This window comes from Ursus americanus, chromosome 4 (assembly GCF_024610735.1).
Source record: "Ursus americanus isolate L20-20 chromosome 4, mUrsAme1.1.p, whole genome shotgun sequence".
Taxonomy (NCBI): Eukaryota; Metazoa; Chordata; class Mammalia; order Carnivora; family Ursidae; genus Ursus; species Ursus americanus.
This window is the reverse complement of record NC_142130.1, coordinates 35,025,247-35,147,142: the sequence shown is the minus strand read 5'-3', so window position 1 is coordinate 35,147,142 and position 121,896 is coordinate 35,025,247. Positions and strand designations below refer to the sequence as shown.

Genomic DNA, 121,896 nt, shown 5'->3' with positions numbered 1-121,896 from the left:
AGGGTTTAGAGCAACATGCGTGTATGTACATATCCTCACAAGTAGAAAGATACCCTCTATGAAAGTCAAATTCTATGTGGACATTTCCTCCACCCTGAGAAGACCATCTATTATCCCGGGGCTCTGACTGACTAGCCCACGCCAAGAGGGGCCCACACACATACGCACGAAGACACAATTACATTTGGAGACAGGATATCATCTTTAATAATGCCACAGCCCAACATCCTTTTTGTTGCTGTAGCATGTTGAGTGTGTGTGTGTGTGTGTGTGTGTGTGTGTGTGTGTGTGTTCCTGAACAGATGAAGGGCCAGCAGAGACTCCCAAGCAGGTCTCAGCCAACAGCTCTACCGAGCAGCAACTGGAAGATGGTCTCCATGGTGGCACGGAGGTTGGACTCCTGCCTCCCTTTCTCTTGGGCCACCTTTCCTGCATTCTGAGGGCAAAGCTGAGGCCCGTGCCAGCCCAGATTAAAGGGCTTCTTAGCAAAGATTGATCTTCAGTCCCCAGCCCTCACTGCCTCTGACCAGAGGGATGTCCCTGGGCAAAGTACAGACTGCTAGACAAAGGTGAACAACCTGGGCCAGCCTTGGTCCCCAGATCACACTGGGGCAGCACCACAGCGGCCCAGCCCTGGGCGGAAAATCCAGAGCTTCTGGGGCCAGCCAGAGAGGACAGCCTCAGCCCGTGAGGGCCACATGAGCATCGTTTCCAGCCCAAGCCTAAGAGCCTGCTGTCCTGCCTTCTCCACTCTCCAGTTCCTCGCATGCCCAGGAGGTCCACAGCCCAGACACAGCAGGGGAGATCAGCGTGGTAGTGGGTCGCAGGGAGGCCATGAGAGACCTGGGCTGAGCCAGAACTGCAGCCACGTGCCAGCCCGAAGCCAGCCCTCTCCCCCATGGTCACCGCCAGCCAGAGCTCTTTGAAGTCGGATGGGACCCTCACAGGCAAGGCAGCAAGTTCTTGGCCTAGTGCAGAAGGAGAAAACCAAACTGGCTCCACCGTCCCATTTCCACCTGCTCTGTGCCTTAAGGAGGCAAGGAGCCCAAGTCCCCAGGACAGTGTTATCAGCTGTTGGGGAAGCACCGTTGTCCGGGTGAGGCCTCAGGCCGGAAGCTGTGTTTGTTCAGTGGGCTGGGATAGTAGGTGGTTGTGTACACGTTGGTCTGCTGCAATGGGTAGAAATTGGCTCTGTCATCGGGGATCAGGTTATTCTTGTTCAGGGTCTGTGGAAGAAGGAAGGAACCAGAGAGCAAGGGTAAGGGAGAGAAAGGGGACAGGCCAGGGCAAGCAGATCGGGAACCAGTCAGTGAAAAAACACTGTGGCTGCTGACACAGTTCACAAACCAGTGCGCCCTCCCCCACGCCCAGCCCCGCCCAGGTCAGGGCCGGAACCACAGCACCCTTCACCCTGCACTCAGCTTCTCTATGAAGCCTCCCACCTTGAACTCCATGGGTGTGTACTTCTCATTCTTGGGGGTGCCCCCACCCTTGTAGTGCAGGTGGTTGGGGGTGGCAGGATGGACGAGTGTGGATTCCTGGGACTGGCGTTGGCAGTGCTGGCAGGACAGGTACACTGCCAAGGTCAGCAGGCCAGAGCCCAGGAAGCAGGAGACACCTGTGGCTACCAGGTGGATGAGACTGAACCCTGGGAGAGGCAGAAGCAAGTGGTAAGGAAAGGGCCACCATGAAGAGGAGAGACTCCACTCCTGACTGCCTCCCAGCAGGAGGCTCTGAGACATAAAGGAAAGGGCTTTGAACAAAAACAGGAAGGCTGGGCAGCCTGCCACCAGGGGCCTCTTTCACAGGACACCTGTGGTTTAGGTCAGAGGAGGCAACCAGAGGGTGTGGAGTTGGGTGACTCTTCTTGAATACACACTTGATGACTGCCTCCTAGTCGGGGGACAGAGACGGAACCTCCCGGACTCCCCTACACATGGTCTAGAGCAGCCGGGACCTCCACAAGGGTTATCTCTCTGGAGCAGGAAGTGGAGAGACTCCAGATTTCAGAGTAGGGCTGGTCTCCTCTTTGGGGAGGAGAGGTAGAAAGACAGTGTCATGAGGTGGGGCAGGTTCCTTTTACCTCCACAGCTGGTGGCCTCCTCCATGCTGGAGGCAGGCAGGATCACTGCAGGAAGACAAGCAGAGAGGGGGTTGGGGCAGGGAGGAAAGAAGGGTCCCTCTGGGGCTAGGTATATCTCTAGGAGGACCCCTGGGTCAGCACTGAGCCGGGGGCATGGTCTGGGGGCCTTCATTCCACTCTGTCCCCACTCAGACCCGGTATGCGCACCTCCCAGCCTGGTGTTCCATGCTAGACCCACTAAGATTCTTCCGAAGGGGAAGGAAGCTGGGAAGGGTTGGTGTGAATGTGCTGGCTTAAGGACCTACCAGGAATCTCGCTGTAGGGGCAGGGGCGGCTCTGGCTGCTGTTTCCAGCACAGGTGCTGGGCCCTGGGACCAGCTCTTCACAGTGCCGGCTGCGGCTTTGGGCTCCGTCCTCAGTGCATGCGCTCCACTCAGACCATGGTGACCAGCCTTCTGTGGGTTGTGGGCTGGGATGAAGTTAACCGCCCTGGGAACCCCTGAGGGAGATCAGAAGGATCCAAGGGGCCCCCCGGCCCTGGCCCAATGTTCTCGATACCTGGGCAAGCCTGTGTAGCACACAGTGCCTCCTCTGTGTGCAGACCAAGACAGATGTCCTCGCCTGGGGAGGGTGCGGGGCTGGTGCAGGAACGTGTGCGTTGATAGTGGCCTCCACCACAGGAGGCTGAGCACGGGGACCACGAGGTCCAGCAGGACCAGGCACCCCGTACTGCAAGGGGAGAGGTGTGTGAAGAGGACTGCAGGTGCAGGCAGGGCCCAAGAGAGACTTCTACCCTATCCCAGGCTAGGCCACTCTGCCCTGGACCACCCTGACCCCATCATCTGCAGCCCCCCCCCTCCCCAGCCCACTGTTAGGGACTGGCCCTTCCTCCTCAGGAGTGCAGCGGGAAATGCAGGCTGGAGAGGAGACCAAAAACCAGCTCCACCTCAAATCAAACCTCCTATCTGGCTAACCCATTAGGGGAGAGAAGAAAGTGACACGGAAGAGGAAATGCCCTGCTCCGTGGGAGAAGGTGCTGTGTCCATAGTCAGGACACGAACTTGCTCTAGAGCTCATTGTACAGAGCTGGCAAAAAGAAGAGGTCATCTGGGCACAAGGTGTGGCCTAGGGGGTCTCCTAGATGGGGGTTCCCTAAGCGCAGGGTCACCTGGACAAGCCTGGGGGTTACAGTCCTGGTACTCGGCGGCGTCGCCTATGCATGGTAGGCCTCCGTTGCGGGGCTCCGGGTTCGTGCACGTTCTCTTGCGGACGCGGAAGCCCAGCTCACAGTCCCGGGAGCAGGACGACCACGGGCCCCATGCGGCCCAGCCCCCGCTCACCGAGTGCGGGGAGGTGCCCCCGCTGCGCAGCAGATCCTCCACCAGGGCTGGGTGGGGCACGGGTGGGGAGACTGGCCTCAGTGACAGCACACCCTGCGGCCCCACTCCCGCCCCACAGGCCTCCCGGCTTCTTCCAAACCACGTGACCCACCGCCCTGAGCTCCGTCCCACTCCTGGTCTCCCCCCAGGCCCGCGCCAGCGCTCTGGGCCTCGGAGGGAGTGGGGCCCGGCGCCTATACCGTCGGTGTCGCAGGCTCCCGAGCCGTCCGCGGGGCAGGTCCTGGTCTCCATCCTCCTCCGGCCAAACTGCAGACCGTGGGGGTCGGGCAGGGGCGCGCGGCACGTGAAGCGGAAGCGCTGCTCCTGCCGCGCCCCACCCTGAGTTACGTTCACCGGCAGCCACGGCGTCCACGGCGTGTTGCGCCGCACTTCCGGGCAGCCCTCCGGGTTGCATGTCTTGAACTCCTTCGGGATGGGAGCGGGTGCTGTCTGGTGGGCCTGCAGTCCCAGGCCTGCCCTGCGCCCCCCGCCCCGCCTGCCCTCCCCTGGGTGCACGTCCTCCTGCCCGCGCCCCCTCATCCGGGTCTCACCACGCCGCAGCCAGGGCAGGAGTTGCCGTTCTCACAGGACCGCCGCCGCGATTGCACGCCGCCCCCGCAGTTGCTGCTGCACTTGCTCCAGGAGCCCCAGGACGCCCAGAAGATGGGCACCGGGCAAGCCGTGTTTTCGTTACAGAACCTGAGGGGAAGGGTGGGGGGGGGGCAGTCATCGCACTAGGGAGCAGGCACCCCCTTCCCTGATAAGAGGTCACTGGGAGTGCAAGCCTGGAAAGGACGAGAGTCCACTGGCTCACTCGGAGACTCCAGGCCACTCTCTAGCAAGCCTGGAAAGTCTGGGACCTCAGGGCTAGCCTGTCTCAGAACCCTCTGGCCACACGCCTGCTCACCGCTCCTCCCGGCTCTTGCCCACGCAGATGCGGCCCCCGTGGCGGGGAGCAGGGTTGCTGCAACTTCGCTGGCGGACCTGGAATCCGATCCCACAGGACGTGCTGCACAGGGCCCACGAGGACCACGGGGTCCACGCCCCATTCCTGGTGGGGTCAGAGGGGACAGGGACAGGTGACCCTCCGAGTCTTAGCTCCTCAGATCTATCTGTATCTGGGAGGTGGATTTTATATTGTTGTCAGACAGCGACAGGGGAAATGGCAGTTCCTAACCAGGCTGGCTCAGGCGAACTTGCTTATTCGTTTCTTTGTTCATTCATTCCTCAAACGTGTTGAGAGCCTTTTTCCATATATTAGGACGGGCTCAGGGCTAATGGCCTAGAGATAGGACCCCGGGCAGGGAGATACTCATGGAGCAAAAGGACACATTCTCTAGAAAAGGCTCCAGTTGCCTTTGCAATATGCAACTTTTGTTTCAACCTTCTTGGTGGTCCAACCCTTGCACTCAATCCCATGCTCTCTCCCCTGTTCTACAACAGCCACACTTGGCTCCAACCTCAGACTGTTGTCTACTCCGACTCCAATTTTCAAGTTTTGGTTCTACCACTTACTAGCCATAGGAGCCTGGGCAAGTTACTGAAAATTTCTGTGCCTCATAACACTCTTATCTTTAAAGTAAGGATAATGATACAATCATTACACTACAATCATGTGTAGTGTAAATCCATACACATGTATAGAATTGAGTGATTTTAAGAGAGTCCAGACGATGGCAATCCAGGATTGGTCCCAGTCTGCCCACTTTACCGTCATCTCATGCTGTCCCTCATGTTTGGAAGAACAAGGCTTATTGAGGCTATGGCCTGTGACTCCTGTGCCTGTCCGGCCTCCCTCTTTGTATCAAGAGCCCCCACAAGACAGAGACTTCTCTCCCACTGGAGTGGAAACTCCCCCAGGGCTTATATTTTAGCCATCTCTCCAGTTCCCTGCACAGCTCTGATGTGGTTTCTGTCCCTTTGCGGGAACACCTGCCTGGGGATGCCCCATTTCCTCTATTCCACCCGCCCCCCCCCCCCCCCAGTCCAAGGCAGCCACCATCCAAGTCTTGTGTCCTCACATACCTGGAACAGTTGGCGATGTGGATGGCTGGTCCCAGGCAGTCTCGGCCCCCACAGCGGGGTCTGGGGGAGTCACAGGCTCGGGCCCGACAAAGGCAAGAGCCTGAATTGTCCCCATCTAAGTGCTCACATGGTTGCCATGGTGACCACTGGCCAAAGCCCCCATCCCGAGTCACATTTCGCACCTGCAGACACACATCAAACAGGTCACATGAAGCAGGGATAGGGCAGGCACCAGGTCCCAGGGGACATGGGGATACTGATGGAGAGTCACAGCCTGAACTGGGGGGAGAGGTCCCAGGTGGGGAGCATGAAAGGGTTCTCACAGGACACGCTGTTATGTTCTGGGTCCAGAGGCTCATGTTGGAGCTGTCCTCAAGCGTGCTGCAACGTTGCTGCTTCCCGTCCCAGCCGCAGTATGGGTCCCGTGCCCCTAGGCACGCCCTGCCAGACAGAGGTCCTGAAACTCAAGCTTGCTGGCCTCCCAGCCTCACTTGTATCCCATGAACACACCTAGCCACCCCTCTGGGTGCCCTTATCCGTCCAGTTGCCCTCCACGGTAATAACTAAGCTCATTGAACACTTACCGTGTGCTCGAAATCATTTTAAACACTTTAAAAGCATGAATTAATTTAATACAACAACCCAATGCAGAAGGTACTGTCATTATCCCCATGTTATATGGGTGAAACCCAGAGAACTGAACAAGGACTTAAACCCTTTCCTTCCAGAGCCTACACACTTAACCTTGCCTTCCCCAAGCCTGGGTGCCCCATGCTCCCCATCTAGGGCCACAGGAGAAGATGTGGAGAACAGAAATCCAAAGAAGTAGTGCCTCTCTCAGACACTATGATAATAGGGCCATAAAACCTTAGTGATGGAAACCTTCTCAGAGACGGTCTGGCCTGGTGGTTCTCGACCCTGGCTGCACATTCGAATTACTAAAGAAGCTTTTAAAAAGTACTGATACCTGCCTCCACCCACACAGAAATCTCAGGGGGCAGGGAGGTTTTAAAATCTCCTAGGTGATTCTAATGGGAACCAAGTTGGGGATTACTGGGATCCGCAATACAACCTCTCCGTGGTATAAAGGAAGAAATAGTCACGGAGAGGGAAGAGGAGTTTCCCGTAGATCACACGGATTCACATGGCAGAGCTGGGGCTAAAGCCTAGACTTCATTTTTTTTTTAAAGAGTCTAGATTCTTGACCATGATCCTTCCACCACACTCCTGCCTCCCAGCTGGAGGCTGTGTCGGACTTCACCCACTGAGTGAAGAGGGGACACCTAGGCATCGTCCAGGGTCTCCTGGGGCATCCACAGGCCTGTGCTGCTCAGTGGTAGGAACCAGAGTCTAGTGCGTTAGCGTCATGAGAATGAGTTCAGGCTGCCAAGAAAGGGGTCCCACGTCCCCTTTCCCGGGCCCTCAGGGCTGGTCTATCTGCAATGACTCAGAAAAGGTAATGTTCACACACTAATGAATGCCCCAAATACCTCTCATATTCTAGGGCTCCACTCTTCCCTTTCTCCTTCAGACTTATTCATTGTATTCTTTACGGTTTTTAACAACAACAACAACAACAACAACAACAAATTAAATCTGGGGGCGCCTGGCTGGCTCAGTCGCAAGACTGTGTGATGCTTTATGTCAGGGTCATGCGTTCGAGCCCCACGCTGGGTGTGGAGATTACTAAAAATAAATAAATAAATAAAACTTTTAAAACAATTGGATCTCTACTAGTAAGACTTCAAGGCAGAGAAAGAGTATGGAATTATGGAATCAGGATTTGCTCTTCATTGCTAAGTAAATAGAGTATCAGGTTCTGGAGCCTGAAAGAAGTTCCCTCTGCCCTGGGGGAACCCACTGCCAACCCCAGGGGATACCCTGGGTCCCTTCTGCCTCCTTTTCCCAACTTCCACCCCTTTACCAGGTCTGGCTGCTCCACAGCAGTGAGCCTGTGAGAGAGGGTCTAGAGAGAGCACTGGGAGTCAGGGCAGAAATTGGAGGCCAGGAAGCAGAAAAGGCTTCAGGTGAAGGAGGGTGGGGGAGTCCACACCATGATGTGAACTGCAGAGGGATTTTCAAGAGGCCAAAGGGGCCAAGGATGCCAGGGGTTAAAGGAATACACGAAAGAGTCAAGGGTTTGCTTCTTTTGGTGTTTCTAGGATAGAATCTTTCTTTCCTCTCAAAGCTTCAGGGAGAGTCTCCTGTCAGGTGAGTTCTTTATTTTCAGTGAGTTCAATGGACCATGTCAGGTTCCAAAGACAAATGAGGTTATAGGAAAGAGCTCACAAAGAGGAAGGTGGGGCTTCCCCTTGTTGCCAGACGAGGCTGAAGAAGATAATGCTGCCCTTGCTCAGGCAGCCTGTGACCTCATTTAAGGGAGATGGTGTCTGGGGCTTCAGTGGGCAAGGGCCTTGCCGGACCCCAGCAAGCACCCTCTGCTGTGCCCGGGGAATCCAGAATGCTCATCTGTTACTCAAGAATCTGTTTCCATTTTATTCACTCAAGTACAATTGTAAATTGTACAATATAAGTTTGTTCATATTTTCATTTGGGATAAACGGTTTGATTTGGGGGTGTTTCACCAGCAGAATGCACCCAACTAGACACCATGGGACTGGATACAATACATATGCAAAGCAGTCCCAGCAACATGCGGTTTCGAGATTCTGCTCTCTGGGTGACATTTGGACCAAATTTGCTGCTAGCAAATCCAGCCAATCAGAACTCAATGAAAGCCCACTCCCACGGCTTATTTCCCTCAGCTCTCAGAAGGCACCATCAAACTCATGAAGCAGCTGATTTGGCACTTCAGAAGCAACATGAATTAAATGAAAGCGAGCCATGACTGGGGATTAATAATAATAATAAATAAAATTCTATTCATCAAAAACAAATGTCTGCCAGTAGAGAAGATGGAAAAGAGCAGAAAATTTGAATCAGTTTGTACAAAATAAAAGCAGAAGATTCTGGAGGAATGCAATTTGCCTCATACTACTTCTTTCATCTAGGGTCTAACCAGTTCTAGAAAAATTGTTCCCAGTTTTGACTGCAAATTGGAATCTCCTAGTGATCTGCTAAAAAGCTTCAGCAAACGCAATAAAAAACCCACCTATATCTGGGCCTTATGGACCAAAGTAGGCCCAGCCACTGGAATCTTTAAACACTCCCCAGGTGATTCTAAAGAATAGCATGGTTGTCCCCATTGCTGTCCCAGGGCCACATTGGTCAGGGTTCCCAAGCCAAGAGATGAAGTACCTTGTCTTTCCAATCTGTGACAGAATAAGAAAGGAGGGAAGAAAAACCCAGACTAGATGCTGGCCCCAGCACCCCCACTCAGGCTCCCTCACCCTCTCAGCCTGCTCTCAGTTCTCCCAGACGAGAGAGACCAGATTCTCCACAGACACGCCTGCCCTGCCCTCCCCTGGGCCTGGCCGCCTGATGGGGCTTACAGGACTCCCCCGGAGCCAATGCTTGAGCTCTCGTCCCATCCAAACTCACTGCTTTTGGCCAAAGACCCCTCCAAAGCTTACAGAGCTGGGAATGTTCTCAACAAAATTAAAGCTCCAAGGAGAGAATTAAAGCGTGTCTGACTGTAAGAATGGGTAGCAGTTGAGATTTCCTTTCATAAAAGCAGTGTTAGACCAATAATATATCACCATGTCTTTTTTACTGCAGCGTCTTAAGCAGCCATTACGAAAGGGAACAGGTTCATTCCATGGCCTGGGGGGCAGGACAGAGACAGATGGTGGAAGTTGAAAGCGGGCAGATTCCAGCACCCGATAGCAATAGTCTCACAATGGGAGCTGTCCAAGGTGGAGCTTGGGAGCAAGTGGCCATCATTTAAGATGGCAGCGGAGGAAGACCCAGATTCCTTGTAAGGGAGGGAGGCTGAAAAGAGACTCTCTGAGCCACCTTCCTGAGTGATGTAGACACCCCCACACCCCCTCCAGTGCAGCGTGAAAGGCATGCTGAAAGGAGGAAGGGGGCGGTTCATGCATAAAACACATGCTTTGTAGAGCCAGCCAGCAGCTCATTCCCTCTGCCCCACCTCTTGTGAGCCCTGGTCTCTCTCTGGCCAGGCCAGGGTCCTGTTTATGCCCCATGGGGCTGAGATTTGCCTGAGCAAAAGGAGGGGGCTGGAGACCAGCCCTGGATTCTGGGCAGTGGAGGGGGCCTGAAAAGGCCTCTGCCAATCCACCCTCATCCTCCTGCCAGCTTTGGAAGAAATGAGGGAAAAAAGCATGAAATGTTTATCCTAGGACACAGCAAAACCCTGTGACAAGCTGCCCCCCAACAGCACAAATTCAGACAGAGTGTGATAGTTGGCTTCCAGACTCTGGGGTGCACAGACTGGTGGCTACGTGGCCTCACTCTGGTCATTTTATTAACTTTGCAATCATGAGACCTCACATTTTCAGATCCTCCTAGAGCCTTATAGCAGCGTCTCACTGTACATGTCAAGTCCTCTTATCCCAAATTCAGGAATCCAAATAGGGTGGAAGTATCAGACTCCAAACTGACCTCTTCCTACCTTGGCCACGGGATGCAAGTTCCCTGTCCCTTCCCTGCAGCGTCACGCGAGTGGGGAAATGTCCCGGCATCTTCCTTCCTCTGCTTTCACTGCAGACCCGCATTACTTCATGTCTGGCTGGGAGCCACACTAGCTCACGCTGGCCAACCATCTGCCCTCGACAGTGCTGCCCACTGCTGTCTGACTGATCGCTGTCAAACACCTATTCACACTGCCCGTCACTCCACTCCCTGCTCGAAGACCACTTCAGCACCCACAGCCGCAGGTTCGGATCCAATCCTCCCTTGGCATTCCCAGCTGGCCTCGGTCCCATTCCCCACTCCTCTCCTGCACCAACCTCTTCTCAGGCCAAATGACCAATGAGCTAAAGGATCAGTCATGTGTGGAAGGCCCACTTTGTGCCCTGGGCTGGGTGTGGCCCCTGGGCCTAAGTCTAAAAAGTACTGGGACAGTGGGTTTGCCTTCAAGGATTTACAAGCTCCTAAACAACAAGACACATGTGAAAAGTTTAATAACAACACAAGACATGGGGGAAACGCCATCCGCAGATAGCCTGCGATTCATGCCAAGCCATGGGCCGGTACCCAATGTCACAGGTGCAGAGACTGCAGAGAGCCCAGGAGGCTGCGTGGCCCCGACATGCATTTGTGGAGATAGGAAGGGAACAAGGATGCTAGCTACCATGTATGAGCACTTCATGAATGTAATTCCCAATCCTTACAACAACTCTGCCAGAATGAACTCTCGTTTGCTCCATCACAATTTCCTCCGATTTTCCCCTGAGGAGAAAGCGCGGGAGGCAAAGTAGCTTGCTCTGGACGGTGTAGCTAGTAGATGATGAGCTGAGGGCGGAGCCCAGACCCGCCCAATTCTGCCACCAGAGCCCCGCCTACGATGCCCCAGGTCTCCTCCCACACATCTACTACAGGCCCGGGTTTCTCTCTCCAGCCGGGTTTCTCTCTCCAGCCGGACATCACAGTGCTGAGGGAAATGAGAGTGTCCTCTTGCCCCCCTTCTCTCACAGCCACAGCCCTGTAAAGTGCTCCAAGCACGGCAGGGCTGAGTAAATGGTGTTTCGTTGCTGGAGCTACATGTGGGGGACGAGGGGAGCGTCTGCCCACTGCTCTCGCCTTCTTCCTCCCTGGCTGCCACACCATGACCGTCCAGCCTCCTCCCTGGCCCCCCGGCCCTCTGCCCAGCTTCCGGCACATCCCGCAGGGGCTGGAGAACCACCCTTGGCAGCAGGGGTACCATTTGTCTCGCAGATCTCGAGGACAGATGGGCACAGCCAGGAGGCTTCTGTGTTGCAAAGGCCACAGGGCCCACGTGGCGGTGGCTATGCCAGCTAAGGCAGCTTTTGATTACCTCAAAAATGAGGGGGCACAGCTCGGGGGAGCTTCACATGGTGATACATTTCCATTTGGCTTTGGACTAGGCTTTTGTGTTCCCCCTGAAATGCCAGTGCCATTACTGCCAGATTTGTGAATCCCCTTGAAGCTAAGGTCTCAGAAGCAGATACAGCGACAGCTCCACATGGTTCCTCAACTCCACCCCACCCAAGCCAGGCTTCTCTGCCTCTTCTAAATCAGGAAGGAAGAAAGCGAGAATCTGGTACTGACTCAGAGCAGCGTCTCCTATCTCCCCGCACATCTGGCTGGTAAGTAAGTCCTGGGGTTTCAAAGATAAAGACCTTTCTCTGAATTAAAGGGACTGAGCATAAATCAGGTAAGCTAGAGACGGCTGACAGGCACTAGCTTTGGGGTTGACAAAACGGAGAGCAGCAGCCACCATCATCAGCTAGAGCACACGCTTCCCCCAGGCAATGGTAAGTGGTTGACGCAGACGATCCCAATTAACCTTTACAAAACCCTGCAGGTATTTTATGAGAAGGAAACCAAGGTTCAGCGAGGTTAAGTGACTTGTCCAAACGCAAACCACTGGAGGCTGTGCCAGGACGCCACCCCAGGTGGCTTCAGAGCTCTGCATCTTGAGAGCCCCCTCCGGGGTGCGCTTGGAGGGCATAGGCCTGGAGGGGGCCAGTCCCCCATCCCACCCCGCCCCTTCCCCCCCCCCACCCCGCGCTCCAGCGGCCCCGCTTACCCCTGGCTGCCGTAGGCGGCACACCTCTCCAGCGGGACCCGCAGCACGCGGTCGCTCAGCCCCACGAAGAGCGCGCGGGCGCTGTGCAGGATACGCAAGCTGCGCAGGGGCTCGCGGCGCCCGGGGGGCAGGACGTGCAGCTCCTCCAGGTAGCAGCCGCGGAGGCTGCGGCTCGCCGTGGACAGTGCCTTCAGGATGGTGCCCGACTCTGGAGGGGCGCGAAGAAAGGGGCCTTGAAGGCCCAGCCCCGCCCCCGCCCCTCCACCTCCTCCTCACCTGGGGCTGGCTGGGCGGCGAGGGCTCACCGGTGCCGATGTAGAGCACGTGGTAGAGCGTGTCCTTGGCCTGCACCAGGTCCACCACGAGGTGCGAGAAGCGCACGCTGTCCTGGGTGACACAGGGCTCGGGTGTCACCGGCTGCACGGCCTCGCTCATCAGGAACAGGCGCTGCGCGTCCTGCAGGCTGCGCTCCGTCAGGTTCTCGTTGGGGCCCACCTCGGGCAGGGTGCCACACTACCGCGGGGGGGAGGGGGGTCACGCGTGCCCAGCCACCGGGCTGCCCAGTCCCCTATCCCTCTCCGGCCTCATCAAAGCCCCGGCGGCCACGGGCAGGCTGTGATCACCCAATCCCGGCCCCTACCCCCAACATCCCCGCTGGGATCCCTGCAACCCCTTCCGGGGAGAGATGCCTCTTCCTTGAGAACTAGGGGAAAACGAGGCTGGGAAGATGGGGAGGAGGGACCTGCGAGGGACGGTGAAGGGGGGTGGGGGAGATGGAAAAGGGGCTGGGTTACCTAAAAATAAATCATTTGAGTGCAGATAACAGGTGTCCTGTGATTCTGTACAGCTGCTGTAGGTACTCCTCCCCCATGGTGGGGCACCACCTGCCTTCCCTCTCCTGTGCTCCTACCAGCTCAAAGTTCTTACGCCTTCTAAACCGAAGCTGGAGGGCAACTACCATTGACTGAGCACTTATACATTCCAGGCACTGTGTCAGGGGCATATTTAACCCTTGCACTCATCTTCGAGGTCAAGAGTATTATCCCTAGTACCAGATAAGGGTAAAGAGACTCTGCGAGGTTGGGTGACTGACTTGACCCAGGTCCAGGTCACACAGAGGGAGGACTAGATCTGGGTCAGGATGACTCCACTGCAAAGCCTGAGGTCTTCCCATGCTCCATACCTCCCCGTGGGCAGGAACTTGGATGGATTTGAAAGTTAACCATCAGTAACTTCCTTTGCCTCATGGCTCTTTCCTCTTCTCCATCACAGCACTAGGGGTGCTCACATCACCCATGGCTGGGCCCTGACCATTCCTGGCACTCAGACGCTCCAGGAATTAGTACCCAGGCTGGGTAGACTGCAAGCAAACTCCAGTTAAAATCCCCCCATTCTGACCAGATAGCTTGTGAGTGCTCTCCTAGTTCCCTACATTGAGTCTCCCTGGAGGTGTGAAGTCACATTTAGAGATGGCTCGGAGCATGCTCCCTTCTCACTCCACCGTCTTAGGGAACCATCGCAGACCCCACGGATGGGTGCAGACCAGCAGGGACAGGTTTGCTGTTTGTGCGAAGCAGCTGGGAATCAGCTGGGGGCTGGTCATCTGGGGAAAGCTGGTCTGTGAGGAGAGGGAAAGGGGAGGAGAGGTTGTACCTGGAAGTTGGGGATGGGGTTAGCGATGGGGAGCCAGGCAGCCCTGGGGTTCTCCTGGTAGCGAAATGGGCCATTAAAAGCCTGGGAGATGGCACTGAGGTTGAAAGCGCAGACAGCAGAAGCGGCGATGCTGTTTCTGAAAGGCAAGAGGCGGTGGGGTGCTGCCCTCCCTGCGGGCCAAGGTCCCTTAGATCCCACAGCCGGCTGTCTGGACACGACACGGCACAGCTCCAAGGGCTGCTGAGGACCTAGCCCAAGCCCGGTGTTTTCCACACCACGCAGCGCCACAGAAGGGGGAGATGCCCTCACACTCTGGGAGCTCTGGGAAAGGCCCACTGATGAGACGCCCAGGGGGGTCACTCTGTGCTACTTCCTCCTCCCTTTCCGTTCTCCAGTGGGAGGGTCACATAAAGTCAGTGTTTTTCAAACATTCAGTCCAGAGCCCACTGTAAGAAACATACTTCATATCACAGCTGCGAATAACACACACACGAGCACACACATCTGTAAAGAATTTTCATGAACAATACCCTTACTAAATGCATTGTACTCCACTATTTTTAATTCCATTCTATTTTGCTTTCTTCATTTTATTTTACTTTTCAAGTTGGTTATCAAACCACTGATTCATGGCTGCAGCTCGCAACACCCTGAGCCAGATGACCTCCTAAGACCCGTTCAGTCCCGGGATCAGGTGTTTCTATGAATCTGATGTGAACAGGTCACAGAGCCCACACCACGCTGCCAAATGTTTCCAGTTCTGTTCTCTGCATTTAGTCCCTCTCCCAAATGTGTCCATCACCCTCCCCGCCCTTTCTGTCTGGCCTCAGCCCCCGTCATCTCCGGCTGGACACTGCGCTGATCTCATAGCTGGCCTTCTGTGAAGTCACATTTGCGCTGATCAGAGGCTGAAGTCACTGCAGCCTCTCCAGTCTTCTTGAATCCATTCTCCACACAGCAGCCACAGTGAACATTTCAAAATACACATCCAAGCTAGTCTCTGGCCAGCTTCAAGCCCTTCATTTCTCCTTGCTCTTAGAATAAAGATCAAAACCCTTAAGCAGGCTGTAAGGACATAATTCTTCCCATCCCAGCCCCTCAGCCTCCTCTCTTGTTTCTTCTCTTCCTCACCCTCCAGGCTCCTGCCACACTGGTCTCCACTAAGTTCTACAAGCATTTATGTCTTTCCACTCCAGAGCTCTGTGGGTGTTGCTCTCTTGGGCTGGAATGCTCCTCTCCCCTAGTTAACTTCCATTCATCCTGTAGATGTCACTTCCTACAGGAAGCCTTCCCTGATCACCACCCCTCCACACAGTAGAGGCTTCCCTGCACACTGCCCTTTCCCTTTGCAGCATTTATCACAGTTAAAATTTGGTGTTTAATAACCACCATTTCTAGAAGGTAAGCTCCTTAAGGGCAGAGCCAGGTCTGCTTTTGCTCACTGGCACCCCTGTTTCCCTCCTTCCCCCACCGTGACAAGCACCTGGCAAGGAGAAGCCACACAATACAGAAACTATTTACAATCCATACCAATGTCATCATCTGCCCCTGATGCCTCTCCAGCAGCTCCTGTCCCTTGCTCATGGCTGCCCACGTTCTGGTGCTGACCGCTGGGCTGGTCATTAAGTCCTGGCTGTCAGCTCACGGCCTGCATGGGCTGTGATGCATGGGTGTCCCCCAGCCCTGGATGGTCTTTCTGTTTCCCAGTTGTACTCTCATCCCTGTCCATCCTCAGACTGTGCTTCCTAGAGCTAGCCTGGCCTCCTCCAGTCCCTGCAACTTGGGGCCAGGGTAAGCACATAGCACTCTAGGCTCAGATGTTTCTGAGGTCCTCACAAAGAACCCCATGCAGCATCCTGTACAACTCATGTGTTCCTTGGTCTCTGCTGCCCGTTCATCATTCTGTACGTGAAAATCACCTGACGGGATCAGCCTTTACACGGAAGGAGGTGGGGGGAGGAGGGCTTCGCGATCTCCATGAGGGCTACCCTTCCTTACACCCAGGAAACAAAAGGGGCTCCGTTTCCCAGCTGTGTTTCCCAGTGCCATCAGTATGCCAGAAGACTCTGCTGGTTAGGGTCAGCAGGACCATGGAGTCCTGAGGTTGGAAGGGACCGGCAAGAATCCCCTCTGAGCTTGTCTATAAAGGGCTGCTCCCGGACCCTCCTGGGGCTGCCATCCTCTCATCCAAGGCAGGCTATTTTCCTTTCACCCCCAGCAATTTCTTCCCGCAGGGAGCCATAATCGGGCTCCATTTACTTGCTTCAGATCTGGCCTCGGCCTGCCCTTCCGCAATCCAGACTAAGTGCTTCCCCGTCCAGAGGCAGCAAGCCGCAGAAGCAAGGACTGTGTGATCTGGGACAAGTTTACCTTGAAGGCCGGCTGGAGTGCTGTTACACTCCCCATTTTACAGAAGGAGAAACGGGGGCCCAGAGAGGGACTCGCCCAGCCCCGCCAGTCCGCGAGGCAGGAAGGGATGGCAGAGGGCCAGGGACTCACACGTTGGTGGTGAAGACCCCGTAGATGAGGTCCTGCTCAGGCAGGTGGAAGGCACTCTGCAGCTCATTGTAGTAGAAGGGCACCTCGCCCGGGCGGGAGCAGTTGAGCCGGGCCTTCATGAACGTGGTCCACGTGTCCTCCAGCAGGAAGCGGCCCCCCACGTCGTTCTTGCATACCCGGGCCACCCGAGAGTACACCGTGCGCCCGCAGTCGTGCTCCACCGCGTTCTCCCGCAGGAAGAAGTACGCAAACAGCCCGATATCGTAGGCTGCCACAAAGTTTGGCTCTGGGGGGCAGAAGAGGAACAAGGGGGTGGGTCGGGCCAGCAGGGAGGAAGGGGACAGAGTTGACTTCTGTTTTCCCAGATGGGCATCCTGACACCCCTGGACGGTTTGGTGACCTGGGGGCTCCAACTAGCCTTGTTCCCACCTCCACTACGAAGTTATAATAATAGTTAATACGGGCTACTGAGCAGTCACTGCAAACCAGACATTATTATAAGTACTTTATATGATCCTCTTAACAACCTATGAGGTAAGTACTATGATTATCCTCTTATGACGGAGGAGAACATCATGGCACAGAGAGTCTGGTACTTGCTCAAGGCCACGCAGCCCGTCAGTGGAGAAGCAGGAATTCAACTCCAAGGGGAAAGAGACCACCCTCTCCCAATCTCGTCTGTCCTATAACCCTTTCTCCTAATGAGTTCTAACTCCTCCTCTGCCCTCATAGCCTCCCCTCTATCTGTCCTGGGCACATCTGTGATCTCATCTGGAGTCCATCTCCAATGTACAATGGTCCTTGGGCCAACATCTGCCCCATTCCGGGCCTCTTGAGGAAGCAAGCGTAATCCCTTTCAGAGGAGGGGCAGGAAGGAGGATTGAGGGTCAGGGGAGGCTGGCTGGTAGAAGAACCCCCACCCCCAGGGCTGTGCCCCCTTACCATTGAGCCACTTGGAGTTATACTGGGCAGTGCGAAGTGGTGGCCCGCTGCCCAGGCTGCGGTAGATGGCGGGGTCCCGCCCTGAGAAGTCAATGACGGTGGCCGCATAGAGCTCCCCCTGAGAGGAGATGACAGCTGTGGAGTTGTGGCGCGGGTCGTAGGGGCAGCGGGCCACACCATTGATCTTCTCTATGGTCCGGCTGAGGTTCCCCACCTGGGGACGACGGGGAGATAGGGGTGCTTTTCCCTGAGACCCAGGGGCTGCCTGATCTCTCCCTCCCCCCACCCCCCGAACACCAGAATTTGCTTCCTCCTGGGTCCCTGGTCTCTCTGACCTTCTCCCTGTCTACAACCTCCTCCTCACTTCCCCCCGTCCCCCACAGTCCCTCTGAAGGAGCCGCTATCATGGAGGGAGGAGGTTGTGCCAGGAGCTCCATCTGCTTCTGTTCCCTGCTCCCCCCTTCCCCCAAGTCAGGACCCTCCAAGGTGAGATTGACTGATAAAATACAGCAGACCCAGTTCAATTTGAATTTTGATGAATGATGAATAATCGTTTAGCATAAGTATGTCCCAAAGCTTGCAGGGAATATACTTATGCTAAAATAAAATTTGCTGTTTATCTGAAATTAAATTTAGGCATTTTTTGTTTGTTTGTTTTGGGTTTTTTTGTTTTTACTAAATTTGGCAACCCCACTCCAAGGCTGTGTGGGCCTCGGTGAGACAACCTCTCTGTGCCCTCTTCAGTCTGCCTTACCCTGAGGGGGCCCCACCTGTCTGCTGGAGCACACCGGGGCAAAGGCATTGGTCCCGCACATGAACACTTTCCGGCCAGTGACAATCAGGACTCGCACGTAGTTCTGACACTCCTCCTAAAGCAATGGTGACAGAGAAGTAAGAGGAACAAAGGCACCACACGTGGGGCAGGGTGTCTTTCCTTCACACCACCGCACCACAAACATTTGAGAACACTCCTCTGCCCCCGAAGCGCCCTGCTCTGACGTTCAGGTTGCTTCTGTAGACATTCCCTCCCCTCACATCCCGGCCCCCCCGGTCAGCCTGCTGCGTCATTGCCCACTCAGATGCTCAGTGCTGCACCCTTCCCTGCACCCAGAGCCCCCACCCCCCGCTCCAGGCTGGGCCTCTCCCACAGGTGGCCCGTGCCCGCATGGTGCCCCTCCATCCCCACAACCACAAGCCTCCTCCCAGCTCTAAGCCAGGCCCCTGGACCACCGGAGCCACATACCTCAGTCTTCCCTTTGCTTTGGCAGGAGCGGCGCGTGTCCTCGTTGGAGGCCCACTCGGTGGCCTGTGGGAGGAGCACACAGACATCACACGGCTTTGCCACTCACCACGGTGGCAGGAAGCAGTCAGGGTTGGGAGTGGACGGGAAGCTGGGAAAGGGTCAATGACAGCCAGCAGGGTAAGTGTCCCCCTCACTACATCCACGTGGACTCAGCGGGCTGCCAGATCGCCTTACGCAGAGACCTTAAAGAGGATGTCCCCTCGATCCAACACCCTCCCCACCTGCTTGGGTCAGGGAGGCCTGAAGTAACAATGTCTTCATGCTGAACTACCCCATGCAGCTCTGTCCTAGGACCTCCCCCCTCTTTCCTTCCCCAGGTCAGCCAGGGAGATGCAAGTGGCCAAGGATGACCTTCAGGACCACCCCAGACCCAGAGTGGGAGGAAAGGCTAGATTTGCAAACCTCAGAGACAGAACTATTTAATTTTCCCACTATTATCCTGCAAAGTGTTTTTTTTCCCCTCAACAGGTGAAGAGACTCAGATTCTGTGTGACTTGCTGCTGCCATGTCGTAGAGCAGGGATTGGAACCCACATTCTTGATTCAAAGGCTCTGTGTGTTTTTCTCTTTATCCCACTGTCTCAGAACCTTGGGCCTCCCATTTCGTAATTGCTACCCCTCCCTGACTCCGCTGTCTGCTTCCCCTGTAGCATGATTCATGCTCCATTGCGGGGTGCACCGTGGGGTGCTTGGGGATGCAGCTTTCACTCAGGGACTCCTGTTCCTAGCTGTCCATGGCATTAGGAGAGGGCAGTTCCCCACCTAGGAACCCCCCTTCCTCTTCACCTATTCCGTCTCTACTCTCTCACACCCCTCCCAGCCTCTGAAGAGAAGCTGGAGGGAGGAGAGCTGCCCTCCCTGTCCAGGCAACGTCAATAGCCCTGGTGTGTGGCTCGTTATAGATTCCTGGGTCACATGTGCAAACATGAACTGCCTACCTGTCCTGGGAGAGGGAGCCTTGAGCAAGCAGGTCTTCTACCCAAACAGGAAAAACAACAACAACAACAACAAAAACCAACCCGCTTTTAATTTCTCACAAAGCTCCTTCTAGCCATGAAGTGCCTGCCTGCAGAGCTCCAGGGCTGGGCTGTGGGAGGGGAGGCGTGCTGGGCGAGGGAGCAGCAGGCGGCTGTCCACCCACAACTCCAAGATGGCTGCTTTGTGGGGCAGAGGGAGGGCTGACTCCTGCAGAGCCTGGATTCAGGAGCCCGGGGGGAGGGGGGGAGTGGTTCAGGCCTCCATTCGCCCTATGAGCTCCATGCCAGGCCTGGAGCGCAGGCGGCCTTTGCTCTTAGACCTTGGAGGGCGAAGGACCCCTGGCATCTGGCCTCAGAGCCATGGGGTTTATCAGGACAGGAACAATGGAGCCATTATCACCCTCAGGACCCCATCAGCTTCCTGGCCGAGCCTGATGTGAGAGGAAAGAGGGACATAAACAAGCAACTTTGGGGCCCCCGGGGCCAACAAGAGCAATGGCCCACAGACTCTGCAGAGGTGCGGGCCTGAAGCTCCAGACAGTGGGTGGCTGCAGGGGAGTGGGGGCTGGTGGGCAAAGGGGTCTTGCTCATAAGGGGGTGGGAATTCCATTGGGTGGGTAGGTGGGACCGTTGTGCACGATCGAAAGCAGTTCAAGTACACTGCGCTGAACACCGGACAGGCACTGTGCCACGGACTTGACACACCTCTCTCTTGGATCCTCACTGCCAGTGAGACGCGTGGACTTTTGCTCATTTTACAGGTGAGGAAAATGAAGCTCCGAGAAGCTGAACAATTTACCCAAGGTCACAAAGCTAGTAAGCAACAAACCTAAGATGCAAACCCAGACAGTTAACACCAGGCTGAGCTCTTTCTGTTACATCCTGCAGCTTCTCACAGTGAATAGATTTCTCAAGCCCAAAGTTAGAACATATGGCCTGAAAAGGATATGTATATTTATAATGATAACAGCACAGAACAGGCTTGAGTCATTTAAAAAATTTTTATTTTATTTTAAAAATTATTTATATCCAAGTAATGATGTACAGAGTTGAAAAAGTCAAATGATATCAAAAAATTATAAAAAAAAAAACCCAAAACCGGCAACCCACTCCTCCTCCACCCCAATTCCATTTCCTAAGGACTACTTTCAATGCTTTTAGCTGTTTCTCTGTGTGTGTATGTTTTAATAGAGTTTATTTTAATTTAATTTAATTTTTAAATCCGGTTTCTCAAAAATATGTATCAATCTCAGACTTTCTCTTCTGACTTCCTGTTATGGAGGTAAAGATTTTTCCCAGTCACCCGTTCTCCCCTACCCCAAAGCACACATACATTTCCCTTCTCCCCATCCTCCCATTGTAATTATGTAATATTAACTATCTAAAATGTTAATATAGTTCTTTATTTTTAAGTTAAAATCAACACTGGTATTTACATTATTATGAATATATAAAAATTGTTCACTACTACCAACCAGTACCCTGGATTTCACTGAATATAAACCACCGTTGATTGTAATACGAAACACCAAGAAAGAAAATACACTGCCAATCAAATCTTTATTACTTAAATTTTTAATGTAAACTTATTGAAAGTGCTCTGATTTAGACATACAATTTTTATCATCTATCAATCTTGTGTGTATGGAAACGAAAAATGGAAACGAGCTGAATCAAGTATTCTTAAACCTTCTTTGAATTCAGAGTCGGCCTCGTCTGAGTCACTTTCCAGGTGTCAGTGCTCAGCTGTTTTGTTTGGATCATGTGTTTGAATCACCCAGGGCTTCAGTGATGCAGCAATTCTTCAAGAGTATTCCACTCAGGTCCTCAGAATTTTCTTCCAAGCTATGGATCCCACTCTGCAAGTTTGGATGCTGATACTTTCTTGGTCTTACCAGAAGGTGTCCACAGAAGGTATTCCGAAAAATCAGGACTCCAGTTCCCTCCTCATATGATCCTAAAACGGTCTGTGGCCTGAAATGTCAATGGGTTGCTTTATCAGAATAAGGACCAAGTTCACGCCTGCAGAGGCGAGGACAACTCAATCAGGACGGCGGTCTGGCTGACGGTGACTGTAAGACGCCATCAACAGGAAGAAGTGGCCTGATTTCAGACTCATTAAAATGTGAAAATGTGCATCTGAGAATCCATGAAATCACGCCTATTCTGATGAGGTTTCCTTCTTGACCAACTTTTGGTTTTCCTGGACTGAATAATTGCCTTGATTTTCTTCATTTGTTTGTTTTGCAACGTACTTACCATTAATTTTTCCCCAAATGTCCAACAGGTGTTACAAATCCCTCTCAACATCATTTGCTAACTGTAAGCACAAATGGTTCTGATCACCCATTCGTTCCTGTCCCCTCCCTCCTGCCTCAGCCTCCAGCTTTCTGCCCCACTGTGGACTGGCTGCTCCTGGGGCCTCCTATTTGGCTGTTATCCTGGGATTTACCTTCTCTCCTTTCCTTTTTGTTAAATCCCATGTTTCCCATTCTTTTGATTTACTTGCTTATTTTGGTGAAACACATCTCCAATATCTTCCTAAGAAAAGGAACATAGTAGATCAATTTTTTAAAAGTTTTTATTTATTCATTTATTTAAGTAATCTCTACACCCAACGTGGGGCTCAAACTCACGACCCCGAGATCAAGAGTTACGTGCTCTTCTGACAGAGCCAGCCAGGTGCCTCATGATAGATCAATTTTTTTAAATTTCTTGCATGTCTGATTCATTCTATCTTCATACATACTTGATCGATAGCTTTGAGACAGAGTTCTAGGTTGGAAATAATCTCCACTCAGAATTTTAAAGGCATTATTCTTCCAATGTCTCCTAGATTCCAGTGTTGCTATGAGAAGTCTGATGTAATTCTTTACTTTCTTTCTTTCTTTCTTTCTTTCTTTCTTTCTTTCTTTCTTTCTTTCTTTCTTTCTTTTTTCTTTTTCTCTTCTTTCTTTCTTTCTTTCTTTCTTTCTTTCTTTCTTTTCTTTTCTTTTCTTTTCTTTTCTTTTCTTTTTTTTTTTTTTGAGAAGATGGGGATGGAGAGGGAGAGAATCTTAAGCAGACTCCACACTCAGCACACAGTCAGACACAGGGCTGGATCTCACGACCCTGAGATCATGACCTGAGCCAAACTCAAGAGTTAGATGCTTAACTGACTGAACTATCCAGGCGCCCCCAAGTTTGATGTAATTCTTATTCCCCAACTTTTCTAATGACCGTTTCCTTTTTCTTTAGACTCTAGAAGCTTTTTGGATCTTCTCTTTCATAACAGTATCCTGAATTTCACACTGCTGTGCCTTAGTGCATGTCCCTTTTGGGAACTCATTCAGCCTTTTTGATGTGAAGACTTGTCCTCTGAGTTGGCAGATATTCTTATGTAATTTCATGTTTAATTTCTTCCTCACCTTTTCCTCTGTTCCTTTTTTGTAGCTCATTAATCCAATCAACTTTGGCCCTTGTGCGCTGATCCTCTAATTTTCTGTTATTTCTCCCCTGTTCTTAATTTCTTATTTTTTTGTTGTTGTTGTTGTTCTTCTAATTTCTGGGAGATTTTTCTTCAACCTCATCTTTTAATCTTTCGATTCATTTTTATTTCTCCAATCACATTTTTAATTTCCATATTTTTAATTTATTATTTTACAAAATACATTTTTATATCTCAGAAGATTCAACTTGTTCTTCTAACTACTTTTAAAAAACGTTTTCTTATATTTCTCTTACTGTCCCTGTTTTCTTACAGCTTTCTGCTTTTATTTGCTTGTTTGTTTTGATTTTTCTCTTTCACTTTAGAGGCTTTCCTGATAGGTCTGGTGATTTTTGGCTATTTCTTTATATTTAAAAATAAATCAACTAGCCATTTCCCACTGAAAGGAACCGGCCTCTTAAGGTAATGGCTGATTCCAGGTTTGGGGTTGGGAAATGTACAAGAAGGTGAGTCTGGAACATCTCCTCACCCAAACAGCAAGGATGCAACCAAAGGCAACCAGGTTATCATGTCAAAAGACCCAGGAACCAACTTGAAGAGGCCCCCTACTGGCAAAGATAACTGCAATGGACTGAAACACACCAACAATGTTTAAAGCCATTTTGAGTTTGTAATAATAAGAAGAAAAGAATAAAATTAACTGATCATCATTTACAGACTGATCATTGACAGACACTAGCAAAACAGCTCATTCTTTGAAAAGTGGTAAATAAAGAAAGTATCAAACATTTATCCTGCTTTTTTTTTTTTTAAGATTTTATTTATTTACTTGACAGAGAGAGACAGCCAGCGAGAGAGGGAACACAAGCAGGGGGAGTGGGAGAGGAAGAAGCAGGCTCCCAGCGAGGCAGGGAGCCCAATGAGGGGCTCGATCCCAGGACCCTGGGATCATGACCTGAGCTGAAGGCAGACACTTAACAACTGAGCCACCCAGGCGCCCCTTATCCTGTCTTTCCTATATGACCATATGGTTGGGTAACCAAATTGGAGATGAGAAGTTTTTCTTTGTAGAAGTCCAGCTCATACATTGGAACATCTACAGAATTAATGGATCTGGGAAACAATCATCAATAGCTGCTAACATTGAAAAAAACAGAATAGTATGTGCGTCCTAAAAAAAGTACATAATAACACCTATGAAGTAAGTAATCTTGCTTCAATCTAAACTGAATAAACTCTTTAGATCTAGCAATCAATTTACAGATGATACAGAGAATAGAGGAACATGTTAAGATGTACCACTTGGATTGCAATCAGCAAAATCCAGACTGTGGAAAACTCTATAGGACAAATGATCAGGTTTCTTCAAAAAATAAATTACACAAAGAAAGAAAGAAGAGAAATACTGTTATAGCCCCATACCCCATTAGTGTCCTTTAGCTTTCTTGAAGTCTTAAATTTGGAGACTCACCAGTTAGCTCTTTAGAGAAAGGGTCTTAGTCTCCCTTTGTTGGGGGAGGGGTAAAATGGATGAAAGGATTGCTGTGTGGGATGGGATAGGAGCCCTGGATTCCAACCTCTCAATTTAGACAATTTCAACTATTTCCCCCTCTTATCTTTATACCTCATCCTCACATTCTACGGTACTTACATCCCAATTTCTGAGCCCTTCTGGATGGTTCAGCTTACTTCTCTGCCATATTTTCCTCCATAAACTGTTCTGCTCTGCTAAATCTGTTATGACTGCCCATCCACTTTCCATCTCCCTAAAGTGTTTAATCTCTTCTCCACTGACGTCTCTCTGTCACTGTGGATCCAAACCTTTAAAAATTCCTCACTGTCATTTTAGTGGGTTTTTGTGAAGAAGCGGAGATAGACATGTATGATCAATCCATCTGCCATCAGAAAGCTTTAAACTAGCACCGCCCCAGAAATTCCAGGATGGCAAAGTCTAGTGACTGCATAACTTCCTGCTATGGGAGAGAACAGGCAAGTCGGCTAGGAACTGGGGAATCTCCTTGCAGACTCAGCGCCTCCCCTGGATGCCAGTGACAATGGCTCAACATTAAAACATCTTCTGAGCATTAAATCCACCAGTCAGCAGAGGTTAGATTTCAAATAACTTGAGAGCTGCCAGATTAGCTTGGCGAATGTAGAGATAACTAGAAGAGAGCTCAGAATCAGCTTCTCTGCTTGCCAAGGCCCAACAAAGCCCCACATGCATCCGGACACATATGTGCAGAACGGTCTGCGTTTCTGCACTTCCCAGACATCTGGCAGCCCAAGACCACAAATCCATTGCAATTAAGCCTCCAGTCACATCATCCCCTGGAACCCCTCTGGCAAAGGTCAGGAAATTGCCAAATCCAAGTTAGCTCATCACACAGCAGCCCCCTGACGCTGTTGACCACTGGTCACCTTTTCTTTCCCCAAACCAGTTTAAGTTACACTGATAAATAACCATCACAGATGAGCTGATTTGACTTCCCTTCTCTGTCCACAAGCAGGAGTACACACAGGCACACTGCCCTCTGTGCTGCTTCACGCATCTCCCCTCCCCTTAGTGCTAGGAGAATGCGGAAAGGCTCAGCATTTCTATTCTCCTGAAGGAATAGTGTTTACATAAATTGTTTAATAGGGGTTAGGTACTTAGAAGTCCTTTTAATGGATGCTGGTTTGCATAAACTGTTTGTATTCAGATTTTTCTTTAATTATTTAAACTATCAATAAAGCACTGAGCTTTAAGTTTGGTTAAATCCTACCTTGGGGCCAGTGGGAAGATCTGGGAGAGTCAGAGCCATGTGTACCCCCAGGGCAATATGGAGAGTAGAGGAAGCTGGGCTGTGGGGCCTGGGCCCTACCTTCTCCTGTGGGCAGTGGTCAGCTCCATTTTAGCACTTGGTTGCCGTGAGCCACTTGTGATAGCAGATGCTGTGGGACCAAAAGCTTCTAAGCAGGGACCGAAAGCCCCAGAGAGGGCAATGGAAGGGCCCTTGCTGAGGTCAGGCTTCTGCGGTCAGAAGTCAGGGCTTTTTCACCAGGCCGGATGACAGACCAGGGGACTGGAGGCCAGGGTTCACAACTCCAGCCTCTCTAGGGAATGCCAGGCAGCCCACTCCAACTTCTCTCCCTGTCTCTCCACTTTGTGGCCAGATGGCACCCACCACGGTGGGGATGTGGGCATGAAAAGTATTTATTCCTCTCCTCAGTTCTGTCGTGGAGAATCCACTCTGGACTCCTGAGATCAGGCCCCAAAGAGACACCCTGGGAAGGTGGTAAAACCAACGCCTGGTGCACTTGCGGCTGGTATGCGGTGCCCTTCAGAGAAGCCACTGAAGCTGACCCTTGCCCCCCGTGGGAGCCCCCAGTGGGAGCTAGGGGGCTGGTATAAGAGAGCTTCCTAAGGCTGAGGCCAGATCAACACGGACAGGGATGAACCCAATGCCAGGCCTCATCAGCAAGCCAGAGAGTCCTAACATCTGATCGGGTGAGGGACCTGGGACTTGCGGGCCAGCTGTCAAGGACACCTGGGGAGGCCAAACCAGCTGGGCAGCACCTACAGAAAAGATACGGATATTCTAGGATAGCAGTTTCGAAATTTGGCTGCACACTAGAGTCACCTGGGATTTAAAAATCCCAGTGCCCGGCTGTACGTTGACCAATCAAGTCAGAATCTCTGAGGGTGGGATGCGGGCATCAGTGGTTTTAAATCTCTCCTGGTGATTCTAGTGGGCAACCCAGGGTGAACCACAGCCACGAGCCAGGCTAGCTCCATTCCCAACCTGATTTATGCTACCCTGCTCTGGAAGCCAGAAACCTCCATGGCACCACTGGGGGCCAAGCTTTTTGCTAAGCCCTCCAGAGCTGCTAACTTCCCCAACTCCAGGGCTCACCTTCATGCAGAAGACTGTGTGGGGTGCGTGTGATGTTTTATGTCTCCTAAAGATCTTCCTTCCTCTTCTCTCCATCCCCGCTCTACTGCCTTGGTTCAATTTTCCCCACTACTCACTTGGTCTATGGCAGTTGCCTCCTAACCCTCTCCTCCACTAATCCATTCTCTGCACCAGGCCAGGTGATCTAAACACCAAAACTGGTCATGCCGCTTCTCTACTTAAAACCCTTTGGTGAGCCCCACTGCCTTTGAAATAAAATACAGACTGCTCTGCTCAGCAGTGAAGAGCCTCAGCAGTGTGGCCCCTCTCTTTCCCCGGGCCTCACCTCCTACCCCTTTCTTATTCACACAACATGATCCTGCACACTGGGCCCCTCAGCGCTCCATGCTATCTCACACCTCTGTGTAGCCCCCCGCCCCCCGCCTTTAGCTGCCTGGCAAACCCCATCCTTCAAACTCTAGCCCAAGGGCAGCTCTCCGAGAAGGCTTTGCTGGCCACGCTGAGCCTGATGGGTTCCTAGCGCCTCTGGGCCATCGCTGAACCCAGCGTTCACCCCGCCCTGCATGCTTCCCACCGCATTGCTTTTATTTCTGTGCATTCATTTCTCCTCTCTTTGATCGCTTTACTGCTCCTGGAAGACCTTCATTTGCAGACCTTGGGAACCTCACAAAAAGCCAACTGCCTGAGCTCAGGGCAGGGCCCCTGGACCCACTTCCTCCCACCCACTGTGAACCACCTCTGCACCGACTTCCCTCAGGCCCTGACCTTCTGGGCTTGGCATCTTGGCTTCATTTTCTGTGGATGTCAAATGGTAAGTAAGTACTGGATGCGCTGCTTGTGACCAAGCTGACAGGCCACCGGCTGCTGCTGTAGCCCAGGCCCCAGAACCATGCCACAGAAATCCCATCCAGGACGCGGAATTATTTGTGATCTCATCTGCTTATTCCTGAGGCCAGCGACTGAACCTGATTCATCTTTGGATCTCAAATGCCTAGCACCATGCCTGGGACCAGACCCAGCTTTCAGTAGGTACTCAATAAATGTTTATTGGGTGGGTGGTTGGATAAATGGACGGGAGGTTGGCTGCCTAAGGTAAGGACTGAAGGATAGATGGACCTATAAATGGATGAATGGCATTTTCCTTTCAATTTGTCCTAGTTCCTTTTCCCTTCTGATGGTTAGACCTTTTCTGCTCCCATATACTCCCCTCTGGCAACCAGCTGCAACGACCCCTGTGGGTATACACCCAGGTGCAGCTAGAAGAAATCAGACCAGAATGTCATAACAGCTCACTAAGGAGGTGTCCCCGTCCCCAAACGCCCTTTGCAGTGAAATCCCATACCAAACAGACCAGCACCTGACCACCTCCTATAACCGTTCTGTACTAAGGTCAGATGCAGCACTCATCATCTTGTCTTGGCTACACTGTGAGCTCTAGAGGTCAGAGACTGCTTTTCTTAGTCCTCCTCGTGCCCCCGCCCCAGTTCTGATGAAATTAACACTCAAGCCTCCCAGACACAAGAACTGAGTCTTTCCCCTCATTGAGGAAGAGATGGACTTTTCTCTAGAATGTTCTGCCTTTGCAGAGGTGGTTTGGCATCTGTTTCTCAATCTGGGATAAACGTTCTGGATCAAGGAGTCCCATTAAAATGCCTCCCAGAGCAGTTAGGGAATTATGCTTGGGGAGTCCTTCTTGGCAGCAGATAATAAATCAATCACAGCTCAGTGAGAATGCTGAGTTAGAATGGGATCACTGAAGCCAAGCTAAGAAAGGAACCAGGGATACGCTTTCTCTAGAGGCCAAAACTCAGACCTCCCTGTAGGACTTAGAAGAACCAACCATTCCAGTTTGCCCAGGACTGTCCCAGATTTAGCACCATAATTCCTGCACCCTGGGACCCCTCACTCCCAGGCAAACAGGGCCAGCTGGTCACCTGCGCCCAGGTGCTCCTTCTCTCCTACGTCAGCGGCTCGTTTGCACAATGCAGGAGCCCTGCATGTGCCTCTATGTGTGTCCACACCCCTGCTTCCCAATAGTTACCTTGAAGCCAGCCTGAGTCCACGCCCACGGGGCTCCAGGTTTTGCCCCTAAGGGCTGAATTCTGAATCTTGCTCCCTCTGCTAAACAGCCCAGCCCCGCAGCCCAGCCCTGGCTCCCAAATCCAAGGGAAGGGAAGGGAAGTGGAGGGGAGGGGAGGGGAGGGGAGGGGAGGGGAGGAGGGAGGGGAGGCAGGAGGGGAGGGGAGGGGGTGCAAATGTACCTGAAGGAGGGAAACATTGGCAAGGCTGAGTCGGAAGAGGTAGTTCCTGTGAAAACAGAGACAAAAATCGTAAGTCAAGCTGGCTCTGCCGGCAGGTCCCCAGGAAGCAGCTTCGCGGCTCTTGCTTCATGGGGCGTGGGGTGCAGACTGCGGAGTGCCTATGGTGGGCCAACCCCTGGGGAGAGCTTCATCTCCACTGGCTCTTTTAAACCTTCCAGCAACCCCAGGAGGAGAGAGAGAAAGCTTCACTTACAGATGAGGAAACGGTGGGCTCAATGTCCGAGTCACAGAGACGGTAAGTGAGGGAGTTGGGATTCAAAGGCAGACTTGCCTGCTCCCGAAGCCCACACTGTCTCTGCTCCCGGGCTGTGCTGGCAGGCCCAGCCCCACCACCACTTTCCCAGCCAGGCAGCCCACTTCTGTTCAACTCGCAGCCTCATGGAGCTCCTGCAGGAGGCTAAACAAGCCATCCCCTTCCTTCCACCCTGACCCAGCCCGCTCCTCAGTTAGGCCAGCCATCTGTCCTGACACCGCGCCTCAGGCCCTCCAGGTCCCGTCTGCCTCCTCATCTGCGGCAGTCCCTTCTGCAGTCACTCTGGCTCTGACCTCCCCACGGCCACCTCCCTGGACCACCGCGTCTCCTCTTGCCCAAACCACCCCCCCCCCCGTCCCTGCACCTCCCAGCCCACAGCTGCCAGCCTCTATCTGCCGCAAACGCTTTCATCACATCGGCCTGCTGCTCAGAAACCTTAAATAAGGAAGCAGATCCGCACAAAAACCTGCACGTGGAAGTTGACAGCAGCTTTCTTCCCAACCGCCCAAACTCAGAAGCGACCAAGAGGCCTTCCAGCAGGTGAACGGGTAAATAAACTGTGGTGGATCCAGATAACAGACTAGGACTCAGAGCAACAGAGAAGTGCGCTCTCAAGCCATGAAAAGACATGGAGGAACCTCAGATGCATAATACTAAGCAAAGAGGCCTGTCTCAAAAGGCTACACACTGTACCATTCCAACTATATGATATTCTGGAAAAGGCAGAGCTATGGAGACAGTAAAAGATCAGTGCTTGTGGGTGGGAGGACAAACAGGTGGAGCAGAGAGGATTTTTAGGGCAGTGAAACTACTCTGTATGACGCCGTAATGGCGGACACGTGTCATTATACCTTTGTGCAAACCCACAGAATGTAGACCACCAAGAGACCGTAGTGTTGACTACGGACTTCGGGTGATAATGATGCCTCAGCATGCTTCTTCAGCTCCAACAAACGCACCCCTCTGGTGGGGGAGGCCACGCATGCGTGGGAGCGGGAGGTATGTGGGAAACGTCTGTACCTTCCTGCCAAGTTTGCTGTGAACCTAGAACTGCTCCACAGATAACAGCGTTAACGTACCAGTGGTGGTACCACTACCACTACAGTTAACACCCGTCGGGCACTCACAGCGGCGGGCGGTGAGGACCGCTTTGCCTGGACTCTGGAGCTGTAGGGCCACTATGACTAGGCACGGACTTGGAGGGTGACAGGGTCACTGGTCAGCGTGCCACGCAAAAGTGAGTGCAGGCTCACGGAGTAGACCCCGCAGCCGAGGCAGGGAGAATTCCAGCTCAGCTCCCTGCTGGGGACCTTCTGGGAGTCTCAGTGTCTGCGTCTGTAAAATGGAGAAACGGGATGCCTGTCTTTCTCATTTCACAGGGCTGTGGAGACAGGGGAATGGTGTGATGCATGTTAAGAGGCTTTATTAATGTCAAGCAGATGTAAAGGCTTGGTTTTCCCTAAGAATTTTCTTTCTTTCCTTCTAACATCTACTTTTGGCTAGTCCTCTTTTTGGTTCCTGAGGTGTTTAGGGATAATTGCTTCAGAACTTTCTGGCCTACCTCCGCTGTCCTGAGAAGAGCACTGAGGAGAAAGGTTGTGGAGTGGGCCAGCAGGAGAAGGGGGCCCTGCTGAATGAATCCAGGGGCCTGAGGGAGACACTTCAGTCTGGAGGCTTCTCATCCCCAGCTCTAGGCTCCAGGCCCAGGCTCCACTTAGCTTCTTCGTTGTGCTGGGGCTGGGCAGGCCTCACCGGTGACCTTGGCTCCAGGCCTCTGCTGGACCTCCCCAGCCCTTGCCCTGCAGAGCTTCCCTGCCTCCCCCTCCTGGCCTGAGGACAGATGGGCTCAGGCTTTGCCCCAGCTGTCTGCTCAGGTAACACAGGCATCTGCTCACAGCTTTAAAAAATTAGGGGAAACATTGCATCACTTTATTAATTTTTATCCCATCAAAAATCATTCATCACAGCATTGCAGGCTGCTCTTCTGGGAGATGAGAACAGAGAGAAATCTCTGCAGCCTGACCCGCCCCTAAATCCCTTATGGAACAAGGCATGGTATACATGAATGAAAAATATCCCCAGCCCGAATTCCAGAGACCCAGGGGGGTCAGAAAGAACAGGGGAAACGTCTGGCAGAAGAAAAGAAGGAAGGAAATTGACCTAGAGAAAGGGGGAGAAGAAACAGAGGACCCACTTCATCTGCTGTGAGGGGGCAAGGGGCCAAGTCCAGGCCTGACTTTCCCTGTGTCCGAGGGCAGCCAGGCTCAGGATGTGGCTCCCCCAGTGGAGAAGCCCCAGAGCAGATGTGAACACAGGCTGGTGGCCTCGGTTTGCTAGTCCACACAATGGGGATAATCCCAGCGCACCCTGCCTCGGGCGAATGTGAAGATGAGGCCTCATTTACTGCATATGTGGTACTCCGCTGTCATCTTGGGATGTGATCTTGGGAAGCTCCCCTCCCCCTCTCCTGTCCCTTGCCTCTTCATGTTTAAATCAAGGGCAGCTGGATTAGACTATGATTTTCAAACCTGAGAGCCATCACACTCACCTGGACGGCTTGCTAAAGCGCACTGCTGGCCCCACCCCTGGAGCTTCTGATTCTGCAGGCTGGGCGTGGAGCCCAAGAACCTGCATTTCTTTTTTTCTTTTTTTTTTTTTTTTAAAGATTTTATTTATTTATTCGACAGAGATAGAGACAGCCAGCAAGAGAGGGAACACAAGCAGGGGGAGTGGGAGAGGAAGAAGCAGGCTCATAGCAGAAGAGCCTGATGTGGGGCTCGATCCCATAACGCCAGGATCACGCCCTGAGCCGAAGGCAGACGCTTAACCGCTGTGCCACCCAGGCGCCCCAAGAACCTGCATTTCTAACAAGTTCCCCGGGGCTGCTGGTCCTGCTGGTCCAGGGACCACTCTTTGAGACCCACTAGAGTAAACATCTCTAAACTCCCTTCCCTACTAGAGTTGATGGTCCCTGATTTTGTGAGGGCTATCTCCTTCTGTTCCACTCCATAACATCTCCACAAGTCCCCCCTAGAGCCAGAACGGTGGGGTTCAACAAGATCAGGCTAGAGAGAGGGAAGTGAAGGGCTTCATAGGACAAGCTGGCGGCCTGAGTCCAGCATCCCAGGTGCAGGCGTCCAGCCAGCCAGCAGGGGGCTCCTGGGCACCTTCTCTGCATGGAGCTCAGGGAGAGGACATTGACTGGGCAGTCCTGGCAGCAGGGTAGAGACAGGCGGTAGAAGGTGGCCAGCAGGTGTTCTGCTCTCAGTAACGACCAGCCGCGAAGGAATATGGCTTGCTGAGGTCTGGAGGTCTAGAGGTCGCCCCCTCCCCACCCTTGTTCCAGCTAATGCTTCCTTTTGTGGGAGACAAGACATTCAGGTACAGAAAGGGCCTGGCAGAGAGGAACCAGGGCCCAAGATGAGGGTCTGCCCATAGTGCGCTCATCCCCAATAATATTCCCTCCACCCAATTCTAAGCGCACTGACACTCGTGGCACCAACCCTCCCATACCCATTACCTGGCTCCCACGATGAGCTGGTTCCTGGAGGGATCCAGTGCAAGCTGGGAGAAATCACGGGCTCCAGGGTAGGTGAAGTTGAAGACCCACGGCTTTAGATCTGGTGGAGGGAAAGGCAACAATTCCGGTTACTGCTGCACCAGCATCCAACCCCAGAAAGGAAGGGCTACAGTCAGGATGAAGTCAGGGAGCAACGAGGTGGGGGCACCCCGAGACCCGGGCTCCACCTGCCCCCTCTGTGAGCAGCCAGCTGGGGGACAGGGAGTGGGGTGTTGTCACTGTTCCTGCTACGTTCCCTAGGTCAGAGAAAGGCTCCACCTGACCCCTAGCCGTCCAAAGGGAAAACCAGAATCATCCTTGACTCCCCCAGCCCCTCGCCAGCACTTAAAAACACTCACAAATCTCTACTGTTCCACCTCCAAGAAATCCATCCCCCTTGGCCTCTGCACCCCACCCGTTCCAAGCTACTATCATCTCTTGCCTGGACTGGTGCCAAGAGCATCCTATCTAGCCTGGCTTCCACTCCTGCCCCTCCAGTCCATTTCCTACAAAGCAACCAGAGTGATCTAAGAGGCAAATCTGGTCATGTCACTCTCCAGCTTAGAACACTTTAATAGCTCCCAGTTGCCCCAAGGAAAAGTTGCAACTCCTGTGAAGGCCTTTGAGTTCTGGACTCGCTGTCTTCCCAGTTCGACTGCCTGGCACATTAACTATTTAGTGATCCCCTGAGAGAATGATGCTTCACCTTTTAAATGCCCCCTCAAACTACCACCCCAGCCACACTAAACTGGAACACTGTGCAGATCTCTCCCACCAAAGCCTGCAAAGCTTTGCCCTTCTGTGCTCCCTCAATGGAACAGTCCTGTTCACCCCCATCACCACCTCACCTCCTCTGAGAAGTCTTCCCTGACTCCCCCAAGCCAGGGTAAAGTCTCTACTGCCATCAAAGCCCCCATCTTGTTGGGGGTCTAGCCCCGTTGTTTTCTTTGGGGGGTAGGGAAGATCTTGTTTCTTAGATCTGTAGGCTCTGCCCTGCATCTGGAAGGAGTTGAGTGAATGCATGAGTAATCCTCAACTCCCTTCTGTATATGAAGAATCAAGTTTTCAGACAAGGCTCCACGGAGGTGGGAGAAAATCGATGTGGGTGGTCAGTGTCTATTCTTGTCCCCAAGGAAGGCCAAAGCCTACCATGGGGATTGGGCGGGGGGGGGTTGGGCAGAGACCTCACAGCCCTCTGGATGGATGGGGCAGTGGCCTGAGGAAGATAGTCCTGGGTCACAGTGCCTAGCTGACCTTCCCTCTTTTCCACTCACTGGAGACCCACATCTCCCATCCTGGTCCATAGCCCCTTAGCAGCTCCCCTCAGCCCTGGCCTCATGGATGGGAGGGAACTGACCAATAATGAGGGAGCCATGGGGCAGAGAACTTTATGTCAATGTGGGTAAAGATGAGGCGGCAATGTGAGGCCCTGGGCTTTCTCCCCACAGTGCATTAGCGACGAGCTCACAGAAGGTCCAGGGGATTGTGTGTGTGTGTGTGTGTGTGTGTGTAATCCAAGGGAAATAAATCATTGCTCATTATCCCTCCACTACAGAGCAAAAGCAACCCTTCATTTCTGCACGATAGGCAAACACTTAATCGCTCCCTGGAGAACTCGAGGTTTTGTAAGCTGGATGTTTTTCAGAAAACTGTGATATGCACGATCAAAAAAAAAAAAAATAGAAGAGAGAAACTCTGCAGCAGAATGTGGCAAACCCCTTGGGTCTGCTGCTGCCCTCAGCAGGTGACTACAGGTTAGCGAGGATTGTCATGAATTTGCAACGGCATCTGAGCAATATCGGTATAAGGAGTAGATCTGGAGTCAGGTAGGCTGGGTTTTTAGTTGATCTCAGGGTCACCCTCAGAAATCCTGGTAGAATAGTATACTACCTTGGAGACTAAACCAAGAGTTCTCCTCCTCCAGGAAGACTTCCTGGATTATAATCTCTCCACCCTGATTTTATTTTGTTCCATATTGTCTCTACCTTGTCTGTTCCATTCACACTGTTTTTGTCACTCTGAATGTGCTCAAGTCTGTTTTCTTGGCCGGGGGGGCACTATGAGGGGCTTGCCTGTCCCCATCAGACTGAGTGCTCCCCAACAGTAGCAACTGGGTCACACTTCAGTTCTCTTCTTCCCCTTCTGATGGGGATCTTCCAGATGTGGGCAGCTGAACAGGGGAAGAGGTGGTGTGATTGGTGTGCCGGAAGCCAGGAAAAACTCCATCTGGGGACCTCTTAGCCCAGTCTTCACTCAGGCCCTTTCCTGGGGCGGGGAGGGGAAGGGAAGACGAAACAGGGCAGGAGGGGGGATGGCTGGCAATGGGAGGGAGGGGCAGGGGAATTGAAGGCAGCCCCTTCAATTTCTGTCCCTCTCCCTTAGCCCCAAAGGGACCACCGACAAGGGCAAGGGGAAAGGGGGGGGGAAGGGGCGAGCGGGGAGAGATGCAGGCGGTTGCAGCACGTTGATCCTGGGGGAGCTGTCTTTGGAAGGGAGCCAGCTCCCTCTTATTAAACAGGCAAACAGGACCAGAGGGAAGGCTGTCTTTAAAACGCCAAGCACGTTCTGAGCTCCGTGTGCAGTGAAGGCTTTGGACGGCGACTTTAAGAGAAAAATGACATTCTCCATGACGCGCTGTGATTTTAATTATAGTCAATTCAATTACCCACTTTGTGGATTAACCACTGTCAGTGTTAATTCCATACTGGCTTCTCCCTGCCTTCTAGAAATTCCATGCTATGGCCGACGGAAGAATGTGCAGGCAAAGACAAACACAGGAGGGCCCCCCCTTAAAAGAAACCCGTAGGAGAAAGTTTAACCTTACGAAATGGAAAAATGCCTGTCAGATTCTGCAACTGACAGTTCCTCTAGGGTATTTAGGGGTTATTCACAGATCAGCCAGGTGTCAGGGGAGAAGGAAACTCACAGCTACAGGGTTGGAACCCTATTGATCAGTCAGAAATAAAATGTAACATCTGAGGGGATCCTGGAAGCTGGGGGTTGGCGCTGGGCTGGGTCATGTGGCAACTTCTCTGGTACGAAGCATCACCCAGAACGCAGTCAGTCACCCAACATGCACTGAGTCCCTCGTGTGTGCTCAGCCGTCCTAAAAGATGTGAGGAGACAAGAGATCCAGTCCCCGTCCGGGACCAGCTGCGCTGGGGAACCAAAGGGAGTGACCTCTAAGGAACAGCAAGAGAACTTTGAGTACCCAAAGGAAACTCTTACTCTCCTCTGAAGTCCCACAGCACCCAGCTCTGTCCCTGGTGTCAAGCAGGGCCCCATAAAAATTTGGTGAATGGATAGGAAAACTCAAAGCTGTCAGAGTAGAGAACTGGGTGGGCTGAGGGCAGGCCAGGAGGGCGGGGAGGAAAAGCAGAGATGCTGCTCTCTCTAGGGCTGTCAGTCTAGGATGATGGACCATCTCTGCTCGCTGGGGCGAAGGGGATTCCTTAGTTACTCTGTGTCAATCTGAACCTCACTCCTCCATTCAGAAAGACGGTGGGCGGGAAGCTAGTTTCATTCAAGTGATATACACCTAAAGATTAAAAATGGTGTCAAGGGGAAAAAAATGGTGTCAAGGAAGCCAGGCACTCAAGGGATACATTTTCCACCTCTCCACTACACTCACCCCCTCCCCAGTTTGCTCAGGTACAGACCAGCCTGGCGGGGGGACAGGAATTTCCATGCTCTCCTTCCATTGCCCCCAGAATCAGCCAGGCCAACAGTGCCCCCCAGCAAGGCCCCTGAGAGGAAATGTTTCGTTAGGAGTGGCCACGGGGCGTCCAACAAGAGGACAGCCCTCAGAATCCCACTCCTTCTGTCCCCCACTCGGTCCTTCCCTTCAGTGACAGCCACCAGAACTCTGGGAGCCATCAGAAGTCTGAGAGTGTACGCGTGTTTTGTAGGCTTAAGGACATTGCTAATTGACTTTAACCCACTTAAGCCTTCAAAGCCTTGGATCCCGGCTCAAACAAGACAGCACTGAGAAGACAGCTGCAAATTCTCCTCCCTGAGACAGGAGCCAGCACACAGCTGGGAATCCCACACTTCTAAACCACCCCAGCCCCCGCACCTTGCCACCCCCAACTCCTATCCATCCCACCCCTCCCACCCCCCAAATCCCATGCCAGCCTCAGACTCTTGCATTTATTTTTCTTGCCCCTCTTGACCAGCTGCATGGAATCCCAGAGGATGGCTTCTCGTCCTCCTGCCCGGGGGCCCCGAAGGTGGAGCGCCGATCACTCTGCCATGGGGACCAGAAAGAGGGCTTGCATGCCCGATGTTAAGGCCTGCCTCTGACAAGTCTCCCCACACCTCTCTATTTCAGCCTTCCCATTGGTTACAGGAGATTGACAGTCCTTGCCCTCCTCCCTGCCAGGGTTATTGTGCTGTGGAAATAGGGCGGGTGTTTATCAGACTTAGGAACCTGGGGACCCCAGATTCCAGTGTAAGCTGCATGCAGATGATGAAGCCAGAAGTGTTGATGGGATTATGGCCCCACCAGGGAGCCCCGAATTGGCCACCAGGTCATGGGAGAACATCTGTTTTGTTTTGGGTTTAGATTATCATTTAATGTATATATATTAATTTTAGAAACTTTTACTGAGAATTTATAGACCCCTCAGAGTATGTCCAATGATTCATAAATCCCAGTTTGGGAAATATTTTAACAGGACATCTCATGCCCTCCCTTGACAGACAAAGGAAGTTATGAGTCATCAAGGCGCCTTTCCCTGTGGGTTCCCAGGCCCAAGACAGGCATCCCTGAAATTGTCTTAGAGCAGCAGGAAGCTTTCCAGAGATTTCCAGGCACTTCCTAAGGAGTGAGTCATCTTCATTCTGCCTTCCAGGGAAGCTACGAAACAGAGCTCATAGCTTCCAGAAGAGCTAAAGCTGAGATGGCCAACGAATCCTTGTCCACTCCACCCAGGGCACCCACACCCCCACTTCTAGCAGGAATCCCAGAAAAAGGTGTCCTCCTTCCGCAGATGAACATGGATGAAAACTTAAATAAACTGTCTGGAGCCCATGGCTCCTGCTAGCCCATAGCTGCCGGCCCATGGCTGCCCATCCTTCTTACATTGATCCCCAGGGGAACATCTGGGACTTCCAACAGCTGGAGACCCTGCCAAGTCCAGACCTAAGTCCTCAAGACCCAGGCATCGCGAAACAGGAGCAAGTGGGAAGTGGCTCTCACCTGCAAAGGCCACAGTGGGGTGTTCCCTCAGGGTGCACAGCTGCTGCTCACTGCTGGGTTCAGTGGCGACATCCTGGGAGCTGGACAGACGGAACACCAGCAGTGTGAGGCTGGGCGGCAACAGGGTGACAGCCAGAGGTCCCGGGAAAACCATGGTGGGCTCCTCTGCAGTCCTAGCTCCTGGAGGCAGGCTGGGGAAGATCTGCAAGGCAAACACTCAGTCTTACCACGTGCCCACGTCTCCCCGCTTCCTCCATGGTTGTGAGCAGTCCCCCAGGCTCTGTTTGTTTGTTGGCCTAAATAAATTTATATTTTACTTCTGTGACTTACAGTTTACCTTGCCCTCGTAACACAAAGTTATAGATCATATCTTGAGAGCTAATTTCCTTTGTAATGGTATTCTGGATAAAACGGGCAAATTATAGAGCTTTTTCTATTATGATCCCAAATGGCTTAAAATTAGTTTTAATGATAAAGGTGGTATCTAGGGGTTTTAATAAGTGGAGCTGGGACGAGTGGGTAGCCATGTGTAAAAAGATAAATTTGGATCCATAACCCACACCTTGTACTAGGAAATATTCCAACTAGATACAAGATTTAGGTGTTAAGAATAAAACCATAAAAGTACTAGAAGAAAATGTGGGCAGAATTCTTTATCACCTTGGAATAGAGAGCCATGACTCAAAATCCAGGCTGCTAAAGGAAAGATGGACAAATTTAACTACATAAAACCCCAAACTTCTGCATGACCGCTCTCCCCCAAAACACAAACACCAAGCAAAATCAAAAAGGCAAATGACAAACTGGAAAAAACATTTGCAATACATATCACAGACAGAGGCCTAATATTCCTAACATATAAATAATTCCTGGGGGTCAGGGGGGAAAAGATCAACAACCATTTAGCAAAATGGGCAAAGAATATAAATACAAACTGGGCTTAAAAATACAAGTGACCCCGGGCGCCTGGGTGGCACAGCGGTTAAGCGTCTGCCTTCGGCTCAGGGCGTGATCCCGGCGTTCTGGGTTCGAGCCCCACATCAGGCTCCTCCCCTGTGAGCCTGCTTCTTCCTCTCCCACTCCCCCTGCTTGTGTTCCCTCTCTCGCTGGCTGTCTCTCTCTCTGTCAAATAAATAAATAAAATCCTTAAAAAAAAAATACAAGTGACCCTATTTTCACTCATAATAAGAACAACGCAGGGGTGTCTGGGTGGCTCAGATGGTTAAGCATCTGCCTTCAGCTCAGGTCATGACCCCGGGGTCCTGAGATTGAGTCCCACTTCAGCCTCCCTGCTCTGTGGGGAGCCTGCTTCTCCCTCTGCCTCTCCCCCCTACTTGTGCTCTCTCTGTCCTTCTTTCTCTCTCAAATGAACGGCTAAAATCTTTTAAAAAATAATAAGAGCAACGCAAATTAAAATTTAGACGGAGGCGAGCACTGTTCACCTACCACTTTGGCAAAAATCCCAGTTAGACGACACTCTTGGCGAGGCTCTGGGGAAGGGGGCACGCTCATCGATACCACCGCGCAGAATGGTACAACCCCCACGGAGAGGAGTCTGGCAAAACAGCAGCGGCGTGTACCCTTCGACCTAATTTCTGGGAGTCTTCACCCATGCTCCTCAAAGCGTGGTCCACGGATCAGTGACCATTCACAGCCTGTGACGGCTTTGTGGTAAGATCAATGTGGAAACTTGAGAGGGAGTGTGTAAAAACCTTTACGGTAATGTGACAGAGTAATTTTTATGTCTACTGGATCTAGTAAAATTTGGGGGCTTGTATTTTTCATAGTTTTTTTTTTCTGTCAATTCACTTCTCCAGTAATTCACTTTTATTGAGTCTTATATAAGTATCCATCTGCGACAGATTGTAAATTGAAATGTAAAACCCGCTCCATCTCCAGAGATCGTGGAGAAGCAAAAATAGACTGAAGAGGCACCTGTACATATGCAAAGTGATTTCTGCACAAGAGGCTCCCGGGGGCACTCTTTGAAGTAACAGAAGACAGGGAAACCACCCACTATCCGGCCCCTGGACACCACTCAAAGCAGCTTGGCCTAGATTTGTAATGGAATACTACGCAGCTCCAGAAAAGAATGGGGATTTTTCTCTAGATTTTGGTAGGGAGAAATCTCCAGGTATGTTAAGTGAAAAAACAAAGCAAAACAAAACCCCACAATCCAGAGCAATGTAATAGCATGCAACCTTTTGGGTAAAAAAAAGAGGGTAGAAATAAGATTATGTATTTATATTTGCTTGTATTAGCATTAACATACACTGGAAAAATAAACCCAAACTAATTGTAAAGCAGGTTACCTATGAGTGACAAAATCATGATAGAGGCTTCTCAATATATACTTTTTTATATTATTTTCACTTTTGATTATTAAATATGTTTAATATTACCCATTCGATAAAACATTTAAAGACCTTTTAAAAACTTAGTTCCCTAAAACTTCTCATGTGGGGGAGCACAACTGTTCCTCCAGAGTCTGACTCAGACCCTCTGAATCAGTGCCCACCTCTCTCCTTCCCTGGCCCATCCAGCATGTCACCAAGCCCTGCTGACACCACATCCCTCACAGGAACCTAACCCACTGAGTGACCTCCTTGGTGTCACTTCCGTCATCTGTGAAATACAAGGTTGAACTAGATCAAGGATTCCCGGCTGGAGGTGGGAGCAAATCAGAATCACTTGCACTGGGGGTGCGGTCCTGGGGCTGGCGGGTGAGTGATCCCAGAGGTGATTCTGACAAATCTCTGCAGGGACTAGAGGCCCTTGGGGGTCCTTCCTACTCTAAGACCCTTTGCTCCTAACCCGTCGTCTCTCTTCCCTTCCTATTGCTGTTACCTTACTCCAGGTCTAGAAAATGAGAGCAGGATGCTTTTCTTCCTGCCTGTTTCCTCACACACATGTGAGATAGGCTAACACCTGTCATTCAAGGAAAGGAAATCCCCCGGTGACTCTGCGGACTGTGCACCTGGCAGAGCCCCTTCGCCCTTACCCTGTCCCGTCCTGCATCCCATGGGGCATTGGTCCCTAGAGCACCTCCTCGGTCCCCTCAGCCTCCGGTCCAAAGGTGGAACTCTCTGTTCCTCCCCAGGAGAGCTTGGCCATCCCTCTCAGTAGAAGCCTGGAAACCTGCCGGGAGGGAGGCTGGGCCCAGGCATACCCCCTGCAGTGATTTTCACATGGCCGCTCACATGGTGTTATTCCTGAGACCTAAACTGGGTCTTTCCTGCTGTGTAGGGTTGGCACTGCTATGGAATTTCCTCTTGCCCTTTGACACTTGTTGATGCTTTCTATTTGTCCCTCTACTCTGTCCCCTCCTCCCTGCTCAGTGGCTGGACTGCAACAGGGCCCTCCTTCCCTCTGTTCGGCCAATGGGGGCACTGGCAGAGATGGGAGGAAGGAGGGAGAAAGGAGGCAGCAGGGTGAGCAGCTGCCTCCCCCCTCCCCCACCCCCCAAAAGTCAGAGTCAAGCCCCTGGTTTCAACAATCGCTGGCTCCCCCCCCCCCTTTGCCTGAGGGTGCTGTCACGTCCTGATTATCAGCCGCAGGGCAGAGCCCAGTGAGCAGTCCCATATGGTCCCCAAACCCCTTCCCAGACCTTCATAAATAGTTCGTTTATTAAACTGCCCTTCCATTGCCCAATTTGAGCGTGCCATCTGTTTCCTGGGGGGACCCCGACTGATATAACATCTCATGGGTGATATTCGACACATAGGCAAATATCATCTTCTTAGACCTTAGCCGGGGCTTTGCCTCCATCAGCCCCTCACCTAAGGTGGTATGGCAACCGCCCTCCCCTCATTTTCCCCAACCCTCCCCTGGCCCCATCCTTTAAGGCCCCAGGCCTTAAAGCCCCTAATTTCCACAGCAGAAGTTGCCCTCACATTATGGTTTTTACGTAAATACGACCTCCAAGTTCCTCCTGAATCAGTAATTACTCGATTACTATCACCTGGTCCACCTGGGCCCCAGCCCAGCCCAGCACGTCTGCTGTTGGAGAGAAGGGAAGGGAACGCAGCACGGAACGGGCGCAGGGGAGGGCTGGGGGCGGGACTCCAGATCAGCTCCACCCAGGTGAGGGAGGAGGAAGAGGAAGAGAGAGCCATGCACACTGCACACAGACCAGACAGCGCCCCGGAGAGGGACAGACTGAATGCTAATCAGGGAGGAGACAGGCAAAGCCTTTATTCCGGTGAGCATTCCAAGCCTTAGGAATGCAAGTGTGGGCCAAGGTGCCGACTTCAGGGATCCCACGGGGACACATGCACAGGCCCCTTTTGCCATCACCTTCAAGGGCCTCCTCTGCCCTTGGTAAGGAAGCCAGGAGACCCTAAGAGGGGTGTAAAGGAGGGACAGAAGGAGCAGGGCGGCGAGGAATGGGGTCAGAGTGTAGGGTGCTGATGGTCAGGGCAGAGCCCGATAAGCCAGGGCTTGAAGCTTTGCAAATGTCAGCCAAAGTCAAGGGTGCCATCCTGAATAAAGAAGAGTGGTCAATCCCCACATCACTGAGCACTACAGGATTGGTCTTTGTGAGCAGAGTGCTAGACACTAGTGTGTGCGTGTGTGTGGGGGGGTGAATTTCCAACTCCTGAGAATCCCCCTTCTTTGGAAAATTATCTCCCCTCCATCCACAGGTCAAAGGGGTAGGCTCCCCCCCCCAGCCTTACATACAGCTACCCCCACCCCACGATAGCCACTTGCACTGAGGATAGTCATGAGGTCAAAACAGACCGATCAGATGTTCTCCTGTGGCAATTTGGGTGTATAACCCCCATCTCACCCCAGGGTCAAATCAGTCTTTTTGGAGGACACTGAGATGAGCAACATGGGCCCCATGGGATGGCCATCTTCTACCTGTCCTGTGGGCTGCGGAGGGGAGCCGATGAGATGGCTGTCCGAAGACAGACAGCTGTGACAGGAGACAGACAGCAGAGACTCTCTGGTCTGCTAACAGACTTCCGGTTCCCAATTCCAGCCCTTTCCTGAGGTCTGACTACTTCCTACTTCCATGAGCCACGAGCCTACTTCCCCGATCCTTGCAATAAAATCTTCCATTTTGCTTAAGCCAGCCGGAGTCGTGTCAGACCGGAAGTCGCCTCACACTACTGACTCCTCGCGTGCACACTCACCTCCTCCTTCCTAAAGGAGCCTCTGCACCGGTGGGTGTTGGGGGGCAAGGTGCCCTGCTCAAAGCCTCTCCTAGTGGACCAGACCAGACAGGGATGGCCCATGCGATGCATGAGGAAGTCCTTAGTGGGGCCTGCGGGGGAGCACTCGAGGACGGTTTCCTTCTCCCTGCGTGGCCTACAGCTGGGATGGACAGGGCTACATTGACCTCCCGGAGCTGCGTGATACGGATCGTGGTGCAGAAGAGTAGGTGGGACCTGGGAGGTTGACAGAATCAGTCGGCTCCAGTCTGCCCACCTCCAGACTTCGTGCCGTGATGTTCGCCCATCACACTTTTGTGCCTGTTTTCTTGTCTGTGAAATGGGGAGACTAGTGACACCAACCTCGGACAGGTGGTGTGAAGATTGAATGAGGCTTAGAACAGCACCTGCCCCGGTCACTTGGGTGGCACAGTTGGTTCAGCGTCTGACTCTTGATTTTGGCTCAGGTCCCGATCTCAGGGTTGTGGGATCGAGTCCCACATCAGGCTCGGCCTTGGGCATGAAGCCTGCTGAAGATTCTCTCTCTGCCCCTTCCAACCATCCAAAAGGACCACACCTGCCCTAAAGTACACAGTATAGGGGTTGGCTATTATTATTGTTGTTGTTGTTATCGAATAACTCACTCCCCATCTATTTAAGCCCTTGTTCTTCAGGTCTCAGTTATCGCTAGCCAAGCACCATTCCTATCCCATACAGTTCGGGTTTTCATTCCTAGAACCAAATATGCCTCAGACAAACAGGAATTGCTATTTCTAGTATGTTTGTCTGAACTGACATTAAAATAATCTGGGAATTTCTCCACGGGCAGCGCGTAGCAGAGGCCCCCCGATCTTCCTGAGGGCTGTAGTCCTGAGCTCAGGAGGCCACCAGGCCTGTGGAGATCTGCGTTTTGTCACCTGTACAATGGGGCTAATAGTTCCCTGCCTGAGAACTAAGTCTGGCACACAGTAGGCCCTTTATGAAATCCACTCGGATAAATGTATTCGTATACATAAAACACTCACTAGTTACTGAAATGTCTTCCAAGGGTCGTCCATTCATTCGTTCATACAACACTTCCCTGAGCATTTTGTGAACACCTACTATGTGCGGGTGCCTGTATAGACAGGGGAAGTAGGGGGCGGGGAGCACCCCTTGACAAAAGTATGGTCCCTGCCTTCAAGGAGCTTACAGTATAGTAGAGGAGAGGAGACTGTTCTCCAAGGAGCAAGACATCACCAGACAGACACAGTGGCCCGGGGCCTGGGGTCGGACAGGTAAGGGGGCACAGAAAGCCTGCACTTCGTCCTGTCCCGGAGCCACTTGTCACTGGCACTGTGGCAGGGTTGCTGAGGACTGAGGAAAAGGGAGCCGTAGCACCAGCCGACTCTTGCTATTTTGGGAAACCGTCAGTGATAAGGAAAGCATTTTCCCAAATCATTGGCCAGAGCTTCTATCGCCTTCTCTCCCGCTGCTGCCCCAATTCCCTGCGGTCCTCAATATGGGGTCACTCCTAATGATGCTGGGAGGCGTGTGATGCGTGTGCTTGTATGTGAGAGAGAACGCACACCCACACAGGCACCCCCTTGAGGACTCCTCGCCTTCCATGGGACTTCTCCAGGGCTCATTTTCCCAGCACAGACAGTGGGAGGAGGATTAGCGGCAACTGGGGGAGGGGATGAGATTGCTGAGCGTGAGGGAAGGAAAGCAAGGGAAGGGCAGAGGGCCAGGGCCGGAGTTGCTGGAAGGCCCGGTTACAGAAGGACTTTTGCTCTTCTCTCTGGGGCAAAGGATGAGGGAGGCAGGGGTGGAGTGTGTGTGTGTGTGTGTGTGTGTGTGTGGGAAAGAGAGAGCGTGCACTGAATCCCCCCATAGAGCCCAAGCCCACTGCTTGCTGGACAGTTCACGGCCCAGACCCTCCTGCGGTGCGGAGAAGCTGAATTCCACACTGGACACCATCTTCGTCACCAAGCCATTCAGTACGGGGACGAACAAAGGGGACCCAGTGTCCTGCAAGCAACGGTCCTACAAAGGAGATGGAGGCCTGAGTGGAAGAGGAGCAGGAAGCAGATTATGACGGGGCTCTGCAGACAGGTGCAAGGTGCCCCGGGAAAGGGAAGAGAGAGGAATGCCAGGGGCTGGAGGTCTTAGATGCGTCCTGTAGAAGGGAGAGCTCCCTGAAGGAAGGAAGGGGGGAGCTTCCCTGGCCATCAGGGGCAAACAGCATTCTAGAATGACGGAATGGCTAAGAGCACTTGGCCCTGGACCATTCTCACATAATCTAGCAAGGCTGGAGAACCGGGCAGAGGGAACTGAATCTGGAGAGGAAGACTGAGGCCAAATCATGGTGAGACCTTAACGAAAACCTAAAGCATAGGAAGGTTTCCTTCTGCTGAGAAGGAGGACTAGATGGTGGTTGGGGCAGCGGAAGGATGTGGTCAGATCTGTGCTTTGCAAAGTCGGGGGGCAGTGGGCAGCAAGAACAATGGGTTAGAGCAGTCACGGGTCTGCAGGGCAGCTCAGAGAAGTGGGTGCCTCTTGCTCCAAGAGACGCCAGCCCCACACCTGGAGCACAGAGGACCTTGGCCCCCACTTGCACCCTGCAGAGGATACCCCAGCTCAACTGTAGGTGGTGGCCCTGGACAGAAGCAGGGAGGGACTGGGCGACCAGGTGGGAGAGGGTGTGTCCCAGAGCGGAATCAGCGCAGCAGTGGAGACCACTCGAATTGCTGCTGCCGGGGATCGTCTCCAGAGAGACCGGGTGTCATCGGAAAGGAAAAGACAACCTGTGACCCGAAGGATCATCAATCAAAATCGAAATAAACATGGCTGCTGTGTACTGAGAAGTGCCAGGTACTGTGCTAAGCCCTTTCCCTACAAGACCTCATGGCCACTTGGCAAGATCGCTGAGAGATGCCCTTATGATCATCATTCGAAGATCACCCTTCACAGTTGATAGGAGGAAAAGGAGGTTAGCAAGGCTGAGAACCATGCCCAAGGTCCTAGTGCCAGTTAGTAAGAGAGTCGGGATTCGAACCCAAGACTGTCTGCTGCAGAAGCCCACGCTCTGGACCACTACACACACCCCATCCTCCCTCGAGGAGACCAGGTCCCAGCCCTCCTGGCACCTTCCAGAGCCCTAACTCCACACACTCTCCAAGCAGCCTTCAGAGTTTAATTTGGTTTCCTGAGTTGGCTTCCCAACCAAAGAGAGCTCTTTCTGGCTATAAATTATTAAATTGACTTCCTGCTGCAAATCAGTCTCCTGTGAGTTTGGGCTGTGGGAGCCAGTTTTCCAGGTCCTGAGCTGCTATGGATGGAGAAGGAAATTCCAGAGGTTGCTGACAGACAGGGCAGAGTTCAGACCCCAGCCAGAGTGCTGACAGCCACAGCCCACCCGCAAGCGGCGTGGGTACAGCCAGGGGCCAGGCTGGGTGGGAGAGAATGAGACGTTTCTTTTTGTCCCCACCTCATGCTCAGCCCAGGAGCCCTTGAGGACCTTTCAGGAAGGGTGCACCACTGGTCCTCCTTCCCAGCCCCTCCCTTCTTGCCGACATTCAAAATCTCCACTTGGCTGCCTGCCTGGGAAAGAGGGAGAGAAAGAGAAGGAAAGGAAAGAAGAGGAAACAGGGGGAAACCAAGAGCAGGAAAGAATGCATTCTGTCTGCGGTTTGGTAAGGAGGGGAAGGCGTGGGGGCACCCCTCACTCCCCCACCGGGGCCACCAATGCCATCTTCCCACCCACCCATCACTCACCACTTGGGGGGCAAAGCTTAGCCAAGCTCAGCACAAAGATAAAATTGAGATGCAGATTCCTTCCCATTGCCCTGAATAGAGCAGATTGGATACGGGTTTTCCTCTTTTCTTCCCATTTAGACCATCTGGGCCACTGGGGCCCAGAGGGAAGGTTGGGACCAGGTGGGGGAGGGACAGAGGCTCAGAAAGGCTTCCCAGCACGTTTCAGCTCTGGAACCTGGGGAGTGAGCACCCCCATCCTCCTTCCCAGGACCAAGTTCATTCCCCGCCTTTGCAAGGTGCTCTCTGCTCTCTGGCCAGGACAGGTCCTGGCTGGGTTCTCCTCTCCCCTGTCTATTCCTAGCAAATTTCAGACCATGCATTTGCCCCATCAGTGATGGGCATTCCTTCTTGCGGTCCCACCCACATCTCCCCCCAACTGCAGTGAAACCCAGGGGGAAGATAAAAGGGAAAAGGTGACCACACAAAGTTGAACGGAAAGGGCTCGTGAAGATCATTTAGAACCCTATATTTTATAGATGAGAAAACTGAGGCCTTGATGGAAAGTATCTAGCTCAAGATTGGGCAGGGAGGTGGTGGGAGAACCAAGACTAAATAAATAACAACAACCACAGCAACAACAGAGATCATATTATCATATGTCAGGTGGTAGTCTATGCTCATTATGCCATTTAATCCACACAATAACCCCATTGAGGCACATACTATTATCACACCCATTTCATGGATGGGGAAACTGAGGCGCAGACCAGTTAAGGAGCTTGCATAAAGTCAAACGGGTAGCCAGATCCAGGCAGCCAGGCTCCAGAGCCTGCCCACTGCACAATCACAGTGCACCACGCAGGAAAACGGCTTATTTGACAGAGCGTCGTGAACCTCTCACCAGCGCTCAGGCTGCTCCAGTGATCTTTTGCAAACGAGAGCCCTCTAACGCATGGTCCACAGTCGTTCTGTCTTTACAGTCCTGGAGCCTGGGCTTGCTCCCGTGAACAAAGTCTGTCCACACAAGGTAAGAACTGAAAACAAAAATACAATGGGAATGTTCACATCGCTTGGGAAAGCAAGCAAGCATGGACCTCATGAGGGCAACTTGGTAGGAGACAGCACAGGAGTGGAGGAAGAGGGACCAAAGGCAGGCGGAGAGAACCGGCGTGGGAGGGGGTGCATGGGTTAGACCCGGCATGCTGCCTCACAGTCGCAGAGCAGCTCAAGTGCAGTAAGGTGAACGAATGCCTGGTTCACGCCTTGCACAGAGAAGTATATGAATGGTGATGGTGGTCCCGCTAAGGCGGTATGACAATGCGTAGGGATACCCCCCAAACATTCTGTAATATTGTATTGTTTTTGCAAGGGAAAGGAAAACAAAGAAGACTTGCCTACTTTAATTGCTGGAATTAAATGCTAAGGATGTTGCCAAACACACATCGAGCTTATCTATTCATTAGAGCGGCCTCCTTTTTCTCCTCCCCATGGGCAAGCTCTCTCCGTGGAAACATGCCGCTATCAGATATTCAGTTGCTGTATAAAATGAAAACTGCATTTGAAAACATGCCTACAGCTCAAAAATAGAAGGCAAGTCCCGCTAAAGGCCCGGGCTTCCTTGGGGTTTCAATGACAGATTCGCTGGCTCGATAGAAACCTTTGCAAAGGAGGGCCCATTTCCACCCACGCTCCCGAGCATGGCTCCTCCACACCCAGAGAGCCAGTGCTCCTAGAGACATGGGGGTGCCGACGGCTGCAGAGCCGTGCGAGTGTACTGAATGCCGCGGGCCTGCACACTGCGAACTGGCTGAAGTGGCTTCGTGGGAATGTAGAATGGCGCAGCTGCTGTGGAAAACAGCACGCTGGCTCCTCCGTAAATCAAAAGCAGAATCACCGTCTGATCTAGCAATTCCAGTCTGGGTGTACACCCCAAAGACTGAAAGCAGGGACTCGAAAAGGTATTGGTACACCCGTGTTCACAGCAGCATTATTCACAACGGCCAAAAGGGGGAGGCAACCTAAGTGCCCACTGGCAGACAGATGGTAAACTAAATGTGGCACAGATATACAGTGGAACGAGCCGGCCTAAAAAGGAAGGGGGTTCGACACCTGCGGCAGCACGGATAAACTCTGAGGACCTTACGCGGAGTTACAATAGAACCAGACACAAAAGGACAAACCGCGTATGATTTCACTCCCACGAGGTACCTGCAATGGCCAAATTCATAGACATAGAAAGTAGAGCAGTGGTTGCCAGGAGCCAGGGAGAGGGGAGAATGGGGGGTTGCTAGTTAAGGGGTACAGAGTTTCAGTGTGCAAGAGGAAAGCATTCTGGGGACGGATGGCGGTCAAGTTTGCACAGCAATGTGAAAGTACCAGCGCTACTGAGCCATACGCTTCAAAATGGCTAAGATGGTACATTTTATCTTCTCTGTATGTGACTGCAATAAAAAAAAAAAAAAAAAAAAAGCTCCTAAAATCCACCAGGCTGAGGAGGGCCAGGAGATCTCAGGAGGTGTGCTACGGACCCTCCCAAATGATCAGGTCTTCTCTCTGCTCTCCCCTCAGCGTGGGCCCACTGCCAGCCCCTCCCTCTTTCTCCCGCAGGGCACCCTGACCCCTGACCTGAGCCAAGCGAGCCCCATCCTGTCCACCCACACCTTGGCTATGTGGCTGGGACGCCGATGGCTCAGGGTTGAGGTGTGGGCAGCAGGAGAGGGAGGGGAGCCACAGGGCATCCAAGAGAGGCAGCCCCCGGAACAAGCTGAAATCACTCAGTGAGAGGGGAGAATTTCGGGTGAGTCCATGAACACAGGGTGAAAGAGGCAAAAGAGATGAGGTTAGGATTGCGGCCAGACTTCCCAACAGACCGTGGGGTTGCCACCATATCCAATTCCTGTTGCTGCTGTACCCAACCAATGACCACAGACCAAGTGGCCTCAGACAACACATTCATTCCCTTACGGTGCTACGGATTACAAGTCCGACATGGGGTTCAATGGGCTAAAATCAAGGTGTCGGCAGGGCTGTATTCCTTTCCAGAGGCTCCAGGGGCAAACCCATTTCCTTGCTTTTTCTAGCTTCTAGAGGCTGCCCATATTCCTTCCATCTTCAGAGCAGCTCAAGTGAAGTACCACCTCCCTCCAGCCATTCTTCCATACTTACCTTCCCTCTGTCACAGCTGGGAAGAAGTCTCTGCTTTGAGGGACCCTTGTGATTCCAATGGGCCCACCCAGGTAATCCAGGACCATCTTCCCACCTCAAGGTCCTTAGCCGTATCACATCTGCAATGTCCCTTCTGGTAACATACTCGCAGGTTCCAGGGATAAGGACATGTGCATCTTTGGTGGCCATTATTCTGCCTACCACACCCATCATACGTACTCTCTCCCAATTGTTCACACGTGGCAAACATTTCTGACACCCAGAGACGCATCTGTGACTGAAATTTGAAAGAAGGAAGAGCAGCAGCCAGTAAAAGGTCACTGGGGTGAGTCATGGCCACACTGTCTGGGGGCCGGGGGTGGGGGAGAGGCTATTGCTGAGGGAATGGTCAGGGGGCGTGAGGTGAGAGCCCGAGGGGGTGCGGAGAGAGGACTAAAGATGGGGGGACAGCACGCACAGGGAGGGGGAACAATGTGTGTCCCATGGGAAAGAAGACAGTCACAAAATGCAAAGAGGAGATCACGGGAAAGGCCTTCCAGGTGAACCGCATTTCAGACAAAGAAATTCTTGCATATTGGCACAAAAGTTCTACCAAAGGCCGATTATTATTCACTTCCCAAAAGGATTTTCCAACGTGTTCTTCCAGTAATGAGTTCCACTGTGTTCTTAAAATAGGATTTACACCCAATTTTTCAGTAACACATAAAGGCATGCTTGTAAATCTATTGAAATGAAGTGAGACCAGTAACATCTGCTGCCTTCTATGCTGGGGTGTCAGAGCGAGCGGGAAGGAACCTCTGCCGGGGGGGTGGGGGGGGCCCAGACTCCAGCCCGGGCCCCGCTGAAAGCCACCCGCCTCATCCTCGTGACAGGCTGCCCTCCTTCCACACGTACAAACCAACGGAGAGAGGTGAGAGGAAGGAAGGCCACAGGCTGGGACTGGCCCCAGGCCTCTCTGGCTCCATAGCCCTGGGCCTTCTGCCTTTCCTTAGAGAGGAGAGATTTTTCGGGGTGGCAAGGAGTCATACGTCGGTGTCGGTTACAGAAGCCACATCCCTCCTCACATGCACAAGGCACTCAGCCGCTGCTTACCGACTGGGTCATTTCTGGGATGATACTGAAACTTTCCATGAGGGACAAAGCCTTTCCTTCGAAAGTGATCAGAGAAAAGACTCTGGATGGCCTGAAAAACTGCCATGATGTAAATGGTTGATTTCACATGTCTTTGGGGAGCCAGCAAACACAGGGCACCCGAAGGAACAAGGGTTTTAGCCCCATTTCCCTCCCTGGGGCCATAGAGCTTACTGGAAATAGCCCTCGGGCTTCAAAGCAAATAACACAGAGGAAGGTGCCATCAAAATCTTGGACACCACACCGACTTCTCTGTCGTTACACTGTCCAGTTTCCTCCCAACCCTTATGTTGGCCCTAACTTTCATTTCTAGCTCTTTCTCCCAGACATGCGGTTCTCCAAGTTTCTATTCTCAATTCCGTCTTCTCTCACTCTGACTGCTCCCAGGGTGGTCTCGGCCCCTGCCCCCTCCTCCCAAGGCTCCCACTTGCACCCCAGCTCTGTCAGCTCCCCAGATCTCAGCCCCTCTCTTCGAACTCCAACCACATGGCCATCTCCACATCAGGTCACACAGACGTGTCTACTGCAGCCTGCCCCAAATTTATATGCCACTGTCTCCCTTAACCTGCTCCTCTCATGTCCCCCATTTCTGTCAATGGAACTACAATCCCCCCAGGTATCCTGACTCACATCTCAGCATTCCCACACGCCCCCCCCCCCCCCATCCAACCCATCGTCAAGTCCTGGCGCTTGTTCCTCTGCAGTGGATCCCAAACCCGGAAGTCCTCAGGGGCAGCAGGGACCCCGAGCTGGGTGGATAGGGACGGGGCAGTGGAGGATGGGAAGGCACGTACCTCATCTAGACAGGACAGCTGCAACTCAGCTCCCTCTTCTCCAGCTGACTGGTGCCTTCTCAGAACACGGCCCTGATCTGTCTATTTTTAAAGACAGTCTATACATCTGGATTTATGTGAAATTCCCTTATTGTTTAAATGTTGGCAATTACTTGCATTTTTTGAAATCCCTATGTGCATTAAACAAAACACGTCTGTTTGTGACCTCAGGGCTCCAGCCTCTTTCCCACTATTCCTCCTCTCCATTCCCAATGCCACTATCCCAGCATGTCCGCACTCCCCTCCTGGACAGGGGAACCACTTCCTCAGGGTCCCCCTGGGCCACTTTTTCCATCTTCCCTCTGCTGGTCTCAGCCCCCCTGCACCAATGTTGGGCTTTCCAGGTTTATAGAGGGTAGTGAGGGTGAAGGAGACAGATAAGAGAAGGCTGATGCCACTCAGGGTAACAGAGCCATTAATTAACAGAGTTAAACATCTGCTGTTTAATTAACACTTTCCCTCCTCTCTCATCCTCCCTCCCATTTTCCTTTCTCAAGGGGGCTTCAGGGTGGGTAAAAAGTAAAGCGGAAAGCAGGAGGGCAGAAGGCAGACATGGGGAATGGGATGGGAGGTTGTGGCTGGCAGTGGGGCAGGGGAGGGGAGAGGCAGGGAGGGTCCCTGTGTGCAGAAGGGGAAGAGAACAGGCTAGGAAGAAGTGGGTTTATGATTCAGCAGGAGGGACTCAGATCAGTCCACAAATTTCTTTGGCAGGGCTAGGGGCAGAAGCTCAGTGCCTAGGATTGTACAAGGAAGTCCACAGCTCTTCCTGCGGCAACACCAGTGGTTGCCTCCCTCACGTTCATTCCCCCACCACCTTCAATAAGACTCCCATGATGCAGAGCAGCAATGCCCCAGCCCCAGGTGAGATGCTTTCCCAACTTTCACGCAGTTAGGGGTGGCTCTGTGCATAGTTCCAGCCAATGGGAAATACACAGAAGTCAGCTACAGATTCTGGGAAAGTGCTGCTTTCCTTATAAGAGAATAGAATCAGCTGGCACCAACCCCTTCTGTCCCACAAACCTTCCTTGGTGATTTCCTTGAACGTGATGTCTTGAGCAATGGCAGCCATTTTGGCACAACGAGAGACAGGCCGAGAGGATTACAACATATCCTGAGGCTGTTGAGCCAGTGAGTAAAGGCCAACAGCTACAGTCACCTCTAACCACCTTTGAGTGGTTAAATGCGTCCTTATGTTTAAAGTTATTCTGGTGGTGTTTTTTGTTACCTGCACCAAAAGCATTCCCAGGTGACACACTTGCTCCTCCAAAACCTCTTCTCTCTAGGGAGGTAACAAACTGATCACGGGCTTATTTAGAGGTGAGTGAAGTCAAGAACACACACTGCTGTTCAGAGCATTTCCCAGCCTGGACTGCTCAGGACCCGGGATTAGGGACTGGAAAGATGACAGCAGTGTGGGCCATGTCTGCATTAGATGGTGAGCTTGGGGCACAGCCCCCTCCACACTGCCTCCCCAGAGCCAAGCCCAGAGCCTGCCATGTAGTGGGAACTCAGCTGACACGCACATGTTGTGTGAATGAATGGATGAACGGACGGATGTGCCACTGCTTGGCACAGGTCTCCCAGTGAGAACCAGCTGGCAGGAAGGGATTATTTAGCAGTTAGCTTGAATCTAGCTCATTCAAGACCCACCCTTCTCCCAGGCCAGCCTGGAACACCTCTCCCCTTCAGAAGACCCCCCGCATCCAGTTCCTATGATGCCCACCTATCCTCTTAGTTGGCATTTGATCCAACCTTCCTGTTTGTTATACATCTGGCTCCCTGGTTAGACTGAAAGCCCCTTAGGCAGATGCCACAATCTTTTTAAAGTCCCCAGACACTACCAGTGTCTTGAACACTGAAGACAGTTGATATTTTCATTTGAGGTTGGAGGGGGGCTAAGAGGTTGATGATTTAAAGAGTTCTTTTTAGGAAAGAGCTCTCCTAAAAAGAATAGTCTCCAGATGTCTGTAGTACTACCTGAAATTTTACTGTTAGAAATGGACTACTTTGCCTAGCTGAGTCGCCTTAAGTAAAACACTTCACCGCTCAGAGCAACAGCCGGTGCAATGGGAACAACGACAACAGCAACAACAACAATAACAAAAGCTGTTTCACAGTGTCCTTTTGAGAATCAAGTTAGCATGAAATTTCATTGTAAAGAATATTTATTAAAATAAGACTTTACATGTGATTAGTCTTGGAAGAATTATCCCAATAATTATTCACTTTTGTGTATAATCTTATAGACTTTAGGATAGAGAAGACTGAGACTTCCTGAGACTTCCCCCTTCCCAATCACCCCACAAATGACCTCTATATGGTCTTCGGAAACACATGAGAAACTTCTTGAGTTTAATTAATGTGGCTTTTCACAGGCGAGAAAGAGGAGAGGACAAATGTGGGGTTGGAATAGCTGTGTAGCAGGTGCTATTGGCACCCTGCCCAGACCCCCATTCCTGGGCCAGAGTACCCATCCCCCACCCCCCAGCAACCTTCTTGAGAGGCTGGCCCTGAGCCCAGGGCAGCGTCCTCCTGGAGTTATGTCTGGGAGACTAGTGGGCAATCACAACTGATGCCGAAGTATAAAAGCCCAGCCCCCGGTCTTGGGTGGACCAACTCCCGTTGTGTAATTCATGCCCCCGAGCTCCCAGTGGGATCAGCAGGCTTCCCCGGAGAGCACATCTGCACCTGGTTGTCCTCTGCTCCGTCCCGTTTCCCTCATACCCTCGCAGGTGCTGCGGAAGGGCTCGCGCGCTAACCCCTTGCACAGGAATCCCACCCAGCTCAGGCTCTGCTTCTCAGGAATCTGCCCCAAAACGAGCCCTTAAGAGGCTTTGCAGAGGAGGTCTGACAACGAGCTAGGGGAAGGAGTGCACCGGGGTCAAGAGGAAACTGCACAAACCATTTGGCCTGGGCTCTTCCCCTCACCGCGTTTGCAAGACAAAGCGTGGGCCAGGCCCAGCCCTCAATCCCCCTCAGGGCTGGAACATTGACCAGAGTTGGTGTCTGCACCGTCAACCTCCAAGCTGTCCTGCTCTCCTCCACACCTCCCTCCCTCCAAGGAAATGTGTGAATCCTCTCCAAGGCCCCACAACGTTTTCCTGGAAAGCTATAAAGCCAAACATCAATTGGTCTCCATGTCACCCGATTGTGAGGATGGGCCCCCAGGAACGTTTAGGCTCACAGACTCAAAGGGACTCGGGCAGAAAGAGCCTTGGGGGACAGTGTAACTCCCCTTCGCAGTTTAATCTGGATTATCCTTCTGCATCCGTGCTCTCCCCACCCATTATAATTGTGATAATTATGGGCTGCTTTAGTCTTCACTAAGCCATTTACACAGCTGGACAGAATCAGAAATGCATGGATGCTAATCCCCCACTCCAGGCCCTTTTTTCAGGGCTGGTCTCCCCAGAAGCAATGAACCTGAGTCAGAAGCAACAGTGATCCTGGGGTGATCTAGTGGTGGGGTGGGGGATGAAAGGGCCAGAGGGTTCCAGCCCTCCCAGTACTGTCCCTCTTATTTATTTATTTTAAGAGATTTTGTTTATTTATTTTAGAGATAGAGAGATTGAGAGAGAGAACACGGCGGCGGGGGGGGGGGCAGTGAGGAGAAGAGGGAGAAGGACAAGCAGACTCTGTGCTACGCACAGAGCTCAACATGCAGCCGATCCCAGGACTCTGAGATCATGACCTGAGCCGAAAAGCCACTGAGCCACCCAGGTGCCCCAGTACTGCCCCTTTTAGACTGGAAGAGAGGGCAGCTGTTTGCATCCCAAACCCCATGCCAAAACACAATCGGAAATACTGTTTCTTTGCGAGAAAGGGCAGGGCGAAATAAGATCAGGTAAATTTGGATCTTCCTGAGGTTAATACGTTTGTGTGGACATTCGGGGTAATTCCGTCCATCCCCCCCCCCCCCCGCCTCTAGGCACAGCAGACCCTCCCCCCTCCACAGCAGCTGGGGTTGAGGACTTCATCAGTGTCTGGCACCATCACTAACAGGACATTCTCACATCTCTTCTGCTACATGAACCAATACTTATCAAGGGCCCTAATAAATGCCACGGGCGCCCACTATTAGGGAAGGACACTGTCTCTTTCTTTGTGGAACCCCCTTTTGAGAATTACATGATCTTCTGCTGGTTTATTAGCGCTTACATCGGAATCCATTTTCCTCACCAATGACACCAACTTGCCAAATTCAATACCTGGTCTTCCGGTGAAAATACATGGTTTCTGCTGTCTGATAATTATAATTATATCTAAGCTTATTGTGTTCTTTATTCTAGGACAGTGTGCTAATTGTTTCACAAATGTTTTCTCATTTCATCCTCGCCGTTTGCCTATAAAATAGGCTTTATGGACTTTTGAAGGATGAGAAAATGGAGAGGTTGGGTCTCTTGTCCAGAGTCACATAGGAAGTGGCTGAGCTGGGATCTGACCTCGGATCCCCTTGATGTCAAAGCCTGTGCTGTTGGCCAGCCTGCTTCCTGTCTCCAGATGGGGCTGCTATCGAGGTGTATTCCCTGCAGAAGGGAGGCAGGCGTTGGTGTGGTACAGGGTGGGGTGCAGAGCAAGGAAGCTTCCCTGGTCTCTGCCACACTGTGTCCAAGGTTGAGTCCAGCTCAGTCCCTCTCCCACCGCCCAGAGCTTCTCCCCACATCCCATTCCATCCCACCCCATGCTGGGTGCTGGGTCCATTTTCAGTCATGATGATCTGTTCCAGCCTCAGCAATGAGAGCTCCCAGCTGCATCCCCACCTGCTCCATCCCCCAGACATCACAGCCTCCGGGCCTTCCTGGAGCCCACCTGGATTTGTACTTCCGGGCAGGCAAAGTCCCCGCCCCCAGCTGAGCTGCTCACTGCTGGCCCTTCTGCTTCTCCACGTTAGCCATCCCTTTCCAGTCACCGCTCATCAGCTGGGCCAATGGCGGGGGTGGCCCCGAGCAGCCTGGCAGATAATCCAAGGTAGTGGGGAATGTGGAAATCATCTCAATTTGGCGGTGGAAGGTATTTTTGGACCTACAGTTGAATGTGGGTGTGTGTGATGTGCTGGGAATTCACAACACTTCAAACCAAATCCTGACACGAAGCCAGCAGGACCCGACTGCTGGCTCTGGGAATTAGAGAACAGGCTGCCCCGTTCCTCTTGCGTGCTGGGCCGGGTAGCTCAGCATCTCAGGACATCCTGACGGTCAGGATCTGCCGAAGCAGAGCGGCTGCCTCTCTGTGAGTCAGACCCTGACCTAGCGCCCTGGCTACAAACTCAGATGCCTGCTGCCAGGGGCTGGGCAGCCAAGTACGGGAGGCCAGCTGGTGTAACGCAGGAGGGAGCGGCGGAGTGGAGACTGTAACCCCTTCAGAAGGGCACAGCCACTCCTCAGGGGCAGCTGCTGCTCAGCTCCAGCTGATGACAGAAGCCAAACAAAATACATCTGTGGAAGAATTTGGCGCCCTGACAGCCGGTTTGCAATCTCCAGCCCAGAGGTTCCTCACATTTCAGCATGCATCACAATCGCCTGGAGGGCTTGTTAAAATAGATGGTTGGGCCCCTTCCCCAGAATTTCTGGTTTAGTGGTTCTGAGGTGCGGCGCAAGACTTCACATTTCTAGCAAGTTCCCAGATGCTGCTGAGTTCAGGGCCACATTCCGGGAATCACTGTTCTAGCCTCGTGGTCCTACAATAGGGAGCCTGATACTTCCTTGCTTTCTAGTATTCACTAGCCTTTTCTCAGTGTCAACTCCAGAGGTAATCATGTCCTGAAGAAGCTGAAAGTCGTTTGGACACTGAAGGGTGGCCACACCTCTAATAAATGGCAAGCATTCCGGAAGCTTTCACAAATAGTATCACATTTGATCACTGCAGTGGTCTTGCAAGGTAGGGACGAGTGCCCGACTTAGTGCTGAGGGGCTGAGGCGCACAGACGTTCACAACTCGCTCAATCCCATACTGGTAAGTGACAGTTCTGAGCCTGGAGTCCACATCTGCCTAACTGCAGTGCCCCCTTTCCAAAGCCACCAACCTCCATAGAGAAACAAGGCCCCTCTTTTGCCCTTTTTCTGGGAGTTGAGCAGAATGGCCTCCTCTTTTCAGAGGCCCTGATAAATCTGTCCATTGGGGCAACTCTCCCAAGAAGGGCTGGATCAAGAGCCAGGAGACCAAGAGAGTTAACACGTGTCCTCTGCCTCCTTCCAAAGGGAAAGATCCACAAACACCTGGTCTTTGGGACTGCCCAGTGGCTTATCATTGCCAGCAGACAGGATGGGCTGAGTCTGGGCAGTCTAGACCCTAGGAATGCCATGCCTGAGGGAGCCACTCCCGAACAAACCACCTTAGTCCTTGGAAATACATCAGAGCAGGATGGGGGAACTGTCTGGTTAATGTCTGTGAACTCGTACAGGCAGGAAGACTATCTTCTTTGCTCAGCACTGTATCCCCAGCTCCTAACACAATGCCTGACATGTAGACCCTGAATTATTTGTTGAGTGAAAGAAGGACCGGATGGTGGAATAAAAGGTAGGGAATCTTTGCTCATAGCCAAAGGGTCTTTAGAGAACGTGCCCACTCATGGTTGAAAGTTTAGATACTCATAAAGCAGCCAGCTTTGAGAAGGAAAATGTGGCAGGTGATAATTCTGCTCAAGGTAATTGATCAGAAATGTTTTCTGAATCCAGTGTGGGCTGAGAAGCAAAGATATTAACAGGTCTGCTAAGAGCTGACAAGAATAATGTCATACCCCTCTCTGGATCCCCAGCCCCGACATCTGCTGAATGAATGAACACGAGTCTCCCATCCTGAATGCCCAACGAGGAAGGTGTTCACACACGGCTGCGTGGCTCGTGCCATGCCCCTGCAGAGGAAGCCTTGCCCCAGGCTTTCGGCAAGGCAGGTAGGCGTGCCCTGCCTCTCTCCCTGAGCTGGTCAACGGGCACAATCCCAGGCGGGGCCGTGCCAGATGCTGCGCTCGGAATCCCTGGGCCCCGCTGCCTCCCTTCTCTTTAAAACAGGGATCCTGACAACAACACAAGCAGTAATGACAGCTATTTTACAGACTCGGCACGAAGATGAACTGCCAGGAAGGTGGTGGCACCACGAGTCACATAAGTGCCCAACAGATGCTTCTTGACCAGATGAATTCATTGACTGACCCACACTGGCTGGGTCACTTCTCCAGTCTAGACAGGTGGGAGAAAAGGCCCTCACCTCTCCAGACAGAAAGTCCTCCCAATGTCTAGCTTGTCTTCATCCTGCAGCAACATAAAGCTTCTAACCCTGCTGTCCGTGGTGACAGGGACTAGGGTGGCAGTTGGTGAGACCTTTCTACAAGACTAGTTCTTCAGTATTTCTAGGAAACCAGCAGTAACAGACTTTTTTGAAGTCGTGTGTTGATGTTTTGAGGAGTGTGCACAACTTAACATGTGATGTGTCCAAATCAACACGGCGCTAAACCACACAGTAACAGGTAAGGTTCTGCTGCCCCGTGTGAGGTGTGCCAGCTGTTTCCCCTGCCATCCAGCACACTCTGGATCGCTCCCCTCACCCAGCTGTGTATGTGCAAAACTCAGCCTAGAGCTGTCATCCTCAGAACTTGAATCAAGAAAAGTTGTTCACAGTTTGCACGCTGTTTTGCACTACCTGTGTTTTGGGCTACGGTTTGACTTTATTCAGCTCTTCGTTTAACCCACTAGCTCCACTCCTGCTCCTGGGCTAAGAGGTCCAGCCCTGGGGAGAGATGTCCCTGGGAGTTGGTGAGAGTGGTTGGATGCGGGCTTGGGTGCAGGTGAAATGGCTCAGTGGAAAGGCTGGGGTCAGGGAGCACACATACCCCATCAGATCCCCTGCGAAGTCTGCAGGCAGGCTGCCATTCCTTCCACTTCACAGATGAGAAGTCGGAGGCCCTGAGAGGGGCCGCAGATCCGAATGTTCAGAGTGTGAAGTTAACCCCCCTCCCCACCGGCCCTCCCCTGCTGCACCCTCTCCAGATCTTGGATACGCTCTTCTCCCCAAATCAAGCCTTGATGGTTCACACTGGATAAGGCTCTGAGCAACTCGGGGCTGGGAGCCTGAAACTGAGACCCCCTCCTCATTGACGACAGCTAATTCCCAGTGTCCACATACCTTGACACAGAAATCTGGGAGCTAGAAATGACTGAATCCCAGCATCTCCAGGAAAATCACTCTTAATACCCTCTTTGGGGAGTGAACAGTGTTGAGACCAGGGCAAGAGAGAGAAACAACAGCTAGTCATCCAGCCTGGATCCGACTCCCGCCTATGTTCAGGTGACATTTCTGTCCTCCCTCTGTCCACCCCCAGCTTCCCAGTCAGAGATGCCAAGTGGGCCGGGGTGCTCAGACCCCTGAGGGGAGCCAGCCAATAAGCTGCCAAGCCCAGGGTGCACAAGCTGGTTCAGCTCAGCTTTTGAGATGCCGCCAGCCAAGGATGGCACCCAGACCTCTATGCTGCAGGCGTGTCTTCTCCCCTACCCCAGGTGAATGGGGCAGAGCCTGACAGGCTGCAGAAGGTGTTGGAACCTGCCCCCTTTCCTCTTACAGAAAGGAAGGAAGGAAAGGAGTGGGGTGGGATGGAGGAGGAAGGAGGGATGGACAGGGACTAGAAGGGAACAAAGAAAATTGAACAGCTCATCTGTTAAGGTCATGAAATGGAGGGAGACTTTTTCTTTGGTTTATGTTATTGCTGTTATGGTGGTGTTTGTGCAATAAATACAACAGCGAAGGGATAAGAGGCTGGAGTCCGTGCTCAGGCAGAGTTGGTGGGCTGAAGATTCCCAGGGAGGGCAGACAGCAAGGAACCCAGGCTGGGGGAGGGGGAGACAGGGAGCGACTCCAGGAGGGTTTCCTCCGGGAGGGCCGAGATTTTTCTTTCCCAGGCTCAGTTCCTGTTGGTCTGGGTCTTGCCAGCTCAGATCCCTGAACTTTCAGAACATAATTGTGTCCCAATTCATTGGGCAAGGCCATGGGCTGGTTGGGAGCTGGCTGCCATTCCCTGTGCACACCCCATTAGCACCCAGATCCATCTGGCAGCAATCGGTTGGCTGAGGGAACCTGGGAGAAAAAGCCCAGGGACACCATCCCCCATCTGCTCCCCACACATGCTACACACTTCAGCCCAGGGAGGAGGAAGGCTCACAGGTGGTTGACTGTGGGAGGGGAGGCTGGGACAGAGACAGGGCACACACAGCCCCACTGTCTAGCCCTAGCAAGAAGTCTTTCCAGGAAATGCTTCCATCATCCTCCGCTGCCAGGTGAGCCCCATTTCTCCTGCACAAACAGGTGAAAAATGGGCCTGAATGAAGACCAGGTCTGGGACTGCACCAACACCACTGCCCCAAACACACACCCTCAATATGTGAATATGCGCATGGGTGTGCACACACGCACGCACACACGCACGCACACATGCACACACACACACACACACACACACACACACACACACACATGCCTACAAGGCTTCTGCAGGTATGATAACAGCCTCAGTGCTGCCCCAGCCCCAGGCATCTATGAGGCAGGTCTTTCTGGTTTGGTGGTGGGGGGCAGGGCAGGGCACGTGCTCAAAGACCTCCCAGGTGGACAGTGTCCAGGAGGTGAGCAAGCCTTGGGCTTGGTGGAAGGCAGAACAGAGAGCTTCAGCCCTGGGCCAGGGGATGGGAAGAGAGGAGGGGGGTCTTTAAGACAAGTACAGTGAGCTCTTTCTGACCTGGTATAAAAGCAGCCCTTCTTAGAGACAGAAAGATGGTCAAGATCTGACAAAGCCCTTCCAGTGCTTAATGAATGTCTCTCTTTAAACCTGGTCATTGGTGCCAAAGTCCCTAAGCTCTGCATTCATGGGGCCCAGTCATTAAGAATAACAGCTAACAGTCTTACTATTTTGCAGGCACGTTTCTATAAGGACTTTATCTATTACTTACCCTACAGCTCCTGCCCCCACACCCATGTCCTTTTGAGTAATGGAACTGCCTGGGTATAGAGTGGCCATGGTAGGGCCAGTTAGAGGAACACCTGAAATGCAAGAATTCTGGGGAGGCGCCTTAGAAGTGCCCTCTGCTCAGGCCCAAGCACAGCAGGGACCTAGAAGGGATTAGGAAGCAAGGTCATTTTTCTTCTAGAAGCTTTAGTTAAGTGCCTACTGGTGTGGTCTGCAGGCAGCTGTGGGGAGCACTGGACAAGGAGGGACAGAGAGTGGGTGCTGGGCGGCGGGGCAGGGTGAAGGGAGGCACAGCTGAGCCTCTGCTTGCCAGGAAAACCACGCTGCCGGCTGGTGGGGAGGAACAGTGAAGCCTGCGCCCCAGTCCAGCTGTGCCTCTCCTGGCTCAGGCCTCAGCCTTGGCAGAGAAGTGTGTGAGACCCTGAGCCAGGGAATGCTGATGACTCCCTGGGGAGGTGAGGACCCTGGAAGGGACCTGCTGGCCTCCTCCTCCTCCCCACCACTCTCCTTGCCTTTGTGTGAGCACTCACACAAAACGCACGGCCCTGGGTTCAAATCCCAACCTGGGCAGTCCTTAGCGTCTCTGAGCTGGTTTGCTCACCTGTAAGACCAAGCAGGGCAGTCGCGAAGATTAAAAAGGAATGTCGGCAAAAGCACATAGCAATGGCTGGCACCTAGAAAGCACTCGATAAATGTCAGCCATTATTTTATCGTCATTATCAGCGTTGTGATGACACAGACCCTTCCTGTCACTCCCTGCAGACGCTCACAATAGGCCCCTAAGCACGCTGCCTATCTTCCGTCTCTCCTCTCCAGTCTGTCCCACACAGAGCTGCCCGAGCAATGGTCCATGGCGATGATTTGGTCACATCATTTTGCTGCTAATAAACCTTCACCAGCTTCCCACTGCCTGCATGATCAAATCCAAACGCTCTTTCCATCCGGCACAAGCCCCCCTTCCTGTCTCCTCTCTGGCCATTCCCTCTCCATCCCCACCTCCCTCAGTTCATCCCAAAACCAGCCACCCCTCAAGCACTTGCCCACCTCTGTGTCTTCGCTTCTACTGTTCCCTCCATGCCCGACGCACTCTCCTCCAGGGAAAACCTCACACAAATGCCGGCTCTTCGGCAAAGCCTATTGTGACCCTCCCACAGCTAATGGCTTCTTCTGCTGACAGATGCAGCGTGTGGTTTATACTACTCTTAGCACATGCCCACCCTGTGTTCGTCTGTTTGTGCGGGCAGTGCTTCTCAAAGTGTGCTCCCAGCACCAGCAACACCTGCATCCCCTGGGAACTTGTAAGAAATGCAAATTCTCAGCCCCCAGCCCAGACCTACTAGATTAGAAAGTCTGAGAACGAGCCCGGTAATTTGTTGTAGCCAGCGCTCCACACTTGGATGCACTCTCAGCCAGGGAACCACTGACAGAGGGTTGCTGTGCCCTGCCGGTGGTGCCTGGTACACAGTGAGGAGTGATGGGTTAGCTCAGATCGGCCGGGCAGCGTTCGCGCGATACTGTGCCTGGGCCTCACTTGCATAGATTCTGATTTAATTGCTGTGGGATGGGACCTATGCATCCAGGGTTTTTGCCCTCCCAACCTTTTATGAATACTTTCAAACATACAAAGCAGTTAAAAGATTGTACAGTGAACACCTACATACCCACCGTCTCAATTCTATCATCAGTGTTTTGCTATATTTGCTTTATCACATATTTATCCATCATCCCTCTACCCATACATTCATTCCATTTTATTTTTTGATGCATTTCAAAGTAAGTTGCAGACATCATATGCATCACTCAAACACACGGGAGTGATTTAAAAATCCCTCCAGGTGGTTTTTCTGTGTAGCCAGGGCTGCTCTGATCTCAGTTGGGAACCTCTGACAGCCTCCTACCCTCAGTTCCCACTGTGAAACGGGGATAATGGCGATGATGCTCGCTCTGCCTCCTCATCGTTGCAAGAATGGAAGGAGATCGCATCAGAGAAAGCCCTTTGTAAAGGGAATACAATTAACAAGAACCAATCGTTGACTCCAGGCTCAAGAGAAAAGTGTGCAGAGCTGTCACAGGGTTGCCAGTTGAAATACAGGATGCCCAGTGAGATCTGAATTGCAGATAAAATCTTTTAGTGTAAGTATGTCCCAAATATGGCATGAGACACACTTCTACTAAAATATGTTTCATTGCTTATCTGAAATTCAAATTTCGTTGGGCATCCTGTATTTTTATTTGCTGAATCTGGCAATAAAATCGAAGCCCTTTCCTGTGGAGGGCAGCAGGGTCAGGACCCTCCACCCAGAGAAGAGTCAGGGCTGGGCCATGGCATTACTGCTCTGCCCAGCCAGTCTCTGGGGGGCTTTAGAGCACGTGCTGTGCAAAAACCCAGGTGGGCAGAGCCTGACAGGGGTCTGCTTTAAGCTGACATCTGCCCAGGTGTGACTGTGACATGAGGGCCAGGGCCTTGCACACAGCAAGCCAGTGTATTAGTCAAGGTTCTTTGGGCAAACAGGACCAAAAGGATGTGTGTGTGTGTGTGTGTGTGTGTGTGTGTGTGTGTGTAAGAGACAGAGGGAGGTTTATTTTAAGGAACTGGCTCCTGTGATTACAGAGGCTGGGAAGCCCAAAATCTGCAGGGTGGGCTGGCAGAATTCCCTTTAGCTGAAAGGAAGTCAGTCTTTGTTTCATTCAGGCCTTCAACTGATTGAACCAGGCCCACCCACATTATAGCAAGCCATCTGCTTTATTCAAAGTCCACCGATTTTAATGTTAATCTCATCCAAAAATATCCTCACAGAAACATCCAGAATAATTTTTGAACAAATATCTGGGCACAGTGGCCCAGCCACATTGACACAAAATAAACCATCACAGCCAGCAAGTCTCAAACATTAGGGCACAAAAGTATCACTTGGGGGAACTGATTAAAATGCAGATCTCCAGGCTCCACCCAGAGATTCTGATGCATTAGGTCTGGCATAGTGCCCAGGAGCCAGCATTTTAACCATCATTCCAGATGGTTCCAATCCAAAAGCTCCACGGGCCCACTTTGGGAAGCACTACAGTTCGAGCTCAATAAATATTTGCCAACTAAAGAAATGCTGAAGTCAACAGTGTGGGCAGGAAGATGTCCAAGCCAGGGCCAGACCACCCCTGCAAGACTGTGTCCTGGGGGCTCTGGTGTGGAGGCAGTGACGGCAGACGGGGAGCCTGCCAGCTAGTCCTGACCCAGTTGGGGATCCACAGCAGCTCGTGCAGACAGACACGGGAGACAGATGGCAAGATTTGTGCCCGCACCAGCTCTGGAGCTAACCTAAAGGATGAACCCCTGAACCTCCCCTAACCCCGCTCGGACCCTAGAATGCCCCTCTCTCTCCAGCGTGAGTCAGTGTACGTGCTCGGCCTCTCATGAGCCGATGAGATCATGGCTCAGGAATCCCTGTGCAGTTGGTCGGCCCTGAAAAGAACCACTCACTCAGCTGGGGAAGTGAGCCACTGAATGCTCACAGGCCAGCGGGGGAGGCAGGGTGCCGGGCTGCAGGATTGCAGCCTCCCCAACACCAGCCAGCCAGCATTCTTCCTCTCCCGCAGAAAGGAGGAAAATCGATCCAGGACAGTAGAAGCCCATTATAACACAGCTTGTTTTCTAATGGACTCCCATAAACCATGGGTCAAAGTTATGTCCCTGAAAACCTAACAGCTAAGTAGGAAACAGCCTGGGAGTGGAGGGAATCAGGCAGACAGAAACTCGATGGTTGATTAGCCTGTCTCCCAGTACCAGCTTCGCAGAGTAACATGAGTTCCGGGGAATGCAGGCCTCGGCCACGCGGTCCAGAGTGAAGCTCTGTGGGGTACAGAGGAAGGACAGGGCTCTTTTCTAGAAGACTCATTCCCCCTCGGCACTCCACGGAGTGTGTAGGTACTCCATAAATGTATGATCAGCTCAACGGGGCAAAGGGTGATGGAAAGAACAGGGCAGGAGGAGAGGCTGATGACGGTTCCTCCTTCCAGGTCCCTTTGGCACCTGTTACTGCGTCCTGCGGCTCCCGGCTGCTCTGTCTGCCCCTTTCCGGTGATCTCAAAGCCACCTTGCTCCCTCACCCCCAGTCATCCTGCCCCCCTCCCGTGCTTTTGACTTCTTCTGCTCGCCCTGTGATTGCATAGTGGCTAGGAGTGAGGGTTCAGAGGGAGACGTGGGATGCAAGGAACATCTTGAAAAGAAAGGATAATGGGCTGGGACTCTACCGACCGGAACAGGAATGAAATATAAATGGAATAGGAGGTGGGGGGGCAATCAAAAATCTTCAAGTCTCTGAAAGGCTGTCACATAGAGGGGATGGCCAGAGAGAGCCATTGCTTTGAGGACAAAACAAGGCAAAGAGATCGTAAGAAAAATCAAAACTGGAGCCACGGGGCAGATCCAGCTCTCCGAGGGCACTCAGGGGTGTCTCCAGGGGGAAATGCCACTCCACCTGACACAGACCTCAGAAGCTGGCCCTGCCACCATTATGGCTTGTCATCCACGAACGTCTCCATGCTCTCCCTGAGTCTATTCCTGTAATTTAGCTTATGCCACCATGTAAACAGCACTTGCTCATGCTTGTGCTGAAGCTGCCTTCGCCAGATCCTCGTTCTGATTTGGGGACTTGGAGATCAAGTTCATAGGTCAGCTCAGCCACAGCGTTAAGGGGAGGGCATGCACCGTGGGGATGGCCCCCACCTCATGATTTTCTTCCTGTCCCGGAGTCCTGGTAGACTAAGTCTCACCTCGGAAAGACAAGCCCTTCAAGAAGGAGCAACGGGCTCCATGTCCGAGTTTTGTCGAGGGCAGAACTAAATGTCGCGCCGTTTCCAGCACCGTCACTGTAACGCCTGGCTGTCTGGCTGGTCTTTTTGTCCAAAGCAGTACATCAGTCCAAAACCTTTAGGAGAGTGTTTCCAACAGCTTCTTAGATTGGCTGGGCTATGTCAGGCCCCTGGCAACTCCCGATCGGGGACATGACTTTATTTTTCCCTAAATGTATAGTCTTACACATCTGGGGTAAAGTGAAGCTGACACTGTTTTGGGCCATACACACCAGCTGACCCGACATTTCATCACTTGGAAGCTTCTGATGTCATCCACATTTTCTCAGGGACTCTGCCTTTGGCTTCTTCCATGCAAAAAAGTATCATTTCCTTCTGTTTTGTTAGGCCATTCTCTGACTCATGCATGACACAAACCCCTCCTGTCCCAGCGTGACTTACTGTGGTGTGGATCTGAAGGACCCAAGGGAGGTCTCCCTGTCTCCAGGGGTGTGGGATGCTGGGCGGGACCATGGTGAATGCAGTCCCACCTTCTCTGAAGAGCTTCAAGGCCAGAGCAAGGCAGAACATTCTAGCTAGCAGGGCTCTTCCCAGGGGCAGGGCAATGGCTCAAAGTATTATACTTTTTTTTGTCGTGGTGAAATAGACATAACACAAATTTACCATTTTAACCATTTTTATGTCTGTAGTGGCATTAAGTACATTCACATTGCTACCACCACCATCTCCAGAACTTTCTTCATCTTCTCTAACTGAAGCTCCGTACCCATAAACACTGACTCCTCATACCCTCCTCTCTCACAGCCCCTAGTCACCATCATTCTCCTTTCTGTCTCCATGAATGGAACTACTCTAGGAACTTCATATCAGTGGAATCCTACAGCATTTGTGCCTTTGTTACTGGCTTATTTCACTCAGCATCATGTCCTCCAGACTCATCCATGCTGTGGCATGTCTCACCAATTCTTTTTTCTTAAGTTTGCTCTACGCCCAACGTGGGGCTTGAACTCATGACCCAAGATCAAGAGTCACGTGCTCTACCGACTGAGCCAACCAGGTGCCCCCTCATCAAAATATTTTTAAGGCAGGTGGCACTTTGGGGGCATGGTGACGTAAGGAGGGGCCCGATTACCAGAGTGGCACCCGTAAATATGGACATGAGCACACACTTAGCTCCTGTGGGTCCATGCGTGCAAATGCAAGTGTGCTTGCACACTCCATGTGACCTCCACAAACCTAGAAGCCTGGCTTCTTGCCCTTTGGGAGATGTTCTCAGACCTCATTGTGCATTAGAGGCACGTGACGAGCTGGTCACAATGTTGGTCTCAGGCTCCACACTTTGGGAGACACACAGTCATGGGAACTGCTCCATGTGCAACAAAAGGAGGCCTTCACCCCAGCCCAAGCTCATGTGTAGATAGCTTGCTTTGGATGGCTTCTTGTGAAAACCAACAGGCAAGGGCTCTGTCGGGAAATCACGGCACCATGTTTTGGACAGCAGGCCTGCCCTACGACAGTCAGCTCTAACTTGCTACACCCTTTCCAGGGGAGGTTCCCATTCTCTCTACTCAAGTAATCTCAGGACAGACAGCACTTGCCGATGGCAAGGCGGGGTTCCATGGGTTCCGCAGGGAGGACAGAGTAAACAAGAAGTTCCAGGGTGTCTCGGTGGAATGAGACAAGAACACCAAGGCTGTCACACAGGTGAAGTTTGACGTGAGCCATAAGAGAGGCACATCAGCCCCTGGTCTTCTGAGCAGAGAGAGAGAACGCTTTCGGAGCAGGGACGGCTCCTCGGAAGAGGCGGCACTGGAGAGCAACAGAATCCTGACAGCAGGTACAGAAGAGACAGGAACTGAGGTGTGGCTTTGGCAGTCAGCCGGGATCCAGCGTGATACGGAAGGATGGAAAGACTCTGAGTCAGAATTCTGGGTACAATTCCAAGTGCTTTGCATTTAACCACGTGACTGTGGCAAGTCACCAGGCCGTGCAGGCTGTTCTTCCTAATGTCAGGAGCATGGCTGCAATGATGGGAGAGGAGGCTGGGACCATGCTATGGAAGGCCTTAGGTGCACTTAATTTAGGGAGAAGCTGGGAGCCATTCAATGTCCTAGAGGAGAGACTCATACTCCACTTTTTTTAGCCATGCTTGGCGGGGGTGGGGGAGGGGGATGGGGAAGGTGTTCCTCTTGACCAGTGCCCTCCTGTGAGATTGGCCTGGTTAGCCTAACACCTCCAATCTCTTCTTCATTTCCCACTTTGGGGACTCCCTCCAATGAATGCATAATCCCTGGAAGAGGGTTTCCTCTGGCTTCTGGGAGGACTTACAGCCCCCTCCCAGCATCGGTTCACAAAATCATGAAATGTGAACTCTAAATAATTTATAAACATGTTAAATAAGACTGCTTCTAGCCTTGATCCCTGGGGAGCTCGCTGTTAATACTTCCCTCATTTAACATCAGCCTGAGCCAGACATCATTAGGAAGGGAAATCTCCTCTCTCTCTTTTAAAAATCATGTAGCTTAAATGGTTTGGGATTATTTGCTGCTTTGAATCATTCTTACCACTGCTCCCTCCCATTACGGGGATAATTAAGAATTGACTATGGTTGGCAAAAAGCATTCGACAGCCAACTTTTCATTTGGTTTTTCAAGTGCCCCCACCATCCCTGCCTGCCCCCAGTCCTCCTTTTCTTGTCCCTGCAGCCTTGCAGCCCCGCTCCCCGGTGCTCCCCCCACTCAGGTCTGCTGCCTGTAAACACACTTGGGGCCCCATGGAAACCACACACTGAATGGAGGGAAAGCAGGGAGGCCATTCACTTTCCTCTTATTCCACTGCCCCATTTCCTCCAGGCACCTTGCCTGGTGTTCCTTGGGCCTGGAGCCAGAGTGTGTTTGTTCGGCTGCCCTGGTCACCCGGGAATGGGGTGGGCTCAGATCCCAGGCCTGTCCCCCAGCTGGTCATTCTTTCTTTCAAGAGTCACTCTTTCTGATGGGCTGTGGCAGGATTAGAGGCTTCAGGAGGAAGAGCATGCCTCTGATCACAGAAGAAGGGGTCGCGACACCAGGCGACCTCTGAGACCAGCCAGACAGGGCGCTGTGGGCTGAAGTGCCACCTGTGTCCATTTCCCCCACCACAGAGCCTCCTCAATGTCCTGCTTACATTTGTGCTTTTGTTACTGGCTTATTGTCATTATTGGCAATAATGGGGTACCCAGCCAGCCTAACCCTTTGAGGACAGCCCCAGGACTGGGGTGATCTCTATTTCCCTGTTCCCAACCAGAACCGCATCTCAGTCACTGCACGGATTTTCTTTCTCTTTCTAGCCCCGTGCCACTGATCTCCAGTATTCTAAATTCTTTATGCAGTCTAACTTTAATCTTTCCTGTTGTAGGTTCAATGAATTATGGGTTGTTCTGGGTTCAGGAAGCTGAGGCCTCCGCTCTTTCATATAATAAATCATCATGGAAACAAAAACAAACCATAAAGACACACAGGTAGTCAAGCTACCTTTTCGGGGAGATTGAGATTGGAATGCAGAGAAGCTTCTGGAGTGTGGGGCGCCTGGGTGGCTCAGTCGTTTAGCGTCTGCCTTTGGCTCAGGTCATGATCCCGGCGTCCTGGGATTGAGCCCTGTGTCAGGCTCCCTGGTCCTCCCAGAAGCCAGAGTCTGCTTCTTCCTCTCCCACTCCCCCTGCTTATGTTCCCTCACTCGCTGGCTGTCCCTCTCTCTCTGTCAAATAAATAAATAAAATGTTAAAAAAAAAAAAAAAAGAAGAAGCTTCTGGAGTGGTTGCCAGTGTTCTCTTTCTCCACCTGGATGGTGGTGTGAGGCACAAACCTTTGTATAACCTGCTACTAAAACATCTACGTTGTGGTGTTTTATATTTGTTTTATAATATTTCAATTAAAGTTGAAAGGAAAAAATAAATCGTCCTAGTGTTAAAAATAATCAGTCATTTGAGTTATTCTTCAGGCCCGCCTCCCCATGAGCCCCTCTTTAGGGTGAAAAACTCCAACTTCTTTAGCATGTCCTCCAAGGTTCAGACCCCTCGCACCATGTGGTTGGCCAAATCCTGTGACATTTATCTCATGGGAACCTTTCAGGCGAGGTGCTGCTGGCCTACTAAAAAGGACAGAGAGCGGGCACCTCCCTGAACTTCCAGAACAGGTCGTTCGACTGTTTTGTGCTGGTTCACTAATCAATATAGGAAGGTAGAATGTGGCCTGAGACTGCCTTTCCTGGCAACCTGGTAGTGAGGTGTGAAGGGGGCCCATAGACCCCACTTACCCTTAAAGGTTGGAAGTACTCAAGTTGACCAAAAGGAACCTAAGACGCAGGCAGTTCGTCTCAGCCCAGCATCTCATAACTGCTCAATAAATGATGCCCCCATTACCGCCGCTGTGAAGGAGGGAGGGGGCTGGGAACATGGTGCATGAAGGGAAAAGAGGAAGGAGAACAGAGAAGCAAAGGCGGCTCACCCTCAGGGTTTGGCCCTAGAAAGACACTAATTCACCAGCCTCTGAAGTGGTCCGGCCATGAAGAGAGGTAAATACCAAACAGCGGGCGGGGCGGATAGAAGCCACCCTTACCACCCTGCAGTGTTCTGCTTCAGACAGTTTGCCCGTAATTCTCCAACTAACCTTCCCGCCTCCCTTCTCACTGGCTGCCTCCCCCCACGTGGCCCCCATAGGCTCATTCACATAGGGTCATCCTCCCGGGATCAGAAGCTGCAAATGTTGGTCCAAGGTCTCAGAGTGGGCCGTCCTCTGGGGTCTGCCTGCCCAACCTCGCCACACCCACAGCTAAAGAAGATGCCTGGCACAGTGCTTGGAGATCCTCACTCCCATCGCGGCCAGGGGACAGGCACGTTGTTAGGAAGCTGTCTGTTTGCCTTCTTTGTCACTTGTCAGTTGGGGCTGCCAATCTTTCCGTGTCTCTCTCTTTTTTTTAGATTTTATTTATTTGAGAGAGAGAGAAAGAAAGAGCATGAGCTGAGGGGAGGGGCGGAGGCAGCGGGAGAAGGAGAAGCAGATTCTCTGCTGAGCAGGGAGCCTAATGCAGGGCTTGATCCCAGAACCCTGAGATCATGACCTGAGCCCAAGGCAGATGCTTAACTGACTGAGCCACCAGGCGCCCCCTGTCCCTGTCTCTCTATGTCCATCTGCGGTCTTCGGTCTTCGGTTTGGGCCCGTGTCTTCATCTCTTTGTTCTCTCCCTCTCTGACACTCTGGGGTTCCCCTGCTCCAACCAAAAGCCATGGTAGAATTCTGAATGCATCCTAAATGCTTTTCGTTAAGAATAATGACAAAGGACACTACAGAGGAGGAAAGAGGAAGGTAGACTTCATTCTAAATTGCTCAACACAGGAGATTCCCCAGGGACAAGAATGAAAATGTGAAGGCCTAGAAGAAACACCTAAGGGGGAAAAAATAATCCCCTGCCCTCAGCCATTTGGCCCCAAGGACTTCTTTAAAACAGATTATTTCGAATATACCTCTGGATCCTAAAACTTTCAAAATGAATAAAGTGTTGAGGATGGAGTGATTTTATGTTTCCAAACCGTTTCTAAAAATTATGCAGTAAGATTTTACGTGAAACAAACTACATCAGTCTTTTTGTCTGGATATAATGATGCACCTTGTTTGACATTCCTTTCTAAATGACGTCCAGAAAAATCAATTGTTCCTGGGAATCCAAATACATTTCCACTTATAAGTACAGAGGAAAGTAAAATAAATTGCTTTAATCAAGCATGGGAAAAATTTTGTCGTCAGCAGCTCAAATTGTTGTGAAAGCCCTGCGTCCAGGATTCAGAGGCAGATCCATGGGCAGGCGGCGGGGGGACTGGCCACAGCACCTAACCGAGCCACGAAAACACGCCTCCACTACTCATGCCGCAGGCCGTGGCCATCGCTGGGGCCTGACCGTGGGCATCACTGGGGCCTGAGTCTAGGGAAAGCTGGGGGAGAGGCGTCCCAAGCAAATCCCTCCAACCTGCTCCAGTCTGCCCCCCACTCTCTTACTGCACATGACAGACATGGAGCCACCCTTGGAAAAACATGGTGCAGATCAAGAGAGAAATTAATAGGTGAAAAAGGAGAGATGCTTATCTCAATCTAGGGGAATCTTCAGTTTCCAGGACTCTGGGAAGACCATAAAAGTAAAGTGCTGGAAAGATCAAGAATGACTCAAGGTGAGGGCTCAGAGAATCAGGCTGCTTAGAGTAAGTTCTGTGGAGCGAATTGTGTCCAGTGAGACTGGAAGGTCTCCCTCTTCTTTTTTTCCACAATTCCCTTCCTGAAAATAAGTGCTTTTCTGTTTCCCCCAGCAGCAAGTCCAGAAAACATAATACTATCCTTTGTCTTGTTCTAAGTGTATTGTAGATGGAGTCTTCTGTTCAAGGTTTTACTACTTCTTAAAAAGCGATCAGAAGAGAGGAGATGCCAGGCTTCTGAAAGGGTGGGTGATTTTACCACAGGAAACTTGGAATTATTAGCAAGATAGACGGTGGGAATTTGACATACACAACAAGCTAATTTTATTTTTAAAAAATCAATTATCTACAACCATTTTGATGTTTCAAAACAAAGGAACATCAGATTTTGTGAAAATCACCAAAAGAAAGTTTTATATGTATGTTCATTTTCTTTCTAATATTTACAAAAACATACCATCCCTTTCCCCATGCCTCCCACATTTCTGAGAAGGTTTACACCCAAAATAAGACACTCCTGGGGCTCCCCAGAAAGCAGGAGAGGCAGGGTGGGGCACTGGGAGGTGAGGTCCGTCCAGACACAAGTGTGCACGCGTGGGCGCCTTTGTGTGTCGGTCCTCTTCCCCACTCCCCATCCCACACCTCCCCTGCAAACGGTGGACGGAAGGGAAAAGGGAGACACACACACACACACACACACACACACACACACACACACACACACACGGGCATCCACTCAGCCAGGAAAACACTCTCAGCTGAGGTTAACCCCCATAACCCTGCATTCGCTCTGCCCTCTTCAAAAGAGATTTGGAATTCCTTCCCCAACTTTGCTTCACTTTCCATGAGAATGGGGATGTTTCTGCATAAAACATGAGTGTGGGAGGGCAGGAGCTGAAGGCCTGGGGGAGCCTTGGGGAGCTGGGGGGAGTGGGCAGGGAGAACAGAGCAGTGGGGGAAGGGAAGGGAGGCTGTTTTCTCAGGCTGCATTTCTTGCAGGCTCCTTGGAGACCAGAGAAAGGCCGGGAAAGGTCTCAGCTGGGGCCGGGCCCGCTCACAGAACCAGCGCAAAGTGGGATGCTGAGCGTGACCCGATGGAGCCCGACCAGCGGGGGTTTGAGGACCTCCAGGAAGCTGATGCCAGCTGTCTGCACCAAGGAAGGAGAGAGGCTTTGGGCAAGGGGAAAGGCCTGCAGGGGGAGGGAGGAAGCCCGTATTAAACGCTGAGGACGGTGGCACGGCCCCCCTGCTAGACTGTTGGTTCACAGAGGGCAGGAACAAAGGTTCTATGTCTTTTGGTATCATCACAGAATCCAGTCTAGCGCCAGACCTTTTCCCATGCTGTTTTGTGAATGACTGCATGTGGCCAGACAGGATTCGTAGGCTGTTATCAGCACCCCAGCGAGTAGGATTTAGGGGTCTGCAAGAGGTCTTCTCACCGGCAAACCAGTTATTAGTATTGCTTGAATTAACTCAGCAACGGGCTAAATGCCAGCAGCGGGAGAGAGATGTTAGGGCATTCTGCTCCTCTGGGGAGAGAGGCGTTATTAAAGTCACTGGGGCAGGCCTGTGTGCGCAGCAGCGGGGGGCGCGTGGACAGGATCCGAGCGGGGTGTCCTGGGAGGGGAGCGGCGGCGGCGGTTCTCAGGGCCGCGGCCCACGCTGCAGATGCCCTGTTATTGTTCACAAGACTGTGGCTCACCTCTGCGGGCCCTCCCTAAAGACACTGGGATGGAAACCACCTTAAGTCCTCTCTGGAAAGGAGGTAGGGTGTAAATAGTGGGCTTTGTTTTGATTTGATTTGTTTTGGTTGGGTTTTTTGTATTTTTGAGAATCTGATGACACCCTTAGGATAACTGGCCGTGCTCCAGAATGTGGCTACCGGATTTTTGCAAGTCACTAGTTATTGCAAGGTGGGAAATGATGAGCTGAGCCATAGAACTGCAGTTGGAGAGGGGCCCAAAGTGTTCTAGAGCTGTGGTCCTCAAACAGGAGCTGCGTCGGCGTCACCCAGAGGGCGTCGAACACAGGTTGCTGGGCCCCAACCTCGAGCTTCTGATTCCGTGGCCTGGGGGGCGGGGGCTGAGAATCCCTTGCATTCCTACCAAGCCCGCAGGTGCTGCTGATGCTGCTGGTCTGGGGACCACGCAGTGAGGGTCCCCGTTCGGTCTAGAACAGCCCTTCAGTTTACATATGAGGAATGAGCATCGGGGTTTTAATGGTAGAACCAGGTGCTAACAGCTTCTTTCCTGGAGCCCTTCCCCCCATGGAACAGGAGAATGTGGAGGTGAGCTGAAGGAGAGGAAAAACACCAGACACAGTTAACATCTAACACACCCCCTCTCTATCCTCCATGTGTTCAGGTTGGTTCTACAGAAACACCAGCCACGTGAGTCCCACGGGAGGGTCTGAATGGGCAAGCGGGGAGGAAGGGACAGTCCCAAAACTGGACAGGCAGACAACAGAAAGGGGGGAAGGGCAGGGAGGGAGTGAACAGATTGTGGAAAGCAATTAACTGAGAGCAGAGAATCGAGGGGCACCGAGGAGCCTTCCGCCAGCCCTGGGGGGCGGAGATGAACAAGCCCCTTTAGGACCTAGCACTTTGGGAACAGCTCCACCGCATCCGGCTGTGACTTGACCCCGCATCTCAGTTATCTCCCCAACAGCCTTGGGGTGGGGCCTGGAGAGCTCTGCTGGGAGAAGAGCCAAAAACCCAATTAATCTGGACCTCGAGTGGGCTCGCACAGCTGTGTGCGGGCCACCACATCTCAGTCAGCCTCCATCCTCCCCCTGGCTGTGAGCTCCGTGAAGACAGAGTGGGGTCACCCGGCGCAGGGCTGGCAAGCACTCCACAAAAGCGGGATAAAGAAATGGATGCCACAATGAATGTCACCTCCTGCTCCCAGAGAGGTGGGCTCAGCCCTCAATATACTTCCTCAAGAGGAATCACACGTGCTTACGTTTTCAGTGTCGCTCCCAGGCTGGGGCTGGCCAGCACCGTTCCTGTTGCTGCCTGGCATGGTACGGGCAGGAGTCCCCTTCCACATACCCTCTCCACATCTCTCTCCTTGCTCCCCATGGGAAAAACATCTTTTTGCCTCTGACCAGCACCTAGCACACGTTCTGACAGAGGCTGAGAGAGTCTGACCACTACTCAGGGGACTGGGCTGGGAATCTGTGACACTCTCAGAAGCTTCTCATGACCACGCATCCAGTTCCCAGGCTCAGAGCCCTGCCATTTCCCAGCAGCCACCCAGAGGCAGCGGGTGGGCCAGCGGGGCTGGGTTAGGGTTCCTGCCTAATGCTGCCAGGGCGCACTGGTATGGAGAAGAGTTGCATGTGCAGAGCTGTACCATGACTTTCCCCTGTAAGCTGCCCCTGAAATGGCCCACCAAGACCCCAGGAAGGCTTCCTGGTTTGTGCTGCGTCTCACATACATATGCGTGTGCCCTCTGCGGGAGCAACGAGCGCTTCTATCCTTCTGAGTGACCTCTCTGTCCCTGCTCCTCAGTGGATGAGTTTCATGGAAGTCCTGGAAATTTCACAAACCCAGGCCTGGCCCTGCCTGCGGGCCCTGTGCTCCTCTACGACCAGCCAGCTCAGAACAGAATAGAACCCGGCTCCGTCTTAGGACACGACACTGCAAACCTCAGAGCATTACCACACAGTACAGGCTCAAAAGCTGCAGATCGCAGAGCTCTTTATTGCCCCCAAACTCCCGATATAATCAGATTTCTCTCCCCTTCTCTGAAGCCCATCAAGCTTTTCAAAGAAAACTGGCTTGCTGAGGGAATGGGGCCAGGAAAAGAGAAGGTCAAATGCTCCCAAAGAGTTGCTGGGGAACACAGTCCTTGTAGCTGGGAGGAGACCGTGGAGACTCAGGCATAAGGACGATGCACTGTGGCTCATCTGGGGAGACTAGAGATGCCAGGCAGCACCGTGCGGCCACCGCCGCATCCCCACAGTCTAGATGCCCTTCGTTGGGAGCCTGTAAACTTACCTACCAGAATGGAGCATCATCAGGAGACATACTCTGCTGCAAATGGATCACACGAGGCATTACAAAGCCCAGCAGGCTGATTAGGTGATGATTTGCTGGTTTGTGCCACCTGAAGCACTTCTCTGCTCCACCCACAAATTAGAATTTGGTCACAATTTCTCTGCAACATGGGGCTTTCTGTAAGTCCCTCCTCTGTGCTGGGGGCAAGAGAGTCTACCATCCAGCTCTGAAGAAAAATTTCAGCAGAGTACATGGGAGGCATGGAGAAAAAGGGCTGGCACCTGCTTACTCAAGGAGGAAGGAAGGACACTCCTTAGCCAACTTCTCTACCTGCCCCCCCAAAGTCACTGTCAGCAAAAAGGTCCACGGGTTTCACACACACACACACACACACACACACACACACACACACCCATGCTGCTTCCCACCCACATTATAGGTCCTGAAATATCTCTTCCTTAAGGAAGTCCTCCTGGATTGATAAAGAGAAAGACTACCATGACCCCACAGAGATTCTGATAAACAAGAAACTCAAGAGCCTTCTTCTCCCCTTGTCTGTTCTTCCTCAGAAATAATTTGCCTAGAAGGATGAAACTTAATCCAAACACAGCACAGAATCCTTTGGATTGGTTTGTGTCTTTATTGGTACATTAACAGCACTTCCATCTCACTCTGCAAGTTCCCCAAGGCAGAGCTCACCTCCACACCCTTCATTCAGTACAGGACCAGAAGCTGCAAGCAAGTGCGTGTGCAGATACATGTGCACGTGTGTGCGCATTCACGCTTGCCCTGGGGACTGAACCTATCCTGGCTCTCACGCCACTTTTGGCTTTTGGGCAAACGTCAGGAAGAAATGGTGGTATCCCGCAGTGAGATTTTCTTTCCCAGATCTCATCCCCCGCAGAGGGAAGGCCTTACCCTTCCAGCCCCTCCTGAGCCTCACCGCAATGTTCCCATTAGGAAGATCTGTAGGGGAGGGCTACATGTGATTCTCAGCCCAGATTGGGTGGGAATGTAAGCGAGATCACTCAAGCCCAGAGCCCAGGTGTCTGTATTCCCAGGCCAGAGATGGCTACACTTCACTCTGCCACGCTGGGTCCATTCCCATAAGGCCGAAGATGAGCACATGGCAGGAGCAGCACTAACCTGAACCAGCAGTTCTCAATGGGTGTAATTCTGTCCCCGGGGCAACATTTGGTAATGTCTAGAGATATTTTTGGTTGTCACAAATGAGGGTGCTACTGGTGGGTAGAGCCCAAGGACGCTGCTACACACCCTACAAGGCACAGGATTGTCCCCCAACCCCACCACGAATTATCCAGCCCCAAATGCCAATGGCTCCACCACTAAGAACCCCCCCCCCCCAACCGTGCACTGCTGCCCCAGCCCCGCGCTGTGATTTTGGAATCACGAGATCAGAATTCTCAAATGAGTCAAAACCACTGTTCTCCAGCTATGCCTTGGATTTTCGACAGGCCCCGAAGGATCGGGGTATAATGGGACGAGGGCTACAGAGTCATCTCTCCCCACCATCCTCCAGAAAGTTGGAGATGGTCCCCAAAGGGACCTCAGAAGTCATCGTGTCCAAACACATTCACTGTATGAAACTCACGCAGATATAAGCAAAGACTGTGCGATCACAAGGGAAAACGTGACCACTGACACATTTGGAAGGCTGGAAAGTGGGCATTTGACTGTGGAGTCCAAAGAGACAGTTGAGGGCCCATGTAGGAATATAAGAAGTATGACTTCATGCAGCATGGGGCGGCCTCCCAGACCTCCTTATTCCCAGAGGCAGCCCACACTGAAAACCTACCTGCACCCGGCAGGGGTAGACAGGGAATGGAGCTATAGCAGAGAGCCCCTGGGTCCCCAGGCTGCATCTCCCCAGCCTCACCGTGTCTCATTTGGCACATTCGAGGTGGAGACCTGCCCCTGTCCCAGTGCCCTGTGCTGGTAGTGCTGGCAGCAATCCAGCCCCCAGCAGCCCACCAGCAGCCCAGCGTCCAAGCGAGCAGGGAGAACTGAAGGGCCCTCTCCAATGGCCCCAGGGTGCTGATGTCAGGGTGGGAGGAGACAGTGAGCCACAGCGCAGGAAAGAAGAGGGGAACCTCACTCAGCCCTTCAACCAGCAGGGGCTGGGCAGCAAGAGCGCAAGTTGACCCCAAAGCCTCCAACACCTGTGAGGAGCGGGCATTCGGGGGCGGCCAGCCCGGCACACACCCTCAGGCACATCTCTACCCAACCAGGAGAGGGAATCAGTGAGAGAGGCTTCTCCTTCCAGGACTCCCTTAGTCCTAAGAAAAACACTTGGGGCCCCAGGTGCGTGACACCTCACGTCCTTACCCCAGGTTGGCCCTGCTCCCTAGATTTTCCACCCCACCCGGCTGGCATGAGGTGAGGCAAATGAATGTCTCTTCTCTGAAAATAAAGCTGCAGGGCTAGCCACCGTGATTTATATGGCCATGGCCAGTGAGCATGAAAAGGGACATCCGTCCAAGTACTCACCACTAGCAGCTCAGCCGTGGACACTCAAGACCCAAACACGGTCTAGGCAGGAGAGCGATCCTGGGAAGCGGCACCATGAGCCCGGCAGCCCGGCTGTCTGTCAGAGCCCGGGCGAGCAGCCGTGCTCCTGCTCCTTGCCCCCAGCGCTGGCACTCAGGACCCTAGCCCCAGCCCAGGGGCAGACCCAGGGTCACAGGCAAGCCCAGCTCCGGCTCTCTGAGAGGGGCTGAGGGCTCCCTTGGGATGAGGAAGGGCCAGGGCTTGAGTCCCTGCTAGTGTTTCTCAGTGCAGGGGACCAAGGCTGCTGCCACTGCTTTCAGAAATATTTGCTGGTAAAAGCAACCCGGGCTTCTGTGCTCAGGTTAGCAAGAAAACACCTCGGTCCTGCCTGGGGGCTCCGGCAGCCTGGTCTGGCCACTGCGAAAGCAGGACACAACGCAGCAGCCCGCCTGAGTGGCTCCGATTGTCCCTCACACTGCTAAGCCTTGCTCCCAGCATCAGACAAAAGCGCTGGAAACAGCTCGCAGCCCCAGCCCCAGCCGGCGACACCAATCGCCAGCTCCCAGGCTGTCCTCCCGGCCACCCCACCGAGGGCTGGCTCTGTCTCCTGAGTTTCTTCAAAGGCGCCTAAGGATGGTTTAGGATGGTTTATCCTCATGGAGTAGACTGCTCATCCAGAAATACTCCAACTTTGGCTGGACCAGAAGCAGTGGTGTGATGCTTACGGAGACAGAGAAAGAGAGACCTGTGAGACTTTGTGTGTGTGTGTGTGTGTGTGTGTGTGTGTGTGTGTGTGTGTGTCTGCGCTCGTGTGCGTGTCTGTGCGTGGGTGTGCATGTGAGCAGGAGTGTGAGAGGCAGGGTGTGTGCTTCTTCCTGGGGTGTCTGTCCCTCTCTCTCCTCCTGGATTTTGAGCCCGAGGGTGTGTGTGGGGGATGGGTGGTGAGAGACACAGATTCCAGAACAGGCAGAGACACCATCCCCCTTCCCGCCCCGCAGGGTGATAATGCCACCCCTCTAGCTCCCGCCGCCTCCACAGCTGCTGCCGTCAGCAGTCAGCTTCCTCTGCCGCACACTCTCGGGTAACAACTTCGGAGGAAGCAGTGTTCCACAGTCAGCGGCGCAGTCTCTCCTGTTTCCAGCCCAGGTCCTTTTCTGTCCCCATTTTGGTCACTGGCCTCTCTGCTCCCATCTCGATGCCCATGCTCCCGAAGATGGACAGCCTAGACACCTCCGCCATCTGCTCCCATCACAGAGCCACATCCCTCTTCACCTCCCGGGGGTCCTGGGCTAGGGAAGAAGGAGAAGCCAGCCATCGTGGAACTTCCCGTCAGGGAAAATGCGGAAGCCGGTAACCAGGTGAAGGGCCTGGAATAGGATGAGTGCTTTGGAGGAAGACCACCACTGTGCCACCGCAGACCTAAAGGGCACGAGCTTGACCATGCAAGCTGACCTCCTGGGCAACTGCCTGGGCTCAGGAGTGAGGCGCCTTGAAAACTTATTAGTTGTGTGACCTTGAGCAAACTGCCGAATCTCTGACATTCGATATCCCTGCATGAAAACTGGGAATGTTAAGATCTACCTTATGGGACTGTTGTGAGGAGTCAACGAGATAAAATACAAGGTGCTTCCCTCAGGAAAGCCTGGCCCCTGGTTTTCTTCATCTGTGGAATTCTGAGATGGCTGTGGTGGCTCCTACGACGGGAAGGTCTCCGGGTGGGCTGACTAGAGAAGGGCTTGGCTCTAAGACACTAAGCGAGGCGTGTACAAGGAGCAGGAGCCGGCGTGTGGATGTGGAGAGGGGAGGCTGAAGGGCGGAGTGTTGGAAAAGTGAGCCCAGCAAAGGAGGCAGAAGAGAAAAAGGAGCAACCGTGCTGGAGAACAGGACCCATAGGAATCGTAGGAGGGAAACGGGCACAGCTGGTGGTGTTGGTGGTGGAGACAGCCGCCTGCCCAGAACGAATGTTAGCCTGGGGTTTTCTGGAGAAGAATCCAGAGAGTGAGGCAGAGGGTGGCTGGATCAGCACCAATAATCAGAAGCAAAAACGGACAGGGGCTCCTGGCAGGCTCAGCTGGTGGAGCCCGCGACTCCTGATCTCAGGGTTGTGAGTCTGAGCCACACGTTGGGTGTAGAGATTGCTTAAATAAATAAATAAATCTTATAAGAAGAAGCAGCCGCAGCCAAAATGGACAAACTGAACCCTAAATAGAAGAGAGCCAACTTTACCAGATTCTCCCAGAAAACCCTCAATAGTCACAAATGCCCACAGGGATGATATGGGGGCCACAACCAAAGGGTCTGGGCTGTCATCACGGGGTGGCCACAGAGGTCTTACTTCACACCTGAAGTGGGTTTGCCTAGGCTACACATGGCTTACATCCCGAAGCCCCTTCTGGCAGAGGAAAAGCTAAGAGAGCATGGCACCCAAGCTCAAGGGGTACGCCTGACTCTGTTGGACAACACTTCTAGGCCATGAATGCTCAGGCCGGCACCTCAAAAAGGGCAGCCCAGTATCATGGAGCAATGGGGGACCCAAGCGGTTTGGGCTCCAGTCCCCATTCTGCCAGCAACTGGCCAGGGTACTGGCCTTCCTCTTCCAAATGAGACCAGATCTGTGGCCTTCAAACTTTGTTTTCAGCAGCAGAACCCATTCTTCAAAAGAAAACTTATCTAGAACAGCTTTATCTAAATCAGACAGAAGCAGAGTTACCCTGGAAGCTCTCTTCTCTCAGCAGCTCTCAAGGCAGCTCAGAGAAACCCCAGAGCTCCCAGAACACAGCACGAAACTACAGCACTAGCTATCTCTGGAGGCCTTTCGCCCCTCTGACACCAAGGCTTTTTATTCCCGGGGAAGTTACGTAGCTACCAGCCAGGACGGGCACCAGCTAGAGGGCCCAGGGTGAGAGGTTCCCAAGAAAGGGAACAGGCTACCCCCTCAGAGCACCCGCTGGGGCCGCAGGCCCTGCAGGAGAGGCTCCTGGAGGTGGGAGCTGAGGCTACAGATGGCAGAGGGGAGGCCAGCCCGGTTCCAGGCTCCAGGGTGATAAATGTACTACACAGAGAGGCCAGATGGAGGCCCCCGCCTTTGGCGCTGTGGCTCCTCCAGGAAACACTGGGCTGCTTTTCATACCCTGGATTGTTGCAGGCTCCCGCTCTCCCCAGCTCAGCCAAATCATAAATCTAGCCTGCCAGGGGAGCTGGCTGCCCTGACCCCGGCCCTGTGCTTCCCCCGTCTTGGCCTCGCCTCATGCCAAGTGGAGATCCAGACACAAGCAGCAGAAGGAGGGACCGTGGGTGGAGCTGGGCCGCATGTACTGAAGGTCCTGTCTTGGCTTGGCTTTCCAGAATCCCTTCATCCAGATTTTTCTCTTTTTGCCTCTCGAATCACTGCCTCGGGCTTTTACCACGCCCCCCTCACACCAGCCTCCTCAGTCAAGAGTTTCAAGTCTGACAGAAACTGGGGAGTTCCACGACACCTCGAAGCCCGAGTCTGCCTTCTCCCTTCCCCAAGCCTTCCTGTGGGGCTCTTCTCACCCAGGCAAAGGCTCCTCAGCGGGAGAGGCAGACACAGCCCACGACAGGCAGCCGCCCGCATTCCCTGTCTCCCAGAGGGAACACTCAGGGCGTCACCAAGGCAAGGTCTCATGTCTTCCTTGGTCCATCTTTGGTTATTTCTTTCCCACTCCCCGCCCCTCTCCTCTACCCACATCCCCAGGAAAGAAAAGGTCCATAAAAGGCTCTCCCCTGCTCCCCACCCCCAGCCTGCCCAGCCTCTGTCCTCGGTGCTTTCTGCTGCGGGTTCAGCACATTCATTTGTGTGGTACTTTATGGGCTGTGACCTGCTCGTTGTACCCTCGGGTCCCCAGTGCCGTGTTTCGGGTGCGGAAGGCACGGCTCAGAGCTCTGACTCAACCTCCGAGCTCTGTGTGATGCTCACTTTATCACGGCTTGCTTCTCCTCCCTTCTGTCTCCATCCTCCTCTCTTCTCCCCTTTCTTTCTGGTATCTCTTCTCAATCCTTCTTCTGTCCCCCTCCCAAACACCTCCGCTAGACCACCTGAGCTCAGAGCAGGTGGGGACCTCAGGACCATCTCCCCCATCCCCTGGTTTACAGATGAGGAGACTGAGCCCACGTTACCTGGCTGGGTCCCCAGACTCCTTCCCTATCTCCACCAGGGAACGTGGGTGCCTGTGGGAGGCTGAGAGGGGTGATGGATTTCTTACGTCCTCCTGATTTTATTACTTGAAGCATTTCTAGGGCAGGACGCAGACAAATGCTTGCTGGCGTGCGCCCTCCCTCCCTCCCTCTGCAGCAAAGACTGCATCTCTGCATAATGCCCGCACCCGATTTCCCTCAGAAGGGAAAGGTCAAGGTCTTCTGTCTCTGCAGTCAAAGTCATCAGCGGCAACTTGGAGAAGTTCATCTGCTTGCTCCTTGCTTCCACTCCCAGGCCAGGAGACCCTGCCCCTCCCCACACCACACAGAGGGGTTTCTTATTGTTTGGTGGGTCTCCTTATTGTTTGTCTCCCCGGGACAGAGATCCTCCCCACCTCTGTGGCTCACGTTTTCTCATCCTCACACCCCCACTTTAGGGCATTCCTCCCTTAGATGCAACCTCAGGTGGTCAGCAAACACCGTCTGAGCACTGCATGCTGGGGACTGCCATGCTGGGCTCGATGGCGGCGTGGCTGTGCGCAGCTCTCAGCCACAAGGCCACAGTCTGACAAGAACTGTGGAGCCTCCTAGGAGGCCTCTTAGCACAGACTGGACGTCCTCACCCCTCACACACTCCTGGTCTTTCCCACTCCCAGGGCCAGTCCACAGCGCCATATCCAGGTGGCTTGCGGACCCTCAGAGTACCCTCCACAGGGAGGCCAGTAGAAGTAGCCTGCCAAGCAGGACAAGCTAGCCTGGTAAGGTAGAAGGGGCATGGGCTTTGGAATGAAGAGGCTTGAGCTGAATCCTGATTATCACTTACCAGCAACTTAACCTTACCTTGAGTGAGTCACTCCTCTGAGCCTCCATTTCTCATCTGTTAAATGGGGGAGATAAAAGTTCCAAGCTTATCTATTTCACCAGGTGAAGGAGGATTAAACAAGATGATGCAGGTGAACGTGTTCTGGAAATGGGTGTAAAGCAGAAGTACAACTCCCCAGATCTGCGGAGCTGCCACTACCCGTTCCCTGCGCACGGCTCCAAGCCCACCCTGAGAGGTGACTCGTTTTGTTTTAGGACAGTGCCACCTAGCTTCCTCTACGTGTGGCTTTGTTCCTGACTCCTGGCCTCCCCGAGTCCCCAGGTAGGCGCTGGTGGCTCTAGGCTCCCTCTTCCCAAGGGTTCTATTAGGTGAAAACACAATCCAAGTCTCATCCACTCAACTCATTACAAGAAGTGGAGAGATTTACTTCTGAGGCCTTCATTATCACCTAATTGTGTTCCCACTAAAAACTCATTAATTAGCTATTCTAAAGCTGTCAGCACATTTAAATAGACTTGTAAACTTACAAACTTTCAGAGTTGGACGAGAACTTTGGCAAGTCTAATCTGTTCAACCCCCTTATGAAGAGGGTGAGGCCCAGAGAGGTTAAGTGACTCAACCAAGGTCACACAGCAGGCTAGTGATAGAATCAGGGCTCAAAACCCAAGCCATTGAGTTCCAGCCCAAAGACCCTCCTTCCCACTACACCGCTTTTCTAAAGGAAAGCAATGCCACCCCTCACCTCTCCCATCTATCCTTTTCCCAAAGGAGCGATTCTGGATTGAGGTATGACCCGAGCTGGAAGAAAATATAAACGTGGAATTTTAAATGATGATACGTGTACCTGAGCCCAGTGGTGATCAGCTGTAACATGCGAATGGGCCTCGTGCGCACTGGGAGTGGAGGCGGCAGTGGTCCTCCCCTTCCTGGACAAGAGCAATCACAGACACGGGACCTATGGAGCTAGAGGCTGGCTCTGTGGATGCCACAGGGGCAAGTCAAATGCAGAGTCTTGGTCCCCAGCTGGATATCCTACTCAAGGCTCTGGAGTGGGTCCCAAGAATCTGCATTTTGGGTACCACAGCCTAATAGAGGTATTAAGAAAGAAACAGTACCGAACATATACAACAGCTGTGGACACAGGAAAAGAGAAATACAGTAGAAGTAGACCTCCAATGAAAGGATCAGAGGAGCAGCTCTCCAGAATGACCCAATGGAGTGAGGGCAGGAGGGAGGAGCCGGACGGGGAACAGAGTCGAGGAAGCGCAGGTTCCCGGGAGTGGCTCAGGTCCAGGACCCTGGGAAAGTGCCCATACCTGGAGCCCAGGTTCTCAGTCCTGGTGGCCAGGGGCCCAGCTGTTTATGAGGCGAGTGTCTGCCAGGACCACAGTTTCAACCTGAGGCCAAGGGGTGGTCCTGGAGGCCCAGGCAGGAGGAGCGAACGCCTCTCTGGCACTCATAATGCATGGGCTGTCCTAAGCCTTTCTGTGTAGTGACACATCGAATTCTACTTAAACTCTGTGACATCGGGGCACAGTGATCACTCCGTGCTACGATGAGCAAGCAGCTAGAAAAGTAGTCACAGGGCCGGGAGGGGCTGAGCAGGGACTCAAACCTCTGATTCCGCTGCACCGCCTCGTGCATCCGGAGAGAAGAGCAGAAGCTCATCACTCAGCCTGGAGAGCACGGTGTCTCTCAGTGGAGGAGCCTGGGGCATGTTTTGAGGGATACGCCTTCCCCGTGCCCTGCAGACACCTAGCATCCCTGGCTTCTGCCACCAGATGACACGAGAGTTCCTAAGTCACCCTGTCAACAGAAACAGCCCCACACTTCCAGACACCTGTGTCGTGAGTGGGTCCACCCCAGGAGCAGCTCCTGAGGTGGGAAATGAAGGCTGCAGTGGGGAGACGCACTGACTCCCAGAGGCTTGGCTCCCTCTGCGGGGAGCTGTGGTGACAAAGGAGCTGGCCGAACCACGGGGCGGGGGTGCCTGGGAGGACCAGGGTGGAGTTGGTCTCCAAGAGCCCCCTCAATGCTCAGGGTCCTGGGCTGCTGCAGGAGGGGTAGGCAAGGGTGATGCTGGTATGAGAGAAGGGGAAGAAGCCGTAAAGACACGGAGGCTTGAAAGGAAAACCGCAGGTGAGTGTGAGTGTGGCATTCCCTCAATTGTCTTCCCTTGACCCCAGCATCTCATTCTCTCACACAGAGGCTCAGACTGGCCACAGCCCTCAGAACCTCAGAAGGTGACCTTTTCCGCAGAGGCCAGGGTAGCAGCAGGAGTATCGTGGAGAAAAAGAGAAATGAGTCGGAGAACCCAAGCCACTGAATTTGGAGGAGAAATATTCCTCCACCACCATTTTTTTAAAAATATTTATTTATTTATTTGAGCGGGAGGGGAGGAGCAGAGGGCGAGGGAAAGAATCTCTAGCAGACTCCTCGCTGAGCTCGGAGCCCCATATAGGGCTCAATGCCACGCGGGGCTCAAAGCCAGGCTCCACTGGGGACTTGCCACAGGGCGGGGCTTGCTCTCACAACCCTGAGATCATGACCCCGAGATCATGACCTGAGCCAAAATCAAGAGTCAGTCACTTAACCGACAGAGCCATCCAGGCCCCCCAGCCCCCTCGGCCACCCCCTACCCTGGCCATTTTTTTAAGTATGGCTGGTGGCGGCAGAAAATTCACAAAGAGCTGTAGCAGCCCCGTCATTAGGGAACCCCTCCACCTCATCATCAGATGTGACATCAGAGCAGAGCAGGGGACCTTCAAATCTTTCTCTCCTAGTATTCAATACACTAACCCCATGGCATGCATCACTGCGTTTCTCATTGCTCTCCCCTTCAGGGCTCCTGGGGACCAGACACCCAGAATGATTTTGTAATGTCCTGAGGAATACATTCAGACATTTTATTTTATTTTATTTTATTTTATTTTATTTTATTTTATTTTAAAGATTTTATTTTATTTACTTGACAGAGACAGCGAGAGAGGGAACACAAGCAAGGGGAGTGTGAGAGGGAGAAGCAGGCTTCCCGCCAAGCAGGGAGCCCGATGCAGGGCTCGATCCCAGGACCCCAGGATCATGACCTGAGCCAAAGGCAGACGCTTAATGGCTGAGCCACCCAGGCGCCCCGCATTCAGACATTTTAAACTATGTTCACGCCCACTCATCCCCTTAAAACCCCAGGCTTCGTGAGTCCCGAATTCAGTCTCACAGTGAGTGGCCAGGCAAGGTACGCAGAGGAGGAGGGAGGAAGCACAGATAATCCATAAAGTAGAACTCGAAGAGGCCATGGCATTCCTCAGGTGTTTATTGGGTAAGGCATTCCTTTGAAAACTCTAAGATTCTATAGGCTACGGTAAACACTAGACACTTGCATCATACAAGAGTAATGTAAAACATCATCCTTGCCCCACAGGAAACAAGGCATTCACACAATGTCATTTTTGAAATAATGTCAAAATAAGTGTCCTACACAATAATTTCTATTGATGTTTGGAAGTGAAGCAGCGATCCACTCGCCATAGCCATAGGGACAGGAATGAGAACAGGCTATGCACCCTAGCGTGGCAAGCATCGTCAGAGAGGCCCTGGCAGAAGTTCAAGTGCAGGAAAACAAAAATGGGTTAGGTCCATGGAGCGATGGGAAATGAGAAGGGAAGAGGCCATACGAGAACATCATTTAGGGGGCTCTGGGGGGGGGGGTTCAGGCAGACAGGCATCAAAGGAGGGATGTAGTGGAGATTGCTTTTAACTCTTCAATGAACCTTGTGCGCTGTATACAGAAGGAGCCCATCACTGCTTTGATATACACGGGGGAAGGCATTCCCCCAGCAGCAGACCCACCTCACAGCTCCCAAACACCTTTGTGTGGACCACTATTGTGACGCGTGTCCAGAGCAGGAAACCCTCAAGTTCCATGATGGCATTTTTAGCTGCAAACTTACGAGAGCAGACAGAGGCAAACTCCTGCTTCTCTTCCACTGGGGAGAGCAACCCAATTTGAAGAGTAAGCACCAATTAGCTAGGTGAGAAGCTCAAGCTGTGAATCTTGAAGAGCTTTAAGCTGATGGCAAATTGCAATTCTTGGGGTGGCAGTGGGAGGTAGAGACAGTGCCATCCTGAAGACCTGACCCGAAGTGGCTGATCGTGACGTTATTTATGTCTCTTAGCGACCACAGGAGCACCCATTTAGGCGAAGTCTTGCAAGAGAGGCTCCTTTTTAAGCCCAGGGTGATTTGTTCTCAAAGGAAGTGCTTTGGATGCCACTTCAAAATTAAATTTGTTAAGAACTAATTATAAAATTAAGCTTCATGTAAACCCACTGACCTTTGGTTTTCTTATCTGTAAAAGGGGGATGATCCAGGCCCTATTTCCTGAGATAAGGCTGAGGTGGTGGTTTGTAAGCTGGAGAGCACAACGAAGAAATTACTAGTGTTAAGAGTTTGTGGCATGTCTTTAACGTTGTCATCAACTTGGTAGGTAAAGAGCCACAAGCTCCCACGAGCGCCCACAGGAGGAGAAGGCACCCTGCAGATATATGCAGACTGCTGAGTTTATGTCGATTTAAAAGTATTTTGAATGTCTAGTAAGGGCAAGGCCCTGTGAAGAGTACTGGGGATACAACGGTGAACAAGAAGCAGTCACTAGCCACCCGGAAAAACTCGGGAAGAAATAAGAGCCTCAAAATCAACACAGAACCAAACTTCTGAGACACCAGAACAGAGGGACAAAGTGCACGCACTACAGTCTCCAGGCTTCGCCTAGAACCCACTCCCTTTTACTTCATGCATTTGATGTTAATCCATTGGTATGCTTTCCGTTGCAAGTAACCCAAAACCCTACTCAATGCAAAGGGTCTGAAACCAAAGCAAGTATAATAATCCACATGAGAGGAGGTGTAGACATTCCAAAACAGCCACCCAGCTCACAGTTCTTTCCCATTTCTCCGCTATGCCAGCCTCTGTCATCCCACGTCCCACTCTAACATTCCCCAGGAGTTTTTTTCCCCAAAGAAAGTTCTGAAAGTTAAAATTTGGCTGCCAAGAGCAATCAAGGCTGTGCGTCTCTTCATTTCTATCTACTTGGAGAATGACTTCCTGTGGCCCTCTATCGCTAGTGAGGAAGAACTTTCTCGGAAATCAGCGGAGAACTTCTCCTCAAACCCCATTAGTCGAAATTGTGTCATGTGTCCATTTATGACCCTACCACTAATGAAGGAAAAGAGTGTCCCCTTAAACTAATCAGGCCACCTCCTCAGGCTGAGGTCAATCCCAAATGTCATTGCTGCCACTGGGGGAGAGGGTGTGGAATGAATAATGGGAAGTTAACCACAAGATTTCCTACCCAATTACAAGGACTGTAGTTATCCATTTCCCAAACCCATGTAAGAAATGCAAATTGGAAGTGAAGAGACATTTGCTTTAGGCAGGTACATTGTGTCTAGCAAGAAGGGACATCAGTCAGCAAGAAGCCCAGCTGGAAAAGCTAAAAAGCAGACACAAAAACTCAAAACCTCAGGGGTCCATTTGGTATAAGCCAAGAGGCTCATAAGCCTCGCTAAATTACAGCCCCATACATTAATTAAGGTTCCTAACATACCCGTGGGACATCAAGAAAAGGTTACATTTATGCTTGTGTGACTGTTTAAAAAGGCAGGGGCGCATGTAATACATTTTACAGAGAATCACAAACACAGCGGCTGACAATGTTTTTAAAATGTTGTTGCTTAAGTGGACAAATCTTAAGCGAGTTAGAAAACTTTGAAATTTGAAATGACCCAGCCCAGCTTCCCTGGAGAGCTGGGCTTTAGTGTGCAGACTGTAAAGAGGTTCCCCGGCAGGCAGCGAGATGTCACGGCTGGCCTCCTCCCAGACTCCGCGCTGATGGAAATTGATTGCCCCTCCTCTCCTGACGAGGTGGCTGATTACCAATGCCAAACAAATAGTAGGTATTTGTATTATGGTGCAGCTCTTCTAGAACAAATACTCAGACTGCCAGCCCCACCTAGATTCATCACATCAGAGTCTCACGGGTGTGGTCCACACTCTTCTTTCCTTGAAGTTCCCCTAGAAAAACATGATGATCCCCCAGACCAAACCTCATGCTACCTCTCTGGGAATCCAGAATGCTCTGCAAAGGGGAAAAGCCCTACGAATGAGAGACCAGGCCTCATGGACTCTAACACTCTTCTGTACTTTCTTGTAATAGGAAGGCCAGCATGAAACGTCAGAAAATAGCAAACGTTCTGGGCACTTAGCCCTCTGGGGACAGGCCCCGCTCTGCCCCACCCCAACAGGAATGTCCCCACAGTACCTGACACACACCACCATCAGGTAAGCCTCTTGCTCAAGAATCACAGCCAGTCCACCTCCTAGACCCAGCTGCTCCCCTCCTCCACCTCTTCCCGGGCAAGGCCCCACCTTCACAGCTTGACAGCCCGTCCCTCCCAGCCAGGAAGGACATTCTTTGTCACCTGTTAAATGGCACCGCCATCAGTTTCTGCTCACAGGTTCCCTTTGTCATTGACCACCCCACCCCCAACCCCCTCTCCATCCTATCTCACTCTTCAAGATGTTATTCATGTTATATCCAGCCCCAGTCCCACTCCTTGCAACTGGCTGAGTGTTGGGGGTGCAATTGGGACTCAGGACTCCATGGTCACCAGAATGTGACTCCCAGGGACCAAATGGTGGTTAGCCTGAAGGGGAGATATGTACTCTTTACCTTTTTCCAAATAAGGGATAGTGCGATATCCTGACCTCAAACACTCCAGCCAGGGAGACATGGGTCCCAAGCCAGACAGAAGTGACTGCAGACAGAAGTCACCATGTCCTGCTGGCCAGCCCTCAGCTTCTCTGACACTCTGCCTCCACCTCCCCAACTCCCGTGACCTCTAGTTACCAGCCTCTGTGCAGCCAGAGATTATGAGGTTGGCCATTACCCGAAGGCTCTTCCAGTTCTGGCCTCACTTAGCACCATGTATATGACCTTGGAGAGGGCCTACAACCTCTCTGAGCCTCAGTTTCCTCTTCTGGGGTGGATAATGCTTATCTTGGCCTATCTCCCCAATTCTCATGAGGCTTAAAACCCACAACAAATGTGAATGTGCTCTGTCAACCAGAAAGCACTGTTCACTCATGAAGGATCACTGTGCACTGGGCTCAGAGCATCTCCAGCTGGGAAAAGTGTCTCATTCATCTTTGTGTCTCCAGTGTCTGGAGTTGGCAAATGTCTCCTGAGGAATGGCTGGGGGCGGTGCATGAACTGAACGAGGAGAGGGCAATAAAGCAGGATGGGAGTGCCTGCCAAGCCAGGACAGTGAAAATGAAGACAGTCGGGGAGAGAAGAAATGCTCCCTCTTCCTTGTCACCCTCCAGTCTCCAGGACCAACAACATCTCCCAAACGGTGCTCCCCTCCCCCACTGATTAGACAGGTAGCTTTCAAAAGCTTCTCTAGCTCCAAATAGAAATAGAAAAAGATGTTATTAAAGCTTTTCCGTGCCAATTTAAAGAAAATAGTGAACACATCCAACATTTAAGCTAAACGGAAAACCCCTTTTTGTTAACAACCTTCCAGGGTGCTTGCTTGCCTTGGCTGGTACCACCCGGAACACTGAGATTCGGAACTGGGGGACTTGGAAGCTTGGGGTGGGGGCGGGGAGAGCAAAGCTTTCCCCTGATTCCATGTGGCTTTGGTTTTCTGGAGGAACAGGCACCCCAGAAGCTGAGGGAGCCAGCATGGCAATTGGGTAATTTAAGTAAAGGGAGGAATTATTTCTACAAACGGAGCGGCTCCAGTCCTGGGAACCCACAGGCAATTCCTACCGCCCACCCATCAGCTCTGCTCCCCGCACCTACCCTACCACCACCGCCACCACCGTTCTCGGAACAGAAACACGACCCCTTAGGAAATGAAAAGCGCAGCTGTTTTTCACCACACACAATCCCTCCTACTACCACCCCCACCTCATTGTCAATATTTCTGCCTCCTTTGCACCCCCAGGCCTGAGCTGTAATAGCATAATTGGGATAAGCTGGAAAGGAGAACCCCCTCCCAACTCAGAAAAGCGTGAGGAATCAGAAGGTGGTAATTTGGGGACTTAGAAGAATACTCCCACAACGTGACCCTTGCCCTCTGAACATGGGGGCAAACTGGCAAACCAGCGTACCCTCTTGGGCACCCCCCTGCACACACACACATACACACACACACGCACACATACGCATCTTGTTCTTGCCCCCTTCCTTTCTCCCCATTCCATGGTGGAGCTGGACAGAGCCTTGCTCCCAAGAGCAGAGGGTGGACAAGGGCTCTCTAGATAGCCGCACACCCACAGAACCCGACCCTCCTCTCTCTCCCCAGGGCAGAGCTCAGGGAGCCCGAGCCAGGGGACCCGTGTCAGCCAGCTCCGCCCTCACCCCCCAGCTCCATGACATCTGCGAAGCACTTCCCAACTTGAAACCTCGATTCTTCCCTTTGTAATAGGGGACTGAGTCAAGTATAAATCCAATTCCACAAATTTCTAGTCCACACCAAGCAGCAGACTCAACTAAGAAAGAGGCAGAAAATGGATAAGCCACTGTCAAAGGATAGTTTTCCAAATGTTCTCATATAAATGTAGTTTATAATTTAACTCATTAATGAGGGATGGTAAAGCTAGCTCCAAAGAGAATTAGAAAACAGGGTTTGTATATCAGTCAGAGAAGGCATGTATAAATGAGTTTGTGAAGCTGAGACAAAACTGCTTAATGACCTACAGGGCAAAAAACCCCTAACTTTGGAGTTATCTCTTCCACTGAACAGAAATCATTTGCATCTCTGCTGGGTAAAGATCTGTGTTATCTTATCAACCTATATGTTAACATTTAACTTCATAAAGTCTGGCTCCCAATCAATAATACATTGAAAGTCAAGCAAAAGTACCTCCCCCGAGAGAATTAAATAACCTTTCGGTGGACCCGTGAGGCAACGGTATGAGGTTGTGAGCACGTGACACGCAATCATCCTTTTGCCCTGTCTCCACGCTTTGGATACTTTTACAATGCAGGGCGACATGGTCCCTGACTTCAAGGGGCTTCCAGCACCTGGCGAGGCAAGACCGTCAGACACCGCAGGTGAAACAGTCCCAGAAGAATCACTGTTGGTTTTGTTCGGCGTGACAATGGCATGGTGTTTATGCACCATGTAAAGACACCCTAACCAGGTGAGATGTACCCTGAAGTCTCTATAGATAAGAGTTCATGAAACCTGAGATTCATTTTAAAATATGCCGGGATAAATAAAAGTTTGGCAGTGGGGTGGGGTGTGGAATAGATGTAACAAGATGGGCAAAATATTGTCAACTGTTGAGGTGAAGTCAGGGCTACATGGGGATGCATGAATCGTTATATTTGGGGATATGTTCAAACTGTTGTCCTGCTCACAGTTCAAACCACATCCTATCACATGTTTACCATCTTCTCATACACTACGTGATACTGTGTTTTTTCTGTGTCTCCTGCTTAGAGGAGAAACTCCGTGGAGTCAGGGCTTCTAGTCAGGGCTTCTCGTCAGTCCTTCCCACTCGCAAGCACCCGAAGGACCATCTGCAGTGCGGGGCGCACAGTAGGTATTTGCGAAAGGATTCTCTGAGGTGCTCCACTGCTCAGGGCCCAGGAGAAGGGGCCACTTGCATCAGGTGGGCTGGTCCCGAGCTGTGCTGTCGGGGAGGAGAGCAAGAGGACAAGGTGTGCAGGCCGGCCAGAAAGACACCCTGGGAAGGACAGGGTTTTGAGAAGAGGTTGTGGAGAGCGTTCAAGGTGGGGGATCCCCAGGGGCCCAGCACTGAGAAATGGCCACCCAGCTGAGTCACTGGAAGCCCTCTGAGAAAGTCACCGGAGTGACAGTGGCCACCGGAGTGTGAGAGGCTAAGGTGGGGATGGGGGAAGGGACTGCACAGAGGTCATAGGCCGAGACCGCACATCTGAAAACCTGACAGATGAGAGACAAAGCAGAGGCAATCCAGGGAGCAGCCAAGCCAGGGGCAGGTCTGTGGAGAAGGGCCAACCTGGGCCTGTTTGGAGATGGGGGAAAGAGGCATGGCCATCCGAGTAGCAGGTAGGATACAGACCTGTTGGACAGGGCTCTCCCCTGGGCCCTGGGTTCAGGGGCCTCCAGCTGGAGGGGGAGGGCCTGCAGCTGCCCAGGGCTGGGGGCGGGGGGGCTCCCTGCCCCACTGCAGGTGCACCTTTGATGTGGCTCGGGCTGTGGGGCAGAGGAAACCCGAGCTTCCCAGCGTGGCCCCGCTGCATCAATGCCACCCAGTCTTCAATGAGGCCGCAGAAGATGTGGGCCTGTGGGCCCGTGGGCCCGTGGCGGGGCTGGCAGGAAATCAAGGCGCAGCATTTCAGCCAGAGATGAAAGGGAGTTTGTACCCAGACTCCTACCAACACACCCACACTCCATTCTCTCCTCTCTGGGAGGGGTTCTCAGTGTGGGGAGCAGGCCGAGACTCCTACTCTCTTTTCCATTTCCTCACTTCACTGAGGAGAAGAACACCCACTGGGGTGTCTGTAAAGAGAGAGCCTGGGGACTGAGAGAAGGGTCTTCCTTATCTCCGCAGGTTTCAACAAGCTTCCCCTGTGGGATGAGGGAGGGAGCCACGCATACATCAGGTAGAAACAGGGAGACAAAATTTCTCCCCTCAGCCCTTGCACGTCAGCCCCACCCCACTCCTGTGTTTAGAGATTTACCACCTCCATTCACAATTCTAACCGTGTCTGAGATGTCTGAGAGAGAGACAGAGACAGAGAGATAAAATATGAGAAAATGCAGCTTCATGGCTGCTTCACAAAGGACCCTGCCCATGTCCCCTGCTCGATTTCCAGCCACAGACACTCACCAGTGACCTCGAACCCTCCTGCAGGGGTTCAGGACCCTATTCCTTACCCCACACTGGAGATAAAAAATCAAGGACCCTGTTTTCGAGAACATGCCCCCATCCATGCTTTGAAAGAAAGAGGAAGGGAGGTGGCAGCCAGGATGTTTTCGGCTTCGGCTTTCATCAACAGCTCCACACACATGAACTGAGGCTTCGGTGCCAGGCATTGGGCTGGGCAAAGGGACACGAAGACAAATGGGGCTCTCTCCCTGCCCTGGGAGACGGTGCTCACATCAGGCAGGCCATCACAGGTTCTCAAGCAGTCCAGGCAGCACTCAGGACTGAGGGCAAGGCAGAAAGAGGTGCCCCAGAGTTTCTCTCCCTGGCTGTCCCTGAGATTCACCTGGGGAGCCCTGAAAACTAGACCGGTGCCCAGGCCCCACCTGGACAGATGGAATCCGTCTTTGATGGTGGGGCCTGGGCTTCAGTAGTTTTAAACCAACTCCCACCCCTCACACTTCACCTCCCCCCCAACCCCGATGATTCTACTGTGCTGCCAGAGAAGAGAACTGTCAAAGCACACACCGCTTTTCAAAATGCACACGGCAAAGGAGAAGGGACCGGGGCCCCGGGAAATGCTACTAGCTCAGGTTTGCCCTTCCCCTCCAAAACATGGCATGGCAAGTGCGCAGTAACACTCCCCCCTCCTCGAATAGCCACCCTGGCCAGTGCCAGGACAACCCAGAGCAGGAAGGGAATGGTTTGGGCTCTTTCCCGCCACAACTTTGACCTCAAAGCTGGAGAAGACTAAGAGGTTTTGTTGACCTGGAGCCCAGAAGCATCCTGTCCCTCTCTTTGTGAAACTCCTTCTGAGTTTTATTGTTGCCTTTTTCCAGCACTTCAGTGTGCTGCAGGAATGAGAAGGAACAGCACCCCTGCTGAGTGTCCTAGCTGCCCAGGGAAGGGAGAGGCTCTGCTGATAACTATGGGCCCTGTGGGTGGGCATCTTCCAAGTCCAATTCTAAACAGATCTAGAGAGGAGCAGGCAGGGCTTACCCTTAAGGAAATGGGGCAAGGAGCCAAGATGGCTAGCTCTGTGGGGTGTGGGGCAGGGAGCCCTCAGCAAGTCCAGAACACCAGGGCTCACCACAGCCCGGCACCAGAGTCCCCCAGGAGACTCACCCTGACAGCAGGTACTCTGTAGTGTGATGGGACACAGCATGGCGTTTGGCATTGGAAACAAGGATCTGAAACTGCCTCTTAGTACATGCATGACTGGGACATGTTCTCTCTGGAGAATCTCTTCCTTGCTGCCTTCCTGCCTTCCTGCCTTCCTTTCTTTCTTTTCAAGATTTATTTATTTATTTTAGAGAGAAAGAGAGAGAGCACAAGCAGGAGGGGCAGAGGGAGAGAGAGGATCCCAAGCAGACTCCATGCTGAGTGTGGAGCCCGACACAGGGCTCGATCCCGCAACCCTGAGATCCTGCTTCACCGACCATGCCACCCAGGCACCTGTCTTCCTTTCTAAAACAAGTACAACAGTACCAAACTCAGAATCATTTGTTATCGGCGTAAGAATTAAATGAGATAATATACAAAGCAATTAGAACAATGTCTGGCGTAGAGGTCAGTAAAGGGAAGCTGCAGTTGTTGGGAGAAGAAACTAAGGATGTGGACGCTCTTTCACAGCAGCGAAGCACTCCATGAAAACAGGGGTTTGGTCGGTACCCTCCCCAACATCTTGCCCAGAGCCAGTGAAGGGGATTCCCTGAGACTCTGCGGAGTTCCCAGGAATGTAGCCCCGCAGGCAGGCAGGCATGGGTGTGGGCAAGGCCACAGTGGGGCTTCTTGCCTCTCCCTGGAACTGCTAGCCCCTGGAAGGCAGGAGTGTCTGCTATTCACCCCTCTCTCTCCAGCGCCCAGCACAGTCCTGGTGCATGGGCTGCTCAAGTGAACAATCCTGTTATTGGACGGGCAGTCAGTTCAAGGTGGAGCTGGAAGGGCGGATAGGGCAGGTCGAGGGCTCAAGTCTGTGAACTCTGAGAAGGTCCCTGTGTTGCGCTGCGGTGAGAGCGATCACAGCCCAGAGGACCGAGCAGGCAACTCCAGGGTGCCCAGCTCGATCCTGGGCACCACTGCCAGCCTCCACCTTCTCTTTCCCACCCTGGCTCTTCTCTGCTGCACGTGCGCCCACATGTGGGGTGGTGACGCTGCAGAAATCCCGACACATCGACGGTGCCATTTCCTCACATCTCAACCTCCCCACCTGATGGAGGCCAGGTATCCCTGGTTTCTCACCTCTCACTTTGAAATGGAAATATCATCACCAGATAATGAGAGCTCTAGAAGGTTGTCCCTTCAAAACCCTGAGAAGGGGGTGCCTGGGTGGCTCAGTCAGTTGAGAGTCTGCCTTCAGCTCAGGTCCTGATCCAGGGATCCTGGGATCGAGCCCCGCGTCAGGCTCCTTGCTCATCGGGAAGTCTGCTTCTCCCTTTCCCTCTCTCTCTCTCTGTCCCTTCCCCCCGCTTGTGCTCTCTCTTGCTCTCTCTCTCAAATAAATAAATACAAAATCTTTAAAAACAAACAAACCCTGAGAACAACTGTGACCTCCCACACCCCTCGGAGCCCATCTTTCATCGATGTCCATTGTCTTTGATGAGGAGGACTGGTTCAGCTGTGAAGCCAAGTTCACAGACTGGCATGGCCAAAATTCCAGAACCACTACAACCTCCACATTCCAGCTCTTGCTGCCTGCACTAGATGTTAACCCAGATCCTTCCAAGCCCCGTGGTTCTCCAGTTCACTGCAAATGTATTTACCCACTGCAAATATAGTTAAACACCGCACAATGTTTTCAGTTTAGAACCAGGAAGAATTTTGGCACAGTCCCATCAGAGCAAACCCAACAGGAGAAACATGAGTTTCCTCAGGGCCTGCAAGGATGGATGGTCCATGCGCACAGACCACCCCGCATCTGAAGCCCCGCCTCCCTCCCGCTGACCTTCACACCCTCATAAAAGGCGCCAGCTTGTGTCAGACCCACAGCACGGGTCTTCTTAACACAGAAAAATCATCTGAGACCTGCGTTGTGTGGAGTTTTCTACCAGTGCTTCTGAGATTCGAGCCTCTCCAAACCCCCCTCTCACCACCCCAAATCTCTAAGACAAACATGGGGTGTGATTTGGGCTGAATATCTGGGAGTAAAGCAGTGGTACTCTGTCCTGGGAGCCTAGCCTCCAGTGGGCAGGTCCAAAAGCCATTGTTGAAGACACTGAAGTGGGGGGGGGGGTAGTAAGCCCCTCTCTGAGTTGCTGAGCCCTTTTCTCTTGCAAGCTCTCCTGTCAGGGATGCAAGGGAACAGAGTGAATCAGTCAGTATGGCTTGGGACCAGTTACCTAACTACCAGAGCCTCAGTTTCCCCATTCGTAAGATGAGGGAACAACGCTTGGGATGGTTCCCTGGTAATTTAGAGAGCAGAATGCCAGGCACATTGAGCACCCAAGACATGGTCCCCCTGGTCTAGCCTTGCTTGTCATGCATCAGCAAGCTCAGGGTTGTTCAGGTCCAACACAGGGCACTGTGGGACATCCGGGATGATAGGAGACAGGGTCTGGAGTTTTGTCCACGAACAATGGGAATATGAATTCTGCCTGGGATGAGAGATGGGGCCTCCATAGGGCAGCAGACTCTACCTCAGGCCTCTGTGAAATGACCCTTCCACCCCAACATATGCACACATCCACAGCCTGTGAGTTAGGGCCAAGGGTTCTATCCTGGAGGCTCGGGAAGTGCCCAGGACACTGGCTCTTGGCAGCGGGGCAGGCCTGGGAGTGGTCACTAGAGGGCTCAGGATGGACCAAGGTAGCTGCCCCAGGGAGGTCCAGGAGAGGGACAGCCTGAGAACCAGGACAGGGCTGGGGGTTGGGGGTGGGGGAGAGGGAGAAAGAGTGAGAGTGTCAGGGGGAGGGAACCATGCTGTGATATGGGAGGGTAGGATGGCTTCCCATAAAGCTTCCCCATTACTTCCTCAGGACCCAGAGAGACCCAGAGAAACCCAGAGCCCCGGGCTTCCCAGCAGTGACAGCACTTATGCACAACACTGCAGCAGAGAACACTGCATACCGCAAATCCTTGAACCCCCTAGTTTCCTATCTCCCCTCCACCACCAAGTGCATTTCCCTGGTTCTGTCTGGGGAATGATCTACAGGGTCTAGAGGAGACTGCCACTGGGAGAGGCCCATTGTCAGGTGGAAAGGCACTTGTTCTGGGCTCACTGTGGCCTGGGTTCAAATTCTTCCCCCACCTCGCTTCTATATAGTTGGGCCATGTTAGGTAAGCTTCTTTACCTCACTGAGGTCTTTCCGTCCTGTGTAAAGTAGGAGCTAAATCCCTCCATTAGAGCCCTCCAGGAGGACTTAAATGAGAGGCTGGACCATAGTAGGTTCCCACACATAGTGGTTGTTATTTGAGAATACAAAGTAGATCCTACCACAATTAATCCCTGGGGCCGGAGGCATTCGTCCACCCCTAGGGCTACCTGTGCCTTCTCCCACTGCGCTCCTTTCTGCCCAGCTCCCCGTTTCCTGCTCTTATAGCCCCTGGATAAGGCCACAGCACCAAACTACCTGCAGAAGTCTAATTCACAGTCAGAGAGGTTTCCCCAGACAGGTGACCAGGGCAGGACAGGGCCAGCGACAGTCACAAGCATGTCCCCCATGCCTATCCCCCTAGGCTCAGACCCATGCAAAGCCATCTTCCCAGGTCCCGCCCTCTCCAGGAGAGGAGTTTGTGAAGTGGAAACTGCTTCAGACATTTAGCCCAGCGTGACAATCTCAGAGCAATCCTCTCCCTCAGCAGGACCAGGCTGTGAAGTGTGATTAAAGCCATGGGTTAATTACGAGTGGCCGCCATCTTGCCAAGAGGAGCACCTCACTGCCGCTCCTCTCCGAGGTCCACCCAGAGCCATCCTCTCAGAGGTCCAGGACCCAGGAGCCATACCACCTCTCCACACCCTCTCCCTCTTCCACCCCCCCACCTCAGCCTTAAAGATCTCCAGCTAAGTCATGCCAGAGTTGCCTTTAACTAGCTGCTTTAATTTCTTTTGCAGTTCATACTTGGGAAGTTCTCCCCGTAGCCTAACTTAAATCCATCCGTCTACAGATCGACAGTGGGAATGGGGAGAACTGGCATGGATGTGACTTGGAGCTTCATGAAAGGTGCCCTGAGAAGTGTCCTTAGAGAAGGGCAGGGCCTTGCGCCCCACCCCACAACCATGAAGAGGAGATGGGGCGAGGATCGTACGGGATCCAGCCAGGGATGGGGGCAATGCGATGGATGAAGGGGAATGGGGAGTGGAAAAGCATGTCGTTCGAATGGACGAGAGAGTGAGCTGGGAGGTAGCCGGCCCACCTGGGCTGCTATCCAATATCTCCGTATCTTAGTCACCCCATTTGTAAAATGGAGGTAATGAAGTCATACCTACTCTTAGGGCCTTCGTGAGCTAAAATACACGAAAACAGCTTTTTAAATGGCCTGGCAAACTCAAGATCTCAGTAAACTCTTGGAAATCCTCTTAACACCCACGTCCTCTTCCACAAATTGCTCAGAATCCTAGGGCTTCTTCCTGCCCCTTTTCTCTTAGACTAACTCCTTCTCCATTCCCATGGCCTTGCTGCAGTCATGGCCCTCACCCCGATCCTGGACCCAGCCTGTGGCCTCGTCTCCTCCCCAGCCGCCCCACGGGCCTCTCCCTCCCCCACCACCTCTACCTCCAGCTCCCCAGCCCCACTCTGCAGAAGCGCAGGTGTGCTTGGTACCCTTAGTCCCCAGGTACTTTTCCAGACATCCTGCTTTACGAAAAAGGAGCTCATTTCATTCAGTCCCCACAATCGCCCTCTGAAGCTGGTATTATGGCCATCTTACAGATGAGGAAACTGAACCTCAGGGAGGAGAAATCATCTGCCCAAAGCCACTCTACCAGTACATGGCAGAGCCAGAATTCCAGCCCTACGGTGTGGCTCCTGGCTGCCTTCCACACCAGACTCCTCAGCAAAGCGTCTGAGGCCTTCCATCCCTGGCCGCCCTCCTCTGTCCCAGTCCAGCCCGGTGCTCACCCAGCTCCTGTCGCACGCATCTCACCTTCGCTTATGTCTTATCCAAAGGAGTCGAAGAGCCAGAATAGAAAAAAGAGAAGAAGAGACTATAGGCCAGGAGAGGAACTGGGGAAAGAGAAGAGCGGGAATGGGAAAGAAGGCTGAAGGGAACTAATCTGGTGTCCACGGGTTTGGGGACTCCTCCGGTGGGCCTTCAGCTCTTCCTCCAGCTTCGCTTCTGTCTTCCCCATCAGGCCGTGGGATTCCACAGCAAGGAAAGAGTGAGCGGAGCCTCGGGCACAGGAGGCCCGAGCTGGAGGCTGGCGCACGGACTGTAAAGACTCCAGCTGCTCCGCGTGCGGTCGAGCCACTTGGCCCAGCCGCACAGCCAGGGTACATGCAGATGAGGCTGAGAGCAGCTGTGGGGATCTCGCAGGAATCCTGACAGCATCCTGGCAAGCACGAGAGGCGCTGGGAGGCCTCAGGCAGGCTACACAGCCCTCATTCCAGAAAGGGGTTTGAGGTGGTTTTTGCAAACCACACAGAGGGAAACTCAATGTGCTGCCTGAGAAAAATTCCTGAAAAGACTATAAACGAGGGGTGGTGGGCACTTGGGAAAGGCGGCTGAGATCACGGGCAGGCAGTGTGTGTTCAGTAATAAAGTCCTGTCAGGCCAAGCTCATCTTCTCTGTTGACAGGGTCACCAGGCTGGTAGATGAGGGAAATGGGGTTTGCCCGTATCGCTGATCTTGAAACCATCCGACAATCTCGTCATGGAAGTGCTGCACATTAGCTAGAGAAAGGACTGCTAAGAGATGGGAAAATTAGTAGAACACGGAGCTGGCTGCACCATCATATCCAAGGGTACTTGCCAATGGATCAAGGCCCCTTGGACAGAAGCACCCAGGTGCATGTAGGGCTCTGGATTACCCCACTGCATTCAAGATCTCAGCAGCTCCTTGGATCAACAGACGGGAAGCATCTGAAGGTGGGAGCGACTAGCAGATATACTGGATGTCAGAGACAGAATCTGAAATTTTTTTAAAGATTTTATTTTTAAGCAATCTCTACACCCAACATGAGGCTCGAACTCACGACCCTGAGATCAAGAGTCGCGTGCTCCACCGACTGAGCAGCCAGACACCCCCAGAAAATATTTTGGAATGTTTTAACCAGCTAGAGAGATGGACTGAACTTAAACAAGATGAAATGAATGAGGGAAGGGGCGCCTGGGTGGCTCAGTCAGTTGGGCGTTTGCCTTCAGCTCAGGCCATGATCCCAGAGTCCTGGGATCAAACCCTGAGGCAGGCTCCCAGCTAAGTGGGGACCCTGCTTCTCCCTCACCCTCTGCCGCTCCCCCTCCTTGTGCTTGCTCTTTCTCTGTCAAATAAATAAATAAAATCTTTTTTTAAAAAAGACATGAATTGTGGAAAAATGTAGAGTCCCAAACATAAGACCAAAAAAGGTACAGCACTGTTATGGGTTGAACTGTGTCCCTCTAAAACTCACATGTTCCAGTTTCAATCCCCCGTCCCTCAGAACATGATCTTATTTGGAATAGGGTTGTTGCAGACGTAATTAGTCAAGATGAGGTCATACTGGAGTGGGGGGGGGCCCTAAACCAATATAACCCGCGTCCTTACAAAAGGGAGAATTTGGAGGCAGACAGGTGCACAGGGAGAATACCACGCAACGATAAAGGCAGAGATCAGGGGGATGCTTCTGTAAACCAAGGCACGGCAAGGACTGTCAGGAAACCACCAGAAGCTAGGGGAACATTCTCCCTCATTGGCTTCAGAAGGAACCAACCCTGCCAATGCCTTGATCTGGAGCTTCTAGTCTCCAGGACTCTGAAACAATACACTCCTCTTGCTGGAGTCACCCAGTTTGCGGAACTCTGCTGCGGCCAAGCTAGCGAACTAGCGCGGCATAGAGACAAAATTGGAGGATGGGGCTGAGTTACAGATTATGATAAAGAGACCTGAGGGGAACGGTTGGCTGCAAGCTCAGGAAAAGTCAGCACCACACGGCTGCATGGTACCTGGACTGACGTGGTGTGCTGGCCCGGCCTCACCTAGAAGACCAGACCTGGTCCTGGTGACCGCAATTTAAGACAAGTGGGAGGACGTTCAGAGTTCTGTGCCCGGGGATGAAGAGACAAGTCAGAGGAGCACTAATGGAAGTGGGGAAGGCAATTGGTCTCCAGAGCTTGAAAAGCTGTGGCATGGAAGTGACTGGGTTTGCCTGGAACAGCCACGTGAGAAGAGATGGAGCCCACAGGGAGAGACACACACTTCAAAATATAAGAACTTTCTATTAGACATTGTTGACCAAAAGTTGAATGGGCACCTTGTGGGCGAGAACTGAAGACTCCACCCGCTGACCGCTCAGTAGGGCCTTGTAGAGGTGACCCTGGCAGCTTCCAGCTCCAAGAAGGGCCCACTCACATTCCCCAGCTCGGCTGACACCAGCAACTCAGGCTCCTTACGCATGTGAAGTTAGAGGCTGCTGAGAACTGTTCAGGCCCAAGACCTCTCATCAATGGCTTTGGCGGGTCAAACTGCACGCTAGACTCATACACTTCAGGAGACCAGGTTTGGCAAGACCAAGGCCACTGGAAGGATGAGCCCACTCATGCTCAGGAGGATGGGGTCCTGAACAGGGGTGGGAAGGAAAATGGCCCTGGCTCTCCGTTGTCCAGGGAGGGAGGAAACTGGCAGCCCGAGTTAACCAACTCCTACCTTGAGGGAGTGCCCTGCTGGTGGGTGCTGAGGGCAGGCAGAGGAGGCCTCACCCAGGCCTCCCTCTGAGCAACGCCTATGCTAATAAGACCCTTCCCAGGACGACATGACCCTAACAGTGAGCATAATCTCTCTACGAGAGTTACACCACCTCATTTAATCCTCCCTAAACTAGCCCTCCCTCATTTTACAGTTCAAAACAGGAGGCTCAGAGAGGGAATGGAACTCATATAAAACCCACAAACAAAAACCAGTCAGGCTGGGTTTGAACTCAAGTCTGTCTCCTCCCGAAGCCCACGCTCCTTCCCAGTTTTCACGCTAGTTCCCCAGTAAAGTGTTCTGGTTGTAGAAGTGCCACAAGCACCCAGCAACAGAGAGAAGAGCCCAGTGTGGTCTAAAGTAGGGTCTCAAACTTCAGCAAGCATCAAGATGGCCTGGAGCGTTTGTTAAAGGGCAGGTTGCTGGGCGCCGGCCTGAGAATCGCGGAGTCAGTAGGTCTGGGGCTCAGCCCAAGAACTCTTGCACCCCTAACAGGTGCCAGGCGGTGCTGATGTTGCTGGTCAGGGACGTCCCTTTGAGAACAACTGCTCTGGAGCAATCAGGAAAGGAAGCAGGTGTCCTCCAGACTGAGAGCCACACAGAGATAGAGGTTCACTGCTGGGTGGATCATCTGTCTCCAGGAGTCCCCCAGCAGCATCCTGGGCAGCAAGACTGACAGCGGGTGCTGCTTTTCCACAACCCACCTGGTTGGGAAGATGTTCATTCTGAAGAAATCCAGCTTCCTGTACTTTCCACTCTGGAGTCTTCCAGTTCTCCCAGGTGGATGAGCTGTGTTCTCTCCTATAGGAAGTCCTGCCTCTTCGGCAGTCAGCCACCATGACCCCCTGGGTTTTCTCCCTCTCTAAGTGAACGAGTTCCCTTCACCAGACCTTCTGTGGCTGGGTTTCCCAAACCCCTCCTGATGCTGGCTGCCCTCCACGGAGCACACTGGAGTTGGTCAGGTTCTCTCTAAAACCCATGTCCAGAGATGAAGACATAGTGACCAGGGAGAACCCAATATGGTCCCCGCACTTCTCTTCGTACCATTGAAAACAGTGTTGTTTTGAGCAAGCCCATCACCCTGCTGGTTCCTATAAAGCCTGTGCACAATTAAACCGCTCGGATCTCTTCCTCAGGACATGCAGCCAAATCGAGTCTGCTCCCACCCCCATCCCCCTCATGAACTTGAGCAATTAATTTCTGCAATCTAAATGTGACTTTCCATCTGCCCCTGTTAAATTTCATCTTGTTGGTTTAAACCCAGCATTCCAGTCTGTTGAGATCATTTTGAATATTTATTCTGTCTTTTATAGGAGCTGCCCATCACAGCCTTGTCATCAACAAATTTGATAAGCTTGCTTACTCCATTCATCCAACTCATGGATAAAAATGGGAAGCTTCAGTTTTTCAGAATCTCACCTGCCATAAACCATCTTCCCTTTTGGGATCCCTAATCGTAAGATCAGACTTCCTAAAATCAGACTTCCTAGATTCTAGGGAAGGTCTGTGGACATGTCATTTCTTTCCCTGGCTGTTACTAACACCAGGCTGATGTGGTGTCTTTCATCCGAGCACCGTCACATCACCACCTAGCTCTTGATCAGAATCAAATCAGAAAGATAGTCTCAGTTGCTGTTTGTCTACCTCCTGGGCAATGGCGATGTTAAAGATGCAAGGATGCGAAAATGTATCCATGCCTCCACTTTAAACAGTATTTGACACCCAACAGAAGTCAGACTGCCTATCCCCCCATCATTACTATAGCATGCCTCCCTGACAGCTTTATAAGCCATACTGGGCAAGTCGCATCCAAATTCTTCTGACTGGGTGGGGAAGCTGCAACAGGGATATGTCAAACTTGGACCTGCTAAGCTGCAAGGCATGCTGGGATCTTGGCAGCTGGTCAGTGAGGAAGCAAGAAATGTTTTCTGGCATGGGGTACCTGGAGGATGGGGTGAGGACAGAATCAAGAAAGTGAAAGGAAAACGGGGTCTTAATGGATGAGGCACAGTCTATGTCCATACAATACACTGATACCCTAAGCCAAGGATGGACCGAAGTACACATACACAGACATTCAAAGTATACAAAGTATACATAGTTAAGAGGCTAGGCTCTGAAATCAGACAGTCTGGGTTTAAATCCCAGCTTTGCTACGTTTTAACTGGGGGACCTTGGGCAAATTGTTTTCTCTCTCAAGGTTTCAGTTTCTTTGTGTGGAATACACACACGTGAGGCCCATGAGTATTAAAAGAGAGAACGGGTATACAAAGTTTAACAGACTGTCTGGTGCATAATAACAGCTCAATAAATAATAGCTGTTATTATGGAACAATAGCTTGAAGGCACGGAACGCTGATAGTTCCTGGACTGGAGATGTGAAGAGGAAAAAGCCAAGCAGGTGAAAGAAGAAACTAAAGATGCGGGGGGCAGGGGTGTAGGAGCAGGAGAGACTTGGAGCTCACTTGGTTGGGGGGGGGGCAGTAATTTGCGGAACAGGCCTGGGGGTAGAGCTGAGGCACCAGGCTGGGGGAAGGATTCCGACCTCAGGTTAAGTGGGGTGAAGCAGGCTTGAAGCCTCAGAGGAGTTCAGTGAAAACAGTTTGTTTTTTCAGCTCTGAGTAGGAAAGATTTTTATTGCGATAGGAAGTCAGTCAAAAATTGTCTAGATGGTCCATGTTAAAAAGAAGCAGAAATATCTCACTTCTAGAAACCTGTTCTGAGGAAATAGTCATCGATGGGCACAAAGATTTACATACAAGGATGTTCACTGCAGCATTATTTATAATAGTAAAAAATGGTTTACAATCCAAATGTCCAACCTACAGAGGATTCATTAAATAAATTATGACACATCCATATGATGGAATACCGGCGGCCATCAGAAAGCTCATTTGAGGGGCGCCTGGGTAGCGCAGTCATTAGGCGTCTGCCTCTGGCTCAGGGCGTGATCCCGGCATTCCGGGATCGAGTCCCACGTCGGGCTCCTCTGCTGGGAGCCTGTTTCTTCCTCTCCCACTCCCCCTCCCTGTGTTCCCTCTCTCGCTGGCTGTCTATCTCTCTGTCAAATAAATAAATAAAATCTTTAAAAAAAAAAAAAAAAAGCTCATTTGAGAACAATACTTAAGACATGGGAAAATTGGGGCGCCTGGGTGGCACAGCGGTTAAAGCGTCTGCCTTCGGCTCAGGGCGTGATCCCGGCGTTGCGGGATCGAGCCCCACATCAGGCTCCTCTGCTATGAGCCTGCTTCCTCCTCTCCCACTCCCCCTGCTGTGTTCCCTCTCTCACTGGCTGTCTCTATCTCTGTCAAATAAATAAATAAAATCTTTAAAAAAAAAAAAAAAAGACATGGGAAAATTATCCCAATATGTTATTAAATGGAAAAGGCTGGTTACAAAGCAACACAGAGAGTACCACTGCAATTTTTGGTACGTAGGTATCTAGAAGGAAATAAGCAACCATGTTGAATGAATTACTTTTATAAATGCTTTTTAAGAAGAAATGACCACAAAGAAGTTACACTAGAAGGGTGCTCCCACAATCAGCCTATAATAGAAAGTCATTAAATTCAGAACACAGGAACACAAACAGTAGCTATGATCTGCATGCCAGGAGCTGTGGCTGGTAACTACTAGAAAGGACCTGGCTGTTTTGAAGGGCTGAGGGCAAAGAGATTCTGCATGCCATTGGCGTGAGGCCAGGGGCAGCCTAGGAAAGATTTAGGTCAGTGGCTCTCAACCATGGCTGCATATTAGAAGCTCAAAAAAATATCAGTTGCTCAGGCCCCACCCTCGGGGGCCCTGCCTTAATTAAGGTCTAGGATGGGGCTGGTCATCTAGCGTTTGTCAAAGTTCTCCAGGTGATTCTAATAGAAATCAGTGAACTAGGGTCGAACTGGGCCAGGCTACTGTTAGCTGAATACAGAGGTCACTGGAGCCTCGCTCTCCAGACTGGGCCCCGTAAGTCCAGAGAGACTCACTCTGCAAGCAAGAGAGATGCTAAAAGGGAGCAGGTGGCTCCGAGGTACCTGGTCTACACAGGAAAATGCCCCTCGGCCTGGAGGAGCACACAGAAGTGCTCCTTGGAGCTGGGCTGTTCGGGAGTTTTTGCCACAAGGCTACTGCTCTCCACGGAGACTCCTGAGGGGGCCCAGGGGACCAGCTGACTCCATAAACCCCAAGTACAGGTGGCTCTACAAACGGGAGAAGGGAAGAAAACCAGGATCCCAGGACACCTATAGGGACTTGACTCTGCAGAAGCTCAACTTAGTGTACTGGTATTTTCCTCTTCTGTCCTGCTTTGGGGCAGAAACACACCCTGGCCAACAAAGCGATGTCTAGACCTTAAAGGCAGTCTGTTCTAGGTGGATGAGGCCTCTCAGAGGGCTCCTGGCTTCCCCCAGGCGCCTTGAGGGAAGAGGAGCAGAGGAAACAAGCTGCTAGAAACAAAAGTTTGTATTAAATGATAAGATCTCCCCCAGCTCTCACTACAGGCATAGAGTTACCCCAGGCACCAAAAGAAGGGAAAGAACAGGCCTGGGTCGGGTGCTTTACACACTGGATCCATCCATCCCTGAATAATTAAGAGGCAACTGCAAGCTCTTTTGTACGCCTTGAAGGGGAGCTCCTGGGGGCCCTTCAGGACAATGACGAGGGCAGTACGGAGGGAGTTTGGGCTCAGGTGGAAGAGTGGGGTTAGCAGGTAGAGATAGATCAAAATTGCTACCCCACCAGCCATCTCCCTGAAATTGTCTGTCTAGGGACAGCCTTGTATCACCCCTGGCAGATGAACGGAGCTGCAGATAATCCAAAATGCCAGACGATCAAACCGTAACACAGCTTTGCAATGCACTGCGTCTGTGTTTATACATGGATGTGTATGAGTCTATTTACACACACACACACACACACACACACGCACACGCACACGCACACGCATGCATATACCTAACATGCAGCAGATTCACCTTCCAAATGATGTCTGGCTCAGGCAGAGGCTAAAAGGAGAATGCGTTCTCTGAAGATACTGGCAGTCAGGTGGCTCACCAGCAGCGGGACTGCAGGGAACTAGAAACTGGTCTTAGACTAAACATTCTCCACAAGTGAGCCACAAAAAAAGAGATTTTCCTGGAAAATCGAGAAGTGACTGTAGTCTCCTTTCAAGACTGCTGACCTTGAGGGCCAGAAAGTCTTAGGGTTCATTTGATCACCTCATTTTCACAGATGGGAAATCGAGGTCTGGCAGACGTGCTCCAGTGGGGCAGACTCCCTCATTCCTAACCCAGCCTCCTCCTTTGGGAATTTCAAGCTATCTGCTCCAATTTGATCCTCAGGGGACTGAGAGAGCAGATGGTCACCAGCCATCCTCCAGTACCAACCCTTCCTATCCCAGAAGAGGCCAGCCAGAAACATTCTTGGTTCACATGCAAAGATATTCTGATAATATCGACAAGGCCTCAAATTCAAACGAGTTCCAGGTGCAAGTCTGATTAAGTCATCCTTATTAAACGCAGATCAATGAGGGCAGTGTCATGGCGCAACTCAGCACACACAGCAGTGTCTTGAAAGCTTCCATTTGCTCGGGAACAGCCTAACAGAATCCTTGTCCTCCTGTTTCAAGTCAGAGTGGAGGAGGATGAACAGCCCAACTGTTGGGAAGTGGGCTCAAGGTCAAACTCTCCCAAGCCTGGTCTCCATCCAGGGGTCCCTCCTCCTGCTCTCTCCGTGGTGCCCGGCAGCAAATTGGATAGGAAAAGAAGAATTCTTCTTCTTTTTTTTCCCTTCCATTTTGAAGCTACCAAGTGTAGTCATTTCTCATTGGTGAGACCCTGACTAATGTCAGGATTAAAGAGTGCATTCTGCAAGGTTTGGTTTTCATCTCTCATGCTCACTAAAGCAAAACACTACAGCAGAAGGGAGGGAAAGTAACATGGCTGAGCCACGGAACATTCAGCACCCGGCTTCCTTTTCAGAACTCTGCTCCCAGCTGGAATTTTTCCCTGCTACTTTCTAGCATTCAAGCCAGTTATAAGGAAAATTTTTTTCAAAAAGAAAGTCTTGGGGGAGAATCCTCCATCTAAGACAGAGAATGGTGTACACAAAGATCCCCTTCCAGATTATTCATCACTGAGCCACCTCTTCAGCTAAGGCACATGTCAAATTGAAAGTCAGAGAGAGGGAGGTTCACAATAGTAGAGCCCTGTGAAATCCAGGTGTTGCCCACACAAGCTGGAAAAGAAGGGTTCAATTCAGCAATTCAATGAAACTCCATTAGTCAAGCCACTTGCTTTGGCTTCTTTTCGTATGTTTAAGACGAAGTTAGATAAGCTTTGTCATAGATTTGAGACCAACTTAGTGGTGGCTAAACTCAGATGCAAAGACCTGAATGTGAAAGAAATTCATTCATTGGAGGTACCTATTTCCAACACACACACACACACACACACACACACACACACACACACACACACAGTCACCAGTCAATGAAGACAGGCTAATGATCTAGGTGACTGGGTGAGGCAAAGGATGGTCCCAGGACCCAATGGGGTTTAGACCCTGAAGAATAAAAAAACCAACGCTCCCTCCCAACAGTTCTCGCCCCCAGATCTTCAGGTATCTGACTTCGCCTCTGAGCACAAGGTACAAGGTAGGTGTTCAGCCCCACTGGATGAGAGAGAAATCGGAGGAACCGAGGGAAGCTCTGAGGTGGTGGAATCCTAGCCCTGTCAGCCCTCCCCACGAACTCTGGACTCCAAGTCCTTTGGACAGCTCCACATCAGCTGTCAGATCACCCCGACAAACCCACAGGGGAGAAAAAAACCCTCGCAGTAAATTCCATCGCAGAAGTTGAGGCAATGCTAGTAATTCTCCTAGTCATACCAATTCGCCCCCATCCAGATCAGAGATATGTCTTATTTACCATCATATCCATAACTTCTAGCACAGTGCCTGGCACACAGTAGGCGCTTAGTAAATGGTGAACATGTGAGTTTACTGCCACTGTGGGTCTCATCTACCTTGCACCGAGACAGTAACATGTTAGGGAAAGTCTGGCAGCTGGAGGCATGGGGCTCAGCTCGTGTCCTTTAAGGCTTACATGGTAGCATGCACTTCTAATCAGATAACTGTCCTTGACCCTCTGTGCCCATTCTATCACCTCAGTCCTCAGTAAGAGTAGTAAACTGGTTATTATATGGTAGTGATCTGAGCTGCTACCTTGTTGAATTTCCCTGTGGGATACAGGAGGGTTACCAAGATTAAGAACAAGAGTGTCATGATCAATGTTCAAAATAGCTGGACCCAACAGCATCTTCCTCCCAAGTGTACACACTCTTACCTACTGATTGTCAGCCTTGCCAGGTTCATCCGCCATAAACGTCTGCCATTCCTCTCTCCCTTGCTAGGGCTCCTCTCCCCCTTTTTATTTTTATTATTTTTATTTTTTATTTTTTTAAAAGATTTTATTTATTTATCTGACAGAGAGAGAGGCAGCAAGAGAGGGAACACAAGCAGGAGGAGTGGGAGAGGGAGAAGCAGGCTTCCCGCTGAGCAGGGAGCCGGATGCCCGCTTGATCCCAGAATGCTGGGATCATGACCTGAGCTGAAGGCAGCCGCCTAACGACTGATCCTGATCGATCCATCCGGGTGCCTGTCCTCTCCCCCTTTTTAGATCCACACTCAGGGCTTAGGACTTTCTGGATATTCCTTGGGATCTCTGAACTCCCATGTGAGCTTCTAGACTTTTCTTATCTAACCCCTGAAAAAGGGGAATTCATTAGGGGAAGCAAAAAGTCATGGTTGGATTTTCTTCTTTTTTTTTGTGAAGAAAAAGGCCGGCTTACACTCACTAGGTTCCTGGGGAGGGAGAGGGAAGAGACCTCAGTTCCAGTCCCGACTCTGCATCTGGAATCTTGTATCGGTGGATGTGAAGTGCTCAGATTTATATAAGAGAGATGACTCCCTGACCTTAAGAAACTCATCATCTAGAGAAGTCATCATAGAAGAATCCTAACGGGCCCTGAGGATAAGAGCAAGCAGGGAGTCCAGCAGGTCAGAGGTAGGACCAGGCTAAGGGGAGTTCCAACCAATCCCCAGGGTACTGGGAGACTTGATAATACATATACACAAAGAGATAATGCTTCTTAGAATCTCAATTTCTTGAACTATAAACACAGGGGTGAGCCTGCTCAAGGGCAGCACATTGGTTTTGTTTAGACCATTTTATTTGGACAATTTGACTTTGAATATCCAGCTGTCCAGCTCATTGTTACCTGCCTGCCCTCTCCAGGCATCACGGCTTGTGACTCCCCTGACATGGACAACCTCCAAGCCCTCTTCCAGGGTTGAGCCTCAATAAGAAGCAACAAACAGAGGGGCTTTTAAACGAGGCAGCAAGGCTATGCCAAGGCAGAAAAGCTTCTGCGACAAAAAAAGAAAAGCTTCTGTGATTCCACCAGCCCTGAATGGGAGGTCAACCCACAGAGCCAGGGTGGACCCCTCGGCTCCTCTGTCTTCCTGGTATGGCTCTAGAAGTGGAAAGGAAGCCCCTTCTTGACCTTCCCTTCTCTTTTCCCACCCTCTGGATACAGACAGCTGGTGGGGAGGGAGGCAGAGTCAACAAGCCCAGCTCTTAGTCCCACCTGAGTCATGGAGCTTTCTTCAAATAGCCCTCCCCTAAGCCCTAGGTCACCATTTGGCACCGAGTCCTTGCTGTTTTGTACTGCCTGTGCATTTCCCCATTCACGTTCTCCCTCCCCAAACAGATACACTAATGTCTTCTTCAAATCAAACTGGTAAATTTAGCAGCCTCTCTGGGCATGAGCTCAGCCCTGTAACTCTTTGTACTCATGGGCACCTAGCCTGGTGCACTGCACACAGTAGGTACTTAAAAAGTGTTTGATGTCCAAGTGATGATAATGCTGACTGTTGTCAGCTCTGGAGGAGAAAGGCTCTGCACTTACTCCCTGGAAACAGAAAAGAGATGGAAGATCTGCCACCCCCTCCCAAACTCTCCCCTCCCCCCCTCCACTTTTCCTAACCTGGCACAGAGAGGCAGCCTTGCCTGCTGAGCAGGCCTCCCAAAACAATCCTGACTGTCTTCTGGGTGAATCTGCTTATTAATCTGTCCCCCTTTTCCTAGTTGTGAGGTCCAGTTCTCAGGCTCAAGACCCCCCCCCCCAAGGTCACCTATCCAGACTCAGAAAAGGTGAGAGGTCACTTTTAAATGTCAACAAGAAAGGGAGGGGTAAGTGATGGGAAAGAATGGGCTAAAAAATGAGGGAAAGTGGGGGTGGGGAGGACAGAGAGGCGGGCATGGAGGGCGCTTTAGAGAGGCGCCGCTGCCTTCAGAGCCGAATGAGGCCGAAGTGGGAGGATGGGGAGAATGGGAAGCGGGGTGTCTGAGAAATGTGGAAGGAGATTGGAATTGCCAGGGGCTGAAGGAAAAAGATGGGGGTTGGAGGCAGAAAAGGTAGGACCGCGGTGGGGTCTAAGCACAGACAAGCTTCCAAGCTTCCGAGCCCAGGTGCGTGGATCAGGCACAGGGCCGGGAAGGAGCGCATCGCGAGGGTGGGCGGCCCTTCCCAGCTCAGGCTGCTCTCATCCCCACCGCGGGAAGCCTGGAGAGGATCGCAGGGGTGGGGGCAGAGACCGGCGGCTGCCCGTCCCCATCCAACTCGAGGCCCACTCCAGCTCTGGGCGGCGAGGCGGGCGGGATGACCCGAGGACTGGGCACCGGGGGATGGGGAGAAGACGAGAACGGCGCTTCAGGTGGCTCCTCCTCGTTGTTTAAAGTTTGCGGCAGGCAAAAGAGCCGGCTCTGTGCCCCCCAGTGCCGCCGGCTCGCCTCAGCCTCGCCTTCTTCCCCAGCGCGTCCTACCGCCACTTCCCTCTCGGCTCCCGCCCCGCGCGGGTCCCGGATCCCCTCTTCTGCCTCCATCCCTCCCTGTGCCCGAGCGCCCCCCGCTCCCTCCCTCCGCGCTGGATCTCCCGCACGACGTGAGCAGAAAGTGAATGAGCAGCCCCAACCACAAAGACAAATTACCATGAGAAAAATAAACCAGGAAATCGCCGTTCGCGTCTCCCTTCCCGCCGCCGCACCCCTCTCCACTGGCCGAGGCGGGAGCGCGGGGCGCCCGGGCCGCTGCGTCTAGGGCCTGGCAGGGTAGAGTTTGGGCTCCGCGGGCCCTGCCAGGGCAGGGGGTCTGGAAAGAATCGGGGTGGGGGCCCCGCAAGCGGCGGCGGAGGGACGCCCGCGAGCGTGAGATTTCACACTCCGAGCGGGCCACGCGTTCCCACGCGCCTTGCCGCCCGCACTCTCCTTCCACTCGGTTTACTCGTCGGCCCTCCGTGAGCCTCCATCTCCGCGCCAGGCTCAGCCCTCTGCCCGGCGCTCTCTCAGCCTTTCATTCGTCCGTCCCCTCCTCCAGGCCCGGGCCGCGGGTCCCCATCAGGGCTGCAGCCCCGACGCACTGGACGCGGCCCCGCGAGGGCCCCGGGCAGCCGGTACCCGGAGCAGGCGGGCGGCGGGAAAGCAGCAGCGCGGAGGGCGAGGAAGCACAGGGACCCCCTTCTCCTCCCGCCCTCAGCCTCCCCCCGCCCTCAGCCTCCCCCACCTGGTTCCAACTTGCTGGCGCCTCGGGGCCCCTACCCCTCTGCCCACCCGAGTTGCTGAAGTTTGCAACTTGCAGCCCCAGCCCGCGCAGGGGAAACGCCCGGGGCTCCCGGGACTCACCTCCCGGCTGCGGGCACAGGTGCCCGGCTCCCGGCGGCTCTCGGCTCCCGGTGGCACCAAGCGGCGGAGGCGAACCAGGAAGGCTGGCGGCCCGTCTGGGAATGGGGCTGCCTCGCAGGAACGGCCGCGTCTCTGGGCTCGGCGCTCCCGTGCGGTCCCAAGTCGGGCCCGCGCCCACTGCGCCGGGGCTCCTCCGGCAGCCGCTGAACGCGCGGCTGACCCGCCCGGCTCCGCGGAGCTGGGCTCTGGCAGCAGTGCCCGCGCTCCAACTAGCTCCCGACCCGGAGCGCGGGTGAGAGCCGGGAGGAGGAGGAGACCGAGGGAGCCGAAGGAGGGAGGGAGAGGCGGTGGGGGAGGAGTTGGGAGCGAGGGGCGAGCCTGAGGGAGCGGGAGCGAAAAGGAGGAGGGGGTTGGCGAGGACCAGCCGCGGCCGACGCTTCACCCGCCAGCCCCGAGGCGCGCGGAGTAACGCGAGGGGGCGCCCTGCATCTCAACGTTCCCGGGCTCGGCCCGACTCCCGCCCCTGGCCTGCCAAGTGTGTGTCACACGGTGGGTGGACGCAAGTCCCGCTCCGCAGCCGGCATTCGGACGGCGAGACCCAGGTCCCCCTGAGCACTTGCTACCTTTTGCCACATCTGCGTTATTGTCCTCGGTGACCCCCATTTCTAACCTGACTTCCTCCAGGGCGTCAGCCCACCCCAACCCTGCCCACCCCAACCCTTGACGCCTGAGGAAAGTCTCCCTTCCCCCTACCCCCGCCACCCCCGGCTCCCAAATTCCCCAGCCCTAGTAGCTGGAGACGATCTTTCCTGGCTGTGGATTGAAGGGGGGGGGGGGGAAGAATCTCGTACAAAACAGGGGAAATCTGGAATAAACTGCGGTCGAAGGGAGTGAGGCGAGGCTGTTGGGCTGGACTGGAAAGCCAGAACTGGCTGGATCAGGGTCAACTTTTCACGCTGCACGACCTTGAGTGAACCTCTCCAAGCCTCAGTTTCCTCAGCTGTAAACTAGGGTTGGCAACACTACCCTACAGAACTGTTGGAGGAACAGTGGGGGCTGCAGTGAGTAAAATAACCTCAGGAACATTGGGAGGGCATCCAGATTAGCGATCCGGGGAGGCAGAGGGGTGCTCTCGATTGAAAGCGAAGGTTTAGCGCGATCACGCCGATTAAGGCTGATTGTTTACAAGTTCAAGTATCTAGTGTTTCTGATGGTAAGAAAGCAGGAGGGAGAGACGAGGTGCAGGGAGGGGGGTTTCAAATCCTATCTGCCCGGCCTGCGCGAGGGATGGGAAGGGAGCCCTCTGCTGAACAAAAAAAGGTATTTTAAAAATTTAAAAAGGTGACCTAAGAAAACGAAAGAAGGATAAAGACAAAAGACCTGAAAAATTAAATCTTGAGAAGTGTAATTTTAAGAGATAACCAAAGAGAACTGTGAAATAAAACTGGGTAAGTCGGAAGAAGGAAAACATTAAAAGACTTTCTAGAATATGCCAGAAATGGAAGAGGTAGAGTGAATCATTTTATATAACAAAATTCTGGGTAAAGGAAATCCCAGATGAAGCAGAGGAATGGAGACAATAAGAGCCCCAGAGAGGCACTTCCCCCCCCCCACACACACACACACTCACACCTGAACCCAAATGAGAAGCAATTTGGCCAGGATGGTGGGAAAGAAAGAGTCCAAGAAGGGAGTTTATGGGAACGCTGTAAAAAGGGAAACAGTGCACAATCTCAGAAATAAAGACTTTCTAGGGCAACAGAAATGCCAGCACTCGTAAAGTGCAGAATGGAGAGGAGCTTGCAAAAGTAAGACACACTCTGGACAAGAGGAGAGAGATGCAGAGAAGAGGAACAAAGGAAGGAAAGGTGTATGTCAGGGCACACCAGTCTGGCAGCCCATCCATTTAATTAGGGGTAGAAATCAGTTGAAAGAGGAAATGCAGGGCATTGAATCCAAACCTATTATTTTATAGGTAGGGACAATGAGATCTAGAGAAGGAAAGCAATTCTCCCAGAGTTCCAGACTGGGGTGAGGGCAGGTCTCCTGATCCTCTGAGACACTGCTGTGAGACCATGGCTGTGAGACCTGCTTCCCTCACACCCATCTCCCCATTCTCATTCCCTACAGAAGCATGAAACTGTTTTTGTCATTGCAAAAATATAGATGTGTGCAATAAACAGACACCTTTAAATGAATACAGAAACAGGAAAATATTCCATATATTGCAGGGGAAATGGGTGAGCAGGAGAATTTCCCATTCGTCTGTTGGGAGAGTAGACAAAATGCCTTCTGAGTGGTTCTGTGGCAGCAGCTCTCTCTTGAAAGGTAATAAAAATCATCTCCATCCCTCACCATATTCTCTCACCCTCCCTCTCTCCACCATGTTCTGATTGCTTTATCTTTCTGCTTTTCCACCATCACTTCATGCCCCTTCCTGGCTCTCCCTCTCCACGTTGTGAATGAGTGAATGAATGGCAGGGGACTCGGGGCAGTAAGAGAAGGAAGGAGACTGGGGCCACAGGCCAGAGACTCTTTCTAGGGGAAGCAGGAGCCAAGAAAGAGAGACACCAAAGAGACACAGACAGAGGAGCAGAGCTGCTTGGGATGCTGGGCTAATTAATCCTAATTGTATCCTGCAGTATTGTATTGATTAGCAGTGATTACTCAAGAGCTCTCAATAAAAGAGAGCTTCAGAAGTCCCAGCCTCAGGAAGGGACAGTTGCTTTTCTAGCCTGGCTCACCACAGGCATCAGGAATCTCCTAAGTTGGGCAAATCCAACCTACTCAGGATCCTGACTCATTTACTGGGAACAAACCCTGGAGCATTGACCCCGTCACCGCAGAGTACCCATCACTTTCTGTTACCTTCCTTAAAACTTCGCAATAACCTGTATAGTAATTACTTCTGTTAGAAGCAATTCTCTACCTGTCGGAACAGTGTTAATTAAGTAGAATGTAATATAGTAATTAATACAGAATTATCCAAAACAAACACGCTAGAGAGCAGTCAACATAGGGGGTGGAAAGGAGTTCTTCGAATTCACACTTGACCTAGAAATTCCAAACTGATCTTGAACCAAGTTGCCAAGAGGCTAAGAAGTAAGTTCAAATTTTCTGGTCTAGGGTGACAAGCTGAGCACAACACTGCCTCCTGCCTCCCGTCTGAGGGCATATTTCTGGGAGATGTTAGGTCCCTCTGAAAAACTAAAGTGCAGCCCCTCCCAAGAAGGCATGTAGAGGTGAGTGTCCATATGTATACACACCTGTACATGGGCCAGGCACAAACACAAATCTGGCCTTGTAACAAAAGGCAAACAGCAGCCACGCATATATTGATAGGAAAGAGAGAATGGAACAGAAGGCACCAATCACTTAGACTATCTGAATAGTTTCCCGGTCCCCAAATCACCTGCTTATTGTGCCTGGGGAGAGAAAAGAAAAAAGAAAATCCCCACCCCACCAGTCATTGTCAGTTTGTGAACCAAGAGCACACTTAGGTCAGAGGAACCGAAGTGTCACTAAATGGCAGCTTTGCCATTGTCCTGAGCTAATGTGAGAGAAAAGACCTTCCTTCCTTCCTTCCTCTCCAAACATTGAAGTACCATTCACTAAGGCTAGGTGGGGAGGTCATAGGAAGGGGGAAAAGCCTGAGCCTCACTGGCAGGCGGGAGAGGCAGACATAATCACAGCAAATCTGAGGGCCGCCACAGGACCAGAGTACCACGGACTCATGGAGGGCCAGTGACCTGCTCCGCTGGGCAGGGCAAGGAGGCCTTCACAGCAAAGGGCCCTTCTAGCTGGGAATGGAGACAGGGCTGGAATTTGCCAGACAGAGAAGCAGGAGGACGCAGAGTATTCCAGGCAGAGGAAATAGCTTGTATGAAAGCACCAGGCGATATAATTAGATTTCTGTTTTGGAAGAATTACTTGGCTCTGGTTACCAGATTCCGAGAGCTGAAGCAGTAAATGTGAGCAGGTGCGCCGTGTGCTGGAAGGAGCACTGCACCAGCAGTTAGGGCTTCTCGATTGTAGGACCCGCTCAGCCGCCGAGGAGCTGAGTGTCCTGGGCAGGCCTCTTAACCTCTCTGACTCTGAGTCTGCTCCTCGAGGGCAACAGAGGGGTAAGTGAGGAGTAGGTCAACTGCTTTCTAAGGTCCTCTTTGCACACACTTTGTACGATTCTACCTCTTCCGGCAGGCACTCCTTACAATTAGTTCTTTACCGTATTTATGCACTTCGCCTGTTCCATGCATATGGCACTTTCAGCTTCCAGAAGTATTTTCCATTCAATCTCGTTTGACCTTCACACTCCTGCGAAGGAGATAGCGCCACTGACACCCCAGACGCTCTGGCCCGGCTCCGTGGTGGTAGACAGCTCCTCTGTGCTGCTGACATCCAAGTGTGTACCTGAGGCTCTGATCTTTCTCTCGAGAGCCAGATGTAGACGCCCAACGATCTGCTGCTCTCCTCCACGTGAACAGCTAACGGGCATCCCAAACTTAACATTCCCAAAACCTGACTTCCGATTTTCTTTTCCAGAGCCAGCTCTTCCTCCCGACTTCTCTAGCCTAGTAAATAAAATCTCTGTTCTTCAAATTCCTTGAGACCAAAATCTTCAAGTCATCCCACACCCACTTCCAAGCCATCATAAATCGCATGGTCTCGACCTTTGAAATGTTTTTAGAGTCAAACTACTTCTCACCCCCTCCTCCACTAGCATCTCAATTCAAACCACTATCTTCTCTCACCTGGATGTTTGCTCTGCCTGCTTTCACCTTTGCACCTGCAGTCTTTTCTCTACACAGAAGCCATTCTTAGTCAGAAGCTGTCACTCCTCTGCTCAAATACCTTCCATGGCTCCCCAGCCTGCCAGAGGAAATGCCCCATCCTTAACAAGCCCACAGGGACTTGCTGACACCATCTCCTACCACTCTCCTCTCCTTCACTTCTCTTCACCATCACCAGCCCCTCCCCTGTTTCCCAAACACCTAAGGCTGCCACCTCAGGGTCTTTGCACTTGATGTTCTCCCTATCTGGAAAGCTCTTTCGTCAAATGTACACCTGGGTCATTCCCTCTCTTCCTTCACTCTGTGCTCAAATATTAGCTCATTAGAGATACGTTTCTATTCTTTCAAAAATAACAAACGGCTTTCACTCTCTATCACCACCTAACATCGTACATACCTGTTTATTGTCTGTCTTCCCTGACCCGAATACGAATTCCACGAAAGTGGACACATTGCCTGCTCTGTTCATGGCTATCATCCCAGCCCACAGAATGGGGCTTGGTGAAGAGAAGTACACAATGACAACTTAATGATTGAATTATTATTATCCCATTTTACAGGTAGGGGAACTGAGGCACAATAGCACAACTGGTCATTTTCAGAGTGGAGATTTGAACTTAGGTTTTCCCATATCGAACTGTGCCCTCCAACTGATTATTCATTAACATCTATATTTGCACTTAAGAAAACTTTTTAATAGAAAATGCATATTAGAGGGGACTATATACTAATTATTTTCCACTCAGTCAACCACATGGGTCTATCGACCTACACAGTCAAGACAGAGTAGAGTTAGCTCTGAAAACCCAGAACCGCTAAAGTGTCACTAATGCCACATGTGCCTGCTCATCCTGGCATCGTTTTGTTTCTTGTGCTACAGTTCTGGTTTTTCTTCTCAATTCCCGAAAAAATAAATCCCATTCCAGGCCTTCACATATTTATCCTCACACATTAGCTCTGGCAACATGTATACGTGAGTGTGTGCATGCGTGCGTGCTGCACGCACGCATGCACACCCCCCCCCCATTTTCATGTCTCCTAAATCAGGGATGTGGTGAGAGAGAAGGAAGAAGGCTCGTGGTGCAGCTTGCCCTGGGACTAACACCCAGAGGTAATCACATGTCTCTCCCCACTCAAGGGTGCCTCGCCACCTTCCTCTTCCTGCTGTCCCAGCAGACACTGCCAGGTCTGGGCTGCAGCTGAGTCAGGAGGAAGTGAGGTAGGGGAGGGGTGTGAAGATCAGAAGGAGGGAGAGGCACGACTGGCCCAAGAGATGACACCAGGCTTCCTGGTAGATGAGCTACAAAGGGACAAGTCGTGTACTCGACCCTAAGCCAGCAGACCGGGGTCATTGTCAGGACATTTGGACTCAAGGAAGAACACAAAGTGTGGTCACTCTTCTTGAAATCATTTGAAAACATGAGAACTTTGTGATTTTCTCCCCCAAGACCAGGGTGAAGCCACAGAGGTCCCAAACTGATCAAGACAGGATGGATGTTGGCCAAGGAAGCATAAGGCGGTGTTCCCAGCAGGGGGATCTGAATCCTGTTAAGAAGGGGATCCCAAGTTGTAGCCAAGAAGAGGCCCAGGCTTGGCCCTGAGAGGACCTGAGCAGGGCCAGACCTCTGGACAGGAGACAAGGAGGGATCGGAAGGAGACCCTGCTGCCTGTGTGGGCGTGGAAAACCACTAACCTGGCTGAGAGGTTATAGAAAGATTCCTTTGCCCTGAGCAAAACGTCTCTCCCCTGGTGTTCAGTGACCTCGGAAATCCTTCCGCAGGGGGAACAATAGGTTGGCATAATGCCTCACTGAGACAAATCACCCATAAATTAACAGCACTTTTGCAGGGGTGGGGATAAGAGTCATCCTTTCATATTATCTACAGAGCACAACACGGTACTGGGATTGCACGATACCCCCGGACCCCCAGCCTGAAGAGAAGAATCATTCCATACATTGTTACTGATTGAACACTAAGAGGGATATAGTAGGAGGTGATGCCTGACTGGACTGT

At 52.2% G+C, this 121,896-nt stretch overlaps 1 protein-coding gene across 1 annotated transcript; it reads right to left on the bottom strand.

The window, feature by feature from the left end:
- Window positions 1-853: 853 nt before the first annotated feature.
- SEMA5B (semaphorin 5B) lies at window positions 854-115,214 on the bottom strand. Its single transcript, XM_045812664.2, has 22 exons — window positions 115,092-115,214; window positions 38,148-38,349; window positions 32,909-33,008; window positions 29,076-29,121; window positions 18,459-18,521; window positions 17,986-18,084; window positions 17,216-17,429; window positions 16,274-16,559; window positions 13,775-13,910; window positions 12,427-12,634; window positions 12,122-12,329; window positions 5,811-5,928; window positions 5,488-5,669; window positions 4,370-4,513; window positions 4,014-4,161; window positions 3,663-3,888; window positions 3,252-3,470; window positions 2,642-2,812; window positions 2,389-2,538; window positions 2,084-2,128; window positions 1,443-1,648; window positions 854-1,226 (listed from the first exon to the last, which is right to left on the bottom strand). Exons 2-22 carry the CDS (start codon window positions 38,299-38,301, stop codon window positions 1,068-1,070), a joined length of 3,282 nt encoding a protein of 1,093 aa, XP_045668620.2. The 5' UTR covers window positions 38,302-38,349; window positions 115,092-115,214; the 3' UTR covers window positions 854-1,067.
- Between the last annotated feature and the right edge of the window lie 6,682 nt (window positions 115,215-121,896).

What these genes read in the sequence shown, in the direction of transcription:
- SEMA5B (XM_045812664.2), bottom strand. Translation starts at nt 38,301, where the DNA reads ATGGTTTTCCCGGGACCTCTGGCTGTCACCCTGTTGCCGCCCAGCCTC. An exon ending in CGGTGTGCTCCAGCAGACAG is followed by an intron (nt 17,430 to 17,985) that starts GTGGGGCCCCCT and finishes CGTCGTCCCCAG; the next exon opens with GTGGGGAACCTCAGCCGGAC. An exon ending in TGCTACACAGGCTTGCCCAG is followed by an intron (nt 2,539 to 2,641) that starts GTATCGAGAACA and finishes CACAACCCACAG; the next exon opens with AAGGCTGGTCACCATGGTCT.